Source organism: Hylobates moloch, unplaced genomic scaffold, assembly GCF_009828535.3.
Source record: "Hylobates moloch isolate HMO894 unplaced genomic scaffold, HMol_V3 SCAFFOLD_11, whole genome shotgun sequence".
NCBI classification, from domain to species: Eukaryota; Metazoa; Chordata; class Mammalia; order Primates; family Hylobatidae; genus Hylobates; species Hylobates moloch.
In genome coordinates, this window is record NW_026652286.1 from 90,957,763 (window position 1) to 91,101,453 (window position 143,691).

Below are 143,691 nucleotides of genomic sequence, written 5' to 3' on the forward strand. Positions count from 1 at the left end.
TGGACATGGTTTTCCAGGTTATCATGAAGGAAAAGTAATTAAAGGCAGAGGATGAAACATCAATTTTAACACTTTGTTATCCTGATTAATATTTAGACATACGTATAATTTCCATTCGTACATTTGCTCCAGGACTTGCAGCATCAGAAGTGGACCTAGCTGTAAAGAGGGAATGAGGTATTATTGCATGTAAAAGTGCTTAGCAGACAGCTAGGCACAGGATAAACACTCAGTACATTTGAACTTAAAGAGGTCTGTGGGCCCTGAGGCTAAGCCTCCCCGTCTGTCTCCAGGTTCGAAGGCTTATCCTGTCCTTCCCCCAGGAGGTCCTTCCGCTAGATCAGCAGGGCCAGGCATACAAACTGACCACTTTATTTTTACAGCAGGGGTCATGTTTCTCAGAGCCCTAGACTGAGGTGAGAGAGGAGGTGAGCCAAAGGGAAGGAAAATGACCCCTGCCCAGAGCAGGGGGAGGAGAGGGACAGAGCTGCAGGGATATCTTTAGATCCTGGTGACAGGAAAAGGTGGCCAGTGTCCTCAGTGTCCTCTCCCCACCTTCCCTTCTACCTCACTGCTACCTCACCAATTCATAGACTTTGAAGGGTCCATAGGAAACTCTCATGCCTTAGGAATGAAGAAACGGGCCCAGAGAGGTAGAATGTGTAACCCGAGGTCACCTACAAAGTTACTGTTAAAGTCAGCGTTAGAACCTGCCCTATTGCTTGATTTCCCCAGTCCACACCCCCAGCTTTCCTCTGAAGAACTCCAGGAGGGCTCCGCAGCTGGGCAGAAAGAGTGCTTGGGAAATGGGTTAGCTTAAGGGCTAGAGGATTTTACATTTATAGAGCACTTTCCTCAAAAATTCTCAAAAACCTAGCCCATCGATCTAACTCAGAGCCACCTACTGAGGATGCCAGGGGAGAGGGTGTCAAAAGGTCAGAGCTCCTTCTCTCTTACCTTTTCAAAACTATCTTTTCCAGGGGCCCTCCCTGATTTAGCACCTCTTCACCCAGCTCAAGAGTCCCCAGTCACTGGATAGGGACAGGAAGAAACAGACACCACACCTTGGCTCCTGTCCCTTCTGCTGGAAGTCCCTTAGGGCAGGGCAGGGGTGGTATCTGGGGACACAGTCCCCAGCCACGGTCGGACAAGCCCGATTCCTGGTGATGGGGTAATGCACACGCAGCTCTTGGGTGGCCTAGCTCAGAAATACATTGAAGAGCCAGTTTTCAAAGATGCAGAGGCGGATTGGGCCCTGTGCCACAGAGTTGTCAGAGAACTGCCCGCTCTCAGGCTGCGGGAGACAAGGCCTAGATTTAAGGGGAAGGAGATTGTTTCCTTGGGGATTCGTGTAGGGTTCTTTGAAGCAGTTAGCCCAACAAAAATCCTCAGGGACAAAGCAACTGACTCAGTTGGTCTGCTCCTCCCCTGCCCTCCTAGGGAGCTGGATCTGAGCTAGGAAGGAGGGTGGGTGCCTGCTTTCCAGGAGGGGCCGGCCTAGAGAGGAATCAGCATGCCCCAGGGGAAGTCGGGTGGGCAGGAATGGGCCGAGCTGCAGCTGCCAGCCTCCAGAGCCGCTCTTACACTGGAAGGCATTCACCCCCTGGAGTGGGATCGCCTTGTACAGATGATCAGGGTGGGTACATGGGATGCTTCCTCCCCTGTCAGTTCTCAGAAAGCTATCGAGACCCTGTGCAGAGGAGGAAGGAGCTCCAAGGAGGTCTCCAGCGCTATTTTGAGAGGAGTTCCTCCTAAGTAACAAGAGCCTGGCAGGGAGCCTCCTCCCACTCTGGCTCCCCTATTGCCCTTCCCTGCCAGCCTCCCTCTCCCTCCTCTTCCCCCATAAACCCTCGCGCTCCTGCTGGGGCACTGCAGGTAACAGAGGGAGCTCAGCGCAGCGCTGACTCCGCTCTTGGAGCTGGAGGACAACGGGCTCTGCAGGGAGCCCGCCTCCCCCCACACACACCCACCTCACAGCTCCTCTCCAGAGCAACAGCGAGAGGTGCACCTTGCCTTCTCTGAGCTACCCCCTGGTGGTAACCAGAGCCCCGGTCTCAGAATGGGGAAACTGGAGGCAGGAGATTCTCTACTTGCACTAACTTAAAGTTAAATGTTCACAAACCCTTCTGCCACTTGGGTAGGGATTGAGTGGACGCTACCTGGACAAACTTTTGGGAGCTTCCTTCTGCGGCACTGAGGTCTTGGCTCTACCCCTCCCTACTCACCACTCCCTTCCTCCAGCTCAGAGCACCGGCTTGCCCCTAGCCAGAGTCTCAGCGTCCCCTGAAGTTTGGCAGGTGCCGAGGGGGTTAACAGGACAGCATGTACCAAACCAACCCGCAGGCACGCAGCTTAGCAGTCCAGCAAGGAACACCGCACAGAGTCCACCTCACACCAGCGAGTTGGAGTAAAGATAAACTCTTTCTGAACCCTTCTCCCAAGGAGAGTCGATCGCTTCTTCTCACTCCTCTCTGCTTTCTAGGGGCTCTGGGCAGAGGCAGGTAGGCAGCCACCTCCTCAATCCCTCCCTTCCTCTGTTTCTGTTTTCTGCCAGGTTCTGTCCAAACATCCTTTCAGGCTGAGATGGGTAGGGAGCCCCAGACAGATGAGCTCATTGGAAGGAGGAGGGCAGAGGGAGGAGGGAGCTGAAATATCCTGACCAGAGGGATGCTCACCGGCCAGTCCTGAGCTGGAGAGGGTGTGTGCCCACTTCCGGGAGCAGGTATGTGCTGCCCTTGCAGTAGCTCCAAGATGGGGTGAGTCCTGGACATCTCTTTCCTATAGGCCACATTGGGGTGGGGTTTGAAGCCCCCGGGCAAGGTGTCAACCACCCTACCCAGCACCCCAGAGCTATATTTCTCTCTCTGCTTCATGGGTCACCATGGCCCCCTGCCTGCCCATCAAGGGAGGATGGTGGCTCAGGAGGGCTGGGAACTGGAGGCTTTGGAAAGGTCTGTCATTCATTGCAGCCTGCCGCTCACAGCACTGCCTTGTCAGCTGAGTAGTCAGATGCCCTCCTGGCCTGGCTCTGAAATGGGCACCTGAGACAGACTGGCCAAGCCAGAAGCACAGCATAGCGCGGAGTACCTGGCAGGACTCCCCAGATGCTCTGGTTTCCTGCATTAGGAGCATTTTAGTGTGGGAGCAGTGGGTCTTGCAAAGTGAGGGAAGAGGGAGGATGTGGACCGGGAGAGGAAATGTGGCAGAGAAGGTGGGGGGCAGAGGAGAGGAAGAGAGGAGGCATGGGAGCAGAGGAGAGTCTTCCTGAGTCGAGGGCAACTTAAAGTTGGAATGTGGCTCAGGCTGAAGGGGACGGGTGGGGACAGGGAGACAATTGTCCAGTAGGTGAAGCAGAGGATACACAGGCTTTTGGCAGGAAGGGAGTGGAGCGAGAAGCCAGGAGAGGGGAAGGTGGCCAGCAGTTGCTGCAGCTGTTTGCACAGAGCTGTGGGGCCAAGGGCCAGGCCATGCAGGGGTGGGCGGGAGGGGCCCACCAGGAGAGCGTGGCCTCTGCTCACAGTTTTGCCCTTATCCATGGTCATTTTAGGGTTGGCTCCAAGCCACCCTTCCCCCACCCCCAAGTGCTCGGTCTGCGAGAGCCCAGTTCACTGTCCTTTCTCCTGGTGTCATGTGATGGCTTTGGCCTCACCAGGCCCTGAGTGTGAATTTGGCTCTGCTGTTTCCTAGCTGTGCCACCTTGTTTGTACACATACGTGTAATACAGCAGAACTTTGTTTCCTCATGTGTAAAAATGAGAAAAGAATGCATTTGGGCGGGGCCTTGCCCTGAGGATGAAGTAAGCTGATATACATCGAATACCTAGATCAGCACCAGGCACAGAGTAGGTACTCGAGAAATAATGGCTCCTCTTATTGGTCTAGCCAAGAGTCCCATACCTTCCTCCCTCAATGCCCTTCAAGTTCAAGATGGCCATGAAATCCACCTCTTAGCCCTTCCAGCAGGCTCAGCTCCAGTGGACAGCCTGCATGGGTATGAGCATGCTGTGGGGGGAGTCGAGGGAGATGGTGACAGATTTGGCAAAGCTGGGAGCACTCAGGGAGAGGGAGGCAGGGAGGACTTGTATCTTCCATCTACAGTCTTGATTGGAAAGACAGGAGTTTCTGACCTGGCTGGTGGGCCTAAGGAGGCAAGTCAGACTTGGCCTCATGTTTGGAAAGAAGCTCCCCAAGGTCATCTGGTTTCAAATTTCCCACCCTCTCCCAGTGTATTTCTCACCGTATATAGAGGCTCGCCCACAGCCCCCACAGCCCCCACAGCCCCACCACTGATAGATCAGATACAGAAGAACCAGGTAAAGCGGTACAGGGGTATAGAGGGGGCCTGGGGAAGACCACCACTGAGTAAGAAGGCAGAGAGCCAGACACGCGTGCGTGTTTGCGGTGTATGTGTTATACTTATCTTCAGGCAAGCAAGACTTCAATCCCACTTCTATAATTTGAGTCCTAAAAAGAGGACTGCAGAGGGGCATTATCAGTAAACTTAAAGGCTATCTAAAAGTATGCCCCTGATGTAGGAACCTTCTCAACAACACCCTAAGTCATGCTTAAATACCTTCTGGGATGAGGATTTCATTACCTCAAAAACCCGACCCTCCGCACAGCTCTGATTTACATTGGATCAATATCTGTCTCTCCCTGCCAGTCCTAATGTCTTGCCTTGGGACAGAATGGGACGAGTCTAATCCCTGTCCCTGAAGCTACAGCCTGGGCCACTCTATCAGTCAACAGCTGTGATGCACACTTCCCCTCCTGGCTGAACCCACCCTCCTCTTCTGCCCATTCGCCCACAGGAAGAACTCTGAATCTGTTGGGGCAAACCGTTCCTAGTCCCTTTGCCACCTGTTTACTGGGAATGTGTCCCACTTGAGAAGCAGAGGCAACTGTGATTGGGATAGAGGTGACCTTGCCAGGGCCATAGGGGAAAGCCCCTCCCATGGGATCCCAAGTAGCCAAGCTGAGTGCCTGGCACCCACTTGCCCCTCCTTCCCCAGCACCTCCTAGACCTGAAGGTCATTATTGCCAGAGAAAAGAAAAAGTTGCCATACCAGGCCACTGATTCCCCCATCCCAACTCATCTATTCCCATCACCTCTTCCCCAGGGACTTGCTCCCTTTTCTCCTAGGCTAGGCTCCACTGACCGCCCCCAACCACGTCCATGTGCCGTGTCAGGATGCCAGGATATGGTTCTCAGTGGGGCTTCCTTCCCCAGGCCCTCCGGAGCCATCATCCACTGGGCTGCTGGAGCCTGTCCTAAGAGGTAGCTGGCACTCTGGACATCAGCTTGGTAGCAGGCAGCCAGGAATGACTAAAACATGGTGGGTTTTGGGGTGTGATTCTGTAGGAAGAGTTGGGGGCAGCAGTGCTACCAGGACTCTCTGAGAAGAGTTCCTGCAGAGCCCTTCCCATGCGGACCTTCTGAGCCCCCAAAGAACCAATGAAGAAGGCCAGGAGACCTAGTAGGGGCCTGCCCTCCTGTTCTGTGTCCAGTTGCCCAGCCTGCACCCCATCAGACACTACCCCAGGCTGCTATCACCTGAAGATGATTTGATACTACCTTCCACCCTTGCAAGATGGGAGGGAGATAAGTAGCCTAAGAGGGGCCCATAGGCAAACTGACATGAGGCACGTCATGCTGATGGGGGGTGGGAACGGGACTCTGGGAACTAGTGCCAAAGGACATGAGCCTATTTGCCCAGGGACATCAGCTCAGCCTGGGGAAGGCCTTTACTGGGGGAAGAGAGACTTGGGTTCTATCCCAGGCTCTATCATTAGCCAACTGTATGACTCTGGTCAAATCATGCTCCCTCTCTGAACCTCAGCTTTGAAAACTGGGCCCTTAAGGAAGCATGAGTGCCTCTTCTGCACCAACTCAGGCCAAGCTGGGGAGGGCAGGGGAGGGGACTGGGCTGGTGCGTGCTGCTATGTCAAGCACTAGGCCCAGCACCTGTGGACTGCAGGAAGAACAGTGGACTTGGAGCCTGATGCCAGACTCTGTCTGTGCTTGCCTCATCATGTCACCTTAAGCATGTCACTTCTCTGTTCTGGTCCTCAGTTTCCCCTTTAGAACAATGAGGAGACTTGACAGGTATTCCTAGGGGCCCTCCCATTTCTGCTGTTGTAAAGGTCTACTCCATCACCCCTACTCTTTTTGGCCCAGATTCCTATTCCCTAGCAACCGTCCATGGGCAGGCTGATGGCTATCCCACTGGGATATCCCATGCATGGGGTGTCCAGTGGGAACTGGGAAGCTCTTGTACAGGTACCTCCACCTCAATTGAGGGGCACAGGAGACCAATAATTTTGAGCACCAGGGTGGGAACTATCCGTTCCCCCACCAAGGCAGCTCATTCTGCAATTGAAATAAATCCACCCCGCCCCAGGCAGGCCGGGCCAAAGAACCCAAATTTAGGGGAGATGCCTGAACCAAATCCAGCCTTCCCAGAAGCCAGGCCCAGTTCGTGACTACCAAGACCCTCTTCCCCAGGGCCTTGCTCCCTTTTCTTTGCCCATAGGAATAACTCTCAATCTGTTGGGGCAAACTGTTCCTTAACCCCTTTGCCACCTGGTCCCCAAAACCAAGTGTTTGGGGGAGAAGCCCAGTGAGGAAGATGCTGCTGGCCTGGCCGAATATCAGGGGCCTGTGTCCATCCTGGAAGGAACCAACCAGAATCCCTGGTGCCTTCTGCTGCTCAGTCCATGTCCCTTGCCCAAATGTTCCTATCTGTTAAGTAGAGAAGCACCCCCCCGCCAACACCCCATTCTTGGAAGGACTCAGGCTCCAGGGATAGACATCCTTTCAAACCAAGGGTACTTTGGCTCTGTTGAATACCAGCCACCTTTGTTAAACACTGCCACCTCCAGTCTGACTTCTCTCCCAAGTGGCAGCTCTCATCCTTTAAGCCATTAGAACTACAAATATCAAGGTCCTGTTGGTGTATTCCTAACTACTAACCACTGGTGAGGGTCTCTGGGTCACCGGGGAGGGAGGAATGAGACAGAAACCAATAGAGAAGTAGGAACCAACTACCTAAGTATGTCCTTGCCATTCAGTACGTTGAGGTTTTTCTTGCTGTAAAGGGTTATCCAGCCCGTCTCTCTTTGCAGTGGTCTTTAATTAGGAAGAAGACACAGATTGGCGGGGGGATGGGTGGTGGCAGAGTGAGGTTCTGAGAGAGCAGGAGAGGCTGGAGCAGTTGAGAAAGTCAGCAGACTGAAACCAGCAGAGCGTGGTGGCCGGAGCATGCAGCCAGAAGCGGGGCTCGAACCCCAGGTTAGGAAGAGGAAGGTAAGCCTGGTAAGCCTCCTAGGTGAGAGAAAGAGAGAGAGAGAGAGAGAGCGCTGCAAGGGAGAGAGGGAGAGATGCAAAGAGACGGAAGAATGGAGAGCAAGGGAGAAAAAAAGGCCTGTCTGGGACAGTGGAGCCCCTAGCCAGCAGGTCGCCTTTGGTCCTAAACTTCTTAGGGCTGCTTTGGCACATGTAAATAGGATCCAGCAGTATGTAGATGGGACATGAGCCACCTGAACCTTCCCACAGCCACCCTTCTCCATGAACTGCATGAGGGCAGACTCTGACCAGCTGTTATCTATCTATTCTTTCTGAGTCCAGAGGAGGCAAAAGAAATGTCTAATCCAACACCTTTGGGGAACAGAGCAGGAAGGATGGCCTGTCTGCCCATGCAAAGAACAGGCAACATCCGCATGACAGTCAGCCTTGGGAGATTCCAGGGTTGTCTTCATCCCAAAAATAATCAAGAGCCCTCCAAGAAGTAGGTGTTCAGCCACCCTGTTCCAGGGTGAGCGGAGTCCCCAGGGGGTTGGGGAAGGCAAAGGGATGAAACATCTATGGGGGCACAAGTGTGGGGTAGACAACCTTCCCCTTGTGAGGCAGGGGCGTTGAGGCCCTCAGATGCTGGAGATCTGGCAGCGCCAATGGGATTACCAGGAAAGGAGCACTTGGGTTCCAGTTAAGATCCTGGCGAAGCATCAGCCTACCCTGCCCTGAACCCCTGAATAAAGCCACACTTGAGGGATTTTCAGGGAAGATAGTTTATTGTCGCCAGTAGACCCAAACAATAAGACAAATTGCAAAAGAAACAGTCTGCTCCCAAAAGCAGATACATCCCAGCAGTCGAGTCATAGAGGGCCATCTCAGTTTCTCACCCCTTCCAACCACCCCTTCCAACCTCTCTATAGCACACACAACCGAGAAAGTGCATATGTAGTTGGGTTTTCCCCTCCAAGTGCACAAAGCGCAAGAACATTCCAAAATTTGCCTTTGGTGAATCAACTCAAAACACTGAGAAGTTATTACACCTCCCCACACACACACAGTGTAACTTTTGGGGTGGGTGTGGTGAGATGTTTGATATTTGTATATATAATATATCTATACCTATAGAGAGAGACTATGTACAGTGCATCAGCAAGCTTCAATAAAGGAAGACGCCAGCAAGAGGCACAGCAAGAGACACAGGCTGTCCATCCTTAAGACATAAGTAGGAAGGAAGATTTCTTGCTTCATCACCCGTTAACTGCACCAAGCCATTCCTATGGCCTGGAACTATCCTTTTGGACCTGCCCAGTATTTTCAATTGTCTGTCTGCTTAACCTGACCTTGCAAATATTTACCAGCCCAACCTCCCCAAGGAGACTCGCAGAGAGAAACATGGATCCGATCAGCTTTTCCTTTTTATATACTGAAAATAACTGTGAAGAGTCCATAGCTAGGGGGCAGATAGCTATTTCCAAAGCCAGTTCCAAGGCACCTCAAGGCATTTCAGTCCTGAAAAATTGTGCTTTGTTCTTATAAGCTAAATCCCATGGGTTAGCCAGCCCGTCTCTCTTTGCAGTGGCCCTTAATTAGGAGGAAGAGACAGATGGGGGGTGGGGGCAGGGGGAGGTTCTGAGAGAGCAGGAGAGGCTGGAGCAGTTGAGAAAGTCAGCCGACTGAAACCAGCAGAGCGTGGTGGTGGGAACATGCAGCCAGAAGTGGGGCTTGAACCCCACAGTAGGCAGAGGAAGAACTTGTCAGCTTAAGTTAGGAAACAGGGTAGAGAAATGGCCGCTGTGGAAACATCTCTCTGGTTTTCCACCTCTACTTACAGAAGCCCCATTTTGCTCCCAACTTCACCATCCTGGGGGAGGCAGCTCTATGAGTCCTCCGGAGGAGATTCTAAGAGGCTCCAGAACAAAATGCATATGAGGGCTGAGCACCTGGGACAGAGATGGCTCCTGACCCAGCCCCATCTGCCGGGGCCCGGAGGCCCATGAAGAGACATTGCTTTTCCTAGGCCCCAGTTGGTCAGGGCAGAGGAAAAAAAGACTCCAGGAATCTTGGGCTTCTTGATGGAGAGTTAGAACTTCTCAGAATACACTAGGAAAGCCCACAAATAATTCCCCTAAATGTTATGGATCCTGGAAAAAGATAAGTTCGCAACATCAGCACAGCTCCTCACTCAGCCTGGGAGAGAAGGACACTTAAAGGGTGACCAAAAAAATGAAATCTGCAAGCTGCAGAAATAAATACAACCACTCTTGGTCTCAGCTGGCATGAGGTGCCCGCCACCCACCTCTCTGCCCCCAGCTGGCTGGCTCGAGGATGGGCAGCGTCCATCTGCTGCAGGCATCCTGGCGGCTTAGCTCACCCCCATTGGCAGTGTGTTGATTGGCAGTTAGGTACTGAGCTGATGAGTTTAGCATTTCCAGATGGGCTTGACTCACTCACCTCACCCAGGTGTTACCAGGCTGGTTGCCCATCCCCCACTCTGCACCCACTCTGCCTGGCCTCTGCACCCTTGACCCTGTTGTATTGCCCCTCTTCCCTGCTGTTTCTCCCTTCCCAGGGCCCAGATTCTAGAATCCCTTCATCTTCCCCTACTGTAGCCTTGGAAGCAGCGTCTTGCAGAGGTGGAATTAGATGCACCAAAAAGTTAATTTTGGTCCCTACAGTGCCAACCTGGCAGTCCCCAGTGCTTATGGCTTTGTGTATATCCCCGGTGCCCGGCACAGTGCCTGGCACATAATAGATGCTCAATAAGTGGTTGCTGAATTGAAGCAAATTAAGCTGACTGTCCCAGATGATATTGCTCTCTCCCCAAATTGGCAATCTGATGGGCAGAGGCAGGGATTGGTCCCTGAGACTGTCACGGTCCTGTCTCCACCCCCTTTTCTAGACTTATTCCCTACAATGGGCACCTGACTCCCTGAGCAGGGGTGGGGCTGAGCTCCTGGAAAGGCTGGGAAGTGCAGGGGCAGGGAATGGGGCATTTGCCAGCAGCTGTGCCCTTCACACTCGCTCCCTCCCTCCCTGCTTCCCTCCACTCCTCCTCAGTCCTGGCCAGAGGGGCCGGGCTCCTAGGAGAGGGGCAGGGCTAGAGGAGCCCACTCCTCCAACTCGCCCCATCATGGACCAGGCCACAGAGGCCCCTCCCACTGGGAAAATGATGGCTCTGTTGATTCAACCTGGAGACTGGGGAGCCAGAGAAGAGGGCAGGACCCTCAGTTTCTGTCAGTTGGAACCTCAGTTTCCCCATTTTAAGTGAGTGACTTGGCTAGCTGATCTCTGAGGATCTTCCAATGTCATGTTCTCAGAGTCAGTGTTTCTGCCTCTTGCTCTTTCTCTCAGGCCTAACCAATTTCCATTGAATGTGAGTGTAATGGCAGTGATGCATGGCTCCCCACAATTGCCTTTTTTTTTTTTTTTTTTTGAGATGGAGTCTCTCTATGTCGCCCAGGCTGAATTGCAGTGGCACTATCTCAGTTCACTGCAACCTCCGCTTCCCGGGCTCAAGTGATTCTCCTGCCTCAGCCTCCCCATTAGCTGGGATTACAGGCACATGCCACCACGCCCAGCTAATTTTTGTATTTTTAGTAGAGATGGGGTTTTTCCCATTTCTACTAAACGGATGGGGGTAATCGACCTGCCTCGGCCTCCCAAAGTGCTGGGATTACAGGCGTGAGCCACCGTGCCTGGCCTACAATTGTCACTTTTGTCCCCACGAAGGGAGTTGTTGGGAGAGGAGTGAGTAGCGTGGCCGCAGATGGGACAAGGCTGGCATTGGCGGCTCAGGTTCCAAGGCCTCCCCTCATGCTGGCCTCAGGCTTTCCCTTCCCTCTATGTAGCCAAAAGCCAGGTGGAAACCCCACCGAGGGCAACAGGGAGAGTTCCCACTGAAGCCCCAAAGAAAGCTGCCCCACCCTGCACATGGCCTCCTCATTTCCCAGCCTTGGCTGCCCCTGCCCAGGCGAGGGTGGTTACCCCATGGAGAAGGCAGAGCCTGCAGCAACCTGCATTCACCATGGAGCCCAGCCCTCAGCCCCTCAGCTGACTTTGAAACTGGCCTCTGTTGGTGGGTCCCCGCTGGGAAACATGGCCCCCTACCTGGAGCTGCTCTTCCAGTCTGGCCTCATCCACAGTCCCAAGGGATTAGGAGCCAACAGGAGCCCCAAGGAGGCCACTAGCAATGGAAACGAGGGCCCAACATGGCCTCCTGGGCCAGGGCACACGTCCAGCTTTGCCTGCAGCCCTGGCTTTCTGTCAGTGCCCTGGAATGCACAGTCATCCCTTTAACATGCCCCTCCAAGTTTCAGGAACTCATCGTCACCTCCAGCCTGATGGCTGCTCTGGGCTGGGAGCAGGGCAGGAGCACAGCCATGCCAGGCCAAGGCCCTCCTGAGGGAGCTCTGTCAGCACAGGAAAGCCCTCCCTCCCCACCAGGTCCTCTCTGAAGCCACTGCCAGGCCAAGCACTGGGCAGGTGGACAGCGGCCCCCTCCTCTACCCCTGCCCACCCACTCCCTTCTCTCTGGGGACCCTCACATGTGCCTCCTGCCTCCCCCCAGGGACTGGCAGGTGGGAGCCCTTTCTCTCCTCTCCCCAGGGCCCACGCATCCCAGAGCATGGCAGGTTTCTCGGATGGAAGAGAGTGGGTCACTCTTGGTGCAGGGTGGGAGATACGAAGTGGGGGGTTCAGGATGCCCCAGGTGGGCCCTGGGGTCCTAGGTCACGGGAAGCACACCAAGAGCGAGCAGGCAGGGTCACTGTACAGGGCAGAGAGGGGAGGAGACGGGACACGGGAGGCTGCAGGGCCGGCCACCCACTACTTGGCGCCATCGTCCGGGTTGCCTTCGCCGTCCGTCTTGCCCTCCTCCTCGGTCTTCAGGTCATCTGTGCTCAGCTTCTGCTCTTTTTTTCTCCTCACACACTTGACCACCATCAGCACCAAGATGACCACAGCCAGGAAGCCCCCAACGGAGGCACCCACAATCACGGCCACCGTGGAGTCCCGCTCAGGGGGCTCTGGAAAGGAAGCAGAGCCACTGAGCACCAGGGCTGGGAAAGGGGCCTCCCCCACCACCCCACTACCCGTGGCATGCATGGAACCATCGTGACTTTACTCTCCTCCACAGACAGGACTTTAGCAAAGCCAAAAAGCAATCCAGTGACTGACCCTGAAGCGCCCCCACCCCCAAATCCCAGGACACCCAAAGCCCCCAGAGGAGGTATTGTGATGAACTATTTAAGAGCATGAACTTTAAGATCAAACAGACCCAAATCTGAGTCCTAATTGTACAACTTACAAATTGCAGTGACCTTAAGTAACTTATCCTCTCTAACCTCAGTTTTCTAACCTGTAAAATGGGGTTAATAATAGTACCTCCCTTAAAGGTTTTCATGAGGGTGAGATAATGCATAAACAGAGCTTAGCCCTATGACTGAGACATAGAGGTGCCCAGTAAATGAAAGCTGCCATCATCACCATCATTATTATTGCTCTTGTTGTCATTTGAAACAGGGTCTTGCTCTATTGCCCAAGCTGGAGTGCAGTGGCGCAATTGTGATTGACTGCAGCCTCTATCTGCTGGGCTCAGATGATCCTCTCACCTCAGCCTCCCAGGTAGCTGGGAGTATAGGTGCAAGCCACCATGCCCAGCTAATTTTTGCGTTTTCTGTAGAGATGGAGTTTTGCCATGTTGCCCAGGCTGGTCTCGAGCTCCTGAGCTCAAGCTATCTGCCTGCCTCAGCCTCCCAAAGTGCTGTGATTACAGGTGTGAGCCATCACGCCAAGCCCCATTATTAGGACTGGGATTATAGTCTATATCATTACCAGGACTCTCTGGGACATGTTGCCAGGTTCTTGAGGACTAGAGGGAAGAAAATGGATTCCTTCTATGCAGCACAAACGGTTGCTCCCACCCTCAGGAGGGCATGGCCTCCCCAAAGTGCCCCGAGCGAATGCTGCGGAGACTAGGTGGGTGGGAAAGGTCAGGGCCCCGCAGCTGGCACCCCAGCCTTCACCTTCCATGAGGACCTGCAGATGGATCTTGCCGTGGCCGCGGTGGCGGTCAGGGGGGTTCATGATATAGCAGTTGTAAATCCCCTCATCCTCCGGCTGCACGTTTCTCAGCATCACGGACACATCGTACTTGCTGGGGTTCCCCGAGAACTCCACGCGGTCTTGAAACCGCTCCAGCTTCAGGTTAATGATCTTCATGCGGAACTGGAGGAACTGGGGATGGAGCAAGGGACAGGATGGGTGGCTGGGTGAGCAAGGAACTACAAGGACAGTGAGGATGCCCCCTCTTCCCATCCACTCTTTTCCTGGGGAAGAGAGGCAGTTACCTCTGTGAGGCACCTGGGTGCTCAGCACACCTTGTTTCAAAGCCTCCAGAGCACGCAGCCCACCCAGGGTCCTCTGGGGCCCTAGTGCAGTGCAGGGTCGGGTGGTGGATCAGGGGGCTTCATGCTGCAGGGCTCCTACCTCCTTCCCCACCCCCGCCTTCAGCCCAGGACTCACCATCTCCTCGGAGCAGTTGTTGCACTCCTGGTAAGTCCAGTTCAGGGAGAACTGTTTGTGGTTCACTGTGTAGCAGGAGTTGAAGGTGCAGGGCAGGCGGGCGTCAGAGCCATTGAGGACGTTGAGGGTGGCAGGTACTGTGACCTCCATGCTCCGTCCTGGTGGCACTGCAGATGAAGCCACAAGCTGGTGAGAAGTCTGGCTGAAAGGGCTGGGGAGGGGCAAGCCCTCTGTGCCTGGGGGTGTTGGGGGATGAGGCAGAGCAGAGCTACGGGCAGGGTACTGGGTCCCTGACAGCTCCAGCTAGTCAGGAGGTGGGAGTTATTGTTATTTGCAACAGGGTCTCTGTTGCCCAAGCTGGAGTGCAGTGGCGCAATCATGATTCACTGCAGCCGCGACCTGCTGGGCTCAGGTGATCCTCTCACCTCAGCCTCCCAAGTAGCTGGCAGTACAGGTGCAAGCCGCATGGAATTGGGCTTCATTCTTCCTGGCAGGGGCCCACTCAGCCTCCCCAGTCCATACTCCTGGAGTGGGCAGGCGCATATGGGGCACCAGATGTGGTCTTTGGGGCAAAGTGGGGCGGCAGAGCAGGTAGGGAAGGAGAGACACCAAATCATCACATCATCTATATCTGTCAAGCCAGGGGCAGCCAAATGGCCCCAAGCCTTTTCTAGAACCACTGTTAGGCACCCCCACCCCCCGTGACACTTGCCCCAGTTCTGTCACATGCTAGCAGAAGACCACAGACAAGGGGCTTCACTATGCTTGCCTCAGTTTCCCCCCTTATTCTCACCACTTCTAACCATCTTTGCTGGGCCAAAGCCCTTCCAGCTGAAACTGCAGGGCTCCCCTGCAGTTCTGTTCTCAGGACAGCAGCCTGAGAACAGCTGGCGATTTGGAAGGCCTCGCTCTCCATATCCCAGGGACAGAGCAAAGCTGTGTCCCAGCCCAGCCCAGCCCCCTACCTTCCTCAGGCCTGTGACAGACAAGAAAGAGGCAGACAAGCTGTGGGAGGGAAGAGGTGCCCCAGAAGGTGAGGCACCATTCCAAGGACCAGCTGATGGTTCTGCAGGGACAGGAGTCCCTCTTGGAGATGTCAGGCCTGGAGACACCGCAGCAAGGAGCTGCTATAGGTGGGCAGGGTGTGAGCTGCTGGTTCTGTGGAGTCCTATTAGGAACACCAGACGGAGGCCAGGAGACCTTGGTGCTAGGGCTGAGAAAGGCCTGTCCCACTCTGACATTCTAAGCAGGACAGAGCCTACAGGGAGGCGAGTGAGGGGCCTGGGGCAAGACACGTAAGGGGCATCCACTGTCTGGTCACGGAAATACCTCCTTAAATGTCACACCCTAGGCACCTCACTGGACTCACCTGAGCCCTGGCCTTCATTCCAAGATGCTCTGCCTGTATCCTCAAGAACCTTATCTCAGAAGATTCCTTTTCTTTATGGAGGATAAATAGCAGTGTTCAGCGTCATTCATTCACTCATTTACCAAATATTTATAAATCACCTACTGTGTGCCAGGCACTTAGTCTAGGCCCTGGGGGTTACTGCTGTGAACAGACAGGCAAAGTCACTGCATCATGAAGCTTATATTCTGGGGAGAAGGATAGACATCAACAAGGAAAAAAATCATGGAGTTGCGGGTAGAGACACACGGCAAGGTAGAGGGGCATTGTCTGCTGTCGGGTGGGCAGGGAAGACTGCTCTGAGGGGGACACGCAGACAGCGCCCACCTGAAGAGAGGGAGTGAGCCCGTTGAAGTTTTGAGCGAGTCAAGTTCCCAGGCAGGGGTACTCCTAGGGGCCAAGTCCCAGTGGCTGGAAGGAGCTTCGTGTGCCTGAGGCAGAGGGAGCAGAGTGACCGAGGGGGTGCATGGTGAGACCTGAGGGCCGAGAGTTAGGCAGGGACCAGCTCACAAAGGCTTTGTGGGCCAGGACATGGAATTAGGAGTTTCATCTTTGGAGTGTGATAGGAGGTCCCTGCAGGGTTGGGGAGTGTGGGGGCTGCTGGGAGGCTGTGCAGGCGAGCCCGATAGAGGCTGACGTGGGAACAGCATAGACAAGGGTATGCGACTAGACTTGGGTTCAATCCCAGCTCCAGCCTCAGAAGCTGGAAGAGTGGGCGCTGCTCCTTTGTAAAACACAGTTGGTGACACCAATCTCCCAGGGTTGTTTCGATAATGAAAACAAGCACTAAGTATTCAGCAAATGGTAGCTGCTATTATCCTCAATTCTCCCCAAGTTCTGCCTTGCAAACAGGAAGGGCTTGTAGGGGAGCCTCTGGCCTGGCCTGAGGGCACCTTGGAGACTGCCCCCCTCCAGCCAGTCCGTAGTAATTGGCGAACAGCCCAGGCCTGCAGGGCTCCTATTTTTCAAACTTTTTTTTTTTTTTTTTTTTTTTTTCTGCACAAAGCTGCAGAAGCAGCTGCCCTGCAGCCTGCAGGGAAATCAACGTCTGCCTGGAGCAGCCTTCTGCCAGCCCCGCCCCTGGCCCGAGTGACCAGGGCAAGTGGCAGGACTTAAGAACCAGAGATTCTCTGAACTGGCAGCAGCCCTGGATGGAGGGGTAGGCATGGGGACCTCATCTGTTCTCCAAGCTGGGAGACAGGTGTCACCATCTGCGTTTTCTAGAGGAGGAGCCCAGGGCCGAGGATTCCAGGTGTAAGCTTAAGTGCTCATTAGGGGAGTACGGACTGGGGAGGCTGAGTGGGCCCCTGCCAGGAAGAACAAAGCCCAATTCCATCTCCTGTACTTTCATCGCCATTCTGAAAGCATCTGGCACCGCACCAGCCAGGGAGGAGGTGTGCAGAAAATGCCAACAGCATCTCCATCTGCAGCGGCCTAGAGCTCTGAGGGAAGGCATTGACAGTGCTTGTCCTGAGCTTACCTCCCATCCCAGGAATGTCCTGCCCCTCTAGCTCTTCCCTTGGAAGGTCGATCATCTTCCCAGGGGCTCCCCAGACCAAAAAGTCTGCGTTCTGTGAAGCCCGGCGGACCCTGCGCGGGCCTCTGCCCCCCACCAAACCCAAGGCAGTGCTCCAGATTAGAACTTGAACCCCACCATCTCGAAGGAGCTAGCACCCTGCCGTGGGGGAGGGCAGGGTAGAGAGGAGTGCGGGGGCGCCTTTGCTGGCCGGCAGGACTGGGGCAGCCGGGAGAGGTGCAATGCGGGCTCCCCCTCCCCACCCTGCAGCGCAGCACTGCAGAAGGTACCGGGCGGAACACGCGTGCCCTCTAGTGGTCACAGAGGTCAAACTTGAAGTTCCATCCTGCGGAGCGAGCATGGGATCCGGAGCCATAGCTGGAGCTGGGATCAGAAACCGTAGATCTAGCCCCATTGTTTTACCGGTGAGGAAAGACAGGCCATGAGAGCCGCACACAGAGAACAGGGACAAGCTGAGGCCAGAATCATGGTTCCTAGCCCCTAATCCAAGATCCCCACGTGAGCCTGTGGCCTCACCAGGATCCCGGCAGCTCTAGGGTGCTGGCCTCAGACCTTCCACCAGTCCAGGCCGTCATTAAAGACGAGGAGACCATGGCTCAACAAGGTCAGAGCTGTGAGCAAAACTCTGGTCTCTTGATTAACTCTCCTGCTTCAGGAAAGCACCCGAATGCATGGCCAAGGCCACAGAAAGGACTTCATCACATCCACAAACCCTTACAAAATGCTTACAACGAGCCAGGCACTGTCTAAGCACTCTATATATATATCACCTCATTTAATACTATCAAAACCCTGTTATCGCTCCCACATTCCGGATGAGGAAGATGGAGCACAAAGAAGTTAAGAGACGAGCCCAAGTTCACGGCTACTAAGAGGCAAAGCTAGAATCTGAAGCCAGCCTTCCTGGCTCCAGACAGGGTTGAGGCATTGGAGCTGAGTGAAGTGAGCCCCACTCCAAGGCATCCGGGGTACCAGATCTCTTGCCGACTATAGTGGCAGGTCCAACTCCAGGCAGGCCGGCCAGCAGGGAATGGTCCCATTTAAAGGAACCTCCATATAAGGGGGGCCCACCATCTTCCTGGTTGTCCCATTTGAGACCAGGTCTGGGGCCTGTGTCTCCTGATTTTCAACTCACAGAAGGGAAATGATCATCAACAGGATGTAGCTTCTGATCTTAGATCCAAAACCTCAACAGTGGCGGGCCCCCCGCTGTCTCCAAGGCACATCTAGTCATCCGCTGTTCTAACTAGCCCATCTTGCAGAGACTATGAAAATTTGCTCATCTGCCAAATGCTGTCTCTTGCAGAGACTGAAAGTTGATCTCTTCACTCCTCTTTCCACCCTACAGCAACCTATGAGGTAATTATTTTCTTCTTGGTTTTTTTTTTTTTTTAAGTGTCTAAACATATGAACTGTCTCCCGGGGCAGCCCTTGCCTCCCAGGTGAGTGTGGCATCCAGCCCGTATCTCTGTCCCTGCACTGCCTTACCATCCAGACCCTTCCTGCTCCAGGGCCTCCCCAACCCTGGCCACTCCAGTCCATCCCCGTGCAGCCAGGAGCAACCCACCCTCATCACTCCTCACCTCCAAACCTCCAACGGCTACCCACTGCTTTCAGGATCGAGTCCAGGCTCCTGGGCACAGCTTCCAAGCCCTTTGCCATCTGGGACCAACCTATACCCTAGCCTCATCCCCTGCCAGCCCCCATTCCCCCAGGTCTCCTTCACTCCAGTGACTCCAGTTCTGATTTTTTGAAAACACCACCTTCCTTCCCTTCTCCATGCCTTTGCACGTATTTTTGCTTCAGGTTGAGAAGCTTGTTTGCCCTCCTGCCTGTGAACCCCTCCTACTTATCCTTCAGGTCCCAGCTTACAGGGCATTAGCCTCGAGGACTGTTTCCCCAGTGTCCTTGTCCTCACCCCAGCCCTGTACCTATCTCTTCCACATGACTTGAGGGCAGAATGGCAGGATAGTTAACCTCCCAGTGCCTCAGTTTCCTCATCTGTAATATAGGGGACATTAAGCCCAACTTCATAGGGCTGTCGTAAGGATTAAATGACTTACTACCTGTATGAAGCTCAGCACAGTGCCTAGCACATGGCCCGGACAAAAGTTAGCTGCGACTATGATGATCATTATTGCTATTGTTGTTGTCATACATACAATGTTGTCTTGTTATTATTTGTTCACGGGCCTGTTTCCCTCAAGAGGCTCCGGGGAACTGATTCTTATTCATCCTGGTATCCCTGGCACCCAGGACAGTGTGTGGCAGAGCGGGGACTCAATAAAGTCTACTAAAGGAAGAAGAGACAGCTTTCTCTCCATGTCTGGGTCCCTGCCACCACAAGCAGCAGATATGTGCAGTGGGCTAGAGTGAGGACTAGACTTCACTTTCTTTCTTTCTTTTTTTAAGAGAGAGGGTTTGGCTCTGTTGCCCACGCTGGAGTGCAGTGGTGTGATCATGGCTCACTGCAGCCTGGAACTCTTGATACTCCTACTTCAGCCTCCTGAAACAGTTAGGACTGCAGGTACATGCCACCATGCCTAGCTTATTTTTCTTTTCTTTTCTTTTTTTTTTTTTTCTCTGTACAGACAGGGTCTTGCTATGTTGTCTAGGCTGGTCTCCAACTCCTGGCCTCAAGTGATCCTCCCACCTCGGCCTCCCAAAGCACTGGGATGCAGGCGTGAGCCACCGTGCTCAGCCCAGACTCCGCTTTCTATGCCTCCCCTAACATAATCCATACATTGGTAAGCAGGCCAGTGACTGTGGAGTCAACGGTCTCAAGAAAAACTTGAGGGCAGTCCAGTCATTTGAATTGTTTCTGGCTAAAACTAGCCTCATATGCTTCTGTCGTGGGTAGAGCTGGTTGCCCACCTGCCCTTTCTCTTTGCCACCTCCATAGTCATCCCCACAAGCCAAGCCCCGACACAGTCCCCTCCCTCGTCACTTGTGGTATCCTCCATCCTGGGGATCGAAGCTACTGCAACACCACCAAAGTTCCATTGTCAACTCAGCCCTCAGCATTGGAGTGCCAGGGACATGCCTCATTACAGCACCAATCAAGTTCAAGTTCAAGGTCCCCATTCCTGCAGCCTCTCCCACTCAGCTTTGCAGAAGCTTTAGCTTCCTCCCACCACCATCTCCCCACCCCCAACACTCAGACCTCTTCATCCCAGACTCCCTCTTCCTCACCCTAGCCCAGAGCTCCGGGTCCTGGTCACTGAGCCCCCTTTCTATCTTTAATTAGCCATGGCCCTCACCAGGCAGCTTCTCTCCTGCAGGAAGTGCTTCCTAACTCCTGAGGGAGGGGTCCTGTCCTCCAGCTGGGGCTCCTTACAACAGGCCACTCACCCAACTCCCCTTCTTTCAGCCTGTCCTGAGACTCTGATCAATTAGGTACTGTTAATATAGCAGTGCCATTTCTTGAACATTGGGGGCAGTGGAATCCAGCGTTTAAGAGAATGTGCTGAAGTCAGACACAGGGAGTTCAAATCTCAGCTCCCGTTACCATAGTCATCTGTTTCCTCCCTGTAACCTGAGTATAATAGAATCTACCTCAGATTGCTGTGAGGGCTAAACAAGATACACAGTGCCTGGGCTCACGAAAAGCATTCTTACTTTAGCCATCGTTGAGTTCCTGCCGTGCGCCAGATCACAAACATGTCAGGCAGTAGGCATTCTTTAGTTTACCCGGGAGGGAACTGAAGCTCAGAGGGGTTGAGTAACTTGCCTGTGATCATTACGTAAATGACAAAGGTGGCTGGAAACCCAGGTCCTGCCAGAAATTCCATAGCATTCCTGCTCTGATGTTAATATGCCAAGTAACTCAGCAAAGCAGGCTGGCAGGGCCTCTGCACTGTCTGTGTTTAGCACTCCTACTCCAAACCCAGCACATCACACCACACAAAGAGAGAGAGGCTTTGTGGTGGGGAATAGTTCCATCAACAGTCCTTGGACTTGACGCTCAGTTGCTGCTCCAGCAATAAGTAAGTTTAGGAGCAAGAATGAAACGCTACAAAGCAGGCTTGCAAATAACTTTCCAGCCCACTTCCCCACCAGGAAGTCTCTGAGTGGTCAAATACAAAATTAATATTTGGGGCCACTTGACAGGACAGTCTGCAAGACTGGGCTGGGCAAGTTCTGAGGCTGGATTTAAAGGGCTGCAACCTTGCTCAGCCTGTGGGTTCCATTTTTTTCCTGAATCTCTACACCTGGCCCTTCCTCCATTCCATCCGGCCCAAACCAAAGGTGCCTTCTCCATCAGTGCGTGCCTCAGCAGGTCTCCTCCCAACCCAGACATCATTCCCCAAGCCCGCTTCCCACCTACTCCCACACACGTTCCAACAGATCAGTGAGACCGAGTGCCAGGAAGCCAGACCCAGACTCAACTTTCTGCCACCAGCTCCCCCGCACACTCTCCTAATACCCTAAATCCACCAGAGTCAAGGTTCCGAAAAGAAGCCCCTTAAGGGAGCATTAAGTCCCAGGACCCCACATTTGCGGCAACTACAAAAAAAAAAAAAAAAAATCCCTGAAGAGACTGCAGGTCAATCCACTCTCTGCCCCACCCCCACGTAGGTCCACTTAGGGGAAATCCAGAGGAGATTCACCTCCCTTGACAATTGTCAGCCCCCAGCAACACTCAGATCCCCTGACCCAACATTTCTGTGACTAAGTAGTCCCAGGGTTCTGCACTCCCCAGCAACGTCCCTTCCAGTCCCCAGCACCTCCCCTCCCAAGGACACAGAGGGAGATGTTAGCAATGTCTTCTTTCCTATCCCCTGCCCCCATCCTCTTCACATTGCGGCTACACTTCTGAACCCTCGGGAGCATGCAGATGTGAGTCTAACTTACCCAAAGAGAAAAAGAGACTGAGCCCCGTGAGGCTGAAGGCAGGGCGAGGTAGCCAGGCATCTCTGTGCATTTTCAGAGACTGAGATGTTAGTCGGGTGGGCTACGGGAGAGGGTGATTTGAGGGGGCGAGGACTACAAGGGAGGAATGGTTGGATGCTAAAAAAAAATGCACGGATGTACTTCAAAGACATATACAACATTAAGGAAGCTTTATTTCCATCTCTCTAATATGGCCGGCTTGTATGTTGCTGCTAAAAAGAGAGAGAGAGGGAGTGTGTAAAGGAGAGAGAGAGAGAGAGATGGGGGGGAGAGAAAAGGGGGATGGGGTAAATATTGTGGTTGGTGGATTTCAAAAAGCAGGTGGGAGGGCATAAAAAAGTCATTTTGAAAAGAACAAAATCCCAGAAATTTTTACCCTCTTAAACAAGAAATAATACAAACCCTGCCTTTTGACCTCACTGGGATGATTGTTGGATTTTGAAAGCTATTAGAGGAATCCATTTATTTTCAAGATTCTGGAAACGGAAACACCTTTTGTCATTTAAAAGCACCCCCAGGCTGGCGCAGTGGCTCACACCTGTAATCCCAGCACTTTGGGAGGCCGGATGGATCGCTTGAGTCCAGGAGTTCAAGACCAGCCTGGGCAACATGGCAAAACCCATCTCTACTAAAATACAAAATTTAGCCAGGCATAATGTTGCACACCTGTAGACCCAGCTACTGCACCGCACTCCAGCCTGGGCCCTGCCTCCAAAGGAAAAAAAAAAAAACCCTAAAAAAAAAAAGGAGATGCTTGTTTTTGTGTTATTGAAAAGGGTTCAGGAAAGTGAGTTGGAGAGACTTTCAAGAGGTAACGATTTCCTCATTCTAGCGTTTCCTCTGAAAACAGAACATGTTGAAGCAGGCTGATAGAAAAATACCCAAGAGATCTTACAATTGAATGTAACACAGGCCTTTGGAGAAATCTGATTCAAACAAATCAACAGGAAAGAAAAGTTTTTGAGACAATTGGGAAAAGTTAAATATGTACTACATAGTAGATTGTATTAATGAATCATTCTTAATTTTGTTGGGTGTGATAAAATGTGGTTTCGTCCTTTAACATCTCTATCTGTTAAAGACACACATGGGTGGCCGGGTGGGATGGCTCACACCTGTAATCCCAGCACTTTGGGAGGCCAAGGCGGGCAGATCACGAGGTCAGGAGTTCAAGACCAGCCGGGCCAGCCTGGTGAAACCCCGTCTCTATTAAAAATACAAAAATCAGCCAGGCACGGTGGTGCGTGCCTGTAATCTCAGCTACATGGGAGGCTGAGGTAGAAGAATTGCTTGACCCCGAGAGGCAGAGGTTGCAGTGCGCCAAGATCATGTCACTGCACTCCAGCCTGGGTGACAGAGCGAGACTCTGTCTCAAAAAAAATAAAGACACACATTGGTGTGTTTATGGGTGAAATAATATGATGACTGGATTTGGTTTAAGATATTCAAAGAAGCCAGGCACGGTGGCTCATGCCTGTAATCCCAGCACTTTGGGAGACCGAGGCAGGTGGATCACCTGAGGTCAGGAGTTCGAGACCAGCCTCCCCAACATGGTGAAACCCTGTCTCTACTAAAAATACAAAAATTAGCCGGGTGTGGTGGCGTGTGCCTGTAATCCCAGCTACTTGGGAGGACTGAGGCAGGAGAATTGCTTGAACCTGGGAGGCAGAGGTTGCAGTGAGTCAAGATCACTCTGCTACACCCCAGCCTGGGCCACAGAGTGAGACTCCATCTCAAAACAAAAAAAATTCAAAGAAAAAAAGAGATAGGAGAATAGGTGACACGAGACTAGATGTTTTGCTTGATAATTGAAACTAGCTGGTGATAGGTGTAAAGGGTTTGTCATATAGTTCTCTCTTCTTTTGTGTATGTTTAAAACTTTCCTTTTGAAGAAGGAAGAAAAAATAAGCTAATGTCATAAGTAGGAGAACTTGAGGGGTGGAGTCCAAGGTGGTCCTAAGCAGAGGTGACCCCTATACTCCTGGGGAGATGGTTAAGTAGGGCAGAGATTCACATGCAGCAGTCACCTGCATTTGTGATGGGCCCTTTGTGTACCAAACAGGGAGCAACTAATATTTTTGAGCATAACTCTGTGCCAAGCACTTTACTTGTGATATCTCAATTTTTTATTTTTTTATTTTTTTATTTTTTTTTAGACAGGGTCTCACTCTGTCACCCAGGCTGGAGTGCAGTGGGGCAATCTCAGCTCACCGCAACCTCTGCCTTCTGGGTTCAAGCAATCCCTGTGTCTCAGCCTCCAGAGTAGCTGGAACTACATGCACATGCCATCACCCCCAGCTAATTTTTTTGTATTTTTAGTAGAGACAGGGTTTCACCATGTTGGCCAGGCTGGTCTCGAACTCATGACCTCAAGTGTTCCACCTGCATCAGCCTCCCAAAGTGCTGGGAATACAAGCATGAGCCACCACACCCAGCCTGTGATATCTCAGTTTAATCTTTTCTTTCTTTATTATTATTATTTTTTTTTTTTTTGAGATGGAGTCCCGCTCTGTCACCCAGGCTGGAGTGCAGTGGCACGATCTTGGCTCACTGCAACCTCCACCTCCCGGGTTCAAGCAATTCTCCTGCCTCAGCCTCCCAAGTAGCTGGGATTACAGGTGGCTGCCACCATGCCTGGCTAATTTTTGTATTTTTAGCAGAGACAGAGTTTCACCATCTTGTCCAGGCTAGTCTTGAACTCCTGACCTTGTGATCCACCGACCTTGGCCTCCCAAAGCGCTGGGATTACAGGTGTGAGCCACTGTGCCCCGCCCTGTCAGTTTAATCTTAACCCTGGGATAGGTGATTTCTTTTTCCTTTCTCCTTTTTCTTTTTTTTAAATTTATTTATATTATTATTATTATTATTATTATTATTATTGAGATGGAGTCTCACTCTGTCGCCCAGGCTGGAGTGCAGTGGCACCATCTTGGCTCACTGCAACCTCCGCTTCCCAGGTTCAAGTGATTCCCCTGCCTCAGCCTCCTGAGTAGCTGGGTTTACAGGTTCCCACCACCATAATTTCTTTTTTCTTTTTCTTTTTATTCTTTTGTTGTTGTTGTTCAGACAGAGTCTCACTCTGTGGCCCAGGCTGAAGTGCAGTGGCACAATCTTGGCTCACTGCAACCTCCACCTCCCAAGTTCACATGATTCTCCTGCCTCAGCCTCCTAAGTAGCTGGGATTATAAGCTCCTGCCACCACACCCAGCTAATTTTTGTATTTTTAGTACAGAGGGGGTTTCGCCATGTTGGCTAAGCTGGTCTCTAACTCCTGGCTTCAAGTGATCTTCCCGCCTTAGCCTCCCAAAGTGCTGGGATTATAGGCATGAGTCGCTGCACCTGGCCTTTATTCTTTTTTTTTTTTTTTTTTTTTTTTTTTTTTAAGACAGAGTCTCGCTCAGCTGCTTAGGCTGGGGCAGTGGTGTGATCTCGGCTCACTGCAACCAGCGTCTCCCGGGTTCAAGTAGTTTTCCCTTCTCAGCCTCCTAAGTAGCTGGGATTACAGGCACCCATCATCATGCCTGGCTAATTTTTGTATTTTTAGTAAAGGCGAGGTTTCACCATGTTGGCCAGGCTGGTCTCGAACTCCTGACCTCAGGTGATCCGCCCGCCTCGGCCTCTCAAAGTGCTAGGATTACAGGCGTGAGCCACCGCGCCTGGCCTATTCTTTTTTTAATGGCAAATGAGGAAACAGAGGCTCATGGGGCTCAACCCACCCAAGTTTACATATGAGAGTTTAAGGGCAGAGTCAGGATTCAAACCAAGGTCTTCATGAAACTCTGGGTGTCTCCAGCATTCCACATTGCTTAGCACCAAGGGAAGGAGACATGGAGCTACCCCCAGGTTGTCCAGAAAGGCACCAGGAAGAGAAGACTAACAAGACACATGAAGCAATTAGCCTCTGCAGGTGACATAAAAGCAAGGGCTAAGAGGCAGGCTATGGAGAAACAGTGAGAATCCAGCACAGTGCCTGCCTCAGGGCAGAAACTTCGTCAGCAGGCGGTGAATGACTGCACAGGGGCACACCTGAATGAATTAATGAATCTGGAGAGGGAAGGGAGGAAAGTAGACATTGTGGAGGAAATGAAATCCTGCCACGGCCTCTCAAGCTGTTCTGGGCTGGGGAGGAGTAAGGGGGCCAGGGCTTTGAGGCAGAGTTGCCAGAAGGCAGAAAGGTGGGTAGTGTAAGAGGCCTTTATGGTTGTCCCTGCCGAGATCACACACAGACTGTGTCCCCAAGTGCCTCTGTCCCATCCCTAGGGTCTGGCTCTGGCTGGCCCATTCACAAAACACAGGGCCCACAGGGCAGAACTGCAGGGAAGGAGAGGTGGGGCAGCCTGGGAAGAAAAGTCTCCTTCAGTCGCCATGCCTGGCCCCATGCCCAGTGCCCTCAGGCCTTGAGGTCTACCCCGCTGTCAGCAGCTCACAGCTGTGCCCCGAGGGGTAGACTGGCACAAGCAGGGCCTCAGCTCCCACTTAGGCGTGCACTGCCAAGTCCCACTCTGCAGCACAGCCATCCATGCTGCCGCAGACACATGTCAGCTCTGCCCCGTTGCCAGAGATTTTTGGTTTGACGTAGCCGGCCTCCTCTTTTTTTCTTAATGCAGCAGAGGGTGCCCGTGAGGCCCAGAAACTGAAGGAAGCTGCTTGCCTGTCTCACTTGCTCTCACATTAGGTCCAGAAGCTTCTATTTTGGAGGCATCTGAGGCAAGAAGTGGATCCAGAAGATCTGTTTCTATCCAGAATTCCGCAAAGAGAAACTGCGTATCCAGACTTAGAACAGTCTTCATCCAACTCAGCCCCCCAGGACCAAGGGTCAGGAGGAGTCAGATCAAGGGCGAGGGGCAGTAGCAGGCAGAGCCAAGGGGAGAGAGGAGGAGAGCTACCCCGGAACTTCCCCACAACCCACTTGGGCCTCCAGACGCCCATCTGCTCCGAAAGAGTAAGCCTTCTCCAGGAGCCAGTGAAAGTCTGGGAAGCAGCAGCTGTAAGAGGTGTTTTGCCGAATGAAGACACCAGTGTCAAAGATGTGCTTTTTTAGGAGTGAAGCCCTGTGGTTTTGGCATTCGTGCCCAGGGTTATTTATCAGTGAAGGTTTTATTAGACAGCTCTCAATTACCTACCCTGCTGAGAAAAGCAGTGTTACAAATAATTCAAAGGAAGGTAGTTTCCTTTTATCTTTGGAATGCCTCGTTGAGGCTATAGAGAGCCTCCCTAGTTATTTACCTTAGAGCCTCACTTTTCAAAGTGTGGTCCCCAGGCCAGCATCATGGGTGTCACCTGGGAGTTTGTGAGAAAGGCAGTGCTACAGGCCCCACCCCAGTCCCAAGGAATCCAAATCTGCATTTGTGTGTGTGTGTGTGTGTGTGTGTGTGTGTGTGAGATGGAGTCTCACTCTGTCCCCCAGGCTGGAATGCAGTGGTGCGATCTCGGCTCACTGCAAGCTCCGCCTCCTGGGTTCACGCCATTCTCTTGCCTCAGCCTCCCAGGTAGCTGGGACTATAGGCGCCCGCCACCACACCCGGCTAATCTTTTTGTATTTTTAGTAGAGACGGGGTTTCACCATGTTAGCCAGGATGGTCTCGATCTCCTGACCTTGTGATCCGCCCGCCTCGGCCTCCCAAAGTGCTGGGATTACAGGTGTGAGCCACTATGCCTGGCCCGAATCTGCATTTTTAACAAGATCTCCAGGTGATTCTTGAGCATATTAAAGCTTGAGAAGCACTGCCTTCAGCCAATATCAAAAGGTTTGCATACCATGAGCAAGGGGCCATTAGAAGCCAGGTTTAGGGGTTCAGGGAGAGAGGAGTAGGAAGCAGGAGCAGGCCTCGGATGAAATGCTGGCCTCTGGTGATCTGCAGAGCACACAGCAGTCTGTTCATGAGCTACGAGGTAGGGATGCATATCACTCACCTCTCTTCTCTGCCCCACGCGCTTCTGAAGTCCTTCCTTACCAGGTGAGGTTTCTCTAACCTGGCATGCAGCTTCACATCTCTGTCTTTGCCTTTGCTGTTTTCCCTTGTAGGAATGCCCTTTGTCTCTTGCCTGCTCATCAAGCTCATGGTCTTTCTTCAAAAATGCTCCAAAGTCACCTATTCCTGCTCTTCTAAATACCTCTTCTCTCTGCTCCTGTGACCCTGGGTACATTCACTCATTTATCAATCAGATCTCTCATTGAACAAACTCAAGTATCTGTGGAACAGCCCCTATGTGCTAGGCACTCAGCTAGGAGCTAGAGACCAAGAAATGAATGAGATACAGCTCACCTTTGGAAAGCTAACATTCTAGATAGGGAGATAAATGCATACACTCGCAATACAGCATGGTGAGCGCAGTCCCATCTACCGGAGACATGGGAACCCAGGGACACCTTATATTGAACTAACAGGAGTCAAAGAGTATTTTTATTAGTTACTTACCCATCTGACCTCCCCAACTAGACTGTAGTTCTTTAAGTACTGAGATTGCGTCTTATTCTTCTGAGCATGCACTGGGCCTCTACTGGTCCTTGAGCAGATGAAAATGAGTGAATATCTACTTCGCATCTGGGGAAGGAGCAGAAATTCCATCAGCCTGACCTCCCCAGTCAAGGTGTGGTAGAACTGGGAATGGAAGCCAGGTCCAGCCGCAATCTGTGCATGCTGTTCCCTCCACTCCCTAGGAATTTCATTCGACAAGGGATTGTCCCCCTTGGGGTCAAATGCTACAAAGGTCACAGAAAAGACCTAAAGCAGAATTTTTTTTTTTTTTTTTTGTCCTCAAACTTCGCCCAGGCTGGAGTGCAGTGGCGAGATCATGGTTCACTGCAACCTTCACCTCCCAGGCTCAAGCGATCCTTGTGCCTCAGCCTCCAGGGTAGCTGAGACTACAGCTCTGTGCCACCACACCTGGCTAATTTTTGTATTTTTAGTGGAGACAGGGTTTCACCATGTTGGCCAGGCTGTTCTCAATCTCCTGGCCTCAAGTGATCCACCCGCCTTGGCCTCCCAAAATGTTGGGATTACAGGCATGAGCCACCGTGCCTGGCCTAAAGCAGAATTTCTAAGAGTTTGAGATCTCTAAGAGAAAATAAAGTATCACACCCATGAAACAATTAGAAGATAAGGAAAGACAAAAGTAGATCAAGTGCAGAGACATCTAGGAAGAGGTGAGAAGTAGGAGATCACCCAGGCCGGTGATCTAAAGCAGGGCCTTGAAGGGATGTTGGTGTGGGGAGGCAAGAAGGAAAGGAAAGAGTCATCCCAGGCAAGAGTACACCAACAGCAGGAAAGACAACAATGCATGGAGAAGAGGGTTCCTGTTATGAAAAAAAATGAGGCATGCAACATCACTAATCATCAGGGAAATGCAAATTAGAACCACAATGAGATACCACCTTACTCCCGCAAGAATGGCCATAATTAAAATCTTAAAAAACAGTAGATATTGGTGTGGATGCAGTGAAAAGGGAACACTTTTACACTGCTGGTGGGAATGTAAATTAGTACAATCACTATAGAAAACAGTGTGGAGATTCCTTAAGGAACTAAAAGTAGGCCAGGTGTGGTGGCTTACACCTGTAATCCCAGCACTTTGGGAGGCTGAGGCATAAGGATCACCTGGGATCAAGAGTGCAAGACCAACCTGCCCAACGCGGCAAAACCCCGTTTCTACTAAAAATACAAAAAATTAGCCGAGCGTGGTGGCAGGCACCTGTAATCCCAGCTACTCGGGAGGGTGAGGCAGGAGAATTGCTTGAACCCAAGAGGCAGAGGTTACAGTGAGTCAAGATCACGCCACTGCACTTCAGTCTGGGTGATAAGAGTGAAACTCCGTCGCAAAAAAAAAGAGAACTAAATGTAGAACTACCATTCAATCCAGCAATCCCACTACTGGGTATCTACCCAAAGGAAAGGAAGTCATTATATGGAAAAGACACATGCACGTGCATGTTTATAGCAGCACAATTCACAACTGCAAAGATATGGAACCAACAGAAGTGCCCATCCACCAATGAGTGGATAAAGCAAATGTGGTGTGTACATACACCATGGAATACTACTCGGCCATAGAAAGGGATGAAGTAATGTCTTTTGCAGCAACTTGGATGGAGCTGGAGGCCGTTATTCTAAGTGAAGTAACTCAGGAATGGAAAACCAAATATGGTATGCTCTCACTTATAAGTGTGAGCTAAGCTATGAGGACTCAAAGGTGTAAGAGTGATGTAATGGACTTTGGGCACTCTGGAGGGAGGCTGTGAGGAGGCTGAGCATAAAAGACTACATATTGAGTACAGTGTACACTGCTCAGGTGATGGGTGCACTAAAATCTCAGAAATCACCACTAAAGAACTTATCCATGTAACCAGAAACCACCTGTTCCACAAAAACTATTGAAATAAAAAAAAAAATACCATTAAAACTTTTTTTTTTTTTGAGTTGGAGTTTCGCTCGTTTTCCAGGCTAGAGTGCAATGGCATGACCTCGGCTCACTGCAACCTCTGCCTCCCAGGTTCAAGCAACTCTCCTGCCTCAGCCTCCCGAGTACCTGGGATTACAGTCGCTCACCACCATGCTCGGCTAATTTTTTGTATTTTTAGTAAAGATGGGGGGGTTTTACCAGGTTGGCCAGGCTGGTCTCGAACTCCTGACCTCAGGTGATCCACCAGCCTGGGCTTCCCAAAGTGCTGGGATTATAGGCGTGAGCCATTGCACCTGGCCTAAAACTATTTTTTTTTTTTAATGAAGTATAGATGGGCAGACAAGATGGCACCAGCATACAGAAGGCCATGAACATACAAGGCAGAGTTCACACAGCTTTGAAAGATCTCAGACAGGTAAATCACTATGGCTCGCACCATCTATGAAGTGAGAAAGGTCTCAGCTTTCTGAGAAAACTTTAAGTTCCCTTATTTTTTGAAGAAGAGATGTTCTGGTAGTTGGGTTTTACAGAAGTGGTCAGGGATTGCCTGACCTCCCTAGACCACATCTGCAAACTAGCTGGCCAGGACAGAAGGTCAGTGGTCCTGGGAAACTTTGTTTATGCTGAATTAAGAGGATAACTGCAACCTAAGGCTCTGCAGCTCTAAATAACTGAGCTAACTCAGTGGCTCCCTCCAACCACACACACACAGAGCTAGTGTTTTATGAAGGAAAATGGCCAATTACCAACAGACAGGTGAGCATACTGACTAGTCAAAAGGGAGAAAAGGACACTGGTGGGGGGCAACCAGGAAGAGACAACTAAAGGGCTGGCAGAAGGCTGCAGCCTTTTTTTTTTATGACTGAGTTTCGCTCTTGTTGCCCAGGCTGGAGTGCAATGGTGCGACCTCGGCTCACTGCAACTTCCACCTCCCGAGTTAAAGCAATTCTTCTGCCTCAGCCTCCCGAGTAGCTGGGATTACAGGCATGCGCCACCACACCCAGCTAAGTTTGTATTTTTAGTAGATACAGGGTTTCTCCATGTTGGTCAGGCTGGTCTCAAACTCCCAACCTCAGGTGATCCGCCTGCCTTGGCCTCCCAAAGTGCTGGGATTACCGGCGTGAGCCACCACGCCTGGCCGACAAAAGGCTGCAGCCTTTTGAAGGAGACTCAGCTCATCTTCTACCGATCCCCAGTGGACAGGCAGAACTGTTTTCAGTTGCGATAGCCAAATTCGGAAGCTGCTGGGTTCTCCATTATTCATGAGTAGCTCCGCTCCCTCCACCCTTGGGGCTGCTTTCTGTTGGCAAAGGCCTGTGTACTTCTGCAAACCTTAAAATATGAGAGCATCTGATGTTCCAGGGACCTAAAATACTGCAAATTCAGGTAACAAAACTGCTTTCCAAAGGCTCTGGTACAAGGATCTTCAGTAGCTTTCCGGTCCTTCAAAATCTGTCTCCTCAGAGCTATACAAAGCCTTGGCCTAAGCTCAGCTTCCTAACTCAGTCTTTCTTTGGATAGGAAGAGGAATTTAGGGATTTTGGTAAAGGGCTTTTTGTCCATAGAAATCAAAATTAAGAGATGGGGACTGAATCACCAGAAGATATTGTCATCCCTATTGTTAATTGTGTTATTAAGATTGAATAGCAAAGATTGACTAGCATTAAATAGAAGATAAAATAACCTATTTCTGAGTGGGTTCTTCATTTCTGAGTGACGTTAAGAAGATACATCTACCTGGAAAAACACATTTGAAGGAAATGGAGGGTTCAGGCCAGGCACTATCCCCTATACTACCTTATTCAGTCCTTGCAAAACAAACAAACTAACAAACTTCTGTGAGTCTCCATTTTACATATAGGGAAAACTGCCTCAAAGGATTTAAACACACTGCATATTGAAGAGGAAGAGGCAGCCAGGATTTGAACCAGGACTATTTGATCTTGAAACCCATTCCCTACACAATTTCCCTTCATGTTCCTGGGTGTAATGGACAAACCACCTCTAGCAGAAGGGCTGAGAGAGAAGCAGGTCTCTTTCCCAGTCCCCTGTAGGGCTGCTTTGGCTTTAGGCGAAGTTAGTGTTTGACAACTGTGGACTTCCACCCTCAACCTTGGCTCCACGCCTGCAGATAAGAAGAAGGTTTGTGGGGAAGAAGGCTTGGAGCAGAGATGTAGGCTTCCTCTTCCTCCCCCTCAGTCACAACTGCCGAACCCAGAATGGAAGCCAAACTCTGAATGAATCAAATTTGAATTTGGGCACACCTACACTTTCACGGTCCAAGTGCCTGCTGAGGATCATGTGGATAAGCTGTCCAGGCCATCCTCCTGCTCTTATCCTAATTATTTTCTTAGACCCTGAGCAACAGATGTAAAATCGCCATTCACCCACCTAACTCTATCCTGAAGGCCATCTTCCAATGCACACAATATTTGAGGAAGTGGAAAAGGGTCCCTTATTCCAGGAGAGAAGTTACTTAATAGCCCAGAAATGAAACCACTTCCTCTCCATGAACACTCGGATACAAGACAGTCCTCTTCCCCCTCTACTTGTCTCACCAATATGTGTCCCTGGTATGTCTGGGACAGGATACTGCCTTCGATACCCATATGGAAAAGCCTGACATACTCCTCATCGAGAGCTGGCAGATAGGAAGGAAGCATTTAATGATGCTTATCCATGTCCAAACTAGAACATAATCGGTGTGTTATGAGAGGATCCTAATGTTTGGAGAGTTGGGGAAATCATTAAAAATGTAGCCCCAGCAGGCGCAGTGGCTCACACCTGTAATCCTAGCACTTTGGGAGGCCAAGGCAGGTGGATTGCCTGAGCTTGGGAGTTCAAGACCAGCCTGGGGAGCATGGTGAAACCCCCGTCTCTACTAAAAATACAAAAAATTAGCCGGGCGTGTCAGCATGCCCCTGTAATCCCTGTAATCACCTGTAATACTTGGGAGGCTGAGACAAGAGAATCACTTGAACCCGGGAGGCGGAGGTTGCAATGAGCCGTAATGGTGCCATTGCACTCCAGCCTGGGTGACAGAGCGAGACTCCGTCTCAAAAAAGGAAAAAAAAATGTAGCCCCATTTAAGACTGGATCAGAAATCAGAAAAACAGAAAAGACCTCCTCTTTATCTGGCCCTGCATGGCTAAATATGAAGAAAACGTTGCAGAGAATAAGAAAGGGTCTGTGGCAGTCAAGGAAAGGAGACCAGAGCTGAACTCAGGCTGATCCTTAGAGGCTGGAAATTGTTCAGAACCAAAGGATATTCTTTTGTTTCTTCTTTTCCTCCCTCTTCCCTTTCCTTTCCTTTCCTCCCTCTTCCCTTTCCCTTCCTTTCCTCCCTCTTCCCTTTCCCTTCCTTTCCTCTTTCTTATTTTGAGACAGGATCTCAGCCTGTTGCCCAGACTGGAGCGGAGTGCAGTGGTGCAATCATATCTCGCTGCAGCTTCTAACTCCTGGGCTCGAGTGATCTTCCTACCTTAGCCTCCTGAGTAGCTGGGACCAAAGGCATGCACCTCCACACCTAGCTAATCGATTTTATTTTATTTTATTTTATTTTATGTTATTTTATTTTACTTTATTTTATTGAGATGGGGGTCTCACCATGTTGCCCAGACTGGTCTTGAACTCCTGGCCTCAAGTGATCCTCCCCCTCAGCCTCCCAAAGTGCTGGGATTACAAGCATGAGGCACTGCACCCAACCCCAAAGGATTTTTTTTCAATAGGTTTTTGAGGAACAGGTGGTGTTTGGTTACATGAGTAAGTTCTTTAGTGGTGATTCCTGAGATACTGATGCGCCCATCACCTGAGCAGTGTACACTGTACCCAATGTGTAGTCTTTTATCCCTTACCTCCCCACCCTTTCTGAGTCCTCAGAGTTTATTGTATCATTCTTATGCCTTTGCATCCTCATAGCTTAGCTCCCACTTATAAGTGAGAATGTACAATGTTTCATTTTCCATTCCTGAGTTACTTGACTTAGAATAATGTTCTCCAGTTCCATCTAGATTGCTGCAAATGGCATTATTTCATTCCTTTTCATGGCTGAGTAGTATTCCATGGTATATATATAAATATATATCTATACCGTATTTATTTTCTTCTTTGCATCCTCATAGCTTAGCTCCCACTTATAAGTGAGAACATATGAGGTTTGGTTTTCCATTCCTGAGTTACTTGACTTAGAATAATGTTCTCCAGTTCCATCCAGGTTGCTGCAAATGGCATTATTTCATTCCTTTTTATGGCTGAGTAGTATTCCATGGTGTGTGTGTATATATATATATACACACTATGTTTATTTTCTTTATCCACTCATTGATTGATGGGCAATTGGGCTGATTCCATATTTTTGCAATTGCGAACTGTGCCGCTATAAACATGCATGTGGAGGCATCTTTTTTTTCTTTTTTCAAGACAGCGTCTTGCTCTGTCACCCAGGCTGGAGTGCAGTGGTGCAATCTCAGATCACAACCTCCGTCTCCCAGGTTCAAGCAGTTCTCCTGCCTCAGCCTCTCAAGTAGCTGGGATTACAGGCATGTGCCACCACACCCAGCTAATTTTTGTATTTTTAGTAGAGACAGGGTTTCACCATGTTGGCAAGGCTGGTCTCGAACTCCTGACCTGATCCACCTGCCTTGGCCTCCCAAAATGCTGAGATTACAGGCGTGAGCCACCATGCCCAGCCTATCTTTTTCATATAATGATGTCTTTTCCTCTGGGCAAATACCCAGTAGTGGGATTACTGGATCAAATGGTAGATCTATTTTTAGTTCTTTAAGGAATCTCCACACTGCTTTCCATCATGGTTGTACTAGTTTACATTCCCACCAACCTTGTAAAAGTGTTCCCTTTTCACCACATCCATGCCAACATCTAAAATTTAAAATTTTTAAAAAAATTTTTTATTATGGCTGTTCTTGCAGGAGTGAGGTGGTATGGCACAGTGGTTTTGATTTGCATTTCCTGGTAATTAGTGATGCTGAGCATTTTTTCATATGTTTCTTGGCCATTTGTATATCTTCTTTTGAGAATTGTCTATTCATGTCCTTAGCCCACTAATTTATGGGATTGTTTGTTTTATTCTTGCTGATTTATTTGAGTTCCTTGTAGATTCTGGATATTATAATAGCCCTTTGTTGGATATATAGATTGCGAAGATTTTCTCCCACTCCGTGGGTTGTCTGTTTACTCTGCTGATTATTTCTTTTGCTGTGCAAAAGCTTTTTAGTTTAATTAAATCCCATCTATTTATCTTTGTTTTTGTTGCATTTGCTTTTGGGTTCTTGGTCATGAAGTCTTTGCCTAACCCAGTGTCTAGAAGGGTTTTTCTAATGTTATCTCCTAGAATTTTTATGGAGCCAGGTCTTAGATTTAAGTCTTTGATCTATCTGAAGTTGATTTTTGTATAGGAGAGAGATGAGGATCCAGCTTCATTCTTCTACATGTGGCTTGCCATTTATCCCAGCACCATTTGTTGAATAGGGTGTGCTTTCCCCACTTTATATTTTTGGTTGCTTTATCAAATATCAGTTGACTTGTAAGTATTTGGCTATATTTCTGGGTTCTCTATTCTGTTCCGTTGGTCTATATGCCTATTTTTATATCAGTAACATGCTGTTTTGATGACTGGCTTTATAGTATAGTTTGAAGTCGGGGAATGTAATGCCCCCAGATTTGCTCTTTTTGCTTAATCTTGCTTTGGCTATGCAAGCTGTTTTTTGGTTCCATTTGAATTTTGGGATTGTTTTTCCATTTCTGTGAAGAATGGTGGAGATATTTTGGTGGGAGTTGCATTGAATTTGTAGATTGCTTTTGGCAGTGGTATTGTTGGACTCTGTGTCCCCATCCAAATCTCACCTTGAATTACTGTACTCCCATAATTCCCACATGTTGCATGAGGGACCCAGTGAAAGATGATTTGAATCATGGGGGCGGTTTCCCCCATACTCTTCTCATGGTAGTGAATAAGTCTTATGAGATCTGATGGTTTTATCAGGGGTTTCTGCTCTTGCATCTTCCTCATTTTCTCTTGCTGCCCCCATGTAAGACATGCCTTTTGCCTCCCATCATGATTCAGAGGCCTCCCCAGCCATGTGGAACTGTAGGTCCAATTTTTCTTCCCAGTCTCGGGTATGTCTTTATCAGCAGTGTGAAAACGAACTAATGGCTGGGCGCGGTGGCTCACGCCTGTAATCTCAGCACTTTGGGAGGCCAAGGAGGGTGGATCACGAGGTCAGGAGATCAAGATCAACCTGGCTTACATGGTGAAAACCCATCTCTACTAAAAATACAAAAAATTAGCCAGGCATGGTGGCACGCACCTGTAGTCCCACCTACTCGGGAGGCTGAGGCAGGAGAATGATGTGAACCCAGGAGACGGAGCTTGCAGTGAGCCGAGATCGCACTACTGCATTCCAGCCTGGGTGACAGAGTGAGACTCCGTCTCAAAAAAAAAGAAAACAAACTAATACAGTAAACTGGTACCCATTGAGTGGGGCATTGCTGAAAAGATACCTGAAAATGTGGAAGAGACTTTGGAACTGGGTAACAGGCAGAGGTGGGAACAGTTTGGAGGGCTCAGAAGAAGATAGGAAAATGTGGGAAAGTTTGGAACTTCGTAGAGACTTGCTGAATGGCTTTGACCAAAAGCCTGATAACAATATAGACAATAAGGTCCAGGCTGAGGTGGTCTCAGATGGAGATGAGGAACTTGTTGGGAACCGGAGCAAAAGTGACTCTTGTTATGTTTTAGCAAACAGACTGGTGGCATTTTGCCCCTGCCCTAGAGATTTGTGGAACTTTGAACTTAAGAGAGGTGATTTAGGGTATCTGGCAGAAGAAATTTCTAAGCAGCAAAGCATTCAAGAGGTGACTTGGGTGCTGCTAAAGGTATTCAGTTTTATAAGGGAAGCAGAGCATAAAAGTTCAGAAAATTTGCAGCCTGATAATGTGATAGAAAAGAAAAACCCATTTTCTGAGAAGAAATTTAAGCTGGCTGCAGAAATTTGCATAAGTAACAAGGAGCTGAATGTTAATCCCTAAGACAATGGGGAAAATGTCTCCAGGGCATGTCAGAGGTCTTCATGGCAGCCCCTCCCATCACAGGCCAGGAAGCCTAGGAGAAAATGGTTTTGTGGGCCAGGCCAAGTGTCCCTGTGCTGTGTGCAGCCTAGGGACTTGGTGCCCTGCATCCCAGCCACTCCAGCCATGACTGAAAGGGGCCAACATAGAGCTCAGGCCATGACTTCAGAGGGTGCAAGTCCCACGCTTTGGCAGCTTCCATGCGGTATTGAGCCCACGAGTGCACAGAAGTCAAGAACTGGGGTTTGGGAACCTCTGCCTAGATTTTAGAAGATGTGTGGAAATGCCTGGATGCCCAGGGAAAAGTTTGCTACAGGGCGGGGCCCTCATGGAGAACCTCTGCTAGGGCAGTGCAGAAGGGAAACATGAGGTGAGAGCCCCCACACAGAGTCCCTACTGGGGCACTGCCTAGTGGAGCTGTGAGAAGAGGGCCACCATCCTCCAGACCAGAATGGTAGATCCACCAACAGCTTGCACCGTTCCACTGGTAGATCCACTACCCAGAATGGTAGATAGACCAACAGCTTGCACCGTTCACCTGGAAAACCTGCAGACACTCAATGCCAGCCCATGAAAACAGCCAGGAAGGAGGCTGTACCCTGCAAAGCCACAGGGCGGAGCTGCCCAAGACCATGGGAACCCACTTCTTGCATCAGTGTGATCTGGATATGAGAACTGGAGTCAAAGGAGATCATTTTTGGAGCTCTAAATTTTGACTGCCTTGCTGGATTTCAGACTTGCATGGGCCCTGTAACCACTTTGTTTTGGCCAATTTCTCCCATTTGGAATGGTTGTATTTACCCAATACCTGTACCCCCATTGTATGTAGGAAGTAACCAGCTTGCTTTTGATTTCACAGGCTCATAGGTGGAAGTGACTTGCCTTGTCTGAAATGAGGCTTTGACTGTGGACTTTTGGGTTAATGCTGAAATGAGTTAAGACTTTGGGGACTGTTGGGAAGGCATGATTTGTTTTGAAATGTGAGGACATGAGATTTAGAAGGGCCAGAGGTGGACTGATATGGTTTGGTTCTGTGTCCCCACCCAAATATCACCTTAAATTATTATTATTATTATTTTCTTTGAGATGGAGTCTTGCTCTGTCGCCCAGGCTGGAGTGCAGTGGCACAATCTCAGCTCACTGCAAGCTCTGCCTCCTGGGTTCATGCCATTGTCCTGCCTCAGCCTCCCAAGTAGCTGGGACTACAGGCACCCGCCACCATGCCTGGCTAATTTTTTGTATTTTTTTTAGTAGAGATGGGGTTTCACCATAGTCTCGATCTCCTGACCTTGTGATCCACCTGCCTCGGCCTCCCAAAGTGCTAGGATTACAGGCGTGAGCCACCACGCCAAGCCCATCTTAAATTATACTCCCATAATTCCCACATATTGTGGGAGGGGCCCAGTGGGAGATAATTTGAATCATTGAGGTGGTTTCCCCCATACTGTTCTCATGGTAGTGAATAAGTCTCATGAGATTTGATGGTTTTATCAGGGGTTTCTACTTTTGCATCTTCCTCATTTTCTCTTGCCACCGCCATATAAGAAGTGCCTTTCACTTCCGGCCATGATTCTGAGACCTCCCCAGCCATGTGGAACTGTAAGTCCAATTAAACCTCTTTTTCTTCCCAGTCTTGGGTATGTCTTTATCAGAAGCGTGAAAAGAAACTAAATACAGGCATTATGGTCATTTTCACAATATTGATTCTACCCATGTGTGGGTAGAATTCTATCCATTTGTGCTGTCTATGATTTCTTTCAGCAGTATTTTGTAGTTTTCATTGTAGAGGTCTTTCACCTACTTAGTTAAGTATATTCCTAAGTATTTTAATTTTTTTGAAGCTATTATAAAAGAGATTGAGTTACTGATTTGATTCTCAGCTTGGTTGCTACAGGTGTACAGCAAAGCTACTGATTTGTATACATTAATTTTGTATCCTGAAACTTTGCTGAATTCATTTACCAGCTCTAGGAGCTTTTTGGATGAGTCTTTAGGGTTTTCAAGGTTTATGATTATGTCATCAGCAAACAGAGACAGTTTGACTTCCTTATTACCAATTTGGATGCCCCCCACCAAAGGATTTTTAAGACTAACCTTATCAAATCTTATAATAGCAACCAAAAGTATAGGAACCGCACATTTCAGACCAAGAATTAAATCAGTGGCTGTCCACTGTGGCAACCCATGAGTATTAAGAAAGACAAATGCCTAAACTTCACCCAGAAATTTCAAATTAGGAGGCCTGTGGTGAGGCCCCGCAAGGAGCCACCAGCGGGATTGAAGAACCACTGAGTTAAATCCCAAAGCTGTATTCATACCCTACTTCCAACCCATTCACCCCAAACCTTTCCCAGGACCAAAACCAGCCTCTAATGTGTTAGCACAGTTTGGCTTTCCTCCAGGAACTTCAGTTTTTCCAAAAGTTTCTAACTGTAAATTCCTCACCAGGGCTCAACGGAGGCATAAATGGGACGATTTCCACAAACCACACTTATTTAGAAATAATGTGCCAGAGGAATGATTTGGGTTGGTTTTTATCTCTGATTCTTCCCAGTAACTCATCCACTAAGAACACTGCCCACAGGAGGGTCTGATCCAACAGGGGGTTTAAGGCCACTCAGCTCAGCCTGGTTCCCAGGGCCAGTGTCCCACTCCAGAGGCCAAGTCCATGCTCCCCTCCCCTCAGCAGGGCCTGTTCCTCCAGAGCTGTCCAGTCTCTCTGCCAGGCTCCAAACTCTCCATCTTCAGTGTATTGACCAAACAACGAGACAGGAGGACAGCTGGGAGAGCGGGGGTCTGAAATCACTGGTAGAGTGGCCCAGGACGCACAGAGGAGAGAGTCTCCACCGCTGCTGAGATGAAGGGACTCTCCATTCTTCTCAAAAGGCTTGTTGTGTTTTTGGCATTCCCCCACCTGACTTTTTTTCCAGTGAGTTGTTCCAATCTGACCTCAGAGAAGGCCAAACTGGGTGCTGTGGGGAGAAGGGTGGAAAGAAACAAAACATGCTCGTAAGAAGTAGTCCCATAATCATTGAGCTCTTCTCTTGAGCCTGGCCCAGTACTGAATTTCATATGCATTATCTCATGTGATCCTTACCACTAGGAGGTAGGTATTATTATTGCCTTTCTAAGGATAAGGAAACTGAGGCTCAGACAGGCCAAGTTACCTGCCCAAGACCATTGGGCTGCAACACAGAGTTAGAATTTGGACCCAGGTCTGTCTAACTCCACAGCTTGTGATCTTAACCTGTGTCTACAGCCTCAGAAAGGGAAAACAGCAAGGTGCCGCTACATTTACATGAATTTCATCAATTCAACACAAAAAAACAAAGGCTCTTTGTTACCCCTGCTCCCTATCAGAGAATACTTTTATAAGTATTCAAACAAGTGGCCTGCAGTCCCAAATTCACCAACAGGCTTATTTAACTTGGCACATCATATTTTAAAATAACTTGACTGGCCCCTGCCAGCCTTTGAGTTTGCAGCCCAGGCCTCCCCTCTTACTCCATCAGATCTAGATCAAGACGACAGGAATGGTGTTTTCCACAAAATCGAAACCATAATCGCCTAGCATTAAACCTGGGGAAGTTAGCTGTGAAGACAATTGTTCCTCCTGCATCATCTCCACCTCGGAGACTTTCTGCAAACAGTGCCACCCTGGCTGGTGACCCACTCAGCAGTAGACACAAGGCAACTGTATCAGCAGGTCTCCAGGAGCCAGGATGAGGCCTCGCAAGTTACTGCAGCATCACATAACAGTATAGGAGAAAGATACAGGGGGAAAATGATTCCATTCAGCTGCAACTTCGGAGTGGAGTTAATGTTTCACTCAGTGGATCCAGGCCAGGCCTCTGATCTCAAACTTCCCTGGCAGACCTCTCTCTGCTGCAATCAGCTGGGAGTCATGTGTCCTCAGGGCTGGTGTGACAGGAACAAACAAAGCCCATCATTCCACAAGCAGAGGAGGCCAGCCTTCCCAAACCCAGCAGAACACTGCTCCTTAATAGGCTGGGTGCCTATAATTAGTCTGCACATAGCACCATGCTCATTGCCAGCTCACTCCTTTTGTCCCTACCCCTACTCACTGCATGCCCCGAGGTGCCTTTTCCAGGTGCTGTAGTTCTCTAAGGGGCTACAGAAGTCTAAGCAAAGGGAAAGTAGGAATCAGACTCCAAAATATTGTATGAGATCCAGCACGTAGCCTGCCTGGCAGTTAGATTATGAGAAGGTATAATAAGTCACAAAGTTAAGAAACAAAATCTAAGCATTGGAAGGAATCCTACTTTGACCTTTTGATAGCAAGGAAAACAACTCACTGCAACACAATACTTGCCCAAGTATCTTAACCTATTTATCCTATTTTCTTTTTGTTGTTGTTTTTGTTTTTTTTTGTTTTTTGAGACAGGAGTCTCGCTCTGTCTCCCAGACTGGAGTGCAGTAGTGTGATCTTAGCTCACTGCAACCTCCACCTCCCAGGTTCAAGTAATTCTCCTGCCTAGTAGTGTGATCTTAGCTCACTGCAACCTCCACCTCCCAGGTTCAAGTAATTCTCCTGCCTCAGCCTCCCAAGTAGCTGGGATTACAGGTGCCTGCCACCATGCCTGGCTAATTTTTTGTATTTTTAGTAAGACAGGGTTTCACCACGTTGGCCAGGCTGGTCTCGAACTCCTGACCTCAAGTGAACCACCTGCCTCAGCCTCCCAAAGTGCTAGGATTACAGGTGTGAGCCACCACACTCGGCCTTTTTGAGACAGAGTCTTACTCTGTCGCCCAGGCTGGAGTGTAGTGGTGGATCTCGGCTCACGTAACCACCGCCTCCCAGGTTCAAGCAATTCTCGTGCCTCAGCCTCCCAAGTAGCTGGGATTATAGGCACGCATCTCCACACCTGGCTAATTTTTGTATTTTTAGTAGAGAGGGGGTTTTGCCACATTGGCCAGGCTGGTCTTGAACTCCTGGCCTCAAGCAATCTGCCCACCTCGGCCTCCCAAAGTGCTGGGATTTCAGGCATGAGGCACCACACCCGGCCATGTTTTCTTTATTAGATTGAACTGATGAGGCAAAAGACATTCTCCCTGCCCCCAGTAAAGGCCACTCTTCACTTCTTTTCACCACTAATATAAATAATCTCTGGTGATAACCTTTAATCCTTGAGCTTGGGTAAGAAAGTTTGATATCACTCTTCTAACCAGCAGAACTTCAGTTTCTCAGACTTTCCTGCTACTTAGAAAAATCACTGCCCTCAGCAGCCTCCCTGGGCAACCCAGCCACGCCCACCACCACCACCACCTGAGCCTCTGACACCTGGCTCGGCTGGGGCCAGCATCATTCTCACCATGGTCATGTAGGTGGCCTCTGATTTTTCACTTGGTTCTTCCTCGATCACCTCCCGTACAATTATTGGGGAGTAAATGTGTTTCTAGAGGAGGAAAATGGTACAAAAATTCCTTAAAATTAGATGAATCTTATACACCAGAGAAAAGGCCACCTACTCCTATTTGCTGGGCATCAACCACCCAAACTGGTAGGTTCAGAGGGTTACTGAGACCTAGAGAATTCTCAATAATGATAATTCAGTCTTCAGTCTTCTTGAAAATTAACTGTCAAAGAACACAGTCTTAAGAACCAAACTCTTTGCTTCAAAAGCCAAACATCTTTGTTTAGATGGATGTTTAGGTAGCAGCAGGGGTTCCTTATCTTGCTAAATTCCTTGTATTCTGGGGTTATTTCCTTCTAATTACAGTAAAGGCAGAATGGCATTAATCAGCAGTGAATTGTCATCGTCTCCCTCAGAGGATTTATGTAGCAGGGCCAGCCCTCATTGAAACTCACAACTGTGAGGTTCATGGTCCTGTCACTCGTTGGGAAAGCGGTATCATCCAGTGGCCCATTCTTGGACTACTGCACTCTACTGGGAGAAAATCCTACTCTGGGGACAAAAACAGCCCCAAATAGAGAAAGGTAACTATTCAAAGAGTTTTTTAAAAATTAAAGAAAGGAAAGAATAGGAGTTAAAGAAAACCAATCCATTTCTCAGTGTCTAGAAGCAATTATTTGTAACTCCATTACAAAATCAATATGGAGAGAAAAGTCCTTCTTAGTCCTTTCTTGCTAAGATCTTAGACTATTTCATTTTAAGCATTAGAACTCCTTAACTCCTGAATGTATTATAATTCTCCATTAGACTTTAGACAAATAGCACCTCCTAGATTACAAAGCATTTGCATATCATCATCTTATGTGAGCCTTACAACAACCCTGTCAAGCAGGCTAGGCAACTATAATATCTTTATCCTTATCCTCATTTTGCTGATGAGACTCAGGGAGGTGGCAGATCTTTCTGACACCAAGCGCTGTGCTCTTTCCTCAGCCCAATACCAGGATCTGCTGCCCGGGGCTGGCCCAGCTGGCCCCATGCACTGTACTCCGCAAAGGCTCTTATTTTAGTGACAAAGGCTTCCTGAGTCCCTGCTCTGTGCCAAGCACTGGCCTGCAAGCTGCGACATACAATGGGTAAGATATGGTTCCCCGGGGAATGAGAACGGCCCAGGCCTGCATCTACTTAGTGTTTTAGGCTGAAGCGTGTGTTCACCTCCGCTTCATATCTTTCAAAATGCCAGGGTTCTTCTTTTATCCCTGGATTAGTCTTCTTCGTGTTCTTCACCAAGACTGTAGAATTCACTGAACTGCAAGACATGAAAAGCATGTGGAATTAACCAGCGGGCATGGTTTATTCAAGGGTCCCTACATGAGATCCCCTCTTGGCTTTGTGAAGAGAGAGACACCAGAGAAGGAACTATTCTCTCTGGACTCCTACAGCCAGGGCTACCCGGCTCACCTGGAAACCTGAGAAGCTCATCTCTTCTAATGAAGAACAAGAAGCCGTTCTGGAGATAATTTAGGCTGAAAAACAGCTTCAACTTCTCTATTATCACTCAAGCCACTTTCAGTCCGTATGGGAGAGGTAATTTTAAGTGAATGAAGAGAGAGGGGAGATGGGATTCCATTTGACCATCCTGTCTACGTTTCTGAGGACCAGGGAGTGCCGCGGAACCAGCAGGGGGCAGCAGGAGCTCAGCAAGACGCCAATCCGAAGGGCTCCTGGCCTTTCCGGGGGGCGGAGCAGAATAATCCCCACAAACACCCTACCCAAGCCCCAAGCCAGGAGCTCTGCGCCTGCCCTGTCGGGGTCCCTTGGCCTTTGATTTCATGGCCGTTTGCCTTCTGAACATACTTTCTTTTTTTCTATTTTGGCCTAAGGCAGAACTAAAAAAAAAAAAAAAAATTCAAGGTTTAAGCTAGAAAAGAAACCACATGTTTTGGTCTCAGTGGAAATATTTTCACTGTATTTTCTGCTTTTAAAGTTGTATCTTCTCATTGTAAAATAATTCAGATAATACAGAAACGTAGACAGTTGGAAGTGAAAGTTCCCTGCAACCCCTCACCCCATGGGATCCACCTTCTCCTTCATCTCAAATTCCACACTATTACCCACATTTTACAACTATCCTTCCAAGCCTCTCTCAGTGTAAGCATAAGCTCACATAAAATGTATTTAGTACATATGCTGCTGGAGTGAGCATCATATTATTTTCTCTTTTATAAAAATGAGGTCATACTATAAATTCTGTATTTTTACCCCTGGGATATCTTTCCATGTCATTACGTAGAGGGATCTGGAGTGTTTCATTGAGTGAAACACTGGTTCACTGAATCATTGCCTTTCTGACAGACACTGGCAATTATCCCTGTTTTTAATATAAGCAAGACTGCAGTTTTGCACAAATCTCAGCATATCCATTTAATTATTTCTTTAGAATAAACGACTAGACATGGCAGTGCTACCTTTCCTTTGGCGGGAAACTGAGGTCCCGACAGGGGAAGTAAGCTGAGAGTGGAATCCAGGTTGTCTAGCTCAGTGCTCCGAGCATGCCCAGAGCAAAGACCTTTAGAGAGGCCAGCCAAGTTCAAAACCAAATCAGGAAGCCCTAGAGAGCGCAAGTGAAAACTTAGCAGGCACAAGTGTTTTCTGCAGGATCCAAGACCCACCGGGAAAGAACACTCAAAAGTCAAGATTATTCATGAGGCCCCTTCCCACTGAGGGAGTCAATCTGCACTACAAACATACTCCATCGATAGTTGGATAAACTGAGGGACATGGATCTGCCAACAGCCAGTGAAACACTACTGTCCCTGTTGGAGCATCTGGGCACTTCTGAGACCCTGGGAGAACTACTGATGAAATTCAGGCCTTTAAAAGCACATTATTATTATTATTTTGAGACAGAGTCTTACACTGTCACCTGGGCTAGAGTGCAGTGGCGCGATCTCGGCTCACTGTAAGCTCCACCTCCCAGGTTCACGCCATTCTCCTGCCTCAGCCTCCCAAGTAGCTGGGACTACAGGCACACGCCACCACACCCAGCTAACTTTTTGTATTTTTAGTAAAGACAGCGTTTCACCATGTTAGCAAGGATGGTCTCGATCTCCTGACCTCGTGATCCGCCCGCCTTGGCCTCCCAAAGTGCTGGGATTACAGGCATGAGCCACTGCCCCTGGCCAAAAACACCTTTTAATAATAATTCATTTAGAACCTGAGGGCACCCATTCAAAAATCATATCTCATAATTAGAATGTGGTCTTTTAGATAAAACCACTGGCAACCCTTAAGATCTTGGCTTCTATGCGGAACGTACAGTATGGATAATTTAAAAATCATCTCTTAGGCAGTGAATGGTACCATGATAGTTCTTGTGAAAGATTTATGCTCTGAATTATGCCCTACTGAGACACCCATTTCTAAGGGAGTTTGTAGTCTTTACATAATAACAAAGTGAATGAGGAGAGCCTAGGAACATTAAATTCTTTTCCCGGGCGGAGTAAGCAAAGTGGGCAGGGTTACCACAGATGATTCCATTTAAAAATACCCCCTTCTGTGAGAATGGCATAGGTAGGGCCCTATCACCATCTTCCACTTTGGGGTAGAGGCAGCCTTGCACCCCCAGCCTCCCAACCCAAGGGGCGGGGGCAGCCCTGTACCTCTTATTCCCACAGGTCCTCTTCACGATCAATATCAGAACAGGGAGCAGCAGGATTGTGGCGCAGACAATTCCCACGATGATCACCAGCTGATTACCACCCAGGACCAGAGGCCTCAGGGCTGCCGGGGTCACCAGTGCTTGGGAAAGGAGAAAAGCAAAGAGAGGGTCTCAATACTTAGCAAAAAGCTGAGAGCCCCACAGCCCTATACCAAGTAGCACCAGCCAGGCCAGGAAGCAGAGGGGAAGGCCAGACTCCACCCCATATCTGGACATTAGGGACACTGTCTCCATGAGATTGAGAACCAAAGTCTAACCCCCTCGTTTACCCTGAAATGTAGATTAAGGTGAGTGGGAGAAGAGGCTAGCACTTCACCTCTAGTAAAGTTTCCTTTCTCATCAACAATTCTATTCTAAAATTTGGCTTAACAAGTGACCCAGAAATAACAGGCATTTTAGAGGCTGCTGATCTTCCTTAGGGCAAGTGGTTGTCTTCAAAAGAACTCGTGCCGCAAGACTCAGCCCCACAATGACGATACCAAGTAAAGCCTCCGGAGGTACTTCTGCCCATACAGTACCTTCTACTCATCTGCATGGTTCTTTCTAAATACATAAAGCAAACACCTCCTCAGGGCCAGACAGCACTAGGTACAGGGGATTCAGAGACGAATGATGTGTGGTCCCTGCTTCCAAGGAAGGAGACAAACACGTCAACAGAAAACCACAGCCTGCTGTAGGCGCTACAACAGAAGTCTGTATGGGGAACACAGGGACACGGAAAAAAGGGTGTCCAATTCTATATGCAGCAAGTGAGAATTTGCCAGCAAAAGTTCTAAAGTTTAACCTGAGACTTATAGGAAACATCCAGTTTGTTGGGCAGACAATATGGAGAAGGACAGAGGGGATGTTCTGCACGAGATCTGGAGGCCTGACAGGATGGTGACTTTAGAAACTAGAAAGAGTTCAATGGGTCTGGCACAAAAGTGGCATCTGTGGGTGTGCTGGAGAATTTGGCTGGAGAGATGACAGGGTCCACGTCAGGAAAGACCTTGACTATCTCAACCAAGAATTTGGCATTTTTCTGCAGGCAATGAAAAAACCATTGAAAGATTATTAGCAGTGGAAGAGAAAGTTCTGAATGTGATTTAGAAAGATGGCACCAAGAGCCACATGAAGAATGAGGAGCAGTAGCTGAGAGAGAAAGCAGAGACTGGTTAGAGGCCTACAGTTCAAGACAGAGATGAAGACAGCCAGAACTAAGGCGGCAGTGACAGACTGGAAGGAAGACAACTTCAAGAGTCTGTAGTAGGAGTCAAGGACTTGTTGACCTGACCTGTTAGATTAGGGGTCTAGGAAAGGGAAAGAATCAAGCACACCCCCAGGCATCTAGTTAGACAACTGAGGTTGGGGAGATGGGCTGAGGAGGGGTGTGCAGGGGTAGGTTAGACATGTTGCATATGAAGGATTTGTGGAAAACTTGTGTAGAGTTGACTAAGTATATCCATGGGTGTGTGTGGAATTGTGTCCAACAGAGAGTGCATATAAATGCTACTGAGGGAGAGAAGGCTGAGGATGGATAATTGCAGTGCCATTGGTGATCTAAGCTGGAGTAGAGGTAGAATAAGCCAGAATGCAGTGCACTGAGGAGTTAATGGGAGGTGAGACAGTAAGATACCAAACACAGACCTTTAGCAAGCTATTTGGCCATGTTGAGAAAGAAACACATGATTGTGGTGGTGGTTGTACAACTCTGAATGTACTAAAACCATTGAGCTGAATGCTTTAAATGGGCAAATTGTGTGGCAGGTGAATTGTATCTCAGGAAAGCAATCTTAAGAAAAAGAAAGGCACAGAATGGAGCTGAAGAAAAAAAGACATGGAATGGAGCTGGAGTAGTTAAGTGGTAGAATTGAGCAAATGTGTCCATTGAACGGTAGAAGCCAACACAAAGTGAGAGCTCAAAGAGCCATGTTGTAAGGCTCCTGAGAAGGATGCCACCTGGGCACAGGGGGCCAGATAAGCCCAGAGCAGAAGGGACCTTCCTCTGCCTCAGGATGGCAGGGCAGAGATAAGAATGGGGAGACAGATATGTTTGTGGGTGGAGAAGCTTCATGAGCCCCCATAATGGCTCGATTTTCTCTGTGAATTGGACTTCTGAGAAGGAAGCACACAGAGAGGTGATGGTTCTTTAAGAAACCCATCTGCCCTGCTCCCCTCTCCAGCTGGAGACAAGGTGCCTCCACAGAGTTAAGTCTCTGGCCTGAGGTATGAGGTATGTTCCATCCTCACCCCATCTTCCCCGCCCCCAGCCAACCACAGCCAACTCCTGAAGGCCCTAGCGAGAGGCAAAGTCCACAGGCCACATCCTGATTGCTAATTGGGTTATGGTTTAACTTTAACCCCTCACTTATCAACCTCTCTCTGTCAACACAATCGAGTCTTTCCTCTCCTACACACCACTGGCCTTGATGCACACTGTTTGCCAGAATCCAGAACCTCTGATCAGAAAACCCCTCCATTTTTGATTCTGGTGCCTGCATGTTTCTCTCTGTTCCTGGCTGTCTCTCACTGGCTTAGGATCATTTCCCGCTCCACTCTAGCACATACAGCACCTCCCTTGAAACCAAGTATGCTGACTTTGGACATCAACTCCAATCCTTCCCTGAGCGTCTGTATCTTTACATCAGTAGGTGACCCTGGCAATGAGTGGGGTCTGGCAGAGGATTGGTATTCACTAAATTAGCTCCCCTCTCCTTGGCCTAGCAGTGGGGCCAGAACTAGGGTGAGGCAAGCCAGGCACCTGAGGAGCCACCTCTAAGGAGGCATCATTCTCAGGGTTGTGCAAGGCCAGAGTCAGCACCTGATGCCTCCTTCAATTTTGCATCATAGGAACCTCTCTGGCCTCACTCTAGTCCTGGCCCCATGCACTAGCCAGAAGGTCCCTCAATGCTCCCCAGCCAAATGTTAGATACTTCGAGGCTCTTCCGGGCTGACATGCAGCACAATGGTTTTCTTGAACACCAGGTTCCCTAGGTGGATACTGCAGGTGTAGTTTCCTCCATCTGACTCCCTCACTCCTTGAAGCGTGATGGAACCGTCATTGCGGAAAATGTCCCCCACCAGGTTCACACGATTCTGGAAGTGGCCCCAGCTCTGGGAGTACTCCGCAGACATCCTGCGTTTGTGGTAGTAACGAAACACAATCTCCTCCTAGAAGTGAAAGGCAGAAGGTACGATATTGTGAGGACTGGAGTGGAGCGGGGAGCAGAGAAAATGGGGGAGGGAAGATCTCAGGACTCCAAGGCCCTACTAGGTGAAGGCAGTAAAGGTATTATCAGAAAGCATTAAATAACACAAAGTCACGTACACAAACATGTGCATGCGTGTGTACTTGTGAGGGACATCACCAAACCATGAACAGTTGTTCCATCTGAACGGAAGGATAAGAAAAGGAGGACTTTCATTTCGTGCACCTTTCCAATAAAAAAAGCAAAAGTATACTTTTATTCTTGATGACATTTCTAGTTGGATTTCCGATAGGAACCTGAAACATGTCTAAAACTGAACTCTTCATCCTTCCCCCAAACCAGTTCTTTCCAGTCCATCCCATTTTGGTACATGGCAGTGCTTTCCTCCAGATACCCAGGCTAAAAATCTTGGAGTCATTCTTAATTTCTGTCTTTCTGGAACAAATCACATCAAATCCCTCAGCAAATCCTATCACCTCTACCTTCAAAATATATCCCCAATCCAGCCAGTCCTCACCTCCTCCACTGACACCATTCTGGTCCAGCTCATCTCTCACCTGGATTCCTGCAACAACTTTCTTACTTGTCTCCCTGCTTATTCTCTATAACAATCTATTTTCAGCAGATGAGCCTTTAAAAATGTAAGTTAAATCATGTTACTCCTGTGCTCAAAATCCTTCATGGCCCCCACTCCCATTTCTACTAAAATGCAAGGCCTGCATGACCCAGCCCATCTCCCTTTTCCTCTGACTTCAACTTCTACTTGCTCTTCCTTCACCTACTTGGGTCACTGCGCTCCAGCCACATGGACCTCTTGGCTGCTCCTTGCATACTGGCTGCAGGGCCTTTGCATTTGCTACTGTCTATGACTGCAAGAACACTTCCCCCTACACATATGCAGGGTTCACTCCCTCACTTCCTTCACCCCTCTCCTCAAATGTCATCTCAGCGAGGGCTCCCCAAGCACCCACATAACAAAAACCACAAATTCCAGCTTTATTGTTGCCCGTAGGCTCTTACTATTGCCTGATGTTTTATATACTTCTTTGTTATTTTACATGTATCTCCCTCCATCTTGGTTGTAAGTTTCCCATCAGGACTGGGGCTTTAAGTATTCTTCATATAGCAGATGCTTTAAAAATAACTTGTTAAATGAATATTGGCATTAAAAAAAAAGCCATGTAGATTGCTTTTTTAAAGCTTTTAAGAAAAGTTAATGGATGTGTAGACACAAACATGAATGAAGTGACCTGGCCCCTAACATTTTGTCTCTTGTGATTCAAATTCACAACATCAAAATGTCAATTCTCGTCTTATTTTCTCCTGTGAATCACTCAATGGATGACATTTAAATGTATGGCAAGCTCTCAGGGGTGAACCTGGGACCTGATGTAATTCCCCATACTCCATCACGATGTCACCCACTGTGACCCACTCAGATAGCATAGAGGAATCAAGTGCAAATGACTTTGTTAGAGAGATGACCTGGAATATGTTTTAATTTATAAAAGTTAGTCTTTAATAAATTTTGCAACTTAACTTTTATTAATAACAAGTTACTTGGGATACCCCCACAACACATGTTGACCCATAAGTATACGGCCACATCATGGTTGAGATCTACTGGTCTAATGAATGAACTTGCTTTTTCCTGCTTTATAGAGTTCCCGTGAAATACCCCTCACCCTGGCCCCCAGGATCAATCAATCCAACACGTGAAGTACCCATGAAAATTCCCTCCATCACATAAATGGGGCAATGGGGCACAGATGAAAACTCACAGAACTAACCCCAGTAAGAATAAAAGTGTAATCACTTTTATGCCTAGCCCATTGCTTTCCTGGCTGGGCCACAAAAATCATCTCCCTCTTTCTCCCATGGACCCTATACAAAGGAAAAGGGAGAAAGAAGGAAACTAAAATGCAGGGGCCAAGTCTTATACAAAATGCTTTACATGTACAATCTCATATCGGCATCTAAAAGTTAAGCATCATCATCATCATCTTGTTCTTCTTGTTCTTCATGGGAGTTATCTTTCCCACCAGAAAGCTGAAATTGCTAGGAGAAGGTCCAGTTCTGAAAAGCACCAAAGCCCAGGCTCTTGCAACACCTCCTCATGTGCCTGATTCTACCTCTGTCCTGACACCATCAGCCAGAGCCTTCTCTAACACAGTGATGTTTCCTCCTTGTTACCTTTGCGCGCCGTCCTGAAAATATCCATTCTACCTTGGTCACGTGTTTCACTTCTGTGCTCTGGAAAACACATCCCATCTGAATCAATTCACCCACATGGACCATGAGCTCTGAGGATAAAACGGTAAATCAAGTCAGACTCAAGTTATAATCTATAGAAGTCAAAGAATTTCTAGAAGAGATCATGTTTAGCCAAAGACCCTCAGCAGCAAAAATCGCTGTCACCACCAAACACTGTATGTATTCCCTCTGTAGGTGATCCAGATGATTCCACATGGGCAAAGTACTCAGAGCCTCCTCCCTCAGACCAGCACAGCATCATCCCCAAGATGAAAATACCCTCTAACTGCCCATACGTACCAAGCCTGAAGGTTTCTGCTGTCTCCATACCACCATAAACACTTTCTGGTCCTCTTTAATTCCTTTCTCTTTCCCCTTTTCCGGAATTCCTCCCATGAACTCTAATTTCACATCAAGTTTGTACTAAGGGAAGTATGGAAAATCTCAAAGCCTCCACTTTATGTTCATCATCTTAGACACCAACATCTGCTTAGCATAAACGGGAAGTGGAAAGTTATAGAAGTCTCATTCTTATATTTAACCCACTGACTCTCCCAACTAAAAAAATGAACCATGGGTAACTTTCTTCAACTTCTTTTATTATTTTTCTTTTATTCTAGGACCTAGTTCTGGCCTTGGTACAAGTCACAGGACTCCTTGCTAATTAGGCCAAGACAGAAGACAGCTTTCTCCTTGACTTTTCTGTTTTAATCCTGCTCTCTCCTGCCCCCACCCTCCCCACTTCCCCTGCTTCTGGCTTTCCAACTCCTAGGCTCTTCCTTCTGCCTATTGTACAAGCAGCTGATCCACCATATGTTTATTACATAAGTCATTTTAAGTGGCCCGTGAAAAAGAAAAGAAGTAGAAAGACATTTCTGATTTTTCAGTAATGCTCTATACAAATCAACCACAAAGTTGATTAAGCAATGAAAGGCAAGATGGTGCATAAGGAAGACACAAGTCTAGTTCTTAAGTGCACAGAGTTCCTTCAAAAGAGTGTTAAGCAAAGATCACGAGGGAACAGAGTGCATAAGCCACCCTTTCATCCAAATTATTTCCCTGGGAGAAGAGTAACTTCCTGCCCAGCAGGAGAAATGCACAATAGGAGGAAAGCAAAAGAAAATATTATGAACTCTAAAATCTATGGAAGGAATTATTTTGAAAGCGATAAAAAAGTTACTCCAAAGAATACCAGTAAGGAAGCAAACTCCCTTTAAATCTATCAGCACATTAAGAATTAAACTCTATTTTTAAAATGCAATAATAACAACTGAACATTCTGACTCCTTTCAATGCACCACCATGTGCTAGACACCCTATACATGGTAGACCAGTTAGTCATTACAATATTTTGAGGTTTGTATGACTACTCTCCCATTTTACAGAGAAGGAAAATAAAGGAGCCCAACGCCACATGGCCAGGAAAGATAAAGCCAACATTTAAGCCCAGGCCTGAGTGAAAGGAAAGCCCGAGTTTTCTCACTCACTCTGCTGTGGCACGCCACATAAGTAGAAGGATGGCTGATTCTAGAGCAAAAGTAGAGGACATTAATCTAATTATTATTTTCATCTATAGTATTTAAATTGAGAACTAGGAAAAAAAGAATTGAAGTGGTAGAATCATAGAGAGATGGTCAACTGAAGGGTAAACTTTGTAGACAAAACTATAGATGACTGCAAAAAATGGAGTTGCCATGTTGGTGGAGGCAACTTACATAAAGCAAGTTGCAGCACGTTCCACTAGGCAAAATTGTTAGGGGTTGGATCTATTCCCATTCTAGCTGGAAGAAAAAAAACAAATACAGCTTGCTCCACTAGCCACTGGGGGAATATCTGACTACCTCTAACATTGCCCTAGCCTGTTTCCATGGATTCCTCAGCTCTTGAAATTGACTCCTTGTGGTTCCCTCTGTGTCTCTTCTAAGCAGGAAAAGGCTATGCTTGCATGGACAAGTGTTCAGGCATGGCATTAGAGACCAAAGGCAGAAGAAGGAAGCAAAAAGAGAATCCTCTGTAATACCAGCAATTTGGGGAGGCTGAGACAGGAGGATCACTTGAGCCCAGGGGTTTGAGACCAGCCCGGGCAACGTAGGGAGACCCCGTCTCTACTTAAACAAACAAACAAACAAAGCCGGGCATGGTGGTGCACACCTATGGACCTAGCTACTCAGGAGGTTGAGGCAGAAGGATCACTTGAGCCCAGGAGTTCAAGGCTACAGTGAGCCGTGATCATACCACTGCAACTCCAGAGCCTGGGTGACAGAGCAAGACCCCACCTCAAAAAAAAAAAGGAGAGTCCTTGGGCACAGGCATCTGATTTGCTTCTTCTTCCTGGAGAACAAGAGCTTTGGAATTAAGAGAAAAATGATAACGAAAAAAAGTAGGATAATTAGGAGAGGGGCCAGAGGCCACCTCCTGCAACTCCATTTTTTAGAAATCAGATTCAAGCAAAGGATGCTAACTCAATGATTTCATTCGTTCCACAAATGCTTATTAGTTGCTTACTCTGTGCCAGGGGCTGTGCCCAGGCAAGCAGGGAAGACACAAGTGAATGGGTGTGATGAATGTCATAAGAGAGGACGGCAGGGTGCACCGGAGGAGCTCATTAATAGAGCCGGGAGGCTAAGGACCTAAGCTAGCTGCAGGCAGGAAATGGCCCCAGATTCTAGTTCCCTAACAACATTGCAAGCTCTCCTGGGGTCACAGACTGTTCCTTCTATTCCACACTCTTAAAGAACGCATCTAGTTCTGTGGCTTGCAAACTTTTACTTTCATTTATGTATTTTTATCTGTAAGTGTTTATATCAATAAGTAAAACTAAATTTTAGAGACACTAGCTGACGTTAGTTTGGATATCATTAGTTTATCATAAAAGAGAGACATGGAAATTATTTACACAAAGAATGATTTCAGAACTCCAGTGGAATAAGTGGCTTCACATGAGGGTTTTTCAATAGTGATTTATTTCGGTATACATACTTTCCAAGAATGCCACCATTTCTAAATAAGAAATGATCCCTGTCATCCAGAACTACTTTGGTGCCTCAATATTCTAGATTCTGGGGGAAGAATTTTACCTCCAGCTTTCGGGCTAACTGGTTGAATCTCTCCACCCTTTCCTTTAGAGCCCAATACAACAGCTTCTACAGTTGCTTGCAATACTTTTGAGATTTTTCTGGATGCATAATGCCTCCTTTGGTTACAGTCTCAGCTGCTTTCCTTTCAACTAATACCCAGTCAAAGAGGCAAAAAAAACTTTCTAAATGACTTGGGCCACCACAGCTTATACTCTCCCTTTCAAACTGCTTGCAAGCAGCAGAATCCTTATTCAAACCAAATCTTACCTGGCAGCCCAATGAATACAACAGGAAAAAGGAAAAGGACTTTGGCTGCAATGCAGGTGGGAGCCTAGGGTCCTATCTGAGCAGGTATGTCTGCTACCAATCCCCTGCCCTGCTCTTACCCTTCATGTTCCTTGGAGCTTAAGGTTCTACAGAGCACAAATTCTAAAACCACCCACTCCTTCTACTTACAAATGGAAAAATAAAGTGCAAAGAAGAGTTAGAAAGATCTGCTCCTTTCTTCTTTTTTCTATTTTAAGAGACAGGGTCTCAGCTATGTCACCCAGGCTGGAGTGCAGTGGTGCGATCACAGCTCACTGCAGCCTCCACCTCCTGGGCTCAAGTGATCCTCTCACCTCAGTCTCCCCAGTACCTGAGACCACCACAGTCATGTGCCATCACGCCCAGCTATTTTTTTTTTTTTTTTTTAAGATATAGGGTCTCACCATGTTGCCCAAGCTAGTCTCAAACTGGCCTCAAGTGATCCTCCCACCTCGGGCTCCCAAAGTGCTAGGATTACAGGCATGAGCCATCACACCCAGACTTTTTCCTTTTTTTCTTTTCTTTTCTTTTTTTTTTTTATTTTAGATAGAGTCTTGCTCTGTTACCCAGGCTAGAATGCAGTGGTGCCATCATAGCTCACTGCAGTCTTGAACCCCTGGGCTCAGGCAATTCTTCTGCCTCCGCCTCCCAAAATGCTAGGATTACAGGCATGAGCCACTGAGCCTGGCCTGCTCATTTATTTTCTCTCCCCTAGAACACCTAACATAGGGTACCTATAAAATACAGATGTAGCGTCAATGTGGATAACGGATGAAAGGTATTAGGACACAGTAAGAAGAACATGGACTTTGTTGTCAGAGGTGCCAGGGTTCAAGTACTAGTTATTCCATTTAATAAATATGTGTCCAAAACATATTTGGACATATATGTGAACGAAACATACTTCACAGGGCTTTTGTGGGAGGAAATGTGTTTAAAGTAATAATACAATAATTATCAATATTTTATTTAATAAAATAACTATATTTTTATTGACTGAAATAATTATGATCATTTTTTGAAGATTCACTCTGTGGTAAGTACTTAGCCCAAAGGCTGGCATTTGCTCAAGATAATCAGTTTCCTTGCCTCTTGCACATGAAATCTCTTGCCCCTTGGCCCCTCTTTAAGTAAGCATTTGCGTACCTTTGGGCTCCTCTGGAAGCACATGCAGTACCACCGCCTTCTTGAACACCTGGCTCTCCCCTTTGTGGCGGATTTCACAAGTATAGGTTCCCTGGTCAGCCTCTTGCACATCTTGGAGCAGGAGAGAGCCATCATTGCATAAGATGTCCCGCATCAAGTGTACGCGGTTCTGGAAGCGCCCAACGGACACACTGAGATTGGAGTAATAGTATAGCACATATTCATCCTGAAGGGCAAAACAGTGTTGGAGAAAATCAAAAGAGGTGCCAGACCAAAGAACCTGGATCCCAAAGACTCTGTTATGTGGGGGCAGCAGAGCTATCATCATGATCATGATCCAAAAGCATTTGGTGTCCAGTTAATAAAAATAATGTGCCAGGCAACAGTCTAACTTGCACAAGCTCTGCAACTCCCTTTCTACAAAGACAAATGGAGAAATGCAGTCCACATTTTATTTCTTACAGTTTAAGGTAAAATATAGCACCCACTCCGAAGATCACTCTACGGTTTTAAACTTACAACTTTTGAAAACCATCTCTCATTTTCACCCTATTTTCTGCCACGGCCCCAGATTAGATGGCATTCAAATGCATGATCTATTTTCACTAGTGCTGTGGGTGGTGTTGGCGTAAGAATTCCAGGCATGGCCGGCTGGCTGCCACTTTTCTCAATTCTACCCTCCTCCCGGCAGCAGTATCATAACACAAAAGGAGTCGTCCACAAGGAATGGTTCCAGGCTGGGCCCTGGGGAATTCTTTTGTCTTTGGTTTTGGTTTTGTATTGTTTTCCTCTGTCACCCAGGCTGGAGTGCAGTGGCACAATCACAGCTTACTGCAGCCTTCGCCTCCTAGGCTCAGGTGATCCTCCCACCTCAGTCTCCCAAGTAGCTGGGACTACAGGTACATGCCACTGCAGCCAGCTAATTTTTGTGTTTGTTTTTTTGTAGAGATGAGGTTTTGTCATGTTGCCCAGGCTGGTCTCGGACTCTTGAGCTCAAGCGATCCCCCCGCCTCAGCCTGCCAAAGTGCTGGGATTACAGGCATGAGTTACTGTACCCAGCAGAAATTCTTATTTCTATTTACACCATGGGTTTATCCCTCTTATAAAAATAAAGGCCAATAAAAATTTGAGTGAGAGTAGCATTATAGGGACAACAGGGAATGTGCTCTGAGCTACAAAAACAATATTTTGTTTGCAAACATTGGGACTTTATTGTTAGTAACAAACTACTTGGAATGTTTTTCACAAATGATCCTGATATGCGAGTATCTATACAGACTCTCTGATGAGGCTTAATACGCTGTTCCTCACTCCAAAGAGCTCCATGAAAGAATCTCGCCCAGCCATGCTGCATCTGCTAATCCCAACACTTTAAGCAGCCACAAAGGAGAAAAAGATGATTCCCCAGCACACACACGGAGCAGTGAACACTGAAAGAATCTGTCCTCCTCCCTACCCCAAAAAAGATCATTGTGGTATAGTTCTTATGCCTAGGTCAGAGCTCTCCTTTCTAGAACCTCGGAATTTACCCTCTCACCTGCTTCTGCTACTTAACAAAGGGTAGAGATAAAGGAAGGAAACTAAAAGAATTTCATGTGCAAGAACAAGGAACCTCTCATTTCATGTTTGTGTCTCCCATCAGCCCCTTAACTACTTGAAAGGTAAGCATTACCAGTGTAATTGCCTTCCTCTTAACAGCTCAGGAAGCTAAGATCAGCAAGGTTGAGTAACTTACCCATCTGATAACACAGCCAAGTTCCTGAGCTAGGATGAGGCCTAGTTCTGATAATCTCCAAAGCCCCGGCTCTTGAACACCTCCTGGTGGCACCTGATGCCTGACTCTTATACCACTCTGTCCTGACACCAGCAGTCAGGAGCTTCCATTACATAGTGATGTTTCCCCTGCGTTACCTTGGCATGCTCTCCTGGTGACAGAATCCAGTCTATCTTGAATATGCATTTGTCTTCTGTGCTCTGGAAAACACATCCCATCAGAGCTGAATCACCCACATGGACTGTTAGCTCAGCAGGGGAAACATTCAAGTCATTCAGGCCCAACGAATAATCTATAGAAGTCAAAGGCAAGAGGATACATCATTTAGACAAATACTCTCAACAACAAAAATCAATTTCAATCATGGAGTACTAAACACCCTCTCCCCGGATGATCCGACATAGACAAAGTCCTCAGAGGCATGTTCAAAGGCAGCATGGCATCCCTGTCCTCTAGTTACCTGTATGGCTCATCAGGAGGATTCTGCAATCTTCATACTACAGTAAATGCTATCTGGCTCCCTCCTCCTATCTAGTCACTTACACTTTTCTGGTATTCTTCCTCCCAACCTTTCTAAAGAAATAAGGGAAACCCAGAAGTCTCTCCTTTCTGATCATCAATTTAGAAACTCACCTCCACTTACCATAACGAGGAAATGGGATGTTCCTTGCTCTAAAGTCTCCCACTGGTTCCCTCTCTGAAAAGGGACCTTTTGTTACTTCCTCTTTTCCCTTTCTTTTAGTTCCTTTACAAAAACATTTTCTGGCTGATTCTGGCTGTAGGGCAAGTCCTTGTAATTAGGCCACCACAGAGCACAGCTTTCCTCCTGCATTTCCACTGTGTTTGTCCTCTCCCTGCCTCACCCCTCCAGCTTTGCCATCAGCTTTCCAGCCTCTAGGTGCTTCACACAGGGACCCCTGTCCATTATCTGTATGTTGCTCAAGCAATTTCAAGCGGTCACTACAAGAAAAAACCATTACATGGATATTTCTGTTTTCACAAGATATGCTCTATGCAAAGAGACAACAAAATCAAGAAAGATACATTTAGATGCTGCCCAGTTCATATCAGAGAAGAGCCAAGTGATGGGAATGAACAGAAAATGTGCCAGTCTTTTCATCCAAGCTGTTTCCCTGAGAGAAGAGAGTTAACTTCCTGCCCAACAGCAGGCTCACACAGCAGGGAGGACGCAAAAGAAAACATCAACTCTAAACTCTTCAGAGGGAATTATTTTGAAAGAAATCAAAATTAGCTCCAACAAATATTTGGAATTTTCCTGTAAGGAAGAATTGAGCAGCTCCATGTGTGATTGAAAGTGTAATAAGCGAATTTAATATTAAGAACACTGTATGTAGAATTAAATGAAGGACTGCTAGGAAGCAACAATAGCAACCAAAGCAAAGAGAAACTGATGCTTGAAGGGCAATCTTGGTAGAGAAACAGCTGAAGATGAGATTTTCTGCAAGAAAGGAAAACTTCTGCACAAAAAACTACAAAACCCCCAGTGCCACCAAGTCACCACATACAGGGGTTGGTAGCTCTCCGGATCGGAGGGCAAAAACCTGCAGGCTGCTCCACAGACCTCTGGGAAAATGTCTAAATACCTTCTGAGATCATTATAACCCTGCTTCTTTGAGAAAAATTCTCTAATGAACACCATTTTGGTGTGCGTGCATGTGTGCATGTCTGTACACACTCTGTATTGCCTGGAATAGGAGCAAAGGCAACCCTGTTGTATACTTTGCTGAGTCAGGGTTTAAATCACTGTCCAAAGTTCAAAAAATAATAATAAAGAGAAAAAGAAAAGGCTATGAGAGCAAAGCACCTGATTAATTTCTTCTCCTTCCAGAACTACATCCACGGGACAAAGAAAAAGTCATGGAGGAAAAGGATGAAAACCTAGAAACCAGTGGAGATGAGCAACAAAAAAAAGCTCAGCACTTAGGAGGAGGCGTAAACAGGAGACCAATCTGGCCTGAGGAGATGGCCAGGTCAGGCTCCTCAGAAGGAAGTGGAGCATAAGGGGAAACCTGAAGGGTAAGGAAGCATTGGGGGGGCTTGCTAGGGTGAAGTGTTGAGAGGAAGGTTCCAGGCAAAGGAAACCACCATAAATTGGGAAAGAGCTCAGTGCATTTGAGGAACCGCAAGAAGGCTGGCGTGGCCATAGTATGAAAAACAGCTCTGGGTCTCTCTTTGGTAATTTCAGTTCCTGATTCAAGGCGAACTGTGGTTTTAAAGGTAACAATTTAAAGTGCAGGAATGGCACAGAGAAACTTTCCTTTTGTCACATAAGAGGGTCCCAGTACACCCTTGAGGACCCAAATGCATTCTGTTTCTAATGGAAACAGGAAGATTCAGCTTCCCAAGAAACCATAAGCTAGCTGGCTTCAAAAACAGCTGCTTCAACAAAACTGTGAAGTTCCACATTAGGGTTTCCATCTTCAACAAACCCAAGGGAATCGAAAATATATAAAATTGGCTTTTAATAATGCACAGAACTTAGGAGAAATCAAATACCCCACGCAGCCCCTTAGCTTCTACTTACCCAGTAACACTGGCAGCAGGACGAGTTTCAGTGGGCAAAACATGCTGCTCTCAACTTTCAAATCTTAAGATAAAAGAACAAAAATCAGAAAATCATGTAAAGAGAAGTTCATTAATTTAAAAAACCAATAGTGAAGGACTATATGGAGCAGCCTCTGTTTGAGATACTGGTATGCAGCATTGAACAAGAAAAACAGACAAGGTCCCAGCTCATTTGCAGTTTGTGTGTAGCGGGAGGTGGGGAAAAAAGAAGCAAATGAATGAATGAATAAGAAAATACCAGATGTCAATAAGTGCTATGATGAAACAAAACAGAGTAGTGTTTGAAGGGTCACTTGGGGGCTGCTTTAGATTGGCCATAAGAGAAGATCAGATGAAAGTTGCTTTTCAAGAGAAAAAAAGGAAATGATTGCAGGATGCCCTTGAGATGACAACCCTAGACTTTCCACTACCTGTATGTTTCACACAAACAAAAAATTATAGGATATCCAGCCTGAAATTTTCCCCCATCTCTCCACCTAAATTAGAATTACTACTTTTTTGGGAGGAAGAGGTGGGGGGCGGGAACAGAGTCTCACTCTGTTGCCCAGACTGGACTGCAGTGACGTGATCTCCGGGGCTCAAGCAACCTTCCTGTCTCAGCCTCCTGAGTAGCTGAGACTACAGGCATGCTACACCACACTTCCTAATATATATATATATTTTTTTTTAAGTAGTAGAGAAGTCTCACTGTGTTGCCCAAGCTGGTCTCAAACTCCTGGGCTCCAGTGATCCTCCACCTCAGCCTCTCAAAGTGTTGGAATTACAGGCATGGGCCACTGCGCCTAGCCCATGGTGAACTTTTTATCTTAATTTTTTTAACTTTTTAAAGGCAGGGCAGTGTGGCTAGAATGAGAATTGGGCTGTGCATTGGACAAAAGTATGTGTTTGATATGCGTGTTATCTCTGTAGTATTCGTTTCATTGCATTCCCCAGCCCCTGGAAAAGGATTCACTGTTCTACCAAACACCCCCAAATTTTCTTAGCTAAACAGAAGAACCCTGACTCTCAGGAGTTACAGTGCAACCAGTCTTGAGTTCCCACCTACTACTGCTCCTGGCCTCAGCTGTGGTCTTTACCCCTGGCCACCCTGCCGCTGGGGAGATTCCACCTCAGAATCTGCTAAGAGGAAAGATATGTTTTTTGCATTAACAGCAAGGTACCCCACCCAGCTCTGCTGAGACATCTGGCACATACGGTAGCCATTTTAATTAATAAAAATTGATTACTTGGCCGGGCGTGGTGGCTCACGCCTGTAATCCCAGCATTTTGGGAGGCCGAGGCGGGCGGATCACGAGGTCAGGAGATTGAGACCATCCTGGCTAACACGGTGAAACCCCATCTCTACTAAAAATACAAAAAATTAACCGGGCATGGTGGCGAGCGCCTGTAGTCCCAGCTACGGGAGGCTGAGACAGGAGAATGGCGTGAACCTGGTAGGCGGAGCTTGCAGTGAGCCGAGATCACGCCACTGCACTCCAGCCTGGGCGACAAAGCGAGACTCTGTCTCAAAAAAAAAAAAAAAAAAAAAAAAAAAATTGATTACTTAAGACATTCCTTAATCGTATTTTGCAATCAACAAAATCCTCTACCTGGAAAATCAGAGTCAAGCTATTCAAGGAGGTTCCTACCTTAGGTCCCACTTACACAGAGAAGTCAGCTGATCTTGCTGAACCTGTTTCCTTGCCTTTAAAAGGGATTGATAATGAAAGGATCTAATAGGATAACATAGATAACTGTGCTCTGAAAATGGGAAGCATTACCATGGAAGATTCTTTATATAGATAAGAGTCAGAAACAGAGTTTGTAGCTTTAGGGGAGATTTCAGGTTCTGAGCTTCTACCTTTCTAAGAATGGCAAATGATGAATCAGAATGAACTGGAAACTTAAGTTTCCGTTTTCAAACCTTGTTGTAACAATGTGGATAATAATTACACTGAGCCAGATATACCAGGAGTCACATAGATTCCCCTAAACAAAAGAACCTCTAATGAAAACACAGACCTCTCTCAACGTAACCAAAACTCCATTCCTGCTCCATGCCACCCACCTTGCCCCATACACACATGGATGAGGGTCATAAGGCGCCTCCTTTATGGTATGTCCTAACATCAGTTCATCACATCTGGGACATCTGTTGCCTTCCCCGGGGAGTTGGTTGTGCTCCCTCCTCTGCCCAGAAAACAGCACTTAGCAGTGGGACATCCCCCCTGCAGCTCACCAACCGCATGGAGGAGTAATGACTAATTTATATGTCTGCCACCAACTCAAGTCTGCAGACTCTAAAAGGCAGCACCATACGTGCCTTATTTATACGTGTGTCCTGTTACCATGCTACAGCACTGGTAAAATGCCTGGCATATACTGGATAAATGCTCATAGCTGACAATGTGACCATTAAGTTGAAATCAACTTAAAGGCATCTTGCAGCAGCCCCTGCTCCACTCTATTCTAAGAGGAAGCCAGCGACTCTAAAAAGATTCTGAATCTTGGCACTAAACCTGAGTAACTCAGAGCCACACCCAAACCATCTTCAAACAAATTCTAAGAAACATGAGTATCATGAATAGAAGACTCTCATTGTCAGTCCTACATACTCAAATGCACCACTAGAACTCAGTGAAGAGAGAAGCAATGATTTTAGCAGAAAAATTACTAAGAGTTTTTTTTAAATGCTCTTCTGGGCTCAGATCTTCCTTTAACCAACTCTTTGATCTTTGGGAAAATCACTGGGCCTTGTTTTCAATATTAAAAGATCAGACCTTTTTCTTAATAGAGCAGCACACTAGAAATCAGTAGTTGATATGTTATAAGCCAGAGAAGGTTAATGCCAGGCCCTGGGTGCTTTACACATTAACTCATTTAATCCTCACAACAACCCCATGAAGTTTTACAGATGAGGAAATGAGGCAGAGAATGACAATGTGACTTGCCTAAGAACACAGAGCAAGTGGCAGAGCGAGGATTCAAACCCAGGCATCCTGGATCCGAGCCTGTGTCTTTGCCACTCTATGCTCTTCCTCCACATTTGAGAAAGTAATCAATATTTTAGAGCAAAGCTTTTCTGAAGTTATTTGTCAAAACAAGATTAATCTGCTCCTCCTGACGGAATGGTCCTCTAATCCACCTTGCTCAGGCCTTCACCCAGTTAACACCTACTCCTCGCTCACATCTTAAATTAAATATCATTTCCTTGGGAAACTTCTCCTCAACCATTCATCCCAGGACAGGTCCCCAAGCCACATGTCTTTTTTTTTTTGAGACGGAGTTTCAGTCTTGTCACCCAGGCTGGAGTGCAATGGCACGATCTCAGCTCACCACAACCTCTGCCTCGCAGGTTCAAGTGATTCACCTGCCTCAGCCTCCTGAGTAGCTGGGATTACAGGCATGCGCCACCACGCCTGGCTAATTTTGTACTTTTAGTAGAGACAGGGTTTCACCATGTTGGCCAGGCTGGTCTAAAACTCCCCATCTCATGTGATCCACCCACTTCAGTCTACCAAAGTGCTGGGACTACAGGTGTGAGCCACCACGCCTGGCAGCCACATGTCTTAATAGTACCTCTACCTTTCCTTTAGGGCATGGGCCACTATGTCTAATTATCTATTTATTTGTGTGCTCATTTAATTAAGACCCTGCTCTCTACCTCCATCCCCAAGACTATAAGCTCCATGAAGCCAAGAGCCATGCCCATAAGCCACCACACTTCCAGTGCCAGCGTGGTGTGAGGTACAGGGACATCCTCAGTAACTACTTGTCAAATGAGTTCATAACACCTTGGACATTTACCAGGAACACTATTCAAGTTTGAATTTTCTAGTGAGTTGACAGACATTTGCAAATTCCTATCTATATATTCACCAACACACACAAATTCTGAATTTTATATATACATATTTAGCTGAATAACAAAATTCTGATTTCATATGTAGATGAATAAAATGAATTTCAGTTTTAAAAAAATCCAGCAAAAGCATTCAGAAGCACCTTAAGCACTTTGATAATAGACAGCTTTGATATTCACAACTTCTACCCTGCTTCCTTCTCTTTCCAGATACTGATTTATCTCCTCAGCAGATGTTTTGAGATAATTCTCCATAGTAAGTTATCTCATCTGTTGGCCAAATATTTTGACCTGAGCTCATGGTTCTTTCACAATATAAATTCTGGCAAATACCTTCTGTCCTTCTAGGGGGTTATAACTATCAGGATCTTCTTTTCTATTACTAATAGTGTAGGGGGGTTTAAAATGGGCAAATGGTCTGAACAGACATTTCTCAAAAGAAGACATACAAATGGCCAACACATATATGAAAAAAAATTCTCAATATCAGTAATCACGGAAATGCAAATCAAACCCACAATGAGTTATCATCTCACTCCAGTTAGGGTGGTTATTATCAAAAAGACAAAAAAATAACAAATGCTGAGGATGCAGAGAAAAGGGGACTCTTATACATTGTTGGTAGGAATGCAAACTAGTACAGCCACTATGGAGAACAGTATGTGTGTAGTCCTGATAAGTAAGCAACAATGAGGAGGGGGCCCCAGCTGGGGGAGGGTCCAGGTGAGGAAGAACAATGAACAACTGTTCTGAGACATAGCTAATCAAACAACCTGAGGGCATAATAACTTCTATGGGCACAATGACCTCTTTCATAGGTAGCCCCCTCCAGCATGACCCTATAAAACTTCCCTTCAGCCCCTGCCTCTTTGCAGACAGCGCCTTCTCTGCTGTGCTGCCCATTACAACCTTGCAACATGTTTTCATACCTTCTCTAATAAATCTGTCTTTCTTTCCTATGACTGTCTTGGTAAATACATTTGCTGCCGGTGACATCGGCCCTAGCTAGTCACTACCTGCAACATTTTGGTGATGCAAAAGAGGATTGCTTGGGGACCTCCTCCCTACTCTCTCCCTTGCCCCTCCTCCAACTCCACTATCTCAGTGAACAGCATCCAAGTTTAGAGACAACTGAAGATCCTGGCCAGGGCTGCTCCCTGTGGACCAGAAGGTCCTGGTGAGAAGTCACCACCCAATCAGAGTTTGCTTTCCTTTTCAGTTTTCAACTGATACAAACTCTAGTATCCCTCTGGCGACTTACGACAACTGGCCAGGGCCACTTCCTGGTGTGGCCTGAAGGCCAGGGGCTGAAGAGTTTTGTCTGCCTTGCCCCGGAGAGAGGAAAACCCTCTCCTACCTTTTCTGGTCAAAAGTCCCTCTATGTGTCACAATTGGCACACGTGGTTTGGGGAACTCAGACCCCCCTCTTTCTCACTCTAAATTCTCCACATGAAGACAGGCAGACCTCCTGCTCTGGATGTTCCCAAACTAGGTGAGCTCAAGCAGCCTCAGAGCAGTGAGTCTCCCCATTCCCCTCCCCTCTCCTCATACCTGAAGTGATCATCCAGTGCAAGGCCCCAGTGCCAAGAAGTCTTTCTGATAGCTGGGATGCCCTTTAGAAAGTGCACCCAAGTCCGTCAGTGGATGTGAGTGGAACGCTTTTCCTTAGCGAGAAGCCCCAAGAGAAAGCAGTTTGTGTCCCCAGCGGACATTAGCCCCCAGAGGTTGGCTCATCATTTTCCAGTCCCACCATGGGACAAATCCCATCTGTTCCTTCAGACTCACCTCTGCATTGCATCCTAAAACATTGAGACAAATTTAACCCTCAGACTCTCAAAGAGAAACACCTACCTTTCTTGTGTAATACAGCGTGGTCCCTATGCAAAAAAAATCCTCAATTTAGCCTCCTCGGTCTTTTATAACCAAGAGCAGAATGAGGAGGACAGGGCTAAGGAGAAAGAAAAATGCAGGGAAGAAAGGCAGGCTCAATTGTTGGCTGATTTAGAAGCCCTCAGCTCCCTCCAGTTTGCCCTAAGGACACTCCTCCAGGTAAGTGCCCTCAGTGCAGATGGCCAGGCCACTGGAAGGCAAACTGCCCCAATGGGATACATGGGAAAAAGCCCCGCACAGCTTGTACCCTCTGCCACAAGCTCAGCTGCTGAAAACGGGACTGTCCTGAGGGCTGAAAGGCCCTGAGGACAGAATTCTAGCCCCTGATGGCCTTAAACTGAAGTGGGCTCTCTGCCCCAGCTGAATTCCAAATCACAACTAAACAAAGCCAAGGGTGACTCCGGAGGTGGCAAGTAAAATTATTAATTTCCCCTTGTTCAAGAGCTGCCTGTCATAGAGTTGCCTCCTCTACCCCTTTCTGGAAATACCTTTTGTTTATATGGTAAAAATCTGGAAAATCACTATCTGGAGTTCAACAGGCTTTTAGATTCAGTCACTATTGGAACTGAGTACACCATTAAAAGGAAAAGGCTAAATTAAAAGAAGCATGCGTAATAATAACATGGCTAGTCCTAGAAAGTTCTCTTGAGCAGTTAAAATCCTTTGCAAACTTGCAAATGCTCTAAACTCCTCCTGGAAAAAAACAACAGCAGTCACCTTGCAGCATAGGTCACTGGTCCCCAATCGTTTTGGCACCAGGGACCTGTTTCGTGGAAGACAATTTTTCCACAGACCAGAGAGGGTGGGTGATGGTTTGGGGATGAAACTGTTCCACTTCAGATCGCCAGGCATTAGATTCTCATAAGAAGCATGAAACCTAGATCCCTCGCATGTGCAGTTCACAATAGGGTTCATGCTCCCATAAGAATCTAATACCCTCGCTGATCTGAAAGGAGGCAGAGCTCAGGCAGTAATGCTTGCTTGTCCGCCCTCCACTTACCTCCTGCTGAGCGGTTCGGTTCCTAACAGGCCATGGACCAGTGCCAGTCTACTGCCCAGGGGTTGGGGACCCCTGCTGTAGCTCAACTGCTAAAGCTTTGCCCTTTCACAGTGGTGCCCTGGGTTCAATTCCTGGCTCCAAAAGTGAGTCTTTTGTGATTTAATCATTTATTGATTCTTTTCCCCTCCATGGACAGCTCCTAATTTCCTGTCTTGAAATTTTCTTTTCTCTGAGTTACCTTTGGGGCAATTCTAGATCTTGTAAATTGCTTACCATCTCTTTGGAGACACCTTGTGTCTCCAGACACACATGGACCTTGTGTGTCCATGTTTAAGTTATCCCCTTACTTAAGATTTATTAATTTCACATAGGAGGTTACCTTTAGGTAAAGATTCAAAAGCCTGAAATATTGGCCATTTGTCCTGGCTAAAATCTGGTAATAAAATATTTTTAACGGATTTTTATTTTGAGAACTCCATAGTCAGAAATCAACTTAATTAAAGATGATATTTGGGCTGTATGTATACAGATATTGTTTTAAAAGCCCCTGCTAGCCGGGCACAGTGGCTCATGCCTATAATTCTAGCACTTTGAGAGGCCGAGGTGGACAGATCGCTTGAGCCCAGGAGTTTGAGACCAGCCTGGGCAACTTGGCGAAACCCTATCTGTACAAAAAAAAAAACAAAAAAAAAATACAAAAATTAGCTGGGTGTAGTGGCAGGCACCTGTAGTCCTAGCTACTCAGGAGGCTGAAGTGGGAGGATCACTTGAGCCCAGGAGGTTGAGGCTGCAGCGAGCTGTGATCACACCACTGCATTCCAACCTGGCAACAGAGCAAGACTCTGTCTAAACAAACAAAAAGCCTCTGCTTTCCCTCTAAGAACTTCTCAGTCAATGGAATTTTGTCTTGATTCTCCATTTCTGTCTGTCTGTGTATTTATATGTGTTGTGTGTATAGTATTTATATAAAAGAGCTCTAATTAATTGGCTTAAAGAAACTAAAATCAAACATATTGTCAGAAAAAATTGAAACTTTAATCCCTTTTAGGTCATGTGACTCTAATGATTTTAAAAAACAAAGAGTGTAAATAACATAAAAAATAAAGACAGTGTAAGTAAATAATGTGTTTTGGTGGGAGGTTATAAGAAGGCGTGTGAATATGGTTTCTGTTACAGAGAATGTAATTTTGTCTAGCTCAGAGGGTTTTAACTATTGGCCTCACCTAAAAGAGTAATGGGACAGCTGGGCATGGTGGCTCACTATCTCGGGGGTTTAAAAATAGCCCACATCTATACAGACACACCCTAGCAAGAAATTTAACCTAGCAATCTCTTGAGGGGGGATAACCTCCTCATATGTGGCCCCTTCACAGAACTCGCACAGTAACATGCAGTATAACCCTTAACTTCTAACAAAAGGAAAATATTTTTTGTCTAATTCAAAGGTTACTTAAAGGTTACATATAGGCCGGACGTGGTAACTCACGCCTGTAATCCCAGCACTTTGGAAGGCCAAGGCATGCAGATCACCTGTGGTCAGGAATTCAAGATCAGCCTGGCCAACATGGCAAAGCCCTGTCTCTACTAAAAAAATACAAAAATTAGTTGGGTGTGGTGGCACACACCTGTAGTCCCAGCTACTTGGGAGGCTGAGGCAGGAGAATCGCTTGAACCCACGAGGTGGAGACTGTAGTGAGCCAAGATTGTGCCACTGCACTCCAGCCTGGATGATAGAGTGTGACTCCATCTCAAAAAAAAAGTTAATTAAAAAAAAGGTTATATACAAAACAAGGTAAAAGGAATGAGGAAATAAGAGAGACATAAAGAAGGTTATAAAGGTGAAGGCCAGGTGCAGTGGCTCACGCCTGTAATCTTAGCACTTTGGGAAGCCAAGGTGGTGGATCACTTGAGGTCAGGAGTTCAGGACCAGCCTGGCCAACAGGGTGAAACCCCATCTCTACTAAAAATACAAACATTAGCCAGGCATAGTGGCATGTGCCTGTAGTCCCAGCTACTTGGGAGGCTGAGGCACAAGAATCACTTGAACTCGGGAAGCAGAGGTTACAGTGAGCCGAGATCATACCACTGCACTCCAGCCTGGGCGATAGAATGAGACCCTGTCTCAAAAAAATAAAAATAAAAATAAAAAAAAGAAGAAGAAAGTTATAAAGGTAAAGAGGTATTCTTGATAAGGATAGTTGTAAAGAAAGAAATTTTATATAAGAATGGATCTTGTGTGGTAAATTCTTGTCATAAAGTAAAATGACTGATTGTTAAGAAAGAGGGAAGTTTAGGACAAGTCAGAAAGTCCAAACCTATCATAGATAGTCACGACCAGTGTAAGTCATGAGAAAATTCATGAAAGAAATTTATAAAAGGAATGTTGTATGTAATTAAGGTATAATAGTCTGTCTAAAATTGGTTCCCTATGCTGTGTTTAAATTCAAACACCTTTTCATCAAGTAACTTCCAGGTTGTCTAAATGGGCTTTCAATAAGGAAAAACAGTCAGACTGCAAAAGGTTTTTCTTCATCTTTTCAGTAACTGGCTTAAGAAATAAAATTGTATCTACTAGAATTCAGCAGTTTCACCTTCAAATGATGCTGTGAATGGGATATCGGTCTCTCCACAATGATGCCTGCTACCTTTACGAGTCTCCCCAGAATTCAGCTGGATACCAGTTTTGCCTTGACATGCTCCCAGTCTCTGATGAGACCCTTCCTCCAGCAAAATCCAATATCCTAGGTCCTACAATCCAGGATGGGTCTCTTGACAGATCAACAATCCTAGGTAGGGAGAACTCTATGCTCCTGGTCAGCAGGAAGCAGTTGGAAAATGAGACCTCTGCCCAATGCCAAAGATTTGTCATTGTTGTTCTGCCAGGGGTGGAATATAGAGTCCTGATAAGTAAGCAACAATGAGGAAGGGGCCCCAATTGGGGAGGGTCCCACGTGGGGAAGAACAATGAACGATTGTTCTGAGAGATAGCTAATCAAACAACCCAAGGGCACAAAGACCTCTGTGGGCACAGTGACCTCGTTCCACAGGTAGCCCCCTCCAGCACAACCCTATAAAACTTCTCTCTAGTCCCTACCTCTTTGCAGACAGCCCTTTCCCTGCTGTGCTGCCAGCAACCTTGCAATGTATTTTCACACCTTCTGTAATAAATCTGCCTTTCTTTACTTATGACTGTCTTGGTAAATACCCTTACCACCCATGACACCAGCCCTGGCTAGTCACCACCCAAGACAATATGGACGTCCCTCAAAAAACTACAAATAAAACTACTATATGATCTAGCAATCCCACCACTGGGCATTTATCCAAAGGAAAGGAAATCAGTATATTGAAGAGACACATCTGCACTCCCATGTTTATTGCAGCACTTATTACAATAGCCAAGACATAGAATCAATCTAGGTGTCCAGCAATAGATAAACGGGTAAAGAAAATGTGATATATGTACACAATGAAATATTATTTGGGCATTAAAAAGAATGAAATCCTGTGATTCACAGTAACACAGATGGAACTGGAAGACATTCTGTAAAGTGAGATAAGCCAGGAACAGAAACTTAAACACTGAATGTACTCACTCATACGTGGAAGTTAAAAACATTGATCTCATAGAAGTAAAAAAGTGGAACAGAGGATACTAGAGGGGAAGGGACATAGGGAGAGATTTGTCAAAGGAAACAAAATTACAGCTAGATAGGAAGAATAAGTTCTATTGTCCTATACCACTTTAAGATGGCTATGGTTAACAATGATATATAGTTTCAAAGAGGTAGAAGGAGGATACTGAGTGTTCCTAACACAAATAAATGAAAAAAAGTTTGAGATGACGGATATGCTAATTAGCCTGATCCAATCACTATACATTGTGTGTATCACAACACCCCTGTGTACCCCATAAATATATGTAATTATTATGTGTCAATTTTTTAAAGTTACTAAACAGTGTAGGGGAATTATTCTCCTTGGCAGTTACTACAGAAAAGAAATCTTCAGAAAAGAGACATGCTACAATGAGACTACCATACAAGATGTGAAAGTTACCCCCCAAATTACAACATCATGAGACAAAATAAGGGACAGCTGCTGTCTCTCAGTGTTTTTCCCTAGTAAGGACAACTAACTGCCGAGCAAACGGACAACTGCACAGCCTTCTTTTACCCACAGAGTGTTGTCCACCTGCATAGCCGAGTCCTCTCAATCTATCCGCACACTGCTGTGCACTTCTAGGCTCTCAGATGTTTTTAGGTCTACAAGTCCATATAACCACTCTAAGTCATGTCACTTAAAATACGCCCTCATTTTCCATTGTTAAGCCATTGAATACAGACTGGTAGGTCACGTGGCTTCTGTAACACAGTCTAGGTCACATCGGTTAATGCTCTACGTGAATGGGACCCTGGAGGTCCTTACTCCTGCTCCCTTCTTCAGAGTGGGTTATACCTAAACCATCCTGCATCAGCCTTTCCCAAGGTCAGGGCTGTGCTGAGGGTGTAACAAGTATGGACAGTAGCCTAGCTCTCTTGGGAGATTTAAGTCTCGGGCTTCTAAAGGTTAAATATTGGCTTGTCTATAATGGGGAGAAGAAAAACAGTGGTATAACTATGTAAAATGATGGCTATATTAATCTGCTTCACCACAGTAAACTTTTTACTCTCTACATGTATCCCACAACATCATGTTGTATACCTTAAATATACACAATAAAATTTGTTTTAAAATAAAATTAAAAACAGTCTTCTAAAAACAAAAACGGTGAAGAAAGAGCTCTGCTGTGAGCTCAAGAACAGCTAGTCACAGCTCTACCTAAACCCACGGGTGACTTAAAAGCTGAAGCCTTGTCATCATCATTGTCATGTACTCTTATTATGATGAAACTTTGCTCCTCTTTTTGCTGAGGAGATTCACCTAAGTTACTCTACACGACAGTAACTGAAACAGCACCCATTAGACTATTTTATGACATCCCCCTGCAGAGATCAAGAGTTCTGCAATCATGGCTTCACAATCCCGAGACACTACCAATTCAACCAGCCTTCAGGACTGGCACACTTCTGCGTGAGAAAAGTTCAAATAATGGCTTAAGAAATTCAAAGCAACTGCTTACCCAAGATGAAGAGCACCCAAGGGAGGCAATGCACTGAAATCTCCCCACAGCTGCAGTCCCCAAGCTCAACTGAAAGACTGCTGTGAGCACTCTAGGTTAGGCTCAGAGCAAACCAAACACGTGCCTTCTGAAGTGGCCGCAGAGATGCAAACAGGAACCTCTAAATCAAGGTTCTCATTTCAGTCATCTGGCCCATTACCCAATTGTTATGTATACTTTCATTCTAAAGAGAGGTGACAAATTCAACCTACTGAGGTGAAGCTTGCACTCAGACCTGTTCAGATGCCATCTCCCCTTTTAGATGACAAGCCCTCTGAGGGTAGGAGCTTGAATGGCACCAGGCAAATAGGTGCTGAGAAAGAAATCCATTTCATGCAAACAAAATACAATAAATGTAATATTAACACAAAACATTCTGTGTTAAAGATACAGCAATCTCTTTTATTTTTCCTCTCAAAACAGAGGTGCAACCTCGCCAGGCAATCACCCAATCCCTGCTTCCAAAGATACGCCTGCCCAGTCCTCCAACTCACCACATAGACATGAAAGTTTCCTCTGGCCGTGTGATATCAGCATTTCCAGAATACAGGCAGCCATTGATTCCCATGGAGAACCTCTTGGGTGACTTGGACATCCTAGATTAGAACTCAAGGTTTCTTCACTTCAAGATACCTCTCAGTCTTAGTCACCACTTCAAAATAGGTGTTCTCAATGTATGCACTTTCAACCTCGGCTAGATTGGCTTGATCTAGGCGTGGGCAGACTCATCTTATGGAACTTATCCTGTATCATCTGAAAAGCTGTTGAACGTTTACTCCCAAGCACTATGCTGCATGGTCCTTGAGAAGTGATGTGCTAGAGAGCCAGCAATCTCCACAGCATAAATATTCCCATCATAGCCTATTTCAAGTTACCAACAGTTTAACAACTGGCTTGCAAAATTCCTAAAAAACTTAATACAGGTTGAGTATCCCTTATCCAATATACTTGGGACCAGAAATGTTTCAGATTTCACATTTTTTTCAGATTTTAGAATATTTGCCGAATACATAGCAGTTGAACGTCCCTAGTCTGAAAATCCAAAATGCTCCAATAAGCATTTCTTTGGAGAATCATGTTGGCACTCAAAGTTTCAGATTTTGGAGTATTTCAGGTTTTGTATTTTCAGATTAGGGATACTCAGCCTGTAATCAGCTCTTGCTGTGTAAGCTGGTTCCAGCACACCACGGAATCTCTGCAGGTTCTTGCGAGGGTACAGCTCAGACATGACTGGTTGCACGATGCTGAAAACCACTGTTAAATCAAGTTTAGCCTAAAGCTGCCTCCTTACATATTTTAAGTTTGGCCTAAAGGTTTCTCTGTACATCATGAACTACAACGTAAATGGAATAGTAGACAGACTGTAGTCTACTTTTGTGCCAGTCACTGAGTTTGGCCAATCGAAGATGGCCAATGATTCAAACTATTCAAATAAGGCAAACACCGAGCTGTAACCAATCTGGCTGTTTCTGTACCTCACTTCTGTTTTCTGTACATCACTTTCATTTTGCTGTCCATAAATCTTCCACCACATGGCTGTGCTGGAGTCTCTGAGCCTACTCTGGCTCAGGAGACTGCCTGATTCATGAATCATTCTGTGCTCAATTAAACTCTTTCAAATTTAATTCAGCTTTTAACACCACAAACCCCCATCTTTTTCACATGACAACTCCCACCTTTTATGTAGATATGCACACACCAAAAGGTAGCCAAAGGGTGCAAAGAAGTTTATTGACTATGATGCAGTAAAGATATCAAGAGTTACAATATCTGTGCATATGGCCCAACAGTGCCTACCCTCCTACAAAACAAAAACAAAAACAAAAAAAAGGCAATGAGGTGCAGCAGTTAACAGCCCAACACTGGAGTCAAAGGAATGGAGCTGCCTCTTCTGGCAGCAAAGTTTCAAGTTGTGCAATTAAATAATAGTCTTGGTCCACTCCTTGTGGGTCTTCTTACAGTTTCCCTTTAGAACCATAACTGAGTGACTTAGTAGAACATTCATATTCAGGATGTGGCCTCCAGAAGTGTTGTTTTGTTTTGTTTTGAACAAAGATGTGCTACCTTCTCTCTTGAAGCACCAGTGCTGGGTTCAGGAGCTACAGAGGACTAAGACGTTCCCCAAGTAGCCTGAAGTAACAGGTCACATGGAAAACACAAAGCAATTGGCAAGTTCACATTTTGTAATCGAATTAAGAGCGTAATGCATAAAACCTAAGGTCACGTAACCACAAGTAAAAACTTCAGCAGCTAAAGAAAAATTCTGGAAGGCTTTTAACCCCTTCTGAACTAAGTTCCCTTTCTAAACGAGGCTGGTTTCCATGGCTGTGACAAGAGCTCATGGGGTAGCAAAAAGAGAGAGAGAATAGCACCTTAGAAGTTACTCAAACAAGAGGTAAAACAAATAAGTAAACAAAAAAAGCCACTTTATCTTCCTTTCATCCTTAAAGAAGGCAGGTGTCTGTACACTGCTTTGTGATCCTTCAACGAATAAAAAGCTGTAACCCAAATCTCAGTATAAGGGATGAAGAAGGAAAATGATAGCAGCTGATGACTGGGATGTGACCACAAACCCATAAAGTAAACTAAATTAGCAATGTACTCCCTTACCACGAAGGACTCCATTCAGTCATTTAAAAAGCAAGGGACTAGTTCAAATCATGATTAAGGCTATAAAAGAACATGACTGAGTATTCACAGAGCACCAATTACCTCAAGTTTAGACTAGGGGTCAATCTGCAAACATACCACCCTGCATTAATCTTCACAACACACCTGCAAGGACATTACAAGAAGGCCCAGCCAAAACTGGTTCCTCATTTAATGGGATGTGGCTTTCAGTGGGTTCCTGTAACACCATCTCTTTCTTGGAGAAATGAGGACCTGCAAAATAGTCCCCTGCACAATTAGATCTCTATCTTCAAATCTCTGAGAGCCCAAGTTATTTACTCTCATTGCTCAAGTTGCTTTCCTCTCTCTATTGAGGTGTCAGAAATGGTCACGTTAGATTGGCCTCAGACAACCACAAATTTAACAAGCAGCCCCAAAGTACCGTGAGGTTTAACCACTGAAAATGTAAAGTGCCGGTCCTGTCTTTGCCTCTTCTACTTCCTCGCGTGACCAGAGTCAAATCACAATGTCCTTCAACTAACGAGATTCGATAATCTGTGGACTAGGTTAATAGAAGAGGCAAGGCCAAATCTATGATACAGATCTAACAACCCAAATTTTTAAAATTAACTCTTCCAAAAAAAAAAAAAAAGAAATTGAGAGGGAGAAAAGTGATTTTTAAACTAACATATACAGTCTAAAGTGCTGTAATATGGAAACTTCCTGAACCACCTAATGGAAAATCATGAAAAGGGATCAACCTGTTGAAACAATAGAGACAGGTGAGGGGATAATTTTTGTCTCTCATAATTGAGAAGTAAATCCAATCACTATTACAGAGGACTATTTATATATGCACCATCCATCTTTACTGATATGCTATACATATGCCTCAATGGCTTATAAAAAATCCTATGTAAATTAACATTTGAAACAATTTGTCATAGCAGAATGGAGTAACCTGCTATAAGGCACTGAGAGAATACAAAGGAGAAGTATGTCATGCACAATCTCACTTCCTCATCTCAAATATTATGTAAAAACTGCTTGCAAATACCATAGTTTACTCATAGTTGGCACATTTTAGAAATCAACAAAGTTTTGAAAAACAATACAAGTGAAAAGATGATTTAATTGCAAAGAACTCCTGAAATACTCCATAAGCCCCCCCACTAAAAACCTGTAAAGAGTTTTTCTTGCCTCTGACCTGAAAAGTCAAGAAGAAAAGTTGTAGTTATAAGAAAATAAAATAACAGGCCAAGCGCAGTGGCTCACACCTGTAGTCCCAACACTTTGAGAGGCCGAGGCAGGTGGATCACGAGGTCAGGGGATTGAGACCATCCTGGCCAAAATGGTGAAACCCCATCTCTACTAAAAATACAAAAATTAGCTGGGTGTGGTGGCGCATGCCTGTAATCCCAGCTACTCGAGAGGCTGAGGCATGAGAATTGCTTGAACCCAGGAGGCAGAGGTTGCAGTGAGCCAAGATCACGCCACTGCACTCCAGCCTGGCGACAGAGTGAGACTCTGCCTCAAAAAAAAAAAAAAAAAAAAAAAAAGCAAGAAAGAAAATAACAAAGACTGCTTAGCCCAAATTGTACCAGCAAGACTAAAGAAAATAATTTTTCTACTTCATGATTCCTTGCCTTAACTGTAAATTGATGACACTGTATTTAATACTTAAAAACCCAGCCAAAGCAAACCAATGACTTGATCCTACCAACTCGAAGGAAACTAAGGGTATACACCCTAAGTTATCCAAACACAACTGAGGTTGAAGTCATTAAACCGGTAAGTATATGCCCTATACTAACTCACAGCTGAAAGTGTACACGGAGCAAAAAACAAAGAATACCTATCCCAAGCGAATATTTTGTCTGGTGACACATCAGGAAGCCACAAGCTCCACTTCATTTAAAAAATTATTTGGGCATCAGCAGTGTGGCAAACATTTAGAATTCTCCTTCAAACAGTTGGAAGAAAACATGTAATACATTCCAGAGCAAAGACGAATCAAAGAGTATCTTTTTGCTCAGGAAAAGAATTTCTTCATTCAATTACAGCATAATTTATTGAAAGGGGAAGTCATGAGTCTCTTATGAGAGTTCTTGAACAGTTTATAAATACAACAAGAACATTTATTCAATAAATAAGTGCTTCCTAAAGTCTTTACTGATAATCTCCAGGATTGTCCATCACTACGGTCCAGGCCAGCTCCACTTTCTCTGACAGGCTTTAGCTGCCAGAGGAATGGGATGATTCCTGGTTTTAGGTGACTCTTCTTATGTCATACAGACTTTCATCAATATGTCTCTTCATAGTCTGAATCCTGGAGGGAGAAAAACAGCAGGTGTGAAGCACAATTCCAGAGTTGGAATTTAGGCAAAGACCACATGTTAGGATCCTCCAAATGGAACCTGGCTTGGGCAGACAACCACAGTGAAATGCCACTGACTCAATACACCTAAATTCCCATGGAGCTTCACAGGACCTCAATATAATTGGTGTCTATTGGGCTAATTTCTGCTTTGAAGCCCTAGTGGTTTCCTTTCCCTTGGTGAATATTTTTTAAAACCTCAGCACACAAGAAAAGATGCCCATCTACCGCACCCTTTCTTAGCAAAACAAGTGTCAGTGGAATCACCCCAGCAAACCTCTCCTCTCTTGCAGAAATGTGCAAAATTGTGGTTAGGAATTTAGACTAAGTGTCAGTCTACCACTGAGTTCCACCTCTTGTGGCTGTGTGACCTTGGATAAAGTTATTAACCTCTCTAAGCCTCAGTTTCCTCATCTGTAAAATGGGGATAATAAAAATACACCTCATAGAACTGTTATGAGAATTGAATGAGGCAATATATGTAAATTACTTAGCCCTGCCTGGCACTTCATAAGCACTCATTCAAGACTAGCTCCTGTTGCCATTATTATTATTCATACTCATATTCATTACTTCTAACTTCAAGTGGGCCATTAGCACTATCTGGCATACTGCATTTCTCTAGTCTATTTATTCTCCTTGATGACTATTTCATACCCTTCCCTCTTTCCCCAAACTTCCAACACCTCCTCTTCCCATCATTCTCAGCTGACGGCCTTGCTTTCTCCCATGATTGGGACTAGAGAAGCAATCAGTAGGGAATTTCCACAAGCTCCATCACATGTGGCCACTCATCTACATCTGGACCCATCTATTTGGCCTTCCCTATTGTTCTTATACGCTCTCCCTGTCTTACTTTATCTAATGTCAACATCTCCAGTTCACTTATGCACTAGATCCTGGCATTACCCCAGCAATCCTCTCCTCTCTCTGTCTTGCAGCATCAATTTTTTTCCTTCTCTACTACATAATTCCCATCTGCATATAAATGTGTTCATTTTCTCCCATTTTAAAAAGAAAAGCCACCAGTGACACTGCCCTCCACGTATTGCCTGTCTCTCTGCATCCCTTCACAGCACAACTCCTTGAAAGAGTTGTTTATACCCACTGCCTCCAATGCATCTTTATACCCACTGCCTCCAATGCATCAAGAAAGATGCAATCTTTCTTGACCTCACCCCAGACGAGTTTTCATTCCCACTATTCCACTGAAGCTCCTTTTGCCAAGGTCACCAATGACCTCCATATTCCCAAATCATCCAATAATCAATTATCAGCTCTCATTTTACTTCACCTGACTCCACAGCAAATGACACAGTTGATCACTCTCTTTTCCTAGAAATACTTCTTCACTTGACTCCCAGGATACCAAAGTCTCCTGGTTTTCTTCCTACCTCACTAGCCGCTCTTTCTTAGCCTCTTTACTAATAATTCCTCTTCATCTCCCCATCCTAGAAATCTTGGAGGGCCCAGGCTCCATCCTCTGACCCCTTCCCTATCTACATTCAGTTCCCTGGAGGAAATGTCTGTATCAGTCTCTATCTGCTAATGGCTCCTAAATCTCTATCTCCCATCTAGACCTCTCTTCTCAACTCCACACCCACAACTGCCTACTCCACATCTCCCCTTGGAAGTTTCATAAGTATTTCAAACTTAATATGTCCAAACCCAACTTCTGTTCTTCCTCCTAAAATTTGATTCACCCACAGACTTCCACATATTAGCAAATGGTAATTCTATTCTACCAGTTGCTCAAGTCAAGAATCTCGGAACTATCCTTGAGTCCTCTCATTTTTTTCATATATAAATGCAAAAGCAGTAAATCCTTCTGGCATTACCTTCAAACTATAATCACAATACAACCACTCCTCACCACCTCCACCACCACCACCCTAGTCCAAACTACCAGCATCTTCAGCTACCTGGATTAATGTAAATGCCTCCTACTTGGACTCTCTGATTCTGTCATTGTTCATTACCACCCATTCTCAACACAAAAGCCAGAGTAATACTTTTTAAACAGACATTAGTTGATAGTACTTCTCTTCCCAAACCCTCCAATGGATTCCATTTCATTGAGTAGAAGTCCAGGTCATTAAAATCATCTATAAGGTTCTGTAAGATCTATCTGCTGTGTTACTTCTCTGATGTCAACAAATACTATTCTTTGCCTTGCTGTCTTCATTTCTGCCATACTGCCCCCTTGCTACTCCAAGAATATGCCAATCACGGCCCCTCCTCAGAGCCTTTGAACGAGTCATTTCTTCTGCCTGAAATGCTCCTCCACAATAGCCATATGGCTTGCTTCTCTTAGGTGTTTGCTCAAGTATCTTCTCACTGAGGTTGTCCCTAACCTATTTAATGTCACACTCCCTATCCAGCCAACCCATTCCCCTTTTCTGCTTTTTTTCTCCATATCATTAAGTACCATCTCATATACTATATATTTTACTTATTTTTAAAAACCTTTTGAGTATTTGTACCCCAATTCAACAGAGTCTTAAAGGATGAGAAAGTTTTCCAGGCAAAGAACATTCAGTTCTTGGAGGGCAGGAATTTTTGTCAGTTTTGTTCACTGCTGGTTCCTAAGCACCTAGAACAGTACACATGGCACGTGACAGATGCTAAACAAATCCCTGTTGAATGGATTAATATCTGAAATGTGGATAATAACCGTATGAACATTAACTTATTTTGCATTCTTAAAAATATCCGAGCCTCCAAAGGTTGGTATTAGGTCCTCTGCACTGGCATCACCAACCTTTCTCTCATCTTTCCTATGATACTCAAGTGCATGAGACAAAGAGAAACAAAAAACACTGCAATTAGTCATCAAGCCAAGTGTGAGTTTGGCAATAAGTAAACAGGAGGCAATGACAGGTATGTATCATATGAGATCAGAAGTTCTTTGTGTCCCGTTTTCAACTGCACCACATCAGACAGTCTTCCCTCCTGCTAGGATCCTAGGACACCCACCCCAGCCTCCTAATTGGACTCTGATTCTGTCATTAGTCACAGTGAGTACTCAGAGCAGGAGGGATGACAGCCTTTTGACATTTAAATCAAAACTTGGGCCTTCCAGGGTGGTATTTCTTATTGATAAAAGACATCAAGTTACCTAAAAGGTTATATCACCCTAACTCCCTGAAAAATACTGCGGCTCAGTAGAAAAGTTAAATTCAGGGTCGGGTCCAGCCAGTCGAAGTCTCCTAGTATGAATTCAGTGGCATAGGACACTCCTGTTTTGGGATTTTCTGTCAGTCAGCAGAAACTACTTTATGTGGCCCCCTTCCCTAACCTAAGACCGCTGCTCTATGTGCATGAGACAGGAAACAAAATCTTGGTTAGAATTGGTAGGGGTCCCCTGAGTCCAAAATGCTTTGGGGGAAGATGCTGGTTCATATCTTGCTTGGACCAACCTGCATATCCTCTGCTGCCTCTGAGAGCATAGGATGGATCCTCTTAGGTAAGGAGGAAAGTGGGACATCAACAGTAAGCAGAAGGAATGGCATGCACTTACCAGGCACTCAGCGCAATGGACGCAAAGCCTCGCCATGCGCGCCTCTTCCTCCTCCTGATCAGTGCTATAAAAAGAGGACAAACCAAATCTGAGTCACCACTATCCTCAACACAGTAGAGCAGTTGAAACTACAGGTGTTGAAATCAGACAGGTCTGGTTTTAGATTCCAGTTCTTCCACTCGCTAGCCGGGTGACTGGGCAAATTGTTTAAGCCCCAGAAGCCTGTTTCCTCATCTATAAATGCACATATTGGCCAGGCGCAGTGGCTCATGCCTGTAATCCCAGCACTTTGGGAGGATGAGGTGGGTGGATCACCTGAAGTCAGGAGTTCGAGACCAGCCTGGCCAACATGACGAAACCCCGTCTCTACTAAAAATACAAAAATTAGCTGGGCGTTGTGGCGCACACCTGTAATCCCACTTACTCAGGAGGCTAAGGTGGGGAATCACTTGAACCCAGAAGGCGGACGTTGCAGTGAGCCAAGATTACACCACTGCACTCCAGCCTGGGCGATAGAGTGAGTGAGACTCCCATCTCAAAAAACAAACAAACAAAAAAATGCACATATTACCACCCACCCTTAAAGCATAGTTGTTAGGAATAAATAAAAAATAAATACATGTGAAACACATACCATAGTGCCCGGCACATAATAAATGCTCAATAAATTATCACTCATTCAGAAGTGTACTGAGCACTGACAAAGTCTGAGCATTGTGCTAGCCTAGAGGTAAAAAGATAAATAAAACTTGAGCCTGTGAAGAGCTCATGATGAGGGTGAGAGACCTGTTAAAACTTAACAAATATGTTATAATGCAGTGTGATAAGTGTTTTAATAGAGTTAACGTCAAACTGCTGCAGCAGCAAAGAGTGAGGAGTGACTAATTGTCCCCTGAGGACTCAGGGAAACTCAAGAGAAGGGGCTATTTCAGCTGGGTCTTGGAGGATAAGAAAGAGTTTCCAGGCAAACAAAAGAAGAGGGCATTCCCAGCAAGACAAAAGGAGGGGTCTTAAAGGATGAGAGTTAGGAAAAATATATGAATGAAGTATAGTATGTTAGGGTACATAAATAAGTTCATGGCAGCTGGGACGTGGGGAGATGTCAGGGAACAATGTGACTTAGAGTAAAATCATAGGGGGTTTTGGATACCATGCTTAGAAATAGACATTAGCATTTTTACCAAGAGTTCTTTGTCTTTTTTGAGCCACAGATTCCTTGGAAAGGGCACAGGGTGCTCTCTTATCATTAAATAAATGCACACACACACACACAGAGACAGAGAGAGAGAATTTTGGACCTTCTCAATGTAAGACTCCCCTCCCCTGACATAGATAATGGAGAAAGGGGGTTTTACATAGATTTTGGTTTTGATTTCCTTTTACTACATTTATTTTTAGGGAATATACTAGATCACGCCTGCTCACTGGCAGAATGCTGTTTAATAAATCTTTTTAATAACCACCATCCATGTAGCCCCTCCCTTCAGAACACATGCTGACCAAGAATAGATCTCGCTTATTGAAATCGCTTTTGCCCTCCACAGCTATTCTTAAAGCCTCTCTCATTGCTCAGGCATTTTCTGTCAGGAGACATCGTCAGCTCAGAGCCAAATACAAGGAGAAGGAAAAATAATTGACCAGGAATTGAAAGAATGAAACATCGACTTCAGAATCCATTCAGACCATGGCACTGTACAATCTGATTTCCAAAGCAGAAGACTAGGACCATAGATCAACTCCCCCATCTCTGTCCAAATTAATATTCACACACGTCACTTTCAACCTTCCTTTTGGCACCCCTTAGCAGAACTATTCTCTTCGAAAAGAAAGTTCACCCGCAGAACTAAACTCGGTCCAGAAGAAAGGAAGGTGCGGATGTGGGGGTCTGGGTAGGGCGCTAAGGAGGAAACAGCCTTGCTGCCCAGGGCTCCTGCGGGACTTACTCATCGGAAACCTCAATAGACGACTTCTTATAGCCAGACCTGCTCCTCTTCTTCAGCCCAGCAGCCTTCCTCCCCATTCTCACCAGCAGCAGAGCAACCACCACGGCTGAGGGCACAAAGACAAGGATGGAAAGAAGGGCCACAGAAGAAAGCATGGTGCCAAAACCTAGAGGTGGAGAAAGAGAAGGTAAAAGACAGGGACGTGCAAATATGCCTCCTGCGACATGAGCAACTAGGTTCTACTTTTGCTCTTATATTTCTTCTGATTACAAAAGTAATAAATCATTGTGTGAAAGGTAGAAAATACACAAAAGTACAACGAAGAATAAAAACGTACCCATAATCCCACTACCTAGGAAGAACACTTTGGTATCTACCCATTTAATCTTCTTCTAGGGGTATCGGGTATGGGGTGCATGGGGGCATATATATTTTTAAGTATGGATCATATATTACATATTATTTTTAACCTCCTTTTTTACTTATAATATGATAAATATTTAACAATTCCTTCCAGATGTGATGTGTAATGACTGCATAGCATTCTATCATATTGATTAATTTATAGAACTAATCCTCTAATGCTGGACATTCAAGTTGTCTCAAATTCTTAGAATCTACAGGTCACATTAGGATGGCCAGGCTTATACATAAATCTTCATCTTTAGCCCTAATTCCTTAAGATGAAATTTACAATGGAATTACTAGATCAAAGGGCCTATACTTTTAAGGCACCTAATTCATACTACCAAACTGCCTTCCAGCAAAACTATCATTTTCTTCTTCTGCCAGCAGTATGAATGTGCTCATCTTTGAAACCTACAAGTTATTACCTTTAAAAGAAAAGATAAAAGAAAGAGAGAGAGAGAAAGCAAGAAAGAGAAAACGAAGGAAGAAATGAGAGAGGGAGAGAGGAAGGGAAGGAGAAAGGAAGGGAAGATGAGAAGGAAGAAGGAAGGAAGGGAGGGAGAGAAGGAGGAAAAGAGCAAGGGAGAGAAACTTGAAAAAGACTTGAGAAATGATGACAAATCTATAATGATCCATAATGTACCTCTAAATCTTTGGCTCAAATCCAATTAAGGACTAGAATGACCACTTAATTGTCATCAGGGAATAACGTAGGAAAAAAAAATCAGTCCTTAATCTACTGTTCTCCTGTTTCACACGAAAGGGAAACTACTGTTCTTTGCAGTGTAAAAGAAAAGCACTACCTCTCATCGTTAGAGGGGGTACCCTTTCAAGACACAGGCAAGAACACTATGTCATAACTGGGAGTATGAACATGCTAGGAAAACTGGAATGACTTCTATTTCACAGAGATAACAACCCTATATTTAGTCAGGGGTTTTCCATGCATTCCACAAGAACTTTAGTCACCTAAAGTTAAAATTAAAAAAAGGATCATGGAGAAACTATGACAACATTTGGAGAGAAAATTCGGCTTTCAAAATAAAGATTAAAAATTCACCCCAACATACATATTGGGATGGCAGAAAAATTACTTCTACCCAAGATTTAATGACCCAACTGGCTTACAAAGATAGACAGCTTTGTTTATCATCGAGCTCTCCAGAAAGCACCACAGCAGTCACAGAGCACTGCAGAAGAAGGTTGGTGGCAATGAGCTTACCCCTTTCTGTGACTGTTAGCTCTGTCATGGGAATATTATGGTGCACATCTGGGGGATTCTTCACAGCACAGCTGAATGTCCCATTGTCCTTTATGGTAGGGTTGCTTATACTTATAGATGCATCCCCTTTGTATACATTTCCAACCCAGGAAATCCGATCCCGAAATGTGCCTGCTGTGGTTGGGTACTGGAAAGACTGATAATGAAATATCTAAGAAAGCAACACCATGAGAGAAAAAGTTAACTTGGAAAATGCAATGAAAATATAAAGCTCAGTAGGTCCAAAATAAAATACAACTGTATAATGGTGGTTTTTTTTTTTTTCAGTTGGGCAACTTTTTATGCTTTTTTAACCTCCATCCTATAGGTTAATAAAACTGATCAGAAAAAGGCCCGATGAGAGATTTCTGGGATCCTAACCCTTGAATCTCTTCTAAATTCTCCCTAGAACCCTAAAGTAATAGTTCTCAACCAGAGGCAATTTCACCCTCCTAGAGATATCGGCAATATCTGAAGACATTTTCGATTGTCACAACTGGGGAGATGCTACTGGCATCTAGTGGGTAGAGGCCGGGAATGCTGCTAAACATCCCACAATGCACAGGACAGCACCCACAACAAAGAATTATCTGGCTCAAAATGTCAACAGTGCCAAAGTTGGGAAACTTTGTTCTAAAGTAGCATCTCATATTTGAATAGCACTCTATAGTTTGCAAATAATTTCCACACATTTACTCACTTGAGCCTCACAACTACACTGAACTACATGAGGCAGGTATAATTATTCCAAATGTATAAAAAGTGAAACAGGCTGGGCATGGTGGCTCACGCCTGTAATTCCAGCACTTTGGGAGGCCGAGGTGAGCACATCACTTGAACTCAGGAGTTCAGGACCAGCCTGGCCAACATAGTGAAACCCCATCTCTACTAAAAATACAAAAATTAGCCGGGTGTGGTGGCATACACCTATAATCCCAGCTATTTGGGAGGCTGAGACACAAAAATTGCTTGAACCCAGGAGGCGGAGATTGCAGTGAGCCGAGATGGTGCCACTGCACTCCAGCCTGGGCAACAGAGCTAGACTCCGCCTCAAAAAAAAAACAAAACAAAAAGGAAAGAAAGAAAGAAAACAAAGCCAAACCAAAGACTAAGTGAGTTGCTCTAAGGTATACAACTAGTAAGTGACAAAAAGGAGATTTTTGCTTATTCTCAAAATCACAAGGAAGTTGTAATATAATTCAGCCTCTCTCAAGTTATCTATCTTGACAATTAATATAATCCCTAAGTCTAATACCTGATATGTACTCAATGAATATGTGTTGAATTAAAACAATGCTGCCTAGGACTTGATCAGACACTTCATCACCAAAAGCCTAATTATCAGACACTTATCAAAAGCCTTGATTAGACACTTCATCACCAAAAGCTAATTATACCTGGGGCAGGCCAGGCAGGTATTACAATACAATATGACTTATGCAATATGGCTTATGCAAAATACAGGCTTTCCTCTTTCTTTGTTACTTGGTACCTTCCCATTTAGGAACCTGGGTGTTTACAACTACTGAACTGCCCAATTTTGAAAAGCAACTTCCCAGAAAAGATGCTGACTCACTTATTTGTTCATTTGTTCATGCATTTATTCAACAAATATTTGGTGCAGACCTCTAATGTGCTAGGCATTGTTAAGCAAAAGGATATGGCGGGAGCCATGCAGGCATAGTCCCTACTCTCACGGAACTTACATTTTAGTGATAAAGACAGATAATGAGAAATAATAAGTGTGTTGAACATTTCAAACGGGGAGGTAAAGAATCCCTACCACTAATTATCGGCATCAGTGTAAAAGAGTTTGAAACGCCTTATTGACAAAACACGGCCCACTGTGTATCCTCGAGATTAGTGTAGCCCGTAAATTCAATGTTAAGTTCATGAAACTTACATCCTTGCTAATTGATTAATCTGACAGAATCCTGATTGACTAACCCCATGACTGCAACATCATGTTATGTAACTTTAATTCCAACTTGTATGAGTTTGCTGATTTTCTGACCAGCCTCGCAGAGAGCAGCACTAGAAGACAGCTGCTGTTTCTGACCCAGGAAGCTCCCCATTGCTTGCTCTGTCCTACTTTTGGCCAAGGAGGCAGAGCCAAATAAGGCCAGCCACAGTTTCCTGACCACTCAGAATCAAGTGAACTATTTCAAGTCTGAAAAAAAAGTGGGAGGGGAGCATGAATACAGCCTAGCTTCTTTCACTGGAGCCCCTACCTAGCCTCAAGCTATGTGGCATTCTATAATGGCTCCTAACACAGAATGCAAAGCTTGTGTATACGTGAAAGTCAAAGAGGACATTTTTCCAGTGAAGGAAATGGGATAAATAAATTAACAATACTTTAAAAAATACAATCTTCCATACAGCTATGACATTCACATTCTTGAATAACATCCATACTGAGCTAAGGATACTGCTGGAAGCTTAAAGAGAAAAAACTTTTATAGCATTTTAATCTTCAATTAGACACCTACAATGAAACTTGGACCATAAATGTGTTTTATATGTGTGACTAATATACCTCAATAAGGTATATTGCTTCCAATATTGCAAGACCATCTGTCACCAACATCTGTCACCAACATGAGGTGCCACCATTTCCTTCATAGGCAGCCATATAAATCAATGCAGATGTTTATACACTGGGAGAAAGCGCCAAGATAACTCCACAAAGCGCAAATATGCAAACAGATACACCCATTGAGACAACTTAATACGACAGAAAATGAGCAGCCTTAACAGAAAGGATGTCTGTGACTGGACCTATAGAATTTTTCTATTCAATAGTCCTGAAGGTACCCCTTTTAGTACATTAAATCTGAAAACGAAGCTATGAAATAGTGCAAAAAGAAACAATAAAGAGGAAACAAAATTAAACCACATTTCCTCTGAGTTTCTGACAGCTTTTTTCCTGCAGCTTATTTACAGAACTCTTACGTGGGGCCCTGTGTGACGAAATGAATGTCGTATCGGATAAAAGTTCATCTATCTCTATTAAAGTAGAAGCCCATCTTCTACTCTAAGATGAGATGGCCTCAGGCATGCCTATGATTTGCAGTAAAACAATTCCAAAACTGTTGACCAAAGGAACGTTCCAAAAAAGTACACACTTACTGATACCGTGCGGCTGCTGCTGGGAGGGCGATATGTCCAGTCTATAGTAAGCTTGTCAGTGACATCTGAAGTTGACTTGAAAGTGCATTTCAACTTGATCTTTTCTCCAACATAACCTCGGACATGGGCATCTGCATGAATCTCCAAGCAAAGGACCATATAAACACCTAATCAAAGCAAACCCAAACACTTAAAATGCATTCGTGTGGGTGGAATATACAGATGTGAGTGAACAATTATTTTTAGAGCCCTCATTAAAAAGCCAGAGCAATAAATATTAACAACTATCTTCTCAGGCAAGCCCACAAGGGACAAGGAGTTGATATCTGCATTAATCAAAGATAGTATTTTTCAATCATTTTCTAATCTTAAATCACAACTGAATGCTTGTGTAAAAATTTAAAATCTGGTCACACCAGCGTTTTCCCAAATACAGGCTTGTGGTTCAATTAAGTACAAACAATGGGTCTGCCCATGGCTGGCTAAAAGGCAACAAAAAGGCAACATCACCCATCCCCTTCCATCCCCGCCGCAGACACACACACACACACACACACACACACACACACACACACACACACTCTGGGAATATGGCAGCTTTTGTGGTCTAAGGGACTTACCCCAAGTATAGCATGGTTGCATCATGAAGCTACCATTGCCTCATCAACAGCAAAATGAGAATAGGAAGTGAGAATGGAGAATTTATTTCAAATAATTTTCTAAAACTGCCCCCAAGGTACTATCTAGTTTTTCCCTTTTTCTTAAAGCTGGCTGAGGAATCACACATCCACTAAAAGTAAATCATGGGGAAGAAAACAGAATAGGTGAATGCATTCTAGCAAGTAAAAATAAGGTACCATTTTAAAACCTACTAGAGACTTATTTCTTCCAAAACCACTCATTTATCCAACTCTGACACTTCATCTCCCTGAAAAGGGCTGGCACTTTGTTCTACCCAGTTCCTTCTGCTTTCAGAGAACAAAAACTTATCTTTCCCTACAGAGGCATATTTTAGGAAACGACAATGCCAGTATTTTGTTCTTCCTGCTTCCTTATCTACCTCAAGAAGCCATGAATCTTCTGGTGGCCAAGATAAACAGAGCAGCAAGATTTCAGAAAAGTGCAAACCCACACGCTGTCCTGAAAATCAGCAGTGCTTCTGGTACAGGCAGAATGGTGTAGTGATTGAGCACACAGGCCACGGCTCCTATGCCAGAGGGTCTGGGTTCAAATCCCGGCCCCGTCACCTGCTGGCTCTGCAGCCTTAGCAAGTTACTGTACTTCTTCAGTCTTCTCACCCTCGTGGGAATGATAATAACAGTACTTACCTCAGAAGGCCACTGTGAGGGTTAAAAGAGTTAAAACACATACAACACTAAGAAGCCTACCCAAACCAGAGTAAGTGCTCAATGCACGTTAGACAGTGTCATTGTCATTATTGCCACCTCTTCAGTCCTGCCCACACACTCTCAACCTTTCCTGTCACAGTTATGAGTCATCAGTTCCACCACCTTTACCTCTGCCAGCTTTGAATCATTTTTCTTGCTCCTGTCTACACAATCCAGTCTGTTGACATTCCTTTTAAAAGGAGGAGACCAAAACTGAACCCACTAATAAGAACTCATAAGAATCTGACCTGTCCCAAAGATGAAGATTACTTCTGGTCTGCCTAGGGCACCCATTCTGACTTTGCCATGCTAAACCTGTCCTGCCTTCTGTGCCTTTGCAAATGCTGTCACTCTGCTGGAAAGCTTTTATCCTTCAGTCCCCACTCTCTTAGGCCCTCAATCCTGACCCATCACTGTAAGAAAATCCTTATTCATCACTCAAGATCTAGCTCTAAAAACTGGAAGGTGGAAATGAATGGACAATCTACACTCTCCCCATGTCCATTCCTTTATCCTAAAACATAAGTATAATATAGAGATTTAAAATACAGATTTAGAATTAGCCAGACCTGGACTTGAGTTCTAGCTCAGCTACTTTCTGGTTGTGAGACTGTGATCTCGGTTACCTAACCAGTTCAAGCTTCAATGTCTTCACTTGGAAAACGGGAATAATAACAAGATCTACTTTACTAGATCACTCTGAAGAGCCACTACAATCAAAAAAGATAATTTGTGATTATGATCATGTTGTTCATTTCACAACATGAAATGCTTGGCACAGCATCTGGAATAATAACTTTCATAAACATTAGCTATTATTATTAAAATGAACACCACACATATTCAAAAACTTTCAATAATTTCCTATTGGACTACAAAATAAAATTCAAACAGTGGCAATCTAGCCCCAAACTTCTGTCACTGCATCCCATCTACCTTCCCAATCCCTTCATCATTACTTGAATGTCCTGCCATGTCCCACATGTACTGTGTCCTTTCATGCCACTGAGCCTCTCTTTGAAAAGGTCTCTGTCTGAAAGGCTCTCCCCATCTCTAATAATCCTGCCTGGGTTGTTCCCCACCACACCACATCCCAACATTCACACACCTTCAAATTCCAGCTCAAATATCGGCCCCCTTTGCAGTGCCTTCCCAAATTCCCTGATGCGGTTCATCACCCTTTCTCCTCCTAACACTAGGTACGTAAACCTGCACAGGCACAGATGCCATCGATTGCACCTAGTTACAAAGGCTATTCCTCTATTAAATGTCAGCACCTTCAGGGCAAAAATTCAGAGGGAGGGGAGCAGGCAGAGGGACACTGAGAGAAACAGGTGGACAGGTCACCAGAAATTCTAGTATAGGAACAAAGCATGCTTGTAAATCACCCACTTTATTCCTATCACCTTTTTTATAGTACATTCAATACTCTTAACTCCCCTACGCTCCTGTCTTTCCATTGGACCCTTTCAGAAAAAGCTCAGCTCTAGACGACCACAACTAGACTGGGCTAGTATACCCTGAACAAGAAAAATCACACAACTGGACAATTACCATAAGAAATGCATGAATATCTCCCACAGCTGAGTCCTCAGCGAGGCCTGGCAAACCTTTAACTGGCCTTGCTTAGCTTCCCGTTCCATGATTCCTCAAGCCCTTGTCATTCTCCCTTAGTCCTCCATGCAACCTCCAAACCCCTCATTCTCAGAAGAAAATGTTACCTCTTACATCATCATGAAACTTGAGGCCATATAAACGGCCCAGGCACACACATTCCTGCATCTGCTCCCATCCTTACTTCCAACCTGAAAGAATGTGGTGTCCCTTTTCCTATGTGAGGCCAGGTCCTCTGCTCTGCCTGGATTCATCCCCTCCATTCCCTGCTTTAGCAGAAAAACGTCTCTAGGCCAGGCGTGGTGGCTCATGCCTATAATCCCAGCACTTTGGGAGGCCGAGGCAGGTGGATCACATGAGGCCAGGAGTTCAAGAGCAGCCGAGGCAACATGGCAAAACCCTGTCTCTACTAAAAATACAAAAGGAATTAGCCGGGCATGGTGGCACATGCCTGTAGTCCCAGCTACTCAGGAGGCTGAGGCAGGAGAATCGCTTGAACCTGGGAAGCAGAGGTTGCAGTGAGCTGAGATCACACCACTGCACTCCAGCCTGGGTGACTGAACGAGACTCTGTATCAAAAAACAAACAAACAACAAAAAAACCTTTCTACTACCTTCAACCCCTCCCTTTCAGACTCTAAATACACAGGTTTCTCCCATCCTTAAAAACAAACAGCAATTTTAAAAAATCTTTCCTTAACGCTGCAATATTACTCTAGTTACCAACTACTGCCCTTTCTCTCCTTTCTAAGCCAAGTTTGTGAAAGAGTGGTCTACACTTGAGGTCTCCATTTCCTCCTTCCCATTCACTTATGGACTTTATGGTACAACTGAACTCCACTACCACTTCTGGTAAAAGGCATCATATATCTTAAAATTGTAAAATCCGAGGGATAAAAACTCTAGTAGACACCTTTCTATACTTATTTTACTGGATCCTCTACCAGTAACTCACTGCTCCTTGAACTTCTCTATCCCAAAGCTTGCATGACAATGCTCTCATTCATTCACTCGTTCTTCAAACATACATTTATTGAGCATCTGTTTTGTGCCATCCTCTGGGTTTGGAATTAAATGTAAGCAAAATAAATACGCTCCCTTGTATACTTGAAATACGGTAGAAGTTTGATACATTAATTAAATAATCATAAAGACAAATGCATAATTAACAAACTTGGATAACTACTATGAAGGAAGGAAAAAGAAAGTGGTTATGGGTACGGCCCCTGTTACGATGGGGGAGAGGAGAGTGGTTAATGAAAGCTTCCCTGGAAGTTACTCTTGAGCTAAGATCTGAAGAAAAAGGTAACAAGGTGAGGAGAGGGAGGGCATTCTAGGCAGAGGACACAGCACATGCAAACGTCCTGCACCAGGAAGGAGCTCAGTCGGTCAAGGAGCTGAAAAGAAGGAGCATGACTGCAACACAAAAAACACGAAAGGGAGAGAAAATAGAATGAGATGTGGCTGGGAGGTAAACAAAAACCAGACCAGGCAGGACCTCACAGATTTGGGTCCTCAACCTTAGTGTAATAGGAAGCCGTGGAAAGTACTTAACTGTGGAACTGGGCAAGAAGAGACCTGATGAAATTTGCATTCTTAAAAAATCACTTTAGGCCGGGCACGGTGGCTCATGCCTGTAATCCCAGCACTTTGGGAGGCCAATGCAGGTGGATCACGAGGTCAGGAGATCAAGACCATCCTTGCTAACTCAGTGAAACCCCGTCTCTACTAAAAACACAAAAAGTTAGCCGGGCGTGGTGGCGGGTGCCTGTAATCCCAGCTACTCAGGAGGCTGAGGTAGGAGAATGGCGTGAACCCGGGAGGCAGAGCTTGCAGTGAGCCGAGATCACACCACTGCACTCCAGCCTGGGTGACAGAGCAAGACCCCATCTCAAAAAAAGAAAAAAAAAAAAGATCACTTTAGAGAAGACACTTACAAGGAATCAAGAGTGAATATGGGGAAATTCAGCATGTTGGCAGGCCAAGGCAGGTGGATCATCTGAAGTCAGGAGTTCGAGACCAGCCTGGCCAACATGGCGAAACCCCGTCTCTACTAAAAATGAAAAATTAGCCAGGCGTGGTGGTGGGAGGCGGAGGTTGCGGTGAGCCAAGATTGTACCACTGCATTCCAGCCTGGGCAACAGAGCAAGACTTCGTCTCTTAAAGAAAGAAAGAAAAAAGTGAACGAGTGAATATGGGGAAATTACTGAGGAGGCTACTACGATAGTCAATTAAGAAAGAAGGGAAGTTTGAACTAAGTATGGCTGTGGAATGTTAGGGAAAGGAAGGTATCAAGGATGACTCCCAGGTTTCTGACTTGCTGATGTCATTCACTGAGACAGGAAGACTAGAAAAGTACTAGGCTTGGCAGGGGAACAGGAGTTTGATTCTGGATGCATTTAAGGTGCCTCTGAGATACCCAAGGGATAACGTCAAGGGAGCAGTTGGTTTAGGGCAAAGGTGAGCAAATTATGGCTAATGAGCTAAATGGAAGCAAATGGATCTAGTGGAAAGGGATAAATAACTAGAAACTGACCTTACTGCTAGCTCTGGGTGTGACCAGATTGGCCTAAATCAGTTATGACATCCAGTGGTCTTTTGGTAAACAGCTAAAAAAAATTTACAATGTCTTTTAAAATAAAGTTTTATTAGAACACAGCCATGTTCATTTGTTGATGTATTATCTGTGGCTGCATTTTCTGCAGAATTGAATAGTTGCCACCAGAGACCATGTAGCCCACAAAGTCTAAAACACTCTCTGGCCCTTTACAGAAAATGTTTGTCAACCCTTGGTTTAGAACAAAGAGATATGGGTTACAATTTAAGATCACAATCTCTTTAGTTTCCCTCCAACCAACTCCACCACTGACTGCGTTACACATACACACACATGTACTCACTCTCTCTCTGTCTCCCCACATCTCTGACAGTACGTATCAAATATCTAAGGCTGTTCTTTTCTTAACCATCCTTTAAACACTGGTGTTCCTTAGAGCTCCAGCCTGAATATACAGTCATTCAACACGTTCTCCTTGGACAATCCTATTCACTTGTAGATTTAACAACCACTAATAGGATAATGATTTCCCAATCTATATTACTAGCCGTGACCTGCCTCTGAGTGTTCAAGTGTTACCGGACATATTCTCTTGAATATCACCCCCACAGGACCTCCAGTCGAACATAGTAAACATTTGTTTGTTGCCAGCTCAACATCCATTTCCCCTGATCTCCTAATAATACCCTTTTTTTTTTTTTTTTTGATACCTACCTTTTCCCACATAGCCTATGAGCTAGGAGGAAGATGACACTATCAGTCAGGATCCAGGCAGGAAATGGAAGACACAATGAGCTGAGGTTGTGAAAAGTGTATGGGCCACTTTTCTTTTCTTTTCTTTTCTTTTGAGACGGGGCATCACTCTGTTGCTCAGGCTACAGTGCAGTGGCGCAATCTCAGTTCATTGCAACCTCTGCCTCCCAGGTTCAAGTGATCCTCCCACCTAAGCCTCCCAAATAGCTGAGACAACAGGCATGTGCCACCACACCTGGCTAATTTTTCGTATTTTTGGTAGAGACGGGGTTTCGCCATGTTGCCTAGGCTGGACTCAAACTCCTGAACTCAGGCAATCCTCCCACCTCAACCTCCCAAAGTGCTGGTAAGAGTGGGAGCTGTGGGCAACCTGACAGGGGCTGTTGTTAGAGGGATACAGGTACTACAGATCATGGCACCAAGAGAGGGAGGGAGCAGGAAATAAATATCCTGATCTCTCTCCTGCCCTCCAATCTCCTGCCAATGCCTCCCATTGGCCAAATCTAACTGGAAACCAGAGGAAGACAGCCTGAATGATGTACTCTATACAGTCAGCTTTCCAAAGAGTAGAGTAGAGAAAAGAATGAGTCTGGTGGGAGGGGAGAAAACTAAGAGTAAACAGCAACTGACTTTACTGCCAGCTAAGGCTGACTCAGATTTACCTAAACCAATCATTACATCTAGTGGTGTCCTGGTAAACAGCAAAACATTTTTACAAAAAATAAAAAGTGCAGATACATAGGGTTGGACAATTTCTGCGGTGCAAATACTCCTACCATGGTCAATTTCAAGCTACACAGGTTAAGTCCCTAATGCTGACATAGGAAGAGGTGTATTAATACTTAATTGGCTCTTGAGAGCCAATCACATCCTCCCAATCATAAAGATAGGTTTTGGGTCAATATGTGATCTAAGCTAATCCAATCAAAACGAGTTTCAGAAAACCTGCTTGGAAAGTTATTTAATGCCCCCCACCCCGAGCCCGCCTTGTTTATTTTTTGTTTTTTTGAGATGGGGTCTCACTGTGTTGCCCAGGCTGGTCTTGAATTCCTTGGCTCAAGTGATCCTCCCATCTTGGCCTCCCAAAGTGCTGAGATTACAGTCATGAGCCACCATGCCTGGTCCTCCATGCCTTGTTTATGCTCCTCTCTACGTCTAATATTTTCTTCACTCCCTATCTCTAACAAACTTATTCCTCTTTCAAGATTTAACTTCACCTCCAGGAAATCTTTCCTTTATTCTCATGCCAGATCAAAGCATCTCTCTCCATCCTCATGGTTTCTAATGCATTTCCCTCTTAGTATCAGACTCTAAAATCATCTGTTGACTTATGTCTTCTCCAATTGATCCTGAGCCCACCAAAACAGAGCCTAGCATATTGTGGATGTTTAGTAATATTTATTCAACTAGACCAAACCAATAGTTTCCTCCTTTATTTTATTTTTTTTTTTTTAAGACAGAGTCTCACTCTGTCGCCCAGGCTGGAGTGCAGTGGCACGATCTTGGCTCACTGCATCCTCCACCTCCCGGGTTCAAATGATTCTTCTGTATTTTTAGTAGAGACAGGGTTTCACCATATTGGCCAGATGGTCTCGAACTCCTGACCTCGTGATCCACCCGCCTCGGCCTCCCAAAGTGCTGGGATTACAGGCGTGAGCCACCGCGCCCAGCCCAGTTTCCTTTTTATAAAACAAAAATTATTACAAAATAAGCATTAAAATTACACATTCTGGTTACTAAATCATAGTAAATTTTGGTTACTAAACCAAATTTTGTTTGCTAAATTATAGTAAGTACACCATCAATAAACCCACCTACCTACCAATTTTTTCCTTGTTAATATATCTGAACTCCATATTTATGAGCATGATTTTGCCACAAAGTTATAAACATTTAAAGTCACTTTGTTGAAATCTAAATACTGGATATGTGGGGTCTTCATTGTATAGTTAAAGAAAAATAAGAAAAGTAATAGTTTATCCATGGATGAACTAAAATTCAGGCCTGGTGAAAAAAAAAACAACTCTAAATGACGATAATTTTGTACAGTCTTATATAAAACTCTGAGAACTAGAAGAAATTATTAACTTTTTTCTTTTTCTTGTTTTTTTGGTTCTAATTCACTTGTTTATTTTGGGGGAGGAAGACTTTGCTATGGAGCAAAGAAATACCAAAACTACTTTAAATGGAATAAAACCAACTTTATTCTTTTTTTCCCCCATACTGGTAGATAAAGCAAACTTTATAAGTGGACTATTGAAAGAAAAGTGCCTTTTAAAAGTGTTTAGTTTCCCAGTGTCCTTCCAAGCTTAAGATACAGAAGCATTTGTTCAAAGGATAGAAAACATCTAAAAGTTTAGGCTCAAGATCAATCTTTACAGACTGATATTTTCAGTTTGTTTTTTGTTTGTTTGTTTGTTTGTTTTTTGAGACAGAGTCTCGCTCTGTCACAGAGGCTAGAGTGCAGTGGTGTGATCTCGGCTCACTGCATCCATGGATGAACTAAACTATTCTATACTGTTAGACATCAGGGTGTTGACTCCTTTTTGGGGAGAAATGATAATGACTGGAAAGAAGCACAAAAGAAGGCTTTTGGAATGCAAGGAACATTTTATATATCCTGATTTGGGTGCTAGTTACCCATGTGTGTTCAGTTTCTTAAAATTCATTGAGCTGTATAGGCTTATGACGTGTACTTTTCTCTACATATATACACTGAAATTAAAAAATGTTTTAAAACCAATGGATGTAAGATAGTTTGTCTCTTCCACTCATAAAAAAAAAATACCAATCCAACATTAATTCACTCAGAAATGTCCATCCCAGGCCTAATGCCTTTATCTCTTCATCTGAGCAGAAAAGCATTCTTGCCAGGTAAAAACAGCCAACTATAGAAATACTCATAATAATTAACAAAAACTTTTTAGTCTGGGGAAAAAAACAAGAAAATCACATTTTAACATAAGTAATTTTACACATGAAAGAATTGAATGTGTCAATAAAGCCCCCAATCTTGTATGCCCCATTTTCTAAAATATAAATCTACTGATATTTTATTCACATTGCACACCTAAGTAAAAGACAGAAAAGTTTAAGAAACCTAGGTCCCCTAGTCTACCATTTCTAAATACTTAGATAACTGACATAGCAGGACCAGACTTATAACTTAAGGAGAATTCAAATAATCTAATAATTTAAGTGGTCTTATCTTTGAAAACAAAAGGCAAATAAACACTGACATGAAACCAAACTCAACCACATAAGATTTAAAACACCAAACAAATGGATGAACCTTGAAAACATGCAAAGTGAAAAAAGCCAGTCACCAAAAGCACATATTGTGTAATTCCATTCACTTTATTTTTATTTATTTATTTATTTATTTATTTATTTATTTATTTATTGAGGCAGGGTCTTACTCCATCGCTCAGGCTGAAGTGCAGTGGTGCAATCCCAGGTCACTGCAACTCCGACCTCCCAGGTTCAAGTGGTTCTTCTGCCTCAGCCTCTCAAGAATCTGGGATAACAGGGGCATGCCACCACACCCAGCTAATTCTTTTTTTTTTCCTGCATTTTTTGGTAGAGATGGGGTTTTACCATGTTGGCCAGGCTGGTCTCAAACTTCTGACCTCAAATGATCCACCCACCTCAGCCTCCCAAAGTGCTGGGATTACAGATATTATTCTATTTATATGAAATGTGCAGAATTGGCAAATCAGTAGATACAAAAAAATAGACTGGTGGTTGCCAGGGGCTAAGGGAAATGGGGAATGAGGAGTGATTGTTAATGGGTATCAGGTTTCTCTTTGGGGTGATGAAAATGTTCTAAAATTGATAGTGGTAATGATTGCATAACTGTGCATATACTAAAAACCATTCGATTATGCCCTTTAACAGGGTAAATTGTATGGCATGTGAATAATATGATAAACCAGTTGTTTCTTGTTTTTGTTTTTTGAGACGGAGTTTCACTCTTGTCACCTAGGCTAGAGTACAATGGCGAGATCTCAGCTCACTGCAACCTCTGCCTCCTGGGTTCAAGCGATTCTCCTGTCTCAGCCTCCCGAGTAGCTGGGATTACAGGCGCCTGCCACCACGCCTGGCTAATTTTTTTGTATTTTTTAGTAGAAACGGAGTTTCACTATGTTGGTCAGGCTGGTCTCGAACTCCCGACCTCAGGTGATCCAGCTGCCTCAGTCTCCCAAAGTCAGGCGAGAACCACCGCACCCTGCCACCAGTTATTTTTTAAAAGGCAAAAAATCTATTCCACAAGTACATAGAGATTGTAAAATCAACTTTTAATGTTTGATTGAATTATATGGTCTGCTGGACTTGACAGATGCTCTTCAAAGCAAAATGACATTAGATTTAAGAAAACACCATTTCCAGATTTTTTTTTCTCAATAAGACAATATTTGAATATTTCTCGTGTGTGCGTGTATGTGTGTGTGTCTGTGTGTGAAAGAGAGAGAGAGAGAGGACTGGGTTTATTAGGAGTGACAGTAGGCCAGCCTAAATATCATACTGCAAAGTAATTTAGATAAAAAACTGGAGACATGATGACACAGGCAGCTGGGAGGGATCGGGGGTGTGCTGGCAACATGAATATTAGTCACCAGTTAAAATAAAAACTTTCCAGCCTTAACGGCTAAGATTTAGGGCATCTGAAGTCTTTAAAGTCTTTATATTTATATAATATTAAATATCTCTTTCAGAAATCCCCATCACTCTCAAGGAAATTTTATAAAGTTAGCAATTCACTCTAATACTAGATATACTAATATTTTATTTCCCAGGAAGACACACATACACAAAATCCAGGAAATAATTGTACCTTAAAATGAAGGTAATTAGGTTGGATTGAAATTTATGCAATTTGAAAATTATATGAAAGCAAAACTCATCTAAATTTTTAGATGTGAATGTCAGTGTGAATACCCTACTTCTGATATTACTTAATAGATAAAATTTTAACAGAATTTATATGCTCTTTCTTGTATTAAAAAAAAGTTATGAAAATGCTAAAGCAGTTGCTTTTTCATCGATATGCTTCTCTATAATGAATCACATCACGTCCCTTCTGTGACTAACAAATATTTCATTTCATAGACCACAATAATCACCTACAAAAAATAAAATTACCAACTGTCATGATTTTGTTTCCCAAAACTACTGGGACAAACTACTGAATGCTAGAACTGTCTTTTTTCTAATCAGGGTATACAGCGCCCAAACCACAGTAGTCAACCACTGTTAATCACATCACAAAATAACACCGGGTGCCCCCAAAGCCAGAGCTCTTTGTGGTTCCATCAAGTATGCCATCACCAAACCACAATGACAGGTCACGCAAGGTGGAAAAGCTCCCAAGGCTCAGGAAAGGACTGACAAAATACCAACTATCCTCAACGGAGCGGTGATGACATCGTCCCAACGTCCCGCTCCCTCCCTCCTTCCTTCCCAGAGCTATACGGGGCCTTTCTGGAGACCCTCCCCACCCGGAACCGGAAAAGCGACCATCTTCCCTAAACCCCCCGGCCGGATGAGGAGCGTAGCCAAACGAGCACTCACCCTGGAAGAACAGGACGCCCAGCAGAGGGAAGAGAGCGCAGCCACGGCTTCCAGCTGCTCCTCTCTGCTGCATCCCGGCAGCTCTCCAGATGCTTGCACACCTTGTTTACAGCTCCCAGTAAGGACACAGGTAACACCGGAAGTGACGTCAGGGCAGGAGGCCGAGAGACAATTTAAACGGCGATCCGAAGTTACCATAGGAACCTGGCTTCTTTCCAGAACCACACCTGGTTTCACTGAGCAGAGATTTATTAACTTTCAGGCGGGAGCTAATTGCTCTCTTTTGCTTGAAAATGAAGTAGGCTACAGACTTGGAATAATTACAATTTTGTTTTTATGGAATTCTACAGAACTAAATAATTTTGACGCTCTGACTGCATGTCAGACATCGTTTTTACGTCTCGAGATTTAGTTGAAGGTTCTCAGAATACACTCCCGTAAATTTAGAGTTCAGAAACACCTGGGAGATCATACAGTATAGATAAATATATATTAGGTGCTTGTAGTGATAGGTGCCACAAGTCTCATCGGTTGGTGTCCTTTTTAGTGTAGGTATTACAGCATCCAAAATTGGGTGTTTATTAAATTACTTTTGGCGGTGGCGATGATGATCAAATCATTACAGCCTGTATTAGAGGAAAAGGGGAACTGGGATTTGTGTGTCTTTGGTTGGAAAAGTAAGAAAGTTATGTTATCACAGTACTTGAAGTGAGATGGCAATCACATACTTCTGAAAAAGAGATGGTACAATAAGTACGCTGCTTTAATAATCAGTAAGCCTCTTCCCTGGAAATTGCCACATGTCAATGAAAGCAGGAGGAGAATAAAAGTATGCTTTCGCTTTGGGGAAGAATTAATAAGTTTCCATTTTTCAATTTCCATTCCTTTACTAGACTTGAAAGCCAGTAGTTTTCCCTATTAAAAGTGTAATGCAAAGTACTAAATAGAATCTTTGATACTTTTCTTTGAAAGAGCCCTCAAACTAAGTAGTGTTGTTATGCCCGATTCCCAGCTATCCAAAACAATGTGAAAATTCTGTGGAAATCCGTATACTTCTGTTTACCCAGTAGAAACTGTATCCATTACTGACTTGCAGGTTGTCTCTACTAAGAAAACTTTTCGGTAAAGATCAAATATGTATCCATCTGTTTTCCCTGCAGTGTAGAACTTCTAGATATGTATATACACAAATTATATAATTGATAATTCTTTATTACTAAAGGTTTATTTACATAGTGTTTAAGGCATAATAAAAAATAAATTACAATACAAAAGTGCTCTTTAGGAAGGAGACACCAAACAACAGGCCCATATTACCCCTTGACTATTTAGCCAAGACGTAAGCTACAAATTTTGCTGGAAAAACTGTCCATACATTTTTAACTACTTCTTCATTGTTCTTATGGACCATCATCCAGGACATCTGTTTGAAGAAATATCCAGTTATAATATTTTCAAAGGTTAGAATTGTGAAGAAAAAATGTAAAATGTGATTAAAGGATATATAGCCTTCAGATGTAATTTACAGTTTTAAAATTGCACTTTAGAACTTTGCTTTTTTAGACAGTATAAAAGGCAGAATGAGACAGATATGTAATGAATTTCAGAATTGAGGTTCATATGTAAATCATACAATTTAAAAAAAAATAGTATTGGAAAAATATCAAGGTCTATACATTTAAATACAGATAATCTGTTTGAAAATTCCAGTTTGTTAAAAGAAATAACATCTGCAGTCCAGTTGATTAAAAAGTGAAAATATCAATCTGTAAAGATTGATCCTGAGCCTAAACTTTTAGATGTTTTCTATCCTTTGAACAAATGCTTCTGTATCTTAAGCTTGGAAAGACACTGGGAAACTAAACACTTAAAAGGCAGTTTTCTTTCAATAGCCCACTTATAAAGTTTGCTTTATCTACCAGTACGGGGGAAAAAAAGAATAAAGTTGGTTTTATTCCATTTAAAGTAGTTTTGGTATTTCTTTGCTCCATACCAAAGTCTTCCTCCCACAAAATAAACAAGTGAATTAGAATTTAAAAAAAAAAGAAGAAAAGTTAATAATGTTTTCTAGTTCTCAGAGTTTTAGATAAAACTGTACAAAATTATCATCATTTAGAGTTGATTTTTTTCACCAGTCCTGAATTTTCAAACTTGTAATATGCTGTTTCACAATCTTTTTATTAAATTGCTTAATGATTCCAGTCTGCAAATGAGCATAGACTTTGCTCTGTTGTTATAGATCATTGAATTGAGGGGGAAACATAGTAAGCTAAACAGTCCATCACTGCTCATGAAAGACCCACATTGTTGATTATTTTTCCCAGCACAGAAGAAAAGTGACAAGTGATTCATCCTGCAATGGTATCTGCCAATCTTTTCATATCTATGTAACCTTTTGTAGTTACTGTGTGATTTAGCCTTGTGCTATTGTAAATCTTGGATTAATTAACAAAACAAAAATCTATCACCTGGAATATTGAAAGAAATTCAATAAAACAAGATGTGTCTCATAGTTAAGGAGAGACATAAAAATAAAAATGTCATTTAACAGTTGGAATTTAGGATTTACTGTTAATCAGAAACACCGAGGAGGCTTAGCTCACCTTTTAATTGAGAATATGGGAAGGAAAGAGAGTAAACACATTAACTTTAGTAGAAGTGCTGCTAAAAGAAATACGTGACAGGAAATATAACAGACAAATTGGGTTTTATCCCCTTTGATACCAAAATATGTGTATACAAGTCATAACACTATAAGTAGTGTCTTAAGGGCAAAAATGTAGCTTCTTGTTTATAAAACCTAATGAGCACTTGAAAAAATTTACACTCTGAAATTAAATAAGACCTTAATAATGAGGCTGTGTATGACTGGTGATATGGAGGAGCACTGTGCTGGCTCCAGAGGGATGTTGCTTGTCTAGGTATATGCTGCAGAACTGGTTCGAAAACGGGTCACAACTGGAAAAGCCAAAGAAAAGTTTCCATTAACTTCAAGAAATACTAGGGTTCTTGTTCTTGGAAATCATCAGCTTCCTAAAACACAAAACAAAAGTTTAAATGGATAATATATGTGAGAAGAGTACAATGGGAATACTTGGCATTATGAATTACATATATGTTATTAGAAGGAAAATATTCTGAGGGAAAGTATTCATATTCCCCCCCAATTTAATTTTTAAAAGAAGTTTCCTAATCCTTATTACATAATTTTCAGAGTTAGTATCCTTAAATCATAGCCTCTAAGTACCTTGCATGGACACTTGGATGACCCACAACTTGCTCACACACATACATTCCATATTCTCCCCACTTCTCACTCTCATTACAAACAAAATCAGACATACAGAAAAGTAGAGAAGAGAGTATGTGGAATTTACCCATCCCTTAAATTCATTAATTCATTCTTTTCTTTTCTCCCCTCATCTCCCCCATCACCTAATTCTGAAGCCTTTTTTGTTTTATTTGCTTTTTTCCTATGCTTTTAAAATAAATTGCTGACATTTACTCCTAAATACTCCAGTAAGCATTTTTCAAAATAGGTGCGTTTTCTTTATAACTACAATACCATCACTATACCTAATACAAACTAACAATAATTCCCTAATATTATCCATATATTTAACATTTTCATATTCAAGACTTTCCCAATTGCCCCTCCAAGCTTTTTTTTACAACTAGCTTGTTCACACTGTTATTCATCCAGTTGGGGATCACACATTGCACTTTGATTGTGTTCATCTCTTAAGTTTCTTTTGATCTAAAACATCTCCCATATTTATTTTCCATGACCCCAACTTGTTAGATAATCCCCTTAACTTTAAAAAGACAATAGCCATTGGTTGGTAAAAACTCCCTGATTTTGGAGTTAATTTTGGTTTTCTGGTTTTACAATACAATCATTTTTCTCCATATTCTCTTTTGTAAATCCTTGAGGTCTTTTCACTTTAGCCTATAAAAATGTGACCCTCTTTGCAACTAATAATGGTCTATAAAAAATTTCCTCCTGTGTAACAGAGCCAGAGTTTTACAGGATAAAGTCATTAATATCAAGAACTTTCTTATGAGCATAAAATTTAAGTTTGCATGTCTGGATTTATAACATCTAGAAATTAAATGTGTGGACCTATTTCAGAGAATGGGAGAAATTCTGAGCATATGAAAAATAAATTGGCCCGGCGCAGTGGCTCATGCCTGTAATCCCAACACTTTGGGAGGCTGAGGCAGGTGGGTCACTTGAGCTCAGGTGAGACTACCCTAGGCAACATGGCGAAACCCTGTCTCTACAAAAAGTACAAAAATTAGCTGGGTGTAGTGGCGCACACCTGTGGTCCCAGCTACTTGGGAGGCTGAGGTAGGAGGATCACTTGAGCCTGGGAGGGGGAGGTTGCAGTGACCCAAGATCGCACCACTACACTCTAGCCTGGGCAACAGATTGAGACCCTGTCTCAAAAACAAAGACAAGAAAAATAAATTATCCTACTTTTTAAGCCTGATGAACCTGAAAACTGGAAAAATAAAATTATACACTACTAAAACTGGATTCATTTCACGTAGTTATTAGTGCCAATAACTAAATGAGAGGAGTTGAAAACAATTCCAAATAGTACAAAAGCTCTCCTGTAAAAACTGCCAGATATGTCTATTGAGTCACTCTCTTAATACCATAATTGGTTTGCAATTTAAAAAAAAAAACAGAATAAGCAGATACTAATCTTTTGATTTAAAAAAGATTTATTTACTTGTTGAATATTTATTATTAGCAGTAGTAATAAATATAACCCCGAAGCCACAAATAACCTTAGGATTCTCTCAGCTTTAATGGCAGTAGAGTCCAGCTTCTTAATCTTTTGCACAAAATACACTCGAAGGAGGAGCTATCCATAAGACTAATAGAAGACTTTTGTCTCCCTGACCCAGCTCCTCTAATTTCATATGGGAAACACCTAACAGCCATAAAGTGATCTGAGAGTCCTCATTAGAGATGGGCTGGACATGTCAGAAAGCTGAAGAAAGAAATCAACCTATTTGTGAACCTTACCGTCTAAAATTGTTAGTCTGTGTCTTCTAAATAAACAGAGACCTTTTTCTCTTGGTTGAGCCTTTCCTCTTCTTTTCTGTAACAAAGAAGCAGAAACCAAATGTCAGGTGAACAAGACAAGAAGCAAGTAGGTAAATCCCACAAAAGCTCCAGGTAAGGTATTTTTCCCCCATATTTTTGGAAGAATTACATGCACTTGGGAGTAGATTGAAGTTTACACAGGCTAAACTGGTGCCATCTAATTAATAATATTCACACCTCTGAACTTAGAGACTTTTCAGAATGTAAGGGAGTACAGTTTGGGTTCTGATTCGGGAACTCCAGAGTTTTAAAGCAGACGCCTTATTTTACCATTAGTATCCCACCTCTAATTTATATTTGTTATTCAAAAAATAAATAAAAAATTTTGTGTTGACCTAAGTCTTCTTTATTGATTCGATTCAAACTAGAACCTCAGAGTTGGGTTTGCTTAGGCTTCTTAAAATCAGTTCTGTTTGGCCGGGCGCGGTGGCTAACGCCTGTAATCCCAACACTTTGGAAGGCCAAGGCAGGTAGATGACTTGAGATCAGGAGTTCAAGACCAGCCTTACCAACATGGTGAAACCCCATCTCTACTAAAAATACAAAATTAGCTGGGCATGGTGGTGCATGCCTGTAATCCCAGCTACTTGGGAGGCTGAGGCAAGAGAATCACTTGAACCCAGGAGGCAGAGGTTGCAGTGAGCTGAGATCATGCCATTGCACTCCAGCCTGGGCAACCAGAGCGAAAGCATGTCTCAAGAAAAAAAAAAGGTCTGTTTATTTCAGTAAATATTTATTAAGGAAATGAGATAAATGGTGCTGGAACAACTAGATATCCACATGCAAAAGAGTGAATTTGGACTTCTGCCTCAGCCATATACAAAAACAAACTCAAAATAAATCAAAGATCTAAATTAAAAATTAAGACTATAAAACTCTTAGAAGAAAACATAGCCATAAATCTTCATGATCTTGGGGATTAGGCAGTGGTTTTTTAGATGAGACACAAAAGCACTATCAGCAAAAGAGAAAAAATAGATAAACTGGACTTTATCAAAATTTAACTTTTGTTCTTCAAAGGACACTATGAAGAACATGAAAAGACAACCCACAGAATGGGAAAAAAATAATTGCAAGTTGTATGTCTGATAAGGAATGAGTATCCCTTAAATAACTCTTACAGCTCAACAAGAATAAGTGAAATAATGTACCCCATATTAAAATGGGCAAACTCTGAATGTATGCATCTCCAAATAAGATACACAAATGGACAATAAGAACATGGGAAGATGCTCAACATCAAGTCATTAGGAAAATGCAAGTCAAAACCCCAGTGAGATACCACTTCACATCCACTAGATGGCTTGATATAGTTTGGATATTTGTCCCTGCCCAAATCTCATGTTGAATTGTAATCTCCGTTGCTAGAGGTGGAGCCTGGTGGAGGGTGTTTGGGTCATGGGAGCAGATCTTTCATGGCTTGGTGCTGTCTTCAATAGTGAGTGAGTTCTCACAAAATCTGGTCATATAAAACTATGTAGCACCCCCCCCAACTCTCTCACTTTCTCCTGCTCTCTCCATGCGAAATGCCTGCTCCCATTGTGCCTTCTGCCATCAGTAAAAGCTCCCTGAGGACTCCTCAGGAGCCAACCAACATCGGCGCCATGCTTGTACATCCACAGAACCGTGAGCCAATTTAATCTCCTCTTTATAAATTACCCAGTCTTAGGATTTTTTTAATATAGCAACGCAAGAATGGCCTAATACACGGTTATGATTAAAAAAAAAAAGAAAATTAGTGTTGAGGAGGATGGGGAGAAATCAGAACCCTCATATATTGCTGTCAGGAATGCAAAATAGTCCAGCTGTTTAGAGACAGTCTGGCAATTCCTCCAAAAACTAAACAGAGTTACCATAAGACCCGACATCCACTTTTAGGAGAATTAAAAACATATGATCTACACAAAAGCTTGTAAATGAATGTTTATAGCAGCATTAGTCACAATAGCCAACAAGTAGAAAAAACCTAAGTTCCCATCAATTGAATGGACAAACAATATGTGGTATATGCATACAATGGAATATTATGCAGTCATAAAAAGGAAAGAAATACTAATACACACTACAACAAGGATGAGCCTTGAAAGCATTATGCTAAATGAAAGAAGCTGGGCATAAAAGACCACATATTGTATGATTCTATTTAAATGAAATGTCCAGAATAAGCAAATCCATAGAGACAGAAAGTAGATGAGTAGTTGTCAGGGGCTGGTGAGAGGGGATAAAAGGGGACATAGCTATGGATATGGGGTTTCTTTAGGGGAGGGAGCTTAAAAAGTTTCTGCAATTAATGATGATTGCTGCACAACTTTGTGAACATGAAAAGGGTAAATTTTATGGTGGGTAAGTTTTATCTCAATTTTAAAATACATTTAATGAACACCTGCTATCAGCACAACAGACTTTCCTAGGCCCTGACTCATAGTGGCCCTGCTGACTGCCTAGCCCAGTGGTTCTTACAAATGTATGCTTCACTTTAATATAAGGGATTTTTTAGAAAAGCTTTACATAGCAGATTTTTATAAAATCAACCCCCCCACCGCCCACATAGTAAAGAAATCCCATAAGGAAATATTTTGTGAAATTAAGAAAGCTTTTGTAAAGTTACTAGTTCATACCTAATTTATCTGTCCTGCAAATGTGAATTCTTTTATATAGGACTGACTTAAAGGGAAAAACATCTGTTCAGCAACTATTTAGCCCATTGCAAAATACCAGGAGTCGCCATTAGAGTGTTAGAACTTTCCCAGAACTGCCCAGCCTTACGATTTTATCTCCACCACTTTATGAGCTCTTTCGGCCCATCGCTTTTTCCGGTAATGCTGGAAGAGGACCACTACAATTACTATTATGATCATCAGTGCACAGGCAGAGCCAATGGCCAGAGCCAGGAAGTGGATCTCAGAGAAGCGTACTGTAAGGAGAAAAAGATTAAATTAGGATTCTAAAAAGAAGAGGACTACAATGAAATCTAATGACATAATAGGGATGCATTTAATCAATAGATGGAATCTTCCTTTATCCTACCTTTATGCATAAAATACTATATTACCTTGTAAATCCTACTAGCAATAGGAAAACCATACACATACTTCGGTGGTTCTCAAAGTGTGGTCTTCAAAGTAACAGCAACAATATCACTTGAGAACATGGAAATCTTAGGCCCCACCCAGACCTACTGAATTAGAAACACTAGAGGTGGGGCTGAGCAACCTGTGTTTTAACGTGTTCTCCAGGTGATTCTGATGCAGCTTTGAAAACCACTGGATGGGTTGAACTACCTATGGGGTAAGGTTTTTGCTAACCTCATCAAATGTAGTGCCCAACCCATTTCTCCCTGACTTCTCACCACTTTCATTCAGTCAGTCATTTATTCAGATTTATTAAGGGCCTACTACATTCCTGGCACTGTGATAGAAATGCAGAGCCAAAAAAGACATCATCTTCAAGGAGCTCATGCCACTGAGAGGATAGGAAAGTAAATCAGAAGCTACAGTCTAGTGGATAAATGATGGAAAAGGGAAACCAGAGGGAAGGTCCCCTAAGCCACACTAGAGTCTGTGAACCCTGGTTCTCTTGTCCTTTAGCTTTATTTCTGATTATACTTCCATAAGCCCTCAGAGCCAGAAAGGACATTAGAGAATGTCTAGCCCAGGATTCCCAGCCTTGACTCCATGAAGGAGGATGGGGAAGAAGATGGAAGGTAGTCTGCAAGCCCACAGAATCCATGTCTCATTTTGTATGTCTCCATTGTTTCATGGGAAGCAGGGCCATGGCTTTCATTTGATTCTCAAAGAATAATTACCCACATATGTTTAAGAACCACTGATTTTTTGTTTGTTTAACCTGTTCATTGTGCAGATGAAGAAACTGAGGTCCAAAACCATTACATTATTTCTTTCAATACTCAAATGACTTCTGCAAGGTCACACAGCCCTCTATTGGTGGGGCATTGAGAAATGGTTTTAAACTGTACTATGAATGAAAGGAAATCATACCACTGCACAGGCTTATATATTTGGAGTAGTGTTGGTTAAGAGCACACACCAGAGAGCACTAGGTTGAAATACCTAGCTGTGTGATTTGAAGTAATTAACTTCTTTGAGCCTCAGTTTCCTCATGTATAAACAGAAATAATGATATTTATCTCTTGAGTTAACAAAAAATAAAATAATTCATGTAAGTTGTTCCATGCTGTGCCTGTACAAAATAAACACTCAGCTGTTAAGTACAATTCAGAGGTTGGGACATATTCACATTTATTGTCTCATTTTATCCTCACCATGATCCTCACTGTGTTATTCTCACTTTACAGATGAGGAAAATAAGACTTACTGATAGCTGGTAAATGGTAGCAATGACTCAAACCCAGATCTACAACTCGTAAGTTTTGTGTACTTTGCTCTTTGTTGCTTGGCATGGTTTTCCAGATTGTCCTTTATAGGGATGCAGACAATACAATGCACCAATTTAGAGCACAGTTTTAGATTCAGAGTTGATTGGGTTTGAGTCCTAAGTTACTCCATTTATCAGCTACATGACTCAGGGCAAATGACTTAACCTCTGTGAGCCTCGTTTCCTCATTGGCAAGATGGGAGGCATTAAATGCACAATAAATTGATGAGATATGTAAAGATTAAATAAAATGTGTCATGTAAAGCCCCTGACATTTGGGAAGTACTCAGTAAGTGTTAGCTACCATCATTAGTACCTGCCTCCTAGAGTGGTGTGGGGATTCAATGAGGTAGTGTATGTCATGACTTTTGATGGTGCCTAGCATTAGAGTAGGTGCTCAATAAGTATCTCAAATAAATGAGTGAGTGAACAGACCTATTGTAAGCCTTTTATCAAAGAATTGCTCCCTCTCCCTTTCACAATCTCAATGCCATTTTTGTAACTGATTCTCTGAGTTCCTTTGCTTTACTTTCTGTTTCTTTCCACAGCCAAACAAAGCCTTTCTCTTTTTACCCCAGAACTCTTCAGTCTCCCTCTGAGGCTCCCAGTTCTGAAGGGCTAGTCCCTCTCTCTATCCATCACAAAAGATTGTCCCTCTCTCTCAGCCTTAACAAAGATTGCCCCTTTCTTTTCTACAAGCTCTCATCCTTTCCAAAACCAGTGTTCCCTGCATAACCTACCAGTGTGCACGACGCTGAGCCGGATCTCCCCTATCACCCCATCAACATCAGGTGGGTTCTTCACCTGGCAGGTGTATGTCCCATTGTCGTCGAACTGCAGTTTCCAGAGAAAGATGGAGGCATCATATCGCTCAGGGTTCCCATCCCAAGACACCCGGTCCTTAAACCGCCCACTCATGGGTTGGAAGGGATCTATGTGGTAGTAGAATACCTAGAGAGGGGAAATGGCAAAAGGTCTTCTTACTCAGCACCCAGGCAAGGAGGCCAAGATGGTGGGAGCAGAAGTGAAACACCAGCAAACCCAACTGTCCTGTCTGCAGCTCTGTCGCTTGCTTTCCCCTTCAAAGGCCTCTCAGTCTCTGTCCCAAGAATTGTTTCCAAGCTTAACCTTGTGCTTGCTGCTAAGAAAAATACTGGAAGGGAAAGGAGAAATGGACTGGCTTATTATTTCCCTAAAAAACAGTACCCTGGAAAATGACGATAATCTACTTACAAACTGCTCAGGTCCCCCATCTAGAGGACGAAAATTCCAGGTCACTGTTAGAGCATCACCCACAGGGGCAAAGCTGGAGAAAGTGCATTTTAAGCGAGCATCTGTCCCATTAACAGCCTCCAGCACCCGGGAGGTATAAATTTCCACGGCTGCTATAGGCCAAAGAGCTGCAATGAAAAAGAAGAAAAAGAAGGGTTAACAGGGGATGTAGTATTGTGAGAACTTCTGCTGACACTTCCAAAATAAATATCTGAGTAGGACTTAAAGTAAAGTGAAATTGAGATGCCCCAGCTCCCAAACTGACTTCACCCAGAATCTACATACTCCTACCTGTATGCAGCCTGGACCCTCCCATTCCATGTGACAACTAAACTACCACACAGCAAGCCTTCATAGTGCTCTTACTTTCTCCACAGCATGATAGCCTTGCCTCGTGGTACTGACTTCAAAACTGTTATAACAAACTACTAACATCCGCAAATAGAATTGAAAGCATAAACAAAAAATTAAAATGAATCATAACATTGATTAGACATTACATTATGTATTAAGGTTAAGCATTATGTGTTGTATGTAAAGTGTTCTCCTAGCAGGTAAGTTTTCCAGACGGGTCCTTATGTGGATTTTGTACTGTTACTAGTCTATTACAGGAACTGAATTAATCAACTCCAGACAGTTTATGTTTGCCTGCACCCCTAGAACCTTTATACCACGTGGCATTTTTTTTACCCTGATATTTACATTTAGAATGTGTGTGTTGGGGCACTTTCAAAATCACAGTAGGTCTCTCTCTAACAATCTCCACTTTCCTGGTGTTGCTGAGAGTCACAGACAAGACCCACACCCAGAAATCCAAATGCCAAGTCCTGCCAGCAGTAGGAGGTTGAGAACAGCCACACACAAAAAAATGGCATGTAACCTGAGATTAGAAAGCCCTCTCTGTGCCTGAATCACTGGCAGCTGAACACACCTAAACCTGTTTGTCCGAGAGCAGTTCTCCAAAAACAGTCCACCAACTTTGGTTTCAGTAAAACCCAAAGTAAAACAAACTGTATCTGTGGCTCAGTCTCCCAAACAAAAGTCTTGCAACTTCTAAGACAATTAGCTAACTTCGTAGAGTGAGCAGTGAAGGAGGAAACGCTGAGAGAAGCCCGCCGGCTCTTACCTGTGAGCTGTATGCCCAGGAGAAGAAGCACCGCACGAGTAGAGCTCTTGCCATACATGAGGGAAACCCAGCCTTGGCCCCAGAGACCAGACCGGGCAGACTGAGGGCTCCAACACCCTGCCAAGGCCACTCCGGGAGGAGCAAGCACCACGTTTTCCCAGAGAGAGGAGTTTGAGTTGAGTTCCTCACCTGTGCCTGTGACTCAGCCCGCTCTGCCTGTGCACTTTTCTGAAATGAAAGGTGGGGCCTCAGCTCCCAATGCCCTTCTTCCTTTCCTCTCTCCCGCCCTCTGCACTAACGAGCACAAGCACGTCTGCACAAAGGTCCCAAACTCCCGCAGTCCTCTCTTTACTTTCAGTTAATCTGACTGGGCTCTGGCCTCTAGATGGCCTCGGAAACAGCCAGAGGAGGTGGTGCCAGTCTGAAATGTCCCAGACTGTTATGGGTTTGGCCCCCACACGCCCTTTTAAAACAGGCTTTAGGCTTGCCTGGGAAGTGAATGTTGAAACTGTCCTGCAGTGATTCCACTTCTCAAAGCACCACCCCAGGGCCACATTCACCTGGGACTGGATTCCATACAACTGCAAAACGGGAGTCGGAATTCCTCAGGACCCTCTGTGGACAAAAAGCTGATACCCTTGTTACCACAAGGATTCCTGCACTTCTAGTTTGTAGCTTTCCAGGAGACCTGGCAGAAACAAACCAAATCAAATCTCCACGCTTAACAATCCTTTACCTTTGAAGAATTTAAAAACAAATCAGGACACCATCCCTGCTCATTCACCCTGCCATCTGAGTGCAATCTACAAAGTGCTCTCCTGCTGATTGTTTCATCTCCATAACGCCCCTGTGAAGCATTCCCATTCTGCCAGTGAGGACGCTAAGAACCCGAGGAAGGTAAATGATTTGCCCAAGGTTGCACAGCTACCATGTGGCAAACCAGAACTTTTCTTAAAAATCTAGTGTTCTTTCCACTAAATAACAGCTAATATGAACAATCAGACATGGGGCGCTCAAGGAAAAGGTTTTCATGATAACTTTGTTGTGCCTCGGATTTCATCTGTCATTTTTAGAATAGCTAAATGACTGAGAAGTCTAAATAGCTGAGGAATCTAAATGAGAAGAGATGCCTCCTTGTCTGGAAAGAGGGTAGGTCATCGTTACAGATTAATGAAGCGGCACAGAAATATCGGTAGGAGGGGGATGAAGATTACACATGCAGTTAAGAAGTAGGCTGGGCTGGGAATCTCACCCTGAAAAAAGACAGATTGCCTTTATCCCTGGATTAGCAGTCTAGAAGCTCTTCAGTCACTCATAAAATCTCCTAGCTGAATCCAGAGCAGAAAGGGTGGCAGGAAAAAGAGAAGGTGGCAGGCTGAGTAGAAAAAAATAGAACATCATAAAGAGGGAAGAAAAGAGAAAATTCTACCAAAAGAGAGGAGAATGCAGAAGTGCAGAAAACAGAAAGCAACAGGGGAAAGATGACATGGGCATGGAGCAAAAACAGGTAGACAACCACAAAAATCCATTGTGTTGGAATTCAGAAAACAGAGGCGGCCCCAAATGCAGACCAGCTGTGTGCTAGTGAAAATCTGTTAGCACGGTGAGAGTTTCTGAAAACTGTGTGGCGTCTTTGTCAGATTCCAGTTCAGAAAGGGACCTAAAATCAGTCTGCTGGGGGAAGCTTTTAGATGATGGTGAGGAAGGATAAGATACAGCCTTTCTGGTAGGTAGGTCAGAAGAGTTCAGCTCCAGGACCCTGAAAGAAAAAGAGTTAAGAAAACTTGATCTTGGTTGGCTTCCAACTTTGCAGGGAAATACAGCTACAGAGGAAGGAGAGGTAGAGCCAGGATTTTGAAGTCCACAGCAAATTGCGAAAACTGGTGAGAGGTAGAGTTACCAAGGAGCTCAGGGATGCAGTGAAAAGCAACAGGAGAAGAATCAGGGCAGGAAGAACTGAACAAACTGCCTGTTGTCAGGAGCAGAAATCTCTCCCCCAGGTAGCCAAACGCCCATGAGCTGGCTGCCAGCCTTGCTCTGAGGGGCAGGAGTTATCCAGATGCCACTTCTCAGCTGAGTTCAAGTTCCTGGCTTAGTGCCTGGCAACGCCCAATTCCTTCCAGTTAGCAGGAGTGGCTCCACAGTCAACCACTTCACCTCGCTGGGCAAGGAAGAGGCCAAGGGTAGAAGGTTAAGAAGAGAAAATGCTAAATAAAAAGGATGTTTGCCCCTCGCAGTTTTCTGGACGCCAGTCAGCAGGACTTAGACCAAAACTGAAGGCATCTACATAAGGCCTAAGTTATGTTTGTGTCCAGGCAAATGGAAGGAAAGGAAGAGGAGTTCTGGAAATTGAAAAGAAGAAAAGTAAAGATTTCAGAGACACCATTTTCTTTCTAAACTTTTCCAGAGAAAGATCCTGATTGTCATTTAAAATTGTGACGTACCAGTAGTTTTTGAAAGAATCTCATCTGTCCCATCCCTCTACACATTTCCCAAAAAATGATTTCTAGTGAGTATCCAGACCTTAGCCAGCAGGAGACTCACTGGGGGCTCAGGAGACAGAAGGGACAATGGGCCTGTATCAATATTTGTAAAAGTTGTCTTTCTCAACCTTCTAGGCAAAAGTCTTTTTTTCGCCTAAGATGAAATTAGCATTCTGTGAAGCAAGGAAAACAAATAATTTAGCTCTTAGGGTGATCAAATAAAGCATTTGTTTACTCAAAAGTTTCTGTTCATATGTTTTTACTAGAAAAAAATCAGACATACATAGAATATTTCTACCTGGGAGGAAATAATATAAGATAGGAAGGTGAAGTAAACAAATAATTACCACATTCTTGATTTTTAAATTCAATCCTTAAAGGATGAATAGGAATTCTGGAAAGAGGATAAACAAAGGCCTTCCCATTGGAACAAATGGGTGGGAGTGTGGTAGGTACCCACAGGGACTAGCATGCAATTCCTCAAACCTGGAGCACAGGAAGGAGTGGCAGGCCAGGTGAGAGGCTAGGTCCACCCGGGCAGTGCCCTCATCCACCATCCTAAGGAGTGTGGACTTGATCCTGACAAATATACCCATTGGGGATGGCTAATATGTGACCCGAGAAGAGCATCCCTAGAAGTAGAATTACTTTGGTATTTCCCAGAACCATTAAAAACAAGAAGGAAAGTCTTGGGACACCAACCACCACTTACTCTCCTGGCTTTCATTTGGGCTCCTGGCTTATGAGCCAGAATGAAAACGTAGACCTAACATCTGTTTTCCAAAGACTCAGGGACCCCCAGCCTTCCCCAACCAACAACTCCAATCTCTAGCATCCTTTGTCAAAACTTCTCCGGGTTTAGAGAGCTTTTCAAAGATGAGAGAGGGAGGCTAGGCTGTCAAGAGTCCTAGATGAGAGGCGGGCTCTCAGCCCAAGAGAATAGTTGTGTTCCCTGTGGCCCTCCTTCTTGCCTGAAGTTTCCTAGAGATATTCCAAAACAGGTCTGGGCCTGAAACTGAGCCTCTATGAGTTTAGAAAAATCGTGGGAGGGAACGCTCTCCTGCCCCACCTCATTACAGCTGATATGCACCTCTCCAATAAGCCTCAGGCTCCTCTGGTAATTATAGAGGAGAGGCATCATGCCCTTATTAACCAGCCCAAAGAAGAGACTCTGAAGTGGTTTAACGCTTCACTTATTCTCAAGGGAAGCTACATAGATTGTGCAGGGCTAGAGATGGGGCATTTTTGGAGATAACTTTAAGGAACCTCTCAGGAGGATAAAGGGACCTTGATAAATGAATTTATCTACCTCCCTGTTAACCATGCACACCACATCTAAATGGTGGTGAGAATTTACATTATATTGTGTTTATTGATGAACACCACATCTCTTATTATTATTCCAGTTATCTCTTGTTAAAATTGGTTACCATGACCAATTTTTTATTCTTAGGAAGTTAATTAATTTCCTGAGAAAAGAAATAGCCGTTTTTTTTTGTTTTTTTTTTTTTTTTTTGCTACTATATTCTAGGAGGCATGAGGTATAGGAGCTAGAGTCCAACCTGCCTAGATCCAGATCCAAGCCCAGCTGCTTACTAGCTGTGTGACCTTGGGCAGTTATTTAACTCTCTGTGCCTCAGTTATCTCACATGTAAAATGGGAACAGTAACATTTACCCCATAGTCTGGATGTAAGAATCAAGTGAAATACATTAACTAAAGCTCTATGCTCAGCACCCACACAAAACATTCAGTAAATTTTAGTTGTTTGTGGCTATACTTAGTTAAGATGTTTGGGAAAAGGGCTGGCAGTTTCTTATGAAGCTAAACACTCAGCCACCCTGGCAATTCCACTCCAAGATGAATGAAATTATATATACAGAAAGATTTTTGTAGGAGAATAATCATGGAAGCTTTATTCATAATAGCCAAAAACTGGAACAGCCCAGGGGTCCATCAACAGAAAAATGGATTGTCTGTAGAATATTCATATCGTGAATTCTACTCAGCAATTAAAGGGAACAAATCACTGATACATACCACCACGATGAACCTCAAAAGTAAGTTGAACAAATTAGCCAGACACAAAACAGTATAAACTCTTTGATTCCATTTAAATGAAGTTCTAGAACAGGCAAAACTACCTGGTCATGAAAAAAGTATAAAAGTATTGTTTGCCCCTGGGGGTATTGGGGCAGCGATTGACTGGAGGGGCATGAGAGAACTTTCTAGAGTGATATTAATGTTCTTCATCTTGACAAGGGTTTGAGTTATGCGCTTGCCAAAACCCTTTGAATGGTATACTCTTAAGACTTGTACATTTAATTGAATGTAAGTTTTACTTCAGTAATTTTTTTAAAAGAATTGTAAACAAATTCTAAACTCTCATTAATGCTGAAGTATTTATGGGGAAGCATCCTGATGTCTGCAATTTAATTTAAAAATGCATCAAAAATAAGATGCATTGATAAATGGAGGGATGGAAGGAAGGAAGGATGGGTGGGTGGGTGGATGGATGGATGGATGGATAGATATGTGATCAAGTATAGTAAAATGTCAATTGAAGAACCTAGGTGGGATACACAGGTATTTACTGTATAATTCTTTAAACTTTTCTGCATGTTAGAAATTTTTCATAATAAAATGTTAAGGGGAAATTTGCTCCCGCATTCACCAAGTTTCTTCAGCACTAAGTAAATGACAACACAAATTCAGTAATAAAGTGTTGGAGATTCATTACATTATATCATTCTAATTTAGACATACCTTAGAATACTGGTAGATTTTAACAAATAAAAATTACCATTAATAATTTTAAATTACTATTTATCAAGTGCCTACCATGTACCCAGCACTGTGGTAGGCATATTACATGTATTAGTTCTGATCTCCATAACTGCAAGATGATACATAGATATCTCCATTTTATAGATGAGGAATTGAGACTTAGAGAGATTGATTCGTTCTAATACCTATTGAGCCCTGTTGCTAGAAATTGTGCTAGATGCCAAACAAGAAATTAGTGTGTGCCCTCAAGTTGCTAACCATATCTTAGGAAACACAGTCAAATAAGTAGACAATTACAATGCAATGTGACAAATGATTTGTAATCAGAGAAACACAGAAGCCAGGGTCCTTCAGCCAGCCTTGGAGGCCTTGGGAAGGCTTCCCAAAATAGGAACCATCCAATGTAGCTGGCTAGCAGCTACAGGCTCTAGGGTCAGAGAAACATGGGTGTGAATCAAAGGTCTACATCATTCATTCATTCATTCATTCATTCATTTAAGAAACATGTTTTGGGTACCTATGGCACACCAGGCATTTTCCTGGGCACACAAGGAATAAAGTAGTGAACAAAGGGACAAGGAGAGGTCAGGGAAGACCTCTCTGATAAGATGAAACTTAAGAAACATCTGAATGAAGTGAGGTAGTGAACCATGTGGATCAGGAGGAAGGACATTCCAGGCAGAGGAAATAGCACAGGACCTGAGGCGGGAGCATGCGTGGAGTATTTGAAGAAAAACAAGGAGACCAATGTGGCCGGAGCAGAGTGAAGGGGCAATGTCGAGGGGCTAAGGAGGGAGGGGTACAGGGCAGACCAGACCACCAGGGGTACAGGGCAGCCATTAAAGTGTTATGAAAGACAATCTCTGGAAAGGGAGAAAATATTTCATATTTGCAAATCACATTTCTGCTAAAGGACTAATATTCAGAATATTCAGGATACATAAAGAATTCCTGCAACTCAATAACAACAACAGCAACCAAACAACCCCATTAAAAAATGGGCAAAGGACTGGAATAGACATTTCTTCAAAAAGATATAAAATGGCCAGTAGGCACAGGAGAAGATACTGAACATCACTAGACATTAGGAAAATATAAATAAAAACCGCAATCCATTAGGATGCTATTATCACATCCACTAGGATAACTATTACCAAAAAAAAGAGAGAAAAAATAATAAGTGTTGGCAAGAATGTGGAGAAATTGGAATCTTTGTGTATTGCTGGTGGGAATACAAAAGAGTGCAGTTACTGTGAAAAATAGTATTACAGTTCCTAAAAAATTAAACATAGAATTACCATATGACCCAGAATTCCACTTCTGGCATGTACCCAAAGAATTAAAAGTAAGTACTCAAACAGGTAGTTGGACACCGACGTTCAAAGCAGCATTAATCACAATAGCCAAAAGATGAAATAACTCAAATGTCCATCAAAGTAAGAATGGATAAGCAAAATGTGGCATATACATACAATGCAATATTTTCAGCCTTACAACGAATAAAATTTCGACACATATTTCAACATGGATGAACTCTGAAGGCATTGAAATAAGCCAGTCACAAAAGGACAGACACTGAATGGTTCTACTTATATGGGAGCATCAACAATAGTCAAACCCATAGAGACAGAAAGTAGAATGGTGGTCGCCAGGGGCTGGGGGAAGAGGGAAATGGGGGGTTATTGTTTGATGGGTACAGAGTTTCCATTTGAGGAGATGTAAAAGCTCTGGAGATGGACGGTAATGATGGTTGCACAAGAATGTGAACGGACTTAATGCCACTGAACTGTATACTTATAAGTAGTTAAAATGGTAAATTTTTTGTTATGTATTTTTACTACAGTACAAAAGAAAAAGAAAGCTTTTGAAATGAAAAGTAAAATTATCCGACTCACGTTTAAAATGATCACTCTGACGACTGTGTGGGTATCTGGATCTCAGTCTCTTCAACCATTCAATGAGGATACCGAGGCCTTCCTCATAGGGCAGTTGTGAGGATTGAATAAGATAGTGCAAATAAATCACTTAGCACATAATGGCACTCAATTGACATTATCTATTATTGCAATTACTATTATAATTCTTCAATTCTGAAGACACATATGAGGTAGGCAATGGGAGGTGGCATTTGAGAGGTGAGCCCAGGTAGGGGCAAAAGTAGGTACAAAGCCCAAGAAAGAAGAGAAAACATGGCCTTTTTGGCAATTAAAAAACTTGAGTGTGAGTGGAGAGAAAAGGGCAAAAAGAAAAGTGAATGACCCTCAGAGATGAGGCTGAAAATCTAATCAGGGGCCAGACCCAAGAGGCCCTTGCTAAGAGTTAAGGAGTTAGGGCTTTATCCTGAGGGCAATGAGGAAACATTGAAACTGTTTAAGTAGAAAGTGATTTGATCAGACTTGTGAATTTAAAAGATCTCTCAGTTACAGTATGGAGAAAGGCACTGGAGAGGAATAAGGCCAGGCAAGAGGCTTCCAGGAACCCAGGCAAGAGATTAATTGACCTGAGCTGAAACGGTGGCCGAGGGAATTGAGAGAAGTTAAGAATTTGAGCGCTATCAAGGAGATGGAAAGGAAGGGGATTGGCATATGATTAGAAGTGGACAGAAGGGATATTAAGTATTGGAGGATAATTCTCAAATTTTGAGCCTAGGTAACTGGGTGGAAGGTGATTGCCTTTCTCTGAAACAGAGAAGATGAAGACTTGTTGCATTTGATGTTTCTATGGGACAGCCAAGCAGAGACATTTAGTACAGCACTATTAAATAAAGTTTATGGGAGCCCATTGTTTTGGACTAGCCTCCTGCAGTAGGTCCCAGCAGACCAGACCAAACCAGAATAGAGCCACTCATGCTAGGTGACATGTTATCAAACTGAACTCTGAAATGGACCAGTTTAAAACAAACGAACAGAAGAGTCACAGTAACCAATCAAAAGAGGCCAGTGTACCTGAACTGGTATGATAAGGAAGTCCCCTGCTTTTTTTGTTTTGTTTTGTTTCGTTTTTTGGTGTTTTGTGTGTGTGTTTGTTTGTTTGTTTTGTTTTTTGGTTTTTTGAGATGGAGTCTCACTCTTGTTGCCCAGGTTGGAGTGCAATGGCATAATCTTGGCTCACCACAACCTCCGCCTCCCGGGTTCAAGTGATTCTCCTGTCTCAGTCTCCCAAGTAGCTGGGATTGCAGGCATACACCACCACACCTGGCTAATTTGGATTTTTAGTAGAGACAGGGTTTCTCCATGTTGGTTAGGTTGGTCTCGAACTCCTGACCTCAGGTGATCCACCCTCCTTGGCCTCCCAAAGTGCTGGGATTACAGGCATGAGCCACTGCGCCCGGCCTGTGTTTTGTTTTGTGTGTGTGTGTGTGTGTGTGTGTGTTTGTAGATGGAGTTTCACTCTTGTTTCCCAGCTAGAATGCAGTGGTACAATCTCGGCTGACTGCAACCTCCACCTCCGGGTTCAAGCGATTCTCCTGCCTCAGCCTCCTGAGCAGCTGGGATTACAGGCGTGTGCCAGCACGCATGGCTAATTTGTATATTTTTAGTAGAGACGGGGTTTCACCATGTTCACCGGGCTGGTCTCGAACTCCTAACGTCAGGTAATCCACCTGCCTTGGCCTCCCAAAGTGCTGGGATTACAGGCATGAACCACCGCACCCAGCCAGAAGTCCCTCTGTTTTAGCCTAAGAAGGAAAGTCACTTCCAAACCACCCATAGGCTGGGTGCAGTGGCTCATGCCTGTAATCCCAGCACTTTCAGAGGCTGAAGCAGGAGGATTGCTTGAGGCCAGGAATTCGAGGCTGCAATCAGCTATAATCATGCCAGTGCACTCCAGTGTGGCCATCAGAGCAAGAACCTGTCTCAAAAGCAAGCAAAAAAACCGTTCGTCCACTTTTTGTTCCCTGTATCTGCTTTCTTCAGCCCGTTTTTACCTATAAATCCAATCCCCTGTGCTCAGCTCATCAGAACACTCATTCTGTTTTATGGAATGAGGTGTTGCCCTCTTCTAGAATTGCAAATAAAAGCCAATTCAATATTTAAGCTAAATCTGTGGTAATTTTTGTCTTTTGACAGTAGTACCCAACACAGATCTGAGCTTTACAGAGAGTTCTGGACTGGAGATGCCGGTTTGAGGTCTTTCGCCTTTCTAGAAGGTAATTGTGAGAATGGGAATAGATGAGGTGGCCCGAGACCACAGTAGAGTGGGAAAGGACAGAATCTAGAGGTTGAACAATACCTAAGGGACAAGGGGAAGAGGAGATGTCTAAAGTCACTGAATAAGAGTGTCCAGAAGAAAGGGAGAGAGGAGAATTACCAGGAAAGAGTGGTCACAGAAGGCAAGGGAGAAAGGTATTTAAGCAGTGAGCGAATATTGGGGCCAGATGTGGTGGCTACACTAGGAGTACAGGTGTACAGCCAAGGCGGGCAGATCACAAGGTCAAGAGATCGAAACCATCCTGGCCAAACTGGTGCAACCCCGTCTCTACTAAAAATACAAAAATTAGCTGGATGTGGTGGCACACGCCTGCAGTCCTAGCTACTTGGGAGGCTGAGGCAGAAGAATTGCTTGAACCCGGGATGCGGAGGTTGCAGTGAGCCAAGATCATACCACTGCACTCCAGCCTAGTGACAGAGCAAGACTCCATCTAAAAAAAAAAAAAAGAGCAAATACACAAAATATCAAATGCTGCTAAAGTCAAATAAAACAAGGACTGAAAATGTCTACAAGATTCCCCAGTTGGTGATTTTGGTGGAAGCAGTTTCATCAGAAAAGTTATGAAGCAGAGCCCATTTTGCAGTAGACTGAGGAATCATGGTAGACTAGGACGTAGTTTACTCTTCAAAGGACAGAGCTTATAAAGGGGACAGAGACAGAGGCAGCTGGAAAGAAATAGGAATAGAAAGAAGTTTTCAGATCTTGATTTATTTGTTGGTTTTAAGCGAAAGACTTTAGCATGTTAAAGTGCTTTTAGGACTGAGGCCAAAGACAGGAGGAAGTGTACCTCTTCCATTGTTAAGAAGAGGTAAAGAATGTTCTGGCTGCTTAAATCAGCCCTGGCTCATACCTCTTATTCCACTGTAATGATTAACTGTACGCCTTTTACGCTGTGGTGTTACAGTTTGGAAGAAAATTTATATGGTCAATCTAGATAAAGGGGAGCCCCCAGATGGAGCACAGGTACAGTTAACTTTGAAGGTAAAAGGGTTGGGACAGAAAGTTGAAGGAGTTTTTGATCTGGGCGTGTGTGTGTGTGTTTTCTCCCCTGTAAGGGAGTTATCATCTAGTGGTCTCTACTTTCCTTGTGTAATAAGAAGGAAAGTCACTGTCCTAGAGTAGAGGAGATGGAGAGGCAGAAGTCTTGAAGACAGAGGTGAACCAACGGTTTTTTGACAGGAATAAGAGAGGGAAATTGGCCTAAGGCTGAGACCTAAGAGATCAAGTAGTATAACCAAGGTCACCCAGCTAGTGATATAGTCAGACTCACAGCAAGACCTGCCTAACTCACAGGTCAACTCCAGAAACAACTTCAACTCCTTCTTCAACATCAGTCTCCCTTCCTCATTAGAATCTACCAAACACGTCAACAGTCAACTCTCAGTTGTATGTACCAACCACTCTTTGACCAGTAGTGCCTTCCTTCCCTCCCCAGAACTGCACCTCCACCATTCTGGAAGACTTTTGAAGCAAAACCAAATGAAATAAACAGTAGGTATCCTTTTCTCAGCATCTCTCCTGAAAGAAAAAGTCGAAGGGAAAATACTTGGAATTTTTGCCTACAATGAGGTTAGGATTGTGCAAAATCTCATTTTGTTCCATTTGCCTCCTGCTACTTTAAAAAAAATAGTTTTGAGCAACTACCAAGTGTCAGGCACCATCCTCAGGAATTCAAAGGTGAAAATGATAAGATCTTAGCCCTCAAGGAGTTCTCAGGTTAAAGAAAAAAAAAAATAGTCACAATACAGGGTGACGTCAATAATAAAGGAAATGCCAGGTTCAAATGATAGCACAGGAAGAACAAGCTCTGCCTGGAAGCATGAGGGAAGCTGTCCCTGAAAAGGCTAACCATACATGGCATCCTTTAGCCAAGACCAGTTGACAAAAGAACACGGGGGCTGGGTTAGGGTGAAATAGCACGGCTCACACAAGAGCTTCAAGTCAGAGGCCAGCTTGTGGGAATCGCAACAACTACCATTTGTTAAATAATTTTCTTTCTTTCTTTTTTATTTTTGAGATGGAGTCTCACTCTGTCACCCAGGCTGGAGTGCAGTGGCTCAATCACAGCTCCCTGCAGTCTCCACCTCGTAGGCTCAAGCGATCCTCCTGCCTCAGCAACCCAAGTAGCTGGGACCACAGGCACGCGCCACCATGTCCACACTTGTATTCTTTGTAGAAATGGGGTCTTGCCATGCTGCCCAGGCTAGCCTTGAACTCCTGGGCTCAAGCAATCCTCCCACCTTGGCCTTCCCCAGTGCTGGGATTACAGGCGCGAGCCACTGCACCCAGGCAATAATTTTCTTTTAATATCTTTACATTCCACAACAACCTTAGAAAGTACTTTATTAATCTCCTCATTTCGCAGATGAGGAAAATGACACTAGGACATTTAGCAACTTACCCAAGCTTACATAGCTGGGAAGTAGTACAACTGGGCTTTAATTCCAAACTCCATGATCCTTCCTCCACAAAATAAGCTTAAGACAGAAGAGGCAGAGCAGCAGGAAAGGAGCTGTCAAAGGTGAGAGTCTTTTGTCTCCAGTTTGGTCCAAGGATTTTTCATTGAAGTCTGATGATGTCAGGGAAATTCTAAGAAGTGATGGGAATTTTAAATAAGTGTGAAAGAGAAAGGCAACAGAGACTTGTCAGTAATGCTAAAGAGGTTTTACCTTTTTCGTTATTAATGGGTTTTGTACACATATAAGGATTTAAGCTTAGGTATGCAAAAGTGGTTGCATGGAGCACTCACTGAATCAGAACAGGAAGAGGGGTAGAGGAAAATCTGAAGGTTAGGTGGATTCTCCGCAAGAGGTACACTGTGCCAGGCAGAGTGGAAAAAGGCTCCACCTTTTCCAACACCATTAAACATTTTGATCCATCAACACCACTGAGACAGTGAGCTTACGTTTGAAAACAGACATAAGCTTTTTGGAGGAAAGCTGATCTTGCAAGTAGCCTACTTGAATAACAGCAAGTGGAAGCTTAGAAGCTCATGGCAAGACCTGACTTGTAATCCCCACCAGTAATTCTTGTTTTCCCTGGCCTCAGCCTCAGCAACTTTCTGTCCAGGGTCCTTGACTTACTGTAACTCCACCTCTTGTTCTTTGCTCTTTTCACAACAGCCATCTCAGGGGAGAAAAGGGAGGCAGCAGACATATTTTGTTTGAGATAATGTTGTGAGCAGGGAGAAGTACAGAATCAATAACTCAAGCAATGGGAAGAGTTTGCCTGTTTAAAACTCAGAATTGCAAGAAGCCGTGGAGATCTATTACGCTAACATCTCCTAGATTGGCGTCTGGACAGACACTACTCCTCAAGATATTAATAGGTACTGAACAACAGAAAAGATTCCGTATGCAAAGGAAAATGCTAGATTAAACTAATGAAACAATTTTGTTTTGGTTTGGTTTTAGCTACGGTACTCCTCAGGGCTTTCAATATGCTAACATGGGACTAGGTTTTTTATACCTTACCTATTCATCTTTCCAGAACTTTCTGTTCACTGAAAAAAATTGGGACAATGAATCTCAAAGTGTGGCCTGCAGACTACCTGGAAACTGTCGCTGGTCCTTAAGGAGATAAATACAAAACCTGAGAGTAAGTATTTAAAGTTATTACAAGTAATTTGACATTGCCACAACATCCAAGGCTGTGATCAGAGGACTCACTGGACAGGTTATAGAACAGTGCAGGGGTTGCAAATTGTATGGCAGGAGGCATCATCATAGATCTGCCAAATGCTGAAAAGCAGCAAAAGTGCTGAGTTAGCTAAGGCATTTCAGCCTTTCTACCTTCCCCTCCATTTCCCATTGAGGCCTGAAGCTTCAAGAGAACAAGCAGGTTGGACTTGTCAGAGTTAAGAAGCCTTTCTGGGTAGAAAGGGCAGCCAGCTGCTTGTCCAGGCAGACAGGATGTGAGTCTTCTCAGGTGAATCAGAGCTAAAGAGGAAAGGCTTTCCCGCCTAGCTCAGTGAGGGGTCCACCCTTAGCTTTGGAAAGGGGCAGACTCAGGGAAAAGTCCCAGCAACATCGCTCTTTTCTTGCAGTTTGTTCCAAAGTTATATGCTCTCTTGAGTGTCAGTATCTGCTGAGCTACATTAGCAATAACCAAGAGGAAAAGAAGCTTTTAAAACCAAAGAAAAATTGTCATTTAAAGTTGTCACCTTGGAGACAAGCTTTTATTCTAACGATGCTGACATTATTCCAGATATTTCTAGAACATTTTCAGAATTGTCCTAAGAGTTTGAATCATAACATTTTTCAATTAAAAAAACAAAACAGGGTCTCGCTCTGTTGTGCAGGCTGGAGTGCAGTGGCACAATCTCGGCTCACCGCAACCTCTGCCTCCTGGGCTCAAGCGATTCTCCCACCTCAGCCTCCCTAGTAGCTGGGACTACAGGCACGTGCCACCATGCCCGGCTAATTTTGTGTTTTATTTGTGTTTCTAGTAGAGACAGGGTTTCACCATGTTGGCCAGGCTAGTCTCGAACTCTTGACCTCAAGTGATCCACCCACCACAGCCTCCCGAAGTGTTGGAATTACAGACATGAGCCACTGTGCCCAACCTTGAGATTTTTAATGATGGCAAATCTTCATGCTTTTGAGAATGGGTTTGATTTTTGGACACATTTAAAAGTCATGTAGATAAATCCAAAGAAAGTAAGAAAGTGAATGACCAAACCAGGCACGATTATAAAATCATAAATATGATGACTTGTGAAATGCATAAATGGTCCCTGAGGATCCTTTAAAAGGCAAAATTCTCTTTAAAAGCTCTTTAGGCCAGGATCGGTGGCTCATGCCTGTAATCCCAGCACTTTGAGAGGCCGAGGTGGGCAGATCATTAGATCAAGAGATCGAGGCCATCCTGGCCAACATGGTGAAACCCCGTCTCTACTAAAAATACTAAAATTAGCTGGGCATGGTGGTGCATGCCTGTAGTCCCAGCTACTCAGGAGGCTGAGACAGGAGAATCGCTTGAATCCAGGAGATGGAGTTTGCAGTGAGCCGAGATCACGCCACTGCACTCCAGCCTGGGCAACAGAGCAAGACTCTGTCTCAAAAAAAAAACCTCTTTAAAAACTGTTTTGTGCAGAACTATAATAAAGGTATAATTTTCCATTTACTTTAAGGTCTCTTATCTTATTAAGCTGGATGTATACCTTAACTGGCTCTTCTTAATTCACAGATTAAGGCCTTTCATGATCTGCCCCTGTCAGCTAACCAGCCCCTCTTTCCCCACTTTCCAGGCTCCTTAAGCCTTATTCATCACTATGCCAAACTAATCACATGCTTGTTCTTACCTCCACATATATATTTGTGCATATGTTCTGTCTACTTTATCCAGCTGATCAACTCTTATTTGCCTTTCAAAATTAAGTTCACATTCCATGAAGCGTTCCCTGTCCCCTGGACCTGGAGTTAATAGTTCCCTTAGCACCTTGGGACACCTTTATTATAGCCTTTGCTGCACTGTATGGTCATTATTTGTTTACATGTCTGCCTCTACTGTAGACTGAATCCCTCCAGGGCAGGGATCATGTCTCTGTATCCCCAACACCTAACTGTTAGGCACATAGTAGATGCTCAATATGCATTTGCTGGATGACTGAATGCATTCTTACTGAAGCATCTGTGTGCCCCACACCTCAGTGATGCTAAGCATTATGGAGCTCCCACTGTTGGAACCTAAAGAAGTTTACTAAAGAAGTGAAATGACAACCTAAAACTCAGTCCCAGATTTAACTTGGCTTATCTTTGCATCTAAGTGAAGATCATCTCTAAGACTGGGATATCTACACTGAACAAGGGCTTCCCACCTTCCTCTGTTTTCAGTCTAGGCGCAACCATGAAAGGAAAGGAGCAAACGTAATCTGTATTATAATAGATTCTATTTGAACATGATTAAATTAAAGCTAATTGATAATGTCGATTAAATAATAAACGCTAATTAAATATTAATTGTCAGAATGTGTCTCCTACTTTTATTCACTCTTTATAAGTTTTAATTACTAAGTTAATGATCAAGAATGGCACTATGCTGGGCTGAAACCTAGGATTTGGAAAATACCCATTCATTCATCCACCAAATAATGTTTGAATTTAAAAACTAAGACTGAATAATTATAGAGCACCTGTTATATGTCCAACACTGTGCTGAAAAAAATATATGAAGATGCCATATTTAGCTTCATGGAATTCACAACCTGGATAATAGAACCTTCCATCTGCAAAGCTCTTTGCAAAGCATTTGAATACATTGTATCATCTAATTCTCGCTATTCTATTTTAACCAATTTTCCTCATCTACTTAGATGAGGAAAATGAGGATGACAGAGATGAAACAGTTTACCCAGCTACTCAGCTCACTCTGGCTAGAAAATAAATGGAAAAATTAGGGCTCAATCTGGGAGTTCTGTCTCTAAATCCAAAGCTTTTCTCATGGGCTCACACAAAGTCAATAATTTTTTTTTTTTTTTTTTTTTTTGCTTTTTACTATGGAACATTTCAAACATATACAAATGTAGATAAAATAATATAACAAACCCCATGTCCTATCACCCAGCCCTTATTATCAGCAACCCACGGTCATTTATGTCTTTATCTACCCACCCAATATTATTTTGAAGCAAATTGAAGATACCATATCATTTTGCCCATAAATATAACTTCTGTTAAAAGATAAACTTTGGCACACTTTAAAACTTGAAAGAGTTTATTTGAGCAAACAGCAGTTCATTGATCAGGCTGCTCCAAATTGGAAATGGTTCGGGCTTCGAGGACGGAGCAAGAGGGGAAGGCTCTAATAGGGTAAATGCAGAAGCAGAGCAAAGAAATTATTTGATTGGTTAAACTTCCAGGAATTGCCTTATTTAGACTATGCAATAGGAAGTTAAAGACAATATAACTAATGCCCAGATGGCCTTCTGTGATTGGCTAAGTTTCTTTTAAATTAACTGCTTACAGGAAATAAGACTGAGTTAGGTTTTAGCTTGCTTAGTAGGAACTTAGTTAGAGCCTCCTTAGTCTAATGCCCCCCCATTTAATTATTTAAATACTTCAACACCATTATCATATTTTATTTTATATTTTTAAAGATGGAGTCTTGCTCTGTCACCCAGGCTGGAGTGCATGGTGCAAACAATTATCTTGCCTCAGCCTCCCAGGTAGCTGGGACCACAGGAATGCACCATCATCCCTGGCTAATTTTTTTTTTTAATCTTATAGTAGAGACAGTCTGTCTATGTTGCCCAGGCTGGTCTTGAACTCTTGGCCTCAAGCAATCCTCCTGCCTCGCCCTTCCAAAGTGCTGGGATTACTGGCCTGAGCTACCATACCCAGTCTCCATTATCATATTCTAGGAGAATTAGCATTTCCTAAATGTCAAATAACCAGTGTTACAATTTCTAGTTATCTCATAAATGTTATAACATGTTTTTGCAATTTGTTTATTTGAATTAAGGTCCAAATAAGGTATAAAATTTGCAATTGGTCTTTATGTTTCCTAGATCTCTCTTAATCTATGGGTTCCTTATTATCTTTTATTATTATTCCTTATTATTTTTTATTTCCTTGCAATTTACATTTAAAGAAATTGAGTCATTTGTCTGATGGTTTTCCACACTGTGTATTTTTTTTTTGCCTGCGTCACGAAGGTGTTGTTTAATATGTTCCTCTGTATTTCCTATAAATTGGTATTGTATTTAAAGCAGTAGTTTTCCATTTTTAGTGAGCATCAGAATCACCTGAATGATTTGTTACACCAGGTTGCTCGGCCCCACCCTCAGAGTTTCTGATTCTGGTCTGGGAAAGTCCCAAAAGTTTGCATTTCTGGCAACTTCCTGTGTGCTTGATGCTGACCACTCCTTGGAAACTGTTGATGTGGACTGAACTGAGGCTCAATCAGATTGAAATCTGACTTTTTTAAAGCAAGACTACCTCACAGGCAGGGTTGTGGTCTTCCTCCAGGAGGAATATAGTATGTGGTTGTCTCTTTTGTGTGTTTGATGTCAGTAGCCTTTGATGCTCAGTGCTCAGATCCATTCATTCATTTGGTGTGCAAAGTGATGATCTTCTAATATCATCCCTACTTTATTTATTAGCTAGACTATTTCTAGAAAGAGAAGCCCCCTCATCTACTAAGTGACTACTCACTGGGATGGTTCATATAGAAAAGATCAGGCATGGTGGCTCACGCCTGTAATCCCAGCACTTTGGGAGGCCGAAGCGGGCGGATCACGAGGTCAGGAGATCGAGACCATCCTGGCTAACACGGTGAAACCCCGTCTCTACTAAAAATACAAAAAATTAGCTGGGCGTGGTGGCGGGCTCCGGTAGCCCCAGCTACTTGGGAGGCTGAGGCAGGAGAATGGCATGAACCCAGGAGGCAGAGCTTACAGTGAGTCGAGATCGAGCCACTGCACTCCAGCCTGGGCGACAGAGCGAGACTCCGTCCCAAAAGAAAAAAAAAAGAAAAGAAAAGATCGATTTTGAGCACAATGCGTTGGTTCACTAGCATCTTCCAATGATTAGCAATGAGAGTTTTTTGTTTTTAGTGTTATTACACATAATGACATTGTGACATAATGACTGGCCATTCCCCAGTCTCTCTTCACAGGCTTCCCAATTCCCTGAGACACATGATATTGAAATTAGGCCAATTAAACTCTACAATGGCCTCTAAGTGTTCAAGTTAAAGGTAGTTAACACACCTCTCACTTTAAATTGAAAGCTAAACATAGCATTAAATATATTTGATGTGTTTCAAACATCATCATTATTATTCTTATTGATTCTCAAATTATCTCATCTTTGGCCATCGGGAGCCTCTTCAAGTTGGAAGAGGCTCTTCCAGCTTCAAGTGCATCCTTGTAAGGTGTGTTTGCTGAATTCTTTATGAATGTTAAAGTCTGCTATAGAAAGTAAGAGAAGGAAACAAATATGGAGACTAGATGAAATTAAGTGTAGAAGCAAGTAGCTTGTAAGACATATGAGACCTTGGTAAGCAGAGTAGATTTATGCTGATATAAGAAGGGATGGACAGACCAAGTAGACACAAGACACATGAAACACCAAATATTTATGAGGCACTGAATATTCACAAAAATTTAAACCAGCCATCCCTTTGTGACACCCATTCTGGCAATCTGCATCCTCTGTCTGAGATATGCAGATAAAACCCATAGCTGCCCAACAGGGTAATCAGCAAGCTACAGCTGTAGCCAAGGATTCTTGCCCTTGCCTTCCTACAATAGAGCAAGAGTGTTTGGGCTCCAGGCCCAGTCAATCTGCTGACTCCTCTTGCTCATCCACAACTCGGTTCCTTGTAACCATCAGTGGGGAAGGCTGATGCAGTAGAAAGATTGGGCATATGAGCATTACATAACACAAGACTCACATAGGGTACTTCTTCCACCCTGTGCTAAGGGTGTTAACCTTCCTCATCTCTTTTCCATTGCTTCTTACTAAACATTTTAAATGAGTTGATAAACAAAGTGATTCAAGATTGTAATTTTGTCTGTGAGCCATTCTGTTCTGTGACCTCTGGGATAGCTTGTTATGTAGTATGTTAGAAGGTTATCATTGCACCAAGGTAATTCCTCATGTGACAGTCCTTTTGACCCATATGATAAGATGTTCCAGGCTCATCTTGAACACTTCTTGCCATAGACTTAAAATCATCCACAATTCTTCAAGGATCCCTGATTTCTTTTAGTGGGAAATGGTGTTTGAACCTACAATCTGGGCATTAAGGATACACTGCTACGAGGTTGTTAAATTATTTTTGTGACTCATCTACTGCTTTATGCTCTACAGGCAGACCTCATTTTATTGCACTTCACTTTATTGCACTTTGCAGATATTGTGTTTTTTACAAATTGAAGGTTTGTGATAACCCCATGTAGAGCAAATCATTTTCCAACAGCATGTGCTCACTTTGTGTCTGTGTCATGTTTTAGTAATTCTCACAACATTTCAAGCTTGTTTATTATTATTCTATATGTCATGGTGACCTTTGATCAGTGATCTTTGGTGTTACAGTAGTAGATGTTTCGGGGCACAACAAACCATGCCCATACATGATGGCAAACTTAATCAGAAAATGTTGTGCGTGTTCTGACTGCTCCACAGACCAGCCAGTCCCCAATCTCTCTCTCTATTCTCAGGCCTCCCTATTCCCTGAGACACAGCAATATTGAAATCAGGCCAAGTGAACCCTACAATGGCCTCTAAGTGTTCAAGTGAAAGGCAGTCGCATGTCTCTCACTTTAAATCAAAAACTAGACATGAGTAAGCTTAGTGAGGAAGGCATATGGAAAGCAGAGATAGGCAGAAAGCTAGGCCTCTCGCACCAAACAACTAGCCAAGTTGTGAATGCAAAGGAAAAGTTTTTAAAAGAAATTGAAAGTGCTACTCAAATGAATACATGAATGACAAGAAAGCAAAACAGCTTTATTGCTGATATGGAGAAAGTTTGAGTGGTCTGGATAGATCAAACCAGTCACAGCCTTTCCTGAAGCCAAAGCCTAATCTAGGGCAGGGCCCTGACTCTGTTCAATTCTATGAAGCCTGAGAGAGGTGAGGAGGCTGCAGAAGAAAAGTTTGCAGCTAGCAGAGATTGGTTCATGAGGTTTAAGGAAAGAAGCCATCTCTATAACATAAAAGTACAAGGTAGACCAACAAGTGCTGATGTAGAAGCTGCAGCAAGTTATTCAGTAGATCTAAGTAAGATAATTGATGAAGGTGGCTACACTAAACAACAGATTTTCAATGTAGCCAGGTGCAGGGGTTCACACCTGTAATCCCAGCACTTTGGGAGGCTGAAGTAGGAGGATCACTTAAGGCCAGGAATTCGAGAACAGCCTGGGCAACACAGTGAGACCCCATCGCTACAAAAAAATAAAAAATTAGCTGGGCATGGTGGCATACACCTGTAGTCCCAGCTACTTGAGAGGCTGAGGCAGGAGAATCGCTTGAACCCAGAAGTCCCAGGAGGCTGCAGTGAGCTATGATCATGCCACTGCACTCCAGCCTGGGCAACAGAGTAAGATCCCATCTTAAAACAAAAACAAAACCAAAAAAAACCGAGAAAGAAAACTGGGCATGGTGGTGCACATCTCTAGTCCCAGCTACTCAGAAGGCTGGGATGAGTCCAGGAGTTTGAGGATGCAGCCAGCTATGATTGTGCCACTGCACTCCAGTATGGGCAAGAAAGCAAGATCCTGTCTCAATTTTTTTTTTTTTTTTTTGAGACAGAATATCATTCTGTCATCCAGACTGGAGTGCAGTGGCACAATCTTGGCTCACTGCCACCTCCACCTCCCAGGTTCAAGCAATTCTCCTGCCTCAGTCTCCCGAGTAGCTGGGATTACAGGCATGCAGCACCATGCCCGGCTTTTTTTTTTTTTTTTTTTTTGTATTTTTAGTAGAGACAGAGTTTCACCATGTTGCTCAAGCTGGTCTCAAACTCTTGACCTTGGGTGACCCGCCTGCCTCGGCCTCCCAAAATGCTGGGATTATAGGCGTGAGCCACCACGCCCAGCCATCAAATCTTTTTAAGTTAAAAAAAAATTTAAATGTAGACAAAACAGCCTTACGTTGGAAGAAGATGTCATCTAGGACTTTCATAGCTCTAGAGGAGAAGTCAATACCTGGCTTCAAAGCTTCAAAGACAGGCTGAGTCTCTTGTTAGTGGCTAATGCAGCTGGTGACTTTATGAAGCCAATTTATCATTTACCATTCTAAAAATCCTAGGGCCCTTAAGAATGATGTTAAATCTACTCTGCCTGAGCTCTATAAATGGAACAACAAAGCCTGGATGACAGCACATCTGTTTCCAGCATGGTTTTGTGTTTTTTGTTTTGTTTTGTTTTGTTTTTTTCTTTTTTATGAGATGGAGTCTTCCTGTGTCACCCAAGCTGGAGTGCAGTGGCGCAATCTCGGCTCACTGCAAGTTCCACCTCCCGGGTTCACACCATTCTCCTGCCTCAGCCTCCCGAGTAGCTGGGACTACAGGCACCCGCCACCATGCCCAGCTAATTTTTTGTATTTTTAGTAGAGATGGGGTTTCCCCGTGTTAGCCAGGATGGTCTAGATCTCCTGTGCTCACAATCCGCCCACCTAGGCCTCCCAAAGTGCTGGGATTACAGGCGTGAACCACCGCACCCAGCCAGTTTACTGAATATTTTAAGCCCACTGTTGAGACTTACTGCCCCCCTTAAAAAGATTATTTTTTAAAATATTATTGCTTATTGACAATGCACCTTGTCACTGAAGAGCTCTGATGGAAATGTACAAAAAGAAATTACTGCTGTTTTCATGCCTACCAACACACCTATTCTGCAGCCTATGGATCAAAGAGTAATTTTGACTTTCAAGTCTTATTATTGAAGAACTACATTTTTTAAGGCTATAACAATCATAGATAGTGGGATGGATCTGGGAAAAGGAAATTGAAAAACTTCTGCCAAGGATTCACCATTCTAGATGCCATTTAAGAACATTCATGATTCATGAGAGGAGGTCAAAATATTAACTTTAACAGGAGTTTGGAAGAGGTTGATCCCAATCCTCATGGATGACTTTGAGGGGTTCAAGACTTCAGTGAAGGAAGTAACTACAGATGTGGTGGAAACAGCAAGAGAACTGGAATTAGAAGTAGAGACTGAAGATATTACTGAGTTGCTGCAATCTCATGATAAAACTTTAATGGATGAGGAGTTGCTTCATATTGGTAAGCAAAGAAAATGGTTTCTTACAATGGAATCTAGTCCTAGTGAAGATGTTATGAACATTGTTGAAATGACAACAGAGGATTTACAATATTAGATAAACATAACTGATAAAACAGTGACAGGGTTTGGAGGATTCACTCCAATTTTGAAAGAATCTCTACTGTAGGTTAAATGCTATCAAACAGCATTGAATGTTACAGATAAATCTTTCATGAAAGGAAGGGTCAATCAAGGCAGCAAACTTAATTTTTTTTTTTTTTTTTGAGACGGAGTCTTGCTCTGTCGCCCAGGCTGGAGTGCAGTGGCACAATCTCGGCTCACTGCAAGCTCCGCCTCCCGGGTTCAAAATTTGCCTCAGCCTCCCCAACCTTCAGCAACCACCATCCTGATCAGTCAGCAGCCATCAACATGGAGGCAAGACCACCATCAGCAAAAAAGATTGTGACTTGCTGAAAGCACAGATGATTAATAGCTTTTTTTTTTTTTTTTTAGACAGGGTCTCACTCTGTCGCCCAGGCTGGAGTGCTGTGGTGCAATCTCAGCTGACTGCAGCCTCCACCCGCCAGGTTCAAATGATACTCCTGCCTCAGCCACCAAACTGTAATCCTCAGCCTGGGATTACAGGCACGCAGCACCACCCCAGCTAATTTTTGTATTTTTTGTAGAGGTAGGGTTTCGCCATGTTGCCCAGGCTGGTCTTGAATTCCTGAGCTCAAGCAATCCACCTGCCTTGGCCTCCCAAAGTGCCAGGATTACAGGTGTGAGGCACCATGCCCAGCGGATCAATAGCATTTTAAAGCAAAAAAGTATTTTTAATTAAGGTATGCACATTATTTTTAAATTAATTTTAAATTAAATTAATAGCACATAATGCTATTACACACTTAGTAAACTACAGTATAGTGTAAACATAACTTTTGTAGGCACTGGGAAACCAAAGAATTTGTGTGACTCGCTTTATCGCAGTACTCACTTTATTGTGGTGGTTTGGAACTGAACCTGCAATATCTCTGAAGTATGACTGTATAGGCTTCTTAGTTTTTCCATTAAAATGAACAATTTAAAATTAAATACCCAGGCTCAGACTTCAATCTACCTTTATACAATCAACTCTCCATTAGTCAAACTTTATAGGTAAATTAATTAATGGGAAAGGAAACAGAAATACCAGATTTTAAGTTAAACACGACAAAGTGAACACACATGTATTTCGTTCTTTTTATCTCCTAGAAAGCCCACTCAAATGGCATATACCCATAAAAGACAAGGACAATATTTGGATAATAGCAGACAAGAAATGGAATAAAAATTTGGAAGCTGAAAAACAAGTGAATGAGTGATAAATAAAATAGAATGCCAGAAAAAAACTTAATTCTTCCAGAAAATAGAAGAAATAAAATGTTCCTCAACTCATTTATTGAGGCCAGTATAACACTGATACAAAAGAAAATAAGATACGGACACTTAAGAAAAAAATTCCAAGCCAATTTCTCTCATGAAAATAAAGACAACAATTCTAAACAAAATATTAGCAAATTGACTTCAAATAGGCAAAAATTTTAAAAAGATAATACACCACTACCAAGTAGGACTTATTTCAGTTATATAACAACGGTTTAATATCATGAAGTCTATAAATGTAATTCATCATATAAACAGCTTAAAAGAGAAAAATCACAGGAACCTGTCTATAGAACCGGAAAAAGTATTGGATAAAATCCCATGCCTATTCAGGATAAAAGTTCTTTATAAATCAGTATTAGAAGGGAATTCCTTAACCTGATAAAGAGTAACTATTAAACTCCCACAGCAAATATTGTTCTAAGTGGAGACATATTAGATTATTCCCAATATTCAGTATAATTCAATAATTAAAGAAGAATGCCCAATATCTTCACTGTTATTCAGTGTTATATTGGAGGCCCCATCTGGTACAGTTCAAGAAAAACAAATTAGAAGCTTACAGAACAAAAAAAGAGAAAATAAAGCTGTAATTGTTTGCAGATGACATGATTTTTTACATTGACAGAGCAAAAGAATATAGACAAATGTTTAAGAATAGTAGAATTTAGCAATGAAACTGAATATTACACCAATATACATAATATTTTAAAACATTTCCATAAGGCAACAACAATCAACAACAAAAAAATAACTTTTTTTTTTTAAATGGAGTCTCCCTGTGCCGGCCAAGGCTGGAGTGCAGTGGTGCAATCTTGGCTCACTGCAACCTCCACCTCCTGGGTTCAAGCGATTCTCCTGCCTCAACCTCCTGAGTAACTGGGATTACAGGCATGAGCCACCATACCCGGTTTTTTGTATTTTTAGTAGAGACGGGGTTTCGCCATGTTGGCCAGGCTGGTCTCGAACTCCTGACCTCAAGTGATCTGCCTGCATCAGCCTCCCAAAGTGTTGAGATTACAGGTGTCAGGCACTGAGCCCAGCCAAAAATACATAACTTTTAAAAAGATACTACATACTATAGTATCAGAGTATATCTCATACCTAAGAATAAATCTAATAAAAAAAAGTATGACCTTCACAAAGGAAATTATGAAACTTTAGTGACATTTAAAAATACCTTCATAGACCAGGCATGGTGGCTCACACCTGTAATCCCAACACTTTGGGAGGCCAAGGCGGGTGGATCACTTGCTCCTGGGAGTTTCAGACCAGCCTAGGCAACATAATGAAACTTCTTCTCTTCAAAAAATACAAAAAATTAGCTGGGTATGGTGGAGTGCACCTGTAGTGTTAGCTACTTTGGAGGCTGAAGTGGGAGGATCGCTTGAGCCCAGGAGGTTGAGGCTGCAGTGAGCTGAGATCGTGCCACTGCACTCCAGCCTGGGCAACAGAGTGAGACCTTGTCTCAAAAAAATAGTAATAATAACAGAGAGCTAGGTCATATTCATGTATTTTAAACAATATAATAATATCATAAAGATATAAATTCCCTCCAAATTGATCTATAAATTTGTTTCATTTCCTATCAGAATCACAGCAGGGTGTTTCATGAAACTTAAGATTCTGCAATTTATATGGAGAAGTAAAACGCCAAGAATAGCCAGAAAAAGGAAGAGCAGGGCAGGGAACTGACTCTATGCCAGGATGTATTGTAAATCTATAATAATTAAGATGATGTGGTATTGATGTAAGGATAGAAAAATTAACTGATGAGACAATACATAGCCTATAAGTCAGGCCTTTATGCACATGTTATGCATATGAAAATTTGGTATACGATGGAGGTGGCATAGCAGATCAGTGGGGAAAGGAGAATATGTTCAAAATATGGAGCTTGGAAAAATGCCATAGGGGAAAAAATGAAATTGAATCTCTAGTTCACATTGTACACAAAATCAACTCCAGATGGTTAAGGGGCGGAGGAGGCAGGCAGGAGATTGTTGGTTTTCATTATAAACTTTACAATACTATTAGACTGTTATGTTATTTAGATTAAAATACAAACTACTTTTTAAGAAAGAAAAAAATTCCCAGGGTTAACAAAGATGTAATAAAAGAGTAACATTTATACTCTGTGTGAATATAAATTGGTATGACTTTTTGGAAGGGTAATTTACAAATATCTGTCTAAATTTTAAGTACATGTATCCTTTGGTTCAGCAATCTCTCTTCTAGTAGCTTGTCCTGCAGCTATAGTTGCTGAAGAGATATGTACACCGATGTTTCTTGCAGCTTTGTGGGTGTATTTGTCCATTCTCAAATAACTATAAAGAAATACCTGAGACTGGGTAATTTATTAAGAAAAGAGGTTTAATTGGTTCATGGTTCTGCAAGCTGTACAGGAAGCGTGATGCTGGCATCTGCTTGGCTTCTGGGGAGGCCTCAGGAAACTTACAATCATGGTGGAAGACAAAGGGGAAGCAGGCACATCATATGGCCAGAGCAGGAGAAAGAGAGAGCCAGCAAGGTGCCACACTTTTTTTTTTTTTTTTTGAGACAGAGTCTCGCTGTCACCCAGGCTGGAGTGCAATGGCACAATCTTGGCTCACTGCAACCTCCGCCTCCCGGGTTCAAGCAATTCTCATGCCTCAGCCTCCCGAGTAGCTGGGATTACAGGCATGCACCACCATGCCCAGATAATTTTTGTATTTTTAGTAGAAATGGGGTTTCACCATGTGGGCCAGGCTGGTCTCGAACTCGACTTCAGGTGATCTGCCCATCTCGGCCTCCCACAGTGCTGAGATTACAGGCGTGAGACACTACGCCTGGCTGAGGTGCCACCCTTTTAAACAGCCAGATCTTGAGAGAACTCACTATCACGAGGACAGCACCAAGAAAATGGTGCGAAACCATTCATGAGAAATCCACCCCCATGATCCATGACCCATCTCCAACATTGGGGATTACAATTCAACATGAGATTTGGGCAGGAACACACAACCAAACTATATCAGAGGGGATAGGGGAATGTTTAATGGGTATACAGTTTCAGTTTTGCAAGATAAAAAAAATCCTGGATATTGATTGCACAAAATTGTGAATGGACTTAACACTACTCAACTGTATACTTAAAATGGTTAAGATGATAAATTTTGTTATTTGCATTTTACCACAATTTTTAAAAAAATAACAATCCTGAAAAAAAAATAGGGCCACTGCTCGAGGACTGCAAGTTTGCTAGAACCTGAGAGGAGATAGGAATCATTTGGGAGGCTAGAGAGGAGAATATGATTAAGTGGAGTGCCAGAAATCAGAGCAGGCTTCAAGCTGGTCCAGAGGCTTGTGGTGGAGGTTGAATGAGGGCAAAGTGCAGAGAAGTAGGACACCTCATGCCAAGTATATTCGTGTCCATAATACTGATTTTCCAGTCAGTTGCTGCCTCCTTCTGTTCATTTTGGGAGAGATCGCGATACTAGGTTCTGCAAACCCAGGTCGGAGGAAGGCTCTAAATAGTGATTCTTAACTGAGATGGCACAGCTCCCCGGAAGATGTTTTGGAAATGTGTGGGATTGTTTTTGTGAGATGCTAGAGGCATTTAGTGGTTGGGGGCTAGAAATGCTGGCATCCTGCAATGCATGGGAACAGTTCAGCAAAACAACGAATTGTCCTACATCCCACACGACTTTCAAATGGCACATGGGACATTAACAAAGCTGGAAAACCTAAATGTGTAATATCTGATCCTAGACCCTAGCTCCATTTTACACAATATGTTTTGCATGGTTTTAATATATGTTGAATTTTCCAGGCATGCAAATACCATATAATTTAAAGGAAGATTGTTTTGTTCAGAGCTTTACCAATCGTTGTTTACTGCTTTTGAAAATTACATCACTAAAGCACCCGTGGTATTTGAGTCACCGGCACCACCCAATAGCATACATTTGAAGCTGAGCATTTACATGGCTAATACACACACAGGCAAGAATCTGACTCTTATTCTGTCTTCTCATGGAATCATGCCAAAGGATTTATTTCATCATACACTTCTTGTATTTCTTCTTTACAAGGAGCATTGTATTGATTTGAGGGAAAATTGCGTGTGGAGGTTCGCTTTCTTTTCTGTGATTTCCTTTCAGCCTAGTAAAGGGGATGTTACAAAATAGTTGTTATAGGAAGGGGCATGTGTCTTATGAGTTGAGAAGCACTACATTACACTAAGGTGGCCAGTTGTTGTTCTGGGCTGTGCCATCTCAACTAATTAAGAACTGTATGGTGCTGGAAAGGGAAGGACTTCAAGCTAAGGAGAGGACCTAGGAACAGAAGCATGAATGATATGAGGACTGAGTCAGAAGAAGCAAAAATTAACAAATAAATGCATAAATAAGTAAGACACGTGAACACTAGGAAAAGCAGGATGGGTGTGTCCACATGCTGATATCAAAAATACATGCACGTTAGGCAGGGTGCAGTGGCTCATTCTTGTAATCCCAGCACTTTGGGAGGCCAAGGCAGGAGGATCGCTTGAGCCCAGGAGTTCAAGACCAGCCTGAACCATATAGGGAGACTTCATCTTTACAAAAAATAAAAATAAAAATAGCTGGGTGTTGTGGCACACAACTGTGGTCCCACCTACTTAGGAGGCTGAGGCAGGAGGATCAGTTGAGCTCAGAAGGTTGAGGCTGCAGTGAGCCATGTTCTTGCCACTGCACTCCAGCCTGAGTGGCAGAGTGAGACTGTTTCAAAAATACATATGTATTTCACATTAGATTCATACCTATTTGAAAATTAGCATCAATTATTCTTTTCTTTTTTAAATGCTTATCTTTAGTTATATAAGTAATAAATATTCATTACAGAAAATTTCAAACGTAGAAAAGTATAGGAAGAAAATTTAAATTGTTCTATTTATATTCATGTACCATCTTTGTAGGCATTTTGTTGTAGTTTTTTCCAGTCACTTTCATAAATATACATTTGCATTGTACATGGTAAAGATTATACTGTGCAATTCTATCTTTTTTGTATCATTAAATTGAATTGGTTTTGAATTTTTTTAGATTTAACTTGTAAATTCCGTTTGGTTCTATAATTGTATAAAAGATATAAGCATATTGAGTTCTTGCCTAGTTTTATGTATCTATCATTAAAAAAAGAATTCCCATGAAATCACATCCCCTCCAACCAAAGCCCCATTCTCTGCTCGCTTTCACTGAAAAACTTCTCAAAAGAGATGTCTACATTCTGACTCTACCTCTTTACCTCTCATTTACGCCTAATTTTTTTTAGTGAAGAAGTATAAGGACATTGTTTTAAAAAATCAGTTTGCTAGGCCGGGCACAGTCGGTCATACCTGTAATCCCAGCACTTTGGAAGGCTGAGGCCGGTGGATTGCTTGAGCTCAGGAGTTTGAGACCAGCCTGGGCAACAGTGCAAGACTCCATATCTATAACATTACAAGAATTAGCTGGGCATGGCGCATGTCTGTAGTCCCAGCTACCTGGGAGGCTCGGGAATGAGCCTAGATCGCATCACTCTACTCCAGCCTGGGCAACAGAGCAAGACCCTGTCTCAGAAAAAAAAAAAGATCAATTTGCTGAAGGCTTAGAATGAAAAAACCCAACCAACCAATCCTTGCCCCTCCCCTTTTACTCTATGATCTATTACTTTGACGTTGTTCTGTAGTCATTCTCCTGTGTGTGTATAGGTGTCTATTTGTACATTCTTTTTTTGAGGTTTGATTTACTTACCATAAAATGCACCCTTTTAAATACACAGTTCAAGAATTTTGACAAATGTATGCACTCGTGTACCACCACCCCAGTTAAGATACAAAACATTCCTGTCACCCCTAAAGATTCCCTCAAGGCTCTTTGCAATCAATCTTCCACCTATCTCCAGCCCCCAACAGCCAATAATTTTCTTTCTGTCACTGTCAATTAAATATTACTGTTCTAAGCCAGGCATAGTGGCCCACACATGTAATCTCAGCATGTTGGGAGGCCGAGGCAAGAAGATCACTTGAGTCCAGGAGTCCAAAAAAGGCTGGGTAACCTGGTGAGATCCTGTCTCTACTAAAAAGAAAATAAATCAAAAAATAATAATAAATAAACTTTACTGTTGTAGAATTTCATATAAAAGAAACCATACAGCACATACACTTTTGTGGTGGGATTCTTTGTTTAAAATACAGTTTTCGAGATGTAGTTTGCTACATCAGTAGTTTGCTCCTTTTTATTGCTTTAGTAGTGTGCTCTGAATGTACTGCAATTTATTTATTCATTCATCTCTGGTTGAACATTTGGACAGTTTCCAGGTTTTTGCCATTATTATTTTAAAAAAAAAACTGCTGTGATCATTCATATACATGTCTTTTTGTGGATACATGTTTTCATTTGTCTCATTAACCTGGGTATGGTATTGCTGAATTGTAACATAAAAGTATATTAACTTTTTAAGAAACTGACAAACCATTTTTCCATTGTTATTTCAAGTGGTCGTACCATTCCACACTCCCACCAGCAAAGTAAAAAAGTTCCAATTGTTCCACAATCTCTTCAACACTTACTATTGTCAGTCATCCTAATTTTAGCCATTTTAGAATGTGTATAGTAGTATCTCATTGTGATCTGAATTCGCATTTCCCTGACAACTAATGATGTTGAGAATATTTTCATGTGCTTCTTGGCTATTTGTATGTCTTCTTTGATGAAGTGCCTATTTATATCCTCTGCCCAATTTTTTATTGGGTTGCCTTCTTACTAAGTTGTAAGAGTTACTTATATATTTTGAATACAAGTCCCCTGTCAGATACACATATTGTGAATTATTTCTCCTAGCCTGTGACTTACCTCTTCATTTTAATAGAGTCTTTCAAAAAGCAGAAAAGTTTTTAATTTTGACAAAGTCTAACTTACTCTTTTTTACCTTTTATTGTTTCTTTAAAATTACTATTTTTGTATCCTAAAATATGTTTGCCTACTCCAAAGCTATAGTGATATTATCCTATGTTTTCTTCCACAAGTTTTATAGTTTTAGCTTTTACATTTAGGTCCTTATTTCAAGTTCTCTCTCTTTTTTTTTCTTTTTTTTTTTTTGCAGAGTTTGAGGTAAGGATTGAATTCATTATTTTCCTTATGGATTTCTATCTAGTTTTTCCTAGACCATTTGTTGAAAAGACTATCATTTCTCCCATTGTTTACTTTCCTTGAAAATCAATTGTTTATATATGTTAGGGTCTTTTTCTGGGCTCTCTACTCTGTTTTGTTGAATTATGTCTATTCTTAATGCCAATTCCAGCAATACACTTCAAAATATCCCATGAGTCAAAGATAAATCGATGGAAATTAGAATGTATTTTAACTGAATAAGCAAAATACAACATATTAAAATTTGTGGAACGCAGCCCAAGCAACAACATATAAGATTTTCAGAAACCTGATGTTGACCAAAAGACACCAAACACAAAGTATGAGTGATTTCATTTACATAAAACTCACCAAATAGGAAATGGAAATTAGTGTTTAGAGATGCATGCTGTAACAGGTGTTGTTGGTGCCCTACCACATCCCCTTCACCTGCTCAGTGCACCCGTCCCCTGGCTTCTGTGAGTATTGACTGCTAATAGCTTCACAGCAGCACTCTTCTCCTGAGAATTGGCCTCCACCTCCAGGAAGCTGCCTTATCTGGCATCCTGCAGCCAATGACTGACAGATAGGGGAATACAGAAGTTCAGTCTCCTGCCTCTAGCTGGGACAACTCCGTGGGGGCATTCTTGCTCTAGAGCTCTCCTGGAGATCAGGTTAAGGCTAGACCTCAGCTGAACCCACATTTTGAACTAGCTTTTTCTCCTCTTCTAATGTGCCATCCAGTGCCATCCTTACTCCCTTACAGAACTCACCTGACGGCACTCCCTCACCAAATCACTTGAACAAGAATTGCAATCTCAAGCTCTGGCTATTGGGGGACCAATCCTAAACTAGTTGGTTCTAGAAGTGGTCCTAAAAAGTAGATTTTAAAGATGGGATTCTATAACAGATGGCAACGAAGACCCCATCATCAATGGTAGGAGGAGCTACAGTCCCTGTGATGAACTGGGCCAAGATTAAGGTGGAAGGAATACACTGGCTTACGAAATGCCCCGGTATGTGAGAAGTTCAGGTAAATAGTAACTATGAAGATTGTGAAACTGGGTGGCCCTTGCTTAGAACCACTGATGTGTTAAAGAGAGAAAATGACAAGCTCATCTCAATTAATCACCAATTTAAGACAAAGTGAGTCAGAGGCTGGCTTCCTTAGCAGCATTTAAAGAGGACCTCATCTCCTGCAGCTAGAGGGCACCCTCCGTAAAAGTGGAAGAATTTCAGAGGAGGAATTCTTAGCCTAGGTAAGTTGCTTATGCCAAAATCAGGGCCATGATAAGGAAGATAGGGGACCCTGAGGCTGAGCAAATGTGATTGAGACCCCTGAACTTCCAGTTTCCCCTGAACCTGCTGGGCCTAGGCTTCATCCCTTAAGAAGGTACCTTATAAGACACCATCAGCCCGTCTCAGAATCTGCCCTCATCTCCCCTCCTGA

General features: G+C 44.0%; 4 protein-coding genes across 7 annotated transcripts; all 4 read right to left on the reverse strand.

Moving 5' to 3' along the window:
* Window positions 1–8,050: 8,050 nt before the first annotated feature.
* SCN2B (sodium voltage-gated channel beta subunit 2) lies at window positions 8,051–21,892 on the reverse strand. Its single transcript, XM_032167560.2, has 4 exons — window positions 21,615–21,892; window positions 13,816–13,982; window positions 13,317–13,527; window positions 8,051–12,317 (listed from the first exon to the last, which is right to left on the reverse strand). Exons 1-4 carry the CDS (start codon window positions 21,682–21,684, stop codon window positions 12,118–12,120), a joined length of 648 nt encoding a protein of 215 aa, XP_032023451.1. The 5' UTR covers window positions 21,685–21,892; the 3' UTR covers window positions 8,051–12,117.
* A 17,540-nt stretch (window positions 21,893–39,432) lies between these two features.
* Window positions 39,433–73,770, reverse strand: JAML (junction adhesion molecule like). Of its 4 annotated transcripts, XM_032167561.2 has the most exons (10): window positions 72,419–73,770; window positions 60,525–60,587; window positions 58,117–58,271; window positions 56,206–56,431; window positions 51,617–51,726; window positions 49,148–49,385; window positions 46,177–46,315; window positions 43,730–43,823; window positions 42,473–42,556; window positions 39,433–40,111 (listed from the first exon to the last, which is right to left on the reverse strand). In XM_032167561.2, the coding sequence occupies exons 2-10, from the start codon at window positions 60,565–60,567 to the stop codon at window positions 40,019–40,021; spliced, it is 1,182 nt and encodes a 393-aa protein (XP_032023452.1). In that variant the 5' UTR covers window positions 60,568–60,587; window positions 72,419–73,770; the 3' UTR covers window positions 39,433–40,018. The 4 variants fall into 4 exon arrangements, with proteins under 4 accessions (XP_032023452.1, XP_032023453.1, XP_032023454.1 ...); XM_032167562.2 differs by lacking the exons at window positions 60,525–60,587; window positions 72,419–73,770 and adding an exon at window positions 58,613–58,728; XM_032167563.2 differs by lacking the exons at window positions 60,525–60,587; window positions 72,419–73,770 and adding an exon at window positions 58,623–58,727.
* Window positions 73,771–73,859: 89 nt separating this feature from the next.
* MPZL3 (myelin protein zero like 3) lies at window positions 73,860–99,913 on the reverse strand. Its single transcript, XM_032167564.2, has 6 exons — window positions 99,588–99,913; window positions 87,706–87,872; window positions 84,538–84,748; window positions 82,908–83,073; window positions 80,965–81,028; window positions 73,860–77,396 (listed from the first exon to the last, which is right to left on the reverse strand). Exons 1-6 carry the CDS (start codon window positions 99,658–99,660, stop codon window positions 77,370–77,372), a joined length of 708 nt encoding a protein of 235 aa, XP_032023455.1. The 5' UTR covers window positions 99,661–99,913; the 3' UTR covers window positions 73,860–77,369.
* A 1,545-nt stretch (window positions 99,914–101,458) lies between these two features.
* On the reverse strand, window positions 101,459–111,557 carry MPZL2 (myelin protein zero like 2). The gene is made up of 6 exons (XM_032167566.2): window positions 111,500–111,557; window positions 110,335–110,501; window positions 109,842–110,052; window positions 107,473–107,620; window positions 104,626–104,701; window positions 101,459–102,620 (listed from the first exon to the last, which is right to left on the reverse strand). The coding sequence occupies exons 1-5, from the start codon at window positions 111,555–111,557 to the stop codon at window positions 104,638–104,640; spliced, it is 648 nt and encodes a 215-aa protein (XP_032023457.1). The 3' UTR covers window positions 101,459–102,620; window positions 104,626–104,637.
* Window positions 111,558–143,691: the final 32,134 nt, after the last annotated feature.

Bases quoted from the DNA above. Each gene is read 5' to 3' on its own strand.
- SCN2B (XM_032167560.2), bottom strand. From the start codon at position 21,684: ATGCACAGAGATGCCTGGCTACCTCGCCCTGCCTTCAGCCTCACGGGG. The intron at 13,528-13,815 runs GTGAGTCCTGGG...CTCCATCCCCAG, and splicing joins ACAACTGCTCCGAGGAGATG to TTCCTCCAGTTCCGCATGAA. The intron at 12,318-13,316 runs GTGAAGGCTGGG...CTTCCTTTCCAG, and splicing joins TCTGCAGGTCCTCATGGAAG to AGCCCCCTGAGCGGGACTCC.
- JAML (XM_032167561.2), bottom strand. From the start codon at position 60,567: ATGTTTTGCCCACTGAAACTCGTCCTGCTGCCAGTGTTACTGG. The intron at 58,272-60,524 runs GTAAGTAGAAGC...TGACTTCTATAG, and splicing joins CCTGCTGCCAGTGTTACTGG to ATTATTCGTTGGGCCTGAAT. The intron at 43,824-46,176 runs GTACAGGGCTGC...CATGTCTTGCAG, and splicing joins AGGACCTGTGGGAATAAGAG to TTCAGTGAATTCTACAGTCT.
- MPZL3 (XM_032167564.2), bottom strand. From the start codon at position 99,660: ATGCAGCAGAGAGGAGCAGCTGGAAGCCGTGGCTGCGCTCTCTTCCCT. The intron at 87,873-99,587 runs GTGAGTGCTCGT...TGCTTTGATTAG, and splicing joins GGGCGTCCTGTTCTTCCAGG to GTGTTTATATGGTCCTTTGC. The intron at 81,029-82,907 runs GTAAGTCCCGCA...CTCTTTTTATAG, and splicing joins TCTATTGAGGTTTCCGATGA to CACTGATCAGGAGGAGGAAG.
- MPZL2 (XM_032167566.2), bottom strand. From the start codon at position 111,557: ATGTATGGCAAGAGCTCTACTCGTGCGGTGCTTCTTCTCCTGGGCATA. The intron at 107,621-109,841 runs GTAGGTTATGCA...TTCTCCTTACAG, and splicing joins GCTCAGCGTCGTGCACACTG to TACGCTTCTCTGAGATCCAC. The intron at 104,702-107,472 runs GTAAGGCTGGGC...TCTTTGTTACAG, and splicing joins AAAGTGGTGGAGATAAAATC to AAAAGAAGAGGAAAGGCTCA.